This window comes from Pelmatolapia mariae, linkage group LG10_11 (genome assembly GCF_036321145.2).
Source record: "Pelmatolapia mariae isolate MD_Pm_ZW linkage group LG10_11, Pm_UMD_F_2, whole genome shotgun sequence".
NCBI lineage: Eukaryota > Metazoa > Chordata > Actinopteri > Cichliformes > Cichlidae > Pelmatolapia > Pelmatolapia mariae.
Window position 1 is genome coordinate 38116978 of NC_086236.1, and position 113125 is coordinate 38230102.

Consider the following 113125-nt stretch of genomic DNA (forward strand, 5'->3'; position numbering starts at 1 on the left):
TCAGTAAAAGGACTAGCTGTTACAATCCCTGATAATGCATTGCTTTAAATGGAGAAAATCTTGAGGGACGGCTGTTATGAGGAAATGCAGCCCAGAAACTTTACCAGCGGCACACATTGTTGTGTGCCTCAACTTTCAGTCTTTTACCCGGGCAAATCTGCCATTTTTTTCTTTGGTTAGGAAGGATTTAGCGATTTCTTTATCAATATCACTTATCGATTAGATTCTTTATTGATTCCCTTATCGATTCTCATTGGCTCCACCTTACCACAATCTCTAAGCATCATATCAAAGACATACATTTATTCAAATTAATTGCATGTTGTGTCATCAGAAGTTTGTGCATGTTTGAGGTATTTCCCCTCTTTGTTGTGATCATTCTTGGAGTCATTACTCAAAAAAAGTAAAGTTATTACAGATATTATACAGAACACTTCTCTTAAATGTAATGCAGCATGTTACTTAATTACACTCAGGAGAAAGACATTCGTTATACTACTCGTAATGTTACTTTTATGTTACTCTGTAAAATGACCTGAAACACTCTGTCTAATAATTACCAGAATCAGAATCATGTTTATTGGCCAAGTATATGCACAAACACAGTGCGACAGTTCAACTGTTTAGGAGGGAGATGGCGAGGGGAAAGAAAACTGTAACTGTAAAGAAACTGTTCCGATGTCGGGTGGTCCTGGTCTGCAGGCTTCTATACCGTCTGCCAAAAGGCAGCAGGTCAAAAAGTCTGTGAGGTGTCTGTGATGATTTTCCCTGCCCGTTTCCTGGTTCTTGAGAGGTGCAGGTCCTGGATGGAGGGCAGGGGGGCGCCGATGATCTTTTCTGCTGCCTGTACAGTCCGCTGCAGTCTGCACCTGTCCTGTTTAGTGGCTGCACCATACCAGACTGTGATGGAGGAGCACAGGACAGACTCAGTGACTGCAGGGTAGAACTGTGGAAGACTGTGCTTCTCAGGAAGTACCCACATCCTCTGCTGGGTCTTTTTAAGGATGGAGTTCCTGGTACCCAGGAACTTGAAGATCTCCACACCGGGCTGTCTGATATGATAAATGATTCCTATATAGGTATATAGTACTCAAAGTGCTCTATGCCACAATCACCCAATCACACAAGCACTTTCCTCTAAACTGAATGCTTCCGAACTACATTTACACTCCGATGGATGCATCGGAGAGCAACTTGAAGTTAGTATCTTGCCCAATCATACTTGACATGCAGAGTGGAGGAGCCAGGGATCGAACCACTAACCTTCCGATCAGTAGGTGACCTGCTCTACCTCCTGAGCTACAGCCTCACCCCTTGTGGTGAGGGGGAGTAGTATTGAGGGATGTTTCTGCTTTTCTACGGTCTTGTGCAGTCTTAAGCAGCTCCAGGTTGTGCCGGAGCTGAACATGAGCTCCTAGAGCACCACTTTACCATCACACTCTCATCATTTTGTGCAATAAAAATAAAAATAATGTCCATATCCACACTGTAAACTGCGCGACACTTTTGTTTCTCTGACAGATGAACTGAAATCAACTTGTCGTAGCAAGAACCGATAAGCTGGATCGATAGGCAGGCAGACTAACGCCTATATAGCGCTTTTTTTATATTCAAAGCACTTTATACAACTCGCCTAATTTGCACAAGCACTTTCTTCTATGCTCTTTCTATCTGACATTCACACACACACATGCTCCAGTGGATGGATCAGAGAGGAACTTGGGAGTAGTGTTTTGCCCAAGAATATTTAACAGCAGACTGGGACAGCAACCTTCCAATTAATAGGTGACCTGCTGAATCACCTGAGCTACAGCCACCCCAAGTGTTAAATTCTTCACAAGGCCGTTCAGATCCCCTTATATGCACATAAAATTGTGCAATAAAATATTTTTAAAAGTTTCTTAAAATTAGGTCATTAGGCGAGCATGGTGTCACAATCCTGGATCTGTGACTCACCATTTTGAGTTTATTTTGTATTTTAGAGTTTTCTTATGTTAGTTTGCCATAATATTAAGGATTGTTGTATTATTTAGTTAGGGTTTTGTTTCATCCATGTCACCACGATTTATGAGTCTTTTCCTGTCCTCTATATGTTTCTTGTCCTCTGCGTTTTACTTTCCAGTGCTTTAGTCTCTTCCTATGTTTCATGTCTATGTTCCATGCTGTCAGGGACCTGGATCTGAGCGATCCAGGGTCCCTGAGCAGTTATGGACTTGTATCATATTATGTGTTTTTGCTGCACTGTGCTGCTGTCCCTGTTGTCCACGCTTGTGTGTATATAGGCAGGTGTGTGTGCTTGTGTGGGTACGGCTGCGACAGGCACCTTCAGGCCTGGTAGGTGTGGCCCTGCCAGGTGGTTGGCCACACCTGAAGATCATCACACACCCACGGTCTGCCACCACAGACTGTGACAGAATGATCCAGCCAAACATGGACCCAGCGGACTCAATGGAGAGGCTAAGGAAGGAGTTGACAGATAGGATTGACAAACTGTGTGACTGCTGCTCAGGCTACCAGTAGCTGGTGTTTTGCTCCTGTGGCATTCTTGCCAATCCCTTTCTGCACCCCACTCATGTATTGGGCTATGTGCCCGTTCATCTTAGCCGATATGATGACAGGAACTTCCATGTGGTACTGAGACAGGTTATTGGCCGGTACTTGGATTGGGCTGGTCCCTTGAGGATCAGGACTGTCCGGCCTTCGGTTAGCCATTCTGGGTGCCTCTCATCGACTAGCAGCTGGTTCATCTGTGCTGCCAGATGCTCATGGAGTGCAGTCAGCTTTTCAGCCAGTAGGCGTGAACCATGTCGGGGCCTGGTGCTGTCCAACTCTTCATACTGGAGACCCTTTCTTGGATGGCTGTGACGGTTACTGTACCCTGTTCAGGGAAGTTGTTGTAGTCTGCTCTTAGATCCACTAGCCACTGAACATTGCTGTTATGGATTGTGTCCTTCTCCCACATGCTCTTCCAGTATTACTCCATCTCCAGCCCTGGTGGTGCTGTTCTCATATTGTTCCTCTGCCATTGAGAGTACACCTTGGATGGTTCTGTGGAGCACAGCTGGTTTATTCTCCTGCCTTCTATCTCTCTGGTGTACTTCTTCAAGCGGCTGGCCAAGGCTGTGAGTCTTTGCTTGGCAGTTTCCAAGGCCTCGGGTATGAGACAGTTTGCTGTAGGCACTTTCTTCATTGTCCTTCTTCACTGCAATTCTGCAACTCGGATAGTTGGCTAACCTCCCTCCATGTTACCTTAATCTTGGCCTCTAGTCTCCTCCATGGAGGGTACTGCTCCTTGTGGCTGTTCAGGTTGTAACCAAGCATCTCACTGATCCTGCTGCCATAATGTAAATCAGCTGGTTAGTCTCAGTAATGATGCCAGTAGGTATCGTCTGTAGTGCAGCATTCACATCATCTAGTAGATCTTCTGAGGGTAGTTTATATAGTCTTATTAACTAACTACGGAGGATCTAGGTTTCAAGCTTCGCCATGATCCTATCTTTTGGGTTAGGTTCAGGTCATTGATAGAGGAGGTGGCTGACATCCAGAAGTCCTACCAGTGGCTGGACAAAGCTGGACTGAAAGATACGACAAAGGCACTAATCATGGCAGCACAGGAACAAGCTCTGAGCACAAGATTCATAAAGGCTGGGGTCTATCACACCAGGCAAGACCCCAGGTGCAGGCTTTGTAAAGATGCCCCTGAGAAAATCCAGAACTAAACAGCAGGGTGCAAGATGCTAGCCGGCAAGGCATACATGGAACGCCATAACCAAGTGGCCGGCATAGTGTACAGGAACGTCTGTGCCAAGTATAACCTGGAAGTCCCGAGGTCAAAATGGGAGACACCTCCAAGGGTGGTGGAGAATGACCGAGTTAAGATCCTGTGGATCCTGTGTCCATCTGTATCTGGACCTTCCAGATACAGATGGACAAACTGTTGATGGCTAACCAACCGGACATAGTGGCGGTAGACAAGCAGAAGAAGTGCTGTGCCATGCATTTATGAAGTGGCTGCTTGGTCTCTTCAATGTAGAGGTTTGAGCATTCCTCGCTACACTGCACAGCATACAGTAAAGTGTAGCAAGGAATGTTCAGACCTCTACGTCAGAGAGACGGTGAGAGAGAGAGAGAGAGAGAGAGAGATGAAACATCTTCAAGAAACTTAAAGAAGTCCAGACGCTTTTCTTTCTTTAGCTCCTTAGACTATGATGACATGGATGACTGAGAACCTTCACAGACACCACAGGAGTAACTTATAGCCTAATAATTTGGGATACACTGAAAACCTTTCTCAGGGGTCAAACTATTTCCTAAACAGCAAATATAAAAAAGGCCCGCATATAATCACTTACTTTAGTTAACCAAATTAAAGAAATAGATCTGCTCTACGCTAAGGTAAAAAACCCAGACTTATACAACGATCGCATGGAACTTCAGACTAAATTTGATCTCCTTTAAACACACTCAATCGATGGTCAGCTTCTGAAGAGTAAGAGTTTGTTTCATATTCATAGCGACAAATCAGGTAAGACGCTAGCCAACCAGTTAAGGGGCTTTCAGGCAAAACAACATATCACAAAAGTCAGAATGAATAATGGTAATATCACCTTGGATTTTTCCAAAATTAATGATATGTTTAAGACTTTTTACTCTCAACTTTACACCTCTGAACTCCCACAGGAAAGCACTTTAATGGATAACTTTTTAACACTTTTGAACATTCCTACGCTTTCCTCTGACAGTGAAAATAGATTAGACAAACCCATAATGCAAGAGGAGCTGAGCACAGCTAATTCCTCACTGCAGTGTGGAAAATCCCCTGGACCTGATGGTTTTCCCATAGAATTTTTCAAAGCATTTTCATCATTGCTTTTACCTCAATTATGTCTAACCCTCTCCGATTCATGCACGTGTGGTAAACTTCCAGCATCCTATTTCAAGGCAAGTATCACTCTTGTCCCAAGAGAAATGTCCAGTGGAAGGTTTGTCCTACAGGCCAATCTCTACATTAAATGTCGATGGTAATATTTTGGCTAAAGTTTTGGCACGCAGGCTGGAAAATAATTTCCCATCCATTATATCAAAAGATCAAACTGGTTTAATTAAGAATCTTTACTCCTATTTCAATATCTGTTGTCTATTAGATATATTATACACCCGTTCCAGTCAGAATCCTGAGTGCATTCTTTGCTTAGATGGGAAGAAGGCATTCAATCAGGTTGCTGCCAATATTTATTCCCAAATCCTTTGTTTCTTTAGATTCAGTTATATCATCTTATATATGGGGAGGAAAATGCCCCCAGTTGAATAAAGCTCTTCATCAAAAGTCTTGGACTAATGGAGGCCTGGCACTGCCTAACTTCCGGTATTACTATTGGGCAGCAAATACGTGCTTATATCTTGGGTCTATTTCCAAAACAAAGATAACTGCCCTTCCTGGGTGTCCATGGAGTTGAACTTGGCTGCAGACTCATCTATTCTGGCTCTGATTAGATCTCCCACTGTGATAAATCATGGCAGACACGGAGACATTTTCAAGCTTTTCAGCATGCTTTATTGAGGCACACGGTTGCTGAATAAACACATGAATGGCTGCAGCGTCCCAGCTGTCAGCCGACACATGCACAACACAACAACTGAGACTGTGCAAAGCCTTTCCATCTCACCTACAGCAGCATTTCAGACCACGCCCCCATTGCCCGACAGGCTGGCAAGCCATCTGGCTGAACCTACTACTCCCCCCGCCCAGACCGTTGGTGCTCCTGGGCCCTGGTGAGGGACAGGGATGTGACCACTCTGGCGGTCGCCCACACATCCAGCAGCGCCAGCGGCAGCCCTGGAACTGGTCCAGGGGGCCAACCAGCGACAGCGCAGTAGACGTGGAAGTGAGCCGGGGCTCACCAAAAGCTGGTCCACCTCCTCCACCGCCAGCAGGCGTGCCTCCTGTACACTGGCAGGCGCGACCCTTGGGCACCTCCAGCAACAGTGTGGCAGGTTCCTCCCGCGCTCTCCTTGAGCTGACCTCCAGCTCGGGCTGAGCAGGTGGGTGAGCTGGTGGCGGGCCCAGGAGATGCTCCTCGGCCCTCCTCCGGGGAGCAGGAACAGGCACAGATCCCTGCCGGGCATAAGCCGCTACCACTTGATGAGTAGGGATGGGTGCGGTGGCCGGCTACGTCCTGGCTGGTCTCATCCTGGGGCCTGACATGGTCGTCAGAACAGCCTGGACCTCCTCCACGCCAACGCTGTCGGGGAATGCCGGTGAGAGTGAGAGTGCCAGATTCTTCATTACCTATAGATGCTGCTGGGTCCAGTCTCACAGCTCTTCTGTGCTGGCCATTTTGGCCACCATTCAGGCCAGCTCCTCCTCTTGGCGGCCAGTTTGTGGGTTTGCCACGCCCCCCATCCTGGGTTTCGACACCACTGTGATGGTGGTGCCGAAATGGCTATGAATGGCTGCAACATCCCAGCTGCCAGGCGACACATCCACAACACAACAACTCAGACTGTGAAAAGTCTTTTAAGTTGGCAAGGCGTGATAGCAGATGCCACGCAGGTGCATCCATCTCACCTGCAGCAGCATTGCAGACCACGCCCCACCACACCCATATACACATTTTTTCAGATATCTGCAGATCAGACATTTTCTCCAATCTCAGACACTAAATTTTCCAATAGCAGCAGCTGCAATGTCAGGGATATGCTCCTTAATGTAATTCCAACTCGTAAAGGATTAATTTCTCTTATATATGACAAACTGGTGAGTATGAAAGGTTCCTTGATGAATAGGATTGAAACGGCCTGGGAACAAGATCTAAATCAGTCATTATCTGTGGATACATGGGATTTAATATTCTACATCCTTCTGTGTCTGCCACTGTCTTTTACAATTTAAGGTTGTGCATAGTTTCCACATGTCCAAAGTTAAATTATCTTTTATATATCCGAATGTGGACCCCTCTTGTGATAAATGTGGCCATGAGAAGGCTTCCCTTATCCATATGTTCCGGACATGTCCTTTTGTTGTTGTTTTTTTGTTTTTTTGCCTGTCCCATTTGGTTCTTTTGCCATCAGAATTATTGTCTAAACGGATTTACTTTACCAAATGGACCATCCCAGCCTTGCCGTATTGGTCTATTTGATTCACCTTTTATTGTTTATTTTATTTTATTTTCACTTGCTAAACACGGGACAGACTTGACTGGGGAAAAGAAAAGGGAGAAAGAAAGAGGGAAAGAAAAACAGCGGGGAAGAGGAACGGTGACAAAGGGGCAAAAAACAAAAACCAACAAAACAAACAGACAAAAAAATACATATATCAATCACCTGGATCACCTGTTGAGAAAGAAAAAAGAGAAAACAAGCAAAAAAAGAGAGCAATATAATAAACAACATCATCACGATCTATATTCATCTATGTGAATATAACAGTAAATACTAAATATTGCATATTATTGTGCAGCACGTAAGATCGACAGCGCACAGTGTGCTTTGAGGTAGGAGCCAAAAAGGGTGTAGTTTGTGTCTGTGAGCACCCGTGTGTACACCTGTGAGCATGAGCGCACTTGTATTTAAAAGGTTCCTTCATATAATGATCTGCTAGAGGGTGTGGGGGGCCACAGCCCCGTCCTCCAGGGCATGAAGCAGGTATGGAGGAGATCCAGGCTCCAGACATCCAGAGGCCCTCAGAGCACAAGAGACCAAGGAAGACCAACAGAGTGGCAGCCGTGCCACTATCCCGGAAAGAGCTGAGGAGAGCCCCAGATGAGGGGTCACTCAGCAGCCGTGGAGCAGAAGCCGGGGGGGGGGTTGCAGTGACGTGCCCATGAGCTCTGCCGGCAGCCAGCTGCACCAGAGTGACCAAGCACCAGGCCGAGAGGCCAAGGACACCCCACCCCCGAAAGGCCCGAGCGAGCCCCAGGCTCCAGGCCCCGACAAGCAGCCACCAGGAGTGAGCCGGTGGGTACCTGGATGCCCATCCCCGGACACAAAGAACCACCAATGCACAGGGAGTGGTGGGGGGAGATAGGCCTCCATACCTTGGAGGGCCTGAGATGCCCCTAGAGCGGTGACGTCTGATACCCGAACTGACATATATACACAAACAAACAGGCACACACAGATACAAACATCCATTCCCACCCTCATGCTCTCATATGCAAATACTCAACACTCACCCAACGTGGAGACAGACATAAATAGACACTGTACACACAATCACACTCCCCAAGCGTACTCTAAGCCCCAGGTCTAGGTACCCTTGCCCCTGGAGGGGGAAACTGCACCCAGACCCAGGTAGTGTTACCCTCTTCCCTGGGGTGGAGAGAAGCAGACCGCCCCAACTCCACAGCAGTAGGGAGGCCCCACATTCCAGACCCCAATCGGACGGCCGACTCCTCCTCCCAGCCCCCCCGCCCCAACAGGCAACAGAGAACGGGGGTGTGTGAAGACTCCAAACCTCCCTCCATCCGCTAATATGTAGTGTTGATGCATATGTGTTCTAAGGTGCATTTAAAAGCCAGGAGGGCATGGAGCTACCTGCCAGAGAGCAGCAGGTAAGCGCATAGCCCCTCCTGATAGCCCTCAATGTCTACGTGTATTTAAAATTGAGAGGTGGGCAACGGCACCAGGGGTTGTACACCCTGATGGTCATCTGGATGCTGTGTAGCGTGCCCACCCCCAAGGTTCCGGAAATGTCCTAATCTCGAAAAATTCTGGAGAGACACATTTCAAACTTTGGCACTAATTCTTGGATACCATATGGGTCCTAATCTATAAGCTGCACTTTTTGGCACCACTGGAGAGACTGATGCACAGTTGATCTTGTCACAGTGTCACACACTGTCTTTCGCTTCCCTTGTGGCTAGGCATGCAAACCTGCTAAGATGGAGTAGCTCAATGGCTGAGGGACCTTATGTGTTATTTAAGCCTCGAAATGATCCATTATTCAATCAGTAATACCAGCAGGAAATTTTACAAGGTGTTGGGATTTCAACCTTCAGGTTGAAAACCCCACTTCTAGCACTACTCAGTAAATCCTCTGTTTTTGTTGCTGTTGTTGTTTTGTTCTGCTTTTTGTTTTGTTTTGTTTGTTTGTTTGTTTGTTTGTTTGTTTTTTTAAACTGGCTCAAGGGACAGGGCTATTGTGTGGGATGGGTAGGGGGTAAAGTGATAAAAGCAATTAAAACATATGAGACTGTGTTATTAAGTTGTAATTTATTACATCAGCTTAAGCAATAATTGTGAAACCTATTTACTTATTGTATAACAGTTGAGTGTATCTCTTTTTCTCTGTTGTTTCAATCTAATAAATATATCTTCAAGAAAAAAAATGTATTTAGAGCACACTAATGAATTGTCCCACGCTGATAAATTACTGCAAAATTGTTAAATTAGGAAAAAAGGATATTTTTAAAATAATGCCACTGCATTACCATTTTTAGGTCCATTATTTCAAATAACACTGAAATAATAAAGTAAAAATAACTGAAGTATGCAAATCATTGCCTCTTCTCTCCTTTCATACAGCTGAGCCTCTGGTAAAGGAGGTTAAGAAAACCCGCATCAAAAGAGAAGACTTTCACATCTTGAAGGTGATTGGCCGCGGCACATTCAGCGAGGTGAGCGAGAATTGTACCTACTATTTTATATGAGTATAATTTTTAGGTATTGACTTAAATTCTACATTTAAGAATATAAATTATTTAGCTGCCTTTTTATGTGGAATGGGGTTTTACTGAAAGGAACTGGACCTGTCTGCAATGATACTACTTGCACTCCACATAGTTTCTTCTTAATCATTTCTACTATATCTTTTAATATCAACATGTCAAGGCCACCAAAATGGGTAGAACTCTGTCACGGCGGGGTATGCCAGTGAGTTTGTGAAAAGGACCCAAAAGCAGACACTAGAGAGGTGAACTGAAGTTGAAACCAAGAGTGAGCTATTTACTATGGCTGGTGGACATGAACATAAAACACGAGCAAAGGCAAAACAGGAGCGACAACTAAACTGAAACCTAAAATGGGAAAACTAAAAAACTACTGTATTTTCAGACTATAAGGCAAAAAAAAAAAATCAGTCAGAAAAGTCAAACTTTACTCAACTCATTCTTCTTGCTTCCTCCACTTCCGTACCATTGATTCATTAATGTTGAATTCTCTCGGAGCTGCTCTATTCCCATGTTGTTGCAGTATATATTCATTTAGACTCTTTTTCTCCAATTGATCTTTCTGAGTTAACTTCAATAATTACTTCCTCCAAACCATCAACGTGTCTTTTAGACCCCAGTCCTACAAAACTGCTCAAAGACTTCCTGCCATTAATTAATGTTTCAATCTTGAATATGACCAACCTATCTCTAATAATCGGCTATGTACCACAGGCCTTCAAGCTGGCTGTAGTTAAACCTTTACTTAAAAAGCATCTCTAGACCCAGCTGTCTTAGCTAATTATAGGCCAATCTCCAACCTTCCTTTCATATCAAAAATCCTTGAAAGAGTAGTTGTCAAACAGCTAACAGATCATCTGCAGAGGAATGGGTTATTTGAAGAGTTTCAGTCAGGTTTCAGAGCTCATCACAGCACAGACTCATAAAAATTATGAACAGAATCGGTGACAAAGGGCAGCCCTGGCGGAGTCCATCACCCACCAGGAACGAGTCCGACTTATTGCCGGCTATGCGGACCAAGCTCTTGCAACGGTTGTATAAGGACTGCATGGCCCGTAGCAATGGGCCAGACACCCCATACTCCCGGAGCACCCCCCACGGGACCCCCTGAAGGACACGGTCGAATGCCTTCTCCAAGTCCACAAAACACATGTAGACTGGTTGGGCAAACTCCCATGCACCCTCAAGTATCCTTGACAGGATAAAGAGCTGATCTAGTGTTCCACGACCAGGACGAAATCCGCATTGTTCCTCCTGTATCTGAGATTCGACTAACAGACGAACTCTCCTCCTTTCCAGCACCCTGGCATAGACTTTCCCAGGGAGGCTGAGGAGTGTGATCCCCCTGTAGTTGGAACACACCCTCCGTTCCCTTTCTTAAAATGGGGACCACTACCCCGGTCTGCCAGTCAAGGGGTACTGCCCCTGATCTCCACGCAACATTGTAGAGACGTGTCAACCAAGACAGCCCTACAACATCCAGAGCCTTCAGGAACTCGGTGCGGACCTTGTCCCCCCCAGGGGCTCCACCACCAAGCAGTTGTTTAACTGCCCCCAGAGATTGGCGGGTCATCCCCTTCGTCCCCAGACTCTGCTTCCGCCACGGAAGACTTGCCAGTGGGATTGAGGAAGTCCTCGAAGTATTTCTTCCACTGCCTGACAATTTTCTCAGTCGAAGTCAGCAGCACTCCACCTGCACTATACACAGTGCAGGTAGTACACCACTTTCCCCTCCTGAGTCACCTGACGGTTTGCCAGAATCTCTTTGAGGCAGTCCGAAAGTCTTTTTCCATGGCCTCTCAGAACACCTCCCACACCCGAGTTTTTGCTTCAGCTACCGCCCGCATGGGTTCCACTTGGCCTATCGGTACCTATCAGCTGCCTCCGGAGTCCCACAGGCTAACCGAGCCAGGTAGGACTCCTTCTACAGCTTGGTGGCTCCCCTCACCTCTGGTGTCCACCATTTGGTTCAGGGATTACCACCACGACAGGCACCAACTACCTTGCGGCCACAGCTCAGTGGCAATGGAGGTGCTGAACATGGTCCATTTGGACTCAATGTCCCCAGTCTCCCTCGGAATGCTGTTGAAGCTCTGCCGGAGGTGTGAGTTGAAGATCTCGCGGACCGGGGCCTCTGCTAGATGTTCCCAGCACACCCTCACAGTACGTTTAGGCACGCCAGGTCTGTCCAGCATCCTCCCTCGCCACCTGATCCAACTCACCACCAGGTGGTGATCAGTTGACAGCTCAGCCCCTCTCTTTACCCGAGTGTCCAAAACATATGGCCTTAGGTCTGGCGATATGATTACAAAATTGATCACCGACCTGTGGCCTAGAGTGTCCTGGTGCCACGTGCACTTATGGACACTCTTATGTTTGAACATGGTGTTCGTTGTGGCCAAACTGTGGTTTGCACAGAAGTCCAATAACAAAACACCACTCGGGTTCAGATCCGGGAGGCTGTTCCTTCCAATCACGCTCTTCCAGGTCTCACTGTCATTGCCCACGTGAGCACTGAAGTCTCCCAGTTGGACAACAGAGTCCCCAGCAGGAGCACCCTCCAGTGCCCCACCCAGGGACTCCAAGAAGGCTGGGTACTCTGAACTGCGGCTCGGCGCATAAACGCAGATGACGGTCAGGACCCATTCCTTGAGCCGAAGACAAAGGGAACAAATCCTCTCGTCCACTGGGAGAAACCCAACATACCAGCAGCAAGCTGAGGGGGATACCAAGATACCCACCCCAGCCCGCCGCCTCTCACCAGGGGCAACTCCAGACTGAGACAGAGTCCAGCCCCTCTCCAGGAAACTGGTTCCAGAGCCTAAGCCATGCGTTGAGGTGAGCTCGACTATATCTAGCCGGTACCTCTCAACCTCATGCACTAGCTCAGGCTCCTTCCCTACCAGAGAGGTGACATTCCATGTCCCAATTGCCAGTCTTGGTAGCCAGGAATCGGTCCTCCTGGCCGGCGCCCAGCTCAAATTGCACCCGATCCCTATGGTGCCTCCTGCGGGTGGTGGGCCTGGAGGAAGAAAAGACAGCAGGTCCCTGAGGTCTTGTAACCAGGGGTTGCTGGTTATCCTGCATACAAGGTTAAAAACAAAAGGTGACAGAGCGTTTGTATCAGTGGCTCCCAGACTCTGGAACTCGCTCCCTTTGAGTTTGAGATATGTGGACTCAGTCATGTCTTTTAAAAAGCAGTTAAAAACCTATCTGTTTAAACTTGCTTTTGGTTAATTTTGTTTTGTTTTGGATTTTAATGTCTGTTTTCTGCCTCTGTAAAGCACTTTGTGATTTTTATCTTGAAAGGTGCTATATAAATAAAATTTTACTTACTTACTTACTTTACATGATAATTGCAAACGGGTGATTTCATTATTTCCAGGTGTGAATTGACTGAACCGAACAGGTTTAAGCTAGAAGCAATGGAAGAAATTGAGGTTTCTTATGAGAGTGGTCAAGTCATGAGTTGTGCGTGTATTTGATCCACAATAGCTGGGATAGTTGGGAGCCTCAGGTGAACTGGTTGGAAGAGGCAACACACACAAGGTTAATAGGAGCCTCTGTGACGATGTCCAAAGGAATTACATGAAACTGAAAAATGTGGTTTATCAGGAGCTGGGTAGCTTCTAAGGCTAAAGGTAACTCAGACAGAATGGCAATAGTTGACCATTTCTTTGAAGAAATGGTCAATTACAGTCAGATTGACTGATAAAGGTGGAAATCCATTGACACAAAGTCCAAGGCAATGTGGGAACAAGAGCGACTGAGGTTAGGAGGCAGTTTTAGCAAGCTGACAAGAGGAGAAATGGAAAGGGAGGACTTATTTTGAGGACATACAGAGCAAGCAAAGAAGTTCTCACACATCCTCTACCAGGGATGACCACCAAAACAGGGACTGCAAGAAGGCACATTTTTTCCAAGACGGCATGCGAATTAGGTTGTGTGGGTCTAATATATTATGTGAGGACTAACTTTCAAAGGGACTTAAAGATGACTAGGCATTCCGGTACAAGGACACAGCTCATGCCTCTAAACATTCTGAACCACAGACCAGCTTGATGTTTCAGGAACCAAATCTGTAAGTGATGGTTAAGTTGAATCTGGTAAAGAATAGTGCCCACTTTGCCTGACGAGCGTTAAGACACTTGGCAGTCTTCAAGGTAAGATCTTAAAATTTGTCCACTCTACATATTTGAAGCTCTTCCGGCCAGTTCCTTGAGGGGAAGTTTGATGGCCAGTAGTTCTCCAACATCATAATTCCATTCAGCTGGGGAGAGAGGGCAAGATAAAAAGCACAAGGATGCATTTCACCTTCATTTTTTTTTTTTTATGTGATAACACTGTTCCTACCTACTGCAGAATCCAAAGTGTCCATTGGCTCTAGTTGGATGCGGACAGGGGCTGAAGCAAAGAGCTTTTTACGGAGTTGAAAGTTCCACTGAAAGCGATCTTAGGACAAGCCAGGTTAGTGAGAGAAAAGGCTATTTTACTTTAGTCACAGATGAAACAGTGGTAGAAAATGGCAAACTCCAAAAAGCATTGAAGCTTTGTTCTCTGTGGGGCCAATAAACCACTGCTTCCACCTTCACTGGAACAGCCTTTACCTACCGTTTTTCCATGATAAACCCAGGAAATAACATGGAGTCAATATGGAATTAACATTTCTCTCCTTTGACATAAAGGGCATTTTCCAGTACATTAGAGAACTTGATAGAAATGAAGCTTAAAGTGTTCAGAAATGGACTGAGAATATCAACCAGATTAAAAAAAGACAAAGCAGTTCGGTAAGTCTCTGAGAACCATTATTAACATTAACATTAATAATTAAGTAAGGCGCTGGAAAACCACAGACATCAGAGACCAAGAGGCATTGCCAGAGATTCAAAGGGTCACAGTTGATTATTGAAGGCAGTTTCCACTCATCCCCCTCCGTGATACGCACCAAGTGGTACACATTTTGGAGATGTAACTTAGAGAAAACCATGGCCCCCTGCAGAAGTTTGAATGCAGAAAAAAGTAGATGTGATGGGTATTCTTAACTGCGAATTTTTCCAACCTCAGAAATCTATGCAGCAACAAAGAGTCGTGTCTTTCTTTCACCACAAATCTGCACAAAGAGGTGGTTGAGGATTAACAATTGACACCCAACTGTGAGTGAGTCTTTGATGTATTTCACCATGGCCTCGTGTTCAGGTAGTCTAGGGAGATAAAAAAAAAAAATGGTGACAGTTTAATACTTTTCACTCTTACTGGCTGCAGTGAGTCTGTTTTTCACTGCAGAGCTTTTCAAAACTTGTTTGCAGGCTTGGTACTGCCAACCTCAAGTCATGTTCAACTGACCAAGTAGTCATTTATCTTCCATAGAAAGGAGGGAGTGGACGCTGGCGCGTTTGGCTGCCGCTGCTCTTTCTGCATACTGTCTATACTTACTGCTTAGTATAGCTACAAAAGTTTGTTTTTATTCTCTGAACCTACTGTCTGCCAGGTAAAGTGCTTCCCTGCCTTACCTGTTTGGCTGGCATGCTTTGGACACATTTACTGTCAGCTGTTAGCATCAGCTGTTAGCACCAGCTGTCAGCATCAGCTGCTAGCCGCTGCTTTGTCTTCGGATAGCCAGTTTCCGGACTGTATTACATCATGACTACTGCTAAGGTGCTGCTCTTCCGGGCTCTTCTCACTGGGTTTGTTCTGCAGTCCATACTCCGGCCCGTCTCCTCCACGCTGAGGTACTTGGCATCAGAGCTACTCTTTCTGCGCTTCAAGCACCTCTCGACCTTTCCGCCGACTTCACTGCTACACCCTGGCATCGCCTGGCGCCCGCGTCGAAAGTATGTCCACCGCGGATCCAGACGGAATTACAGGATCGACAGCAGGAACCCGATACCATCCCTGTGGTCATCTCACCGCCGCTCCGCTAGGAAGCCTGGTGGACGGACTGCTGACCGTAGTGTGCTTGCTAGCCCTGCCCGGTCGGCTTGCAAAGCTAGCGGCGACTATCCCGTTTCCATCGGATTGGTTAATGTCCGATCCCTCTCCAGCAAAGGACCTCTTGTTTATGATCTTCTTAATGATCATAACCTGGACTTTCTATGTCTGACGGAGACCTGGCAGCATCCAAATGATTTCGCCGATCTCAATCTGACCACTCCACTTGGATTTGTTTACACCTGCCAGCCCCGTGTGTTGGGACGTGGGGGTGGCCTTGCGATCCTGTACAACAGCAAGTATAAGGTATCCTCTCTTTCTGCTCCTGCCTACTTCTCGTTTGAATCCATGCTGATTCAAATTAATGGACCAACTCCCACAGTATTAGTTGCTGTTTACTGTCCACCTAAAATCAACTCTGACTTTTTAACTGATTTTTCTAACTTTCTTGCCGAAATCCTGCTCTTATCTCCAAATATACTACTGCTGGGCGATTTTAACATCCACATGGACAACACATCAAATTCAGCCACAAGAGATTTTATATCCTGTCTGGACAATTTTGGCTTACACCAATATATGGACGTTCCCACACACTCCAAAGGACACATTTTGGATCTTGTTTGCTGTATTGGTGTCACCCCTAAGAATTGTGCTGTATTGGACATGCCTTTTTCAGACCATAAATTTGTTTTATTCAGTGTTAGTCTCCCACTATACAAAAATAAACAATTACTTTTAGAAATATTAGGGGCATTGATCTATCAGCTCTTTCCCATGGCATTAATAATTTACCTACCACTGATGCCTCAGCTTCCATAGACGACCTGGTATCTCACTATAACAATGAACTTATCAACCTCTTAGATACCTTGGCTCCCCAAAAAATTCGAACTGTTTCTTTCTCTCGCTCTGCGCCATGGTATTTATCTGAACTTCGCCAACTTAAAGCTACTGGACGCCGCCTGGAACGTCTCTCCAGGAAAACAGCACTTACTATTCACAAGGACATGTATGTCAGTCATATATAACATTATAAAGAAGCTATTCATCATGCTAAATCTGCCTACTACACCTCTGTTATTGAATCCGCTGAAGGAAACACTCGCACTTTGTTTTCTACATTGCATAATATTGTTAAACCCCCAGATACCTTTGCCATACATACACACTCTGCCGCAGTTTGCAACAAATTTATGGACTTTTTTTACACCAAGATTGAGAATCTTTATCAACAACTGCCCTCGTCCTGTGAAATGGTCAATTGTTCTATCTGCATTTTTTGTCCTTCTCAGCTGTCATCATCTCTATCCAATTTTGAACTTCCCACAATAACTCAGCTATCTTCCATAATAACTTAAAGTCATCATCGTGTAAACTTGATCCACTGCCGACAAATCTTGTTAAACTCTCATTCCCGTCTCTTGCCCCACTGATTGCTAATATCGTACACTCCTCTCTTATATCTGGTTCTGTTCCTTCTTCTCTTAAAACTGATATAATAACCCCAATACTGAAAAAGCCAAGGAATAAAAGTGGGTTTTAAGATGTGATTTAAAAGCGGACAGTGAAGAGGCCTCTCTAACGTGCAAGGGCAAATTATTCCATAATTTAGAGAAGGCCCTGTCCCCTCTGAGCTTCCTCCTGGATCTCGGTACCTCCAGGAGCAGCTGGTCAGCTGACCTGAGAGACCGACAGGGTATGTGGGTATGAAGAAGCTCAGAGAGGTAAGGCGGGGCAAGACTGTGAAAGCATTTAAAAACAAACATGAGAATTTTAAAATGAACTCTAAAAGACACAGGCAGCCAGTGCAGAGAGGCTAGCACGGGGGTTATATGCTCTCTTTTTCGAGTTCCTGTTAGGAGTCGTGCAGCCGCATTTTGAACCAGCTGCAGACGTGAGAGCAATGACTGACTGACCCCTGCATAAAGTGAGTTACAGTAGTCCAGGCGGGAAGAAATAAAAGCATGGATCACTGTTTCAAGGTGCTGCCTCGAAAGAAAAGATTTTACTCATGCCAGTTGCCTTAAATGATAAAAACTGGACTTCACCACTGTTCTGATTTGGTTGTCCAATTTAAAATCACTGTCCAACTTAAAACCAAGGTCAGTAACAACAGGTTTAAAATAGACTTCCAAGGATCCTAAATCAACAGAGGAGGACTCACAGGGACCACTAGGTCCAAACACCAACACTTCTGTTTTCTTTTCGTTAAAATTTAAAAAGTTTAGAGCCAACCAAGCTTTAATGTCATCTAGACATGTCAAGAGAGGTTTTATGGAGATGCCATCCTTCTGCTTTAGTGGTAAATAAATTTGGCTGTCATTGGCATAACAATGAAATGAGATCCCATGCCTCCTAAGGATGGAACCCAGAGGCAATAGATACAATAAAAAGAGCAGTGGCCCTAAAATTGAGCCCTGTGGGACGCCGCATGACAGAGGAGCAGAAGATGTTTCGGAACCGAGAAGGCTGACAGAGAAAGTTCTATCTGACAAATAAGACCTAAACCAATTAAGTGCAGTGCCACCAATACCCACTACATCATTTAAATGAGAAATTAGAATATTGTGGTCTACTGTGTCAAAGGCAGCATTTAGGTCAAGCAAGACAACAACATGGTTACCAGAATCACATGCCAGGAGGATGTCATTAAAAACCCTTAATAATGCAGATTCTGTGCTATGAAGGCTTTTAAAACCTGACTGAAAAACCTCAAAGATGCCATTATCATCTAGAAAATCTTTCAGTTGACTAAGAACAATTTTCTCTAAAACCTTGGAGAGTAAAGGCAGCTTGGAAATAGGCCTATAGTTCGCTAAAACTGTGTGATCAAGGCCAGGTTTCTTAAGCAGTGGCTGCACTACTGCATGTTTGAAATTTGCAGGAACCACGCCAGAAGACAGACTGCTGTTAATAATGTCAAGGACAATTTAATTGAAATCTTTTGATACATCCCTTTTTCATAGTATAATCTTAACGTGCTTCATCTGAATCACCCTTTCTGTGTGCTCACTACCTAATTTATAGCCAAAGTATTCACTCACTGTCTCTTTACTGTTTCGCTAGCTTAGCTTAGCTCGTAGCTGACTCGTTAGCACCATGGCTACTTCACCTGTCCCTGTTGCACTTTCCTGCTCATTGTGTCAGATGTTTAGTTACTCCTCGGCCTCCTTTAGCAGTAATGATACCTGTAACAAATGTAGCATATTTGCAGCTCTGGAGGCCAGGATTACTGAATTGGAGACTCGGCTTCGCACCCTTCATTCACCCGTAGCTAGTCAGGCCCCTGTAGCTGGTGCAGCCGAAGATAGCGTAGGCCCCGCTAGCTGTTCCCCGGCAGACCCCAAGCAGCTGGGGAACGAGGGCGGTTGGGTGACGGTGAGGAGGAAGCATAGTCTTAAACTGAAGCCCCAGGTACACCACCAACCTGTTCATGTGTCTAACCGTTTTTCCCCACTCGGCGACACACCCGCCGGGGGTCAAACTCTGGTAATTGGTGATTCTGTTCTCAGACATGTGAAGCTAGAGACACCGGCAACCATAGTCAATTGCCTTCCAGGGGCCAGAGCAGGCGACATTGAAGGAAATTTAAAACTGCTGGCTAAGGGTAAACGTAAATACAGTAAGATCATAATTCACGTCGGCAGTAATGACACCCGGTTACGCCAATCGGAGGTCACTAAAATCAATATTGAATCGGTGTGCAACTTTGCCAAAACAATGTCGGACTCTGTAGTTTTCTCTGGTCCCCTCCCCAATCAGACCAGGAGTGACATGTTTAGCCGCATGTTCTCCTTAAATTGCTGGCTGTCTGAGTGGTGTCCCAGAAACGATGTGGGCTTCATAGATAATTGGCAAACCTTCTGGAGGAAACCTGGTCTTGTTAGGAGAGACGGCATCCATCCCACTTTGGATGGAGCAGCTCTCATTTCTAGAAATATGGACAAATTTATTAAACCCCCCAAAATCTGACTATCCAGAGTTGGGACCAGGAAGCAGAGTTGCAGTCTTACACGCCTCTCTGCAGCTTCTCTCCTCCCGCTACCCCCCCAAAAAACCATCTCCATTGAGACTGTGTCAGCTCCCAAACAGACAAAAAACAAACCAAAAACCAGCAATAAAAAACTTAAACATAAAAAATCAAAAAGAAAGAACAATACAGAATCCACATCTGAACCAAAGAGTAAAACAGTGAAATGTGGATTATTAAATATTAGGTCTCTCTCCTCCAAGTCTCTGTTAGTACATGACTTAATAATTGACCAACAAATCGATTTACTCTGCCTTACAGAAACCTGGTTGCAGCAGGATGATTATGTTAGTTTAAATGAATCAACACCCCCGAGTCATTCTAACTACCAGAAACCTCGAAGCACAGGCCGAGGGGGCGGTGTGGCAGCAATTTTTCACACCAGTCTATTAATTAACGAAAGACCAAGACAGACTTTTAATTCATTTGAAAGCCTGATGCTTAGCCTTGTCCAACCCAGCTGTAAAACTCAGAAACCAGTCTTACTTGTTATCATCTATCGTCCACCTGGGCCTTACACAGAGTTTCTCTCTGATTTCTCAGACTTTTTATCTGATTTAGTGCTCAACTCAGATAAAATAATTATTGTGGGTGATTTTAACATCCATGTAGATGCTAAAAATGACAGCCTCAAAATTGCATTTAATCTGTTATTAGACTCAATTGGCTTCTCTCAAAATGTAAAAGAACCCACCCACCACTTTAATCACACTCTAGATCTTGTTTTAACATATGGCATAGAAACTGAACATTTAACAGTGTTTCCTGAAAACCCTCTGCTGTCTGATCATTTCCTGATAACATTTACATTTACAATAATTGATTACACAGCAGTGGAGAGTAGACTTTATCAAACTAGATGTCTTTCTGATAGTGCTGTAACTAAGTTTAAGAATATAATCCACCCACTGTTATCATCTTCAATGCCCTGTACCAACATAGAGCAGGGCAGCTATCTGAACGCTACTCCAACAGAGGTCGATTATCTTGTTAATAATTTTACCTCCTCACTACGTACGACTCTGGATACTGTAGCTCCAGTGAAAACTAAGGTCTCAAATCAGAAGTACCTGACTCCGTGGTATAATTCTCAAACACGTAGCCTAAAGCAGATAACTCGTAAGCTGGAGAGGAAATGGCGTGTCACAAATTTAGAGGATCATCATTTAGCCTGGAGAAATAGTTTGCTGCTTTATAAGAAAGCCCTCCGCAAAGCCAGAACATCTTACTATTCGTCACTGATTGAAGAAAATAAGAACAACCCCAGGTTTCTCTTCAGCACTGTAGCCAGGCTGACAAAAAGTCAGAGCTCTACTGAGCCAACAATCCCTTTAACGTTAACTAGTAATGACTTCATGAACTTCTTCAGAAATAAAATTTTTATCATTAGAGAAAAAATTACCAATAATCATCCCACAGATGTAATATCGTCTACAGCTACTTTTAGTACCATTGATGTTAAGTTAGACTCTTTTTCTCCAATCGATCTTTCTGAGTTAACTTCAATAATTACTTCCTCCAAACCATCAACGTGTCTTTTAGACCCCATTCCTACAAAACTGCTCAAAGAAGTCCTGCCATTAATTAATTCTTCAATCTTAAATATGATCAATCTATCTCTAATAATTGGCTATGTACCACAGGCCTTCAAGGTGGCTGTAGTTAAACCCTTACTTAAAAAGCAATCTCTAGACCCAGCTGTCTTAGCTAATTATAGGCCAATCTCCAACCTTCCTTTCATATCAAAAATCCTTGAAAGAGTAGTTGTCAAACAGCTAACAGATCATCTGCAGAGGAATGGCTTATTTGAAGAGTTTCAGTCAGGTTTCAGAGCTCATCACAGCACAGAAACAGCTTTAGTGAAGGTTACAAATGATCTTCTTATGGCCTCTGACAGTGGACTCATCTCTGTGCTTGTCCTGCTAGACCTCAGTGCAGCGTTTGATACTGTCGACCATAATATCCTATTAGAGCGATTAGAACATGCTGTAGGTATTACAGGTACTGCACTGCAGTGGTTTGTATCATATCTATCTAATAGACTCCAATTTGTTCAAGTAAATGGAGAGTCTTCTTCACATGCTGAGGTTAATTATGGAGTTCCACAGGGTTCAGTGCTAGGACCAATTCTATTTACATTATACATGCTTCCCCTAGGTAGCATCATTAGAAGACATAGCATAAATTTTCACTGCTATGCAGATGATACGCAGCTCTATCTATCCATGAAGCCAGGTAACACACACCAATTAGTTAAACTGCAGGAATGTCTTAAAGACATAAAGACCTGGATGGCCGCTAACTTCCTGCTTCTTAATTCAGATAAAACTGAGGTTATTGTACTCGGCCCTGAAAATCTTAGAAATATGGTATCTAAGCAGATCCTTACTCTGGATGGCATTACCTTGGCCTCCAGTAATGCTGTGAGGAACCTTGGAGTCATTTTTGACCAGGACATGTCCTTCAAGGCACATATTAAACAAATATGTAAGACTGCTTTCTTCCATTTGCGCAACATCTCTAAAATTAGAAATATCCTGTCTCAGAGTGACGCTGAAAAACTAGTTCATGCCTTCATTACTTCCAGGCTGGACTACTGTAACTCATTATTATCAGGATGTCCTAAAAACTCCCTGAAAAGTCTTCAGTTAATCCAAAATGCTGCAGCAAGAGTACTGACAGGGACTAGAAAGAGAGAGCATATTTCTCCTGTTTTGGCTTCCCTTCATTGGCTTCCTGTTAAATCCAGAATTGAATTCAAAATCCTGCTCCTCACATACAAGGTCTTAAATAATCAGGCCCCATCTTATCTTAATGACCTTGTAGTACCATATCACCCTATTAGAGCACTTCGCTCTCGCTCTGCAGGCTTACTTGTTGTTCCTAGAGTATTTAAAAGTAGAATGGGAGGGAGAGCCTTCAGTTTTCAGGCCCCTCTTCTGTGGAACCAGCTTCCAGTTTGGATTCAGGAGACAGACACTATCTCTACTTTCAAGATTAGGCTTAAAACTTTCCTTTTTGCTAAAGCATATAGTTAGGGCTGGACCAGGTGACCCTGAATCCTCCCTTAGTTATGCTGCAATAGACGTAGGCTGCCGGGGATTCCCATGATGCATTGAGTTTTTCCTTTCCAGTCACTTTCTCACTCACTATGTGTTAATAGACCTCTCTGCATCGAATCATATCTGTTATTAATCTCTGTCTCTCTTCCACAGCATGTCTTTCATCCTGTTTTCCTTCTTTCACCCCAACCGGTCGCAGCAGATGGCCGCCCCTCCCTGAGCCTGGTTCTGCCGGAGGTTTCTTCCTGTTAAAAGGGAGTTTTTCCTTCCCACTGTCGCCAAAGTGCTTGCTCATAGGGGGTCATATGATATGATTGTTGGGTTTTTCTCTGTATTTATTATTGTGCTATCTACTGTACAATATAAAGCGCCTTGAGGCGACTTTTGTTGTGATTTGGCGCTATATAAATAAAATTGAATGGAATTGAATTGAATACTGTCCTATACTAGGAAAAATGTCTTTGTAGAGGGAAAGGATCCCGAGGGGAACCTGTGGGCTTCATATGGTGAACCACATCCTCTAAAGTGGAGAGGGTCACAAGATCAAACTGAGTAAAAACAGCAGTGTAAGGGTCAGAGACAGAGGGGTCAGAGTCAGGAGCTGTGATAAGAGCCCTGCTGGTGACAACCTTTTCAATAAAAAAGTTCAGAAAATTATTGCAAATATCAGGAGAAACTTCCAAACAGACATTCAATGGAGTATTAAGAACAGTGTCAGTGGTCTTAAATAACACACGTGGGTTATGACAGTTGGAAGAAATAATATTTGCAAAATATTCCCTTTTTACCTCTTTAACAGTGTTCTGGTAGCGATGCCAGCAGTCTTTTAGAATTTGAAATGATACATGCAGTTTATCCTTTTTCCACCTCCGTTCTGCTCGACGGCATTCCCTCTTAACAGCACGAGTGCTCTCATTAAACCAAGGCTCAGGTTTAGCCTTGGGCTGCCTGGTTTTTAAAGGAGCCACAGAGTCCATGATTGTTTGACAGCAAGAATAAAATTAAGCTCTTCTGTGTCAGAGGAAACAAAGTCAGAAGGCCCAACGAGCTGATTAAAAGCAGCAGAAAACTGCGCGGCAGTGGAGGGGTTAATAACCCAACAGCGCCGAGTAGCAGCGCCAGATTTAACTGCAGTATATGTCAAACCAACGTTGAATAACACAGGCATATGATCTGAGAGTGCACAGTCACAAATCTCCAAGTTAGTGACAGGCAGACCATATGACAGAACGAGGTCCAGTGTGTGTCCGTGCTCATGTGTAGGGCCAGGTACGGACTGTACCAGGCTAAAAGAGTCAATAAGGTTTTACCAGTGGCTTATCAGGACAACATACATGCCTATTAAAATCTCCAACAATAAGAACACTATCATAGTTGGGCATAATCCCAGCTAAAAAATCAGAAAAGTTGTTTATGAAGTTCTTATTGTATTTCGGGGGGCGATAGATGACAGCGCAGAAAACCGGGTTTGTACGACTCACCTCAAACGAGGTAAATTCGAAGCTGGAGAATGAAGGCTGTAGAAAACACTGCTTACATTTGTAATCCTTTTTGTAAACAGTCGCTGTGCCTCCACCTCTGCCTGTCGTCCGTGGCGAGTTAAAATAGCAACAATCCACAGGTAAAAGTTCAGATAGAGCACTGGACTCACCAACACTCAGCCACATCTCAGTCACACACAGAAAATCCAGATTACGGGAACTGAAAAAGTCCCGAAGAATAAAAGTTTTGTTTAAAAGTGATCTGGCGTTCACCAGGCCAATCCTGGCAGGAGCTGGAGTTGGCGCTCGGGGTTCAGGAGGTCCAGAAACCCGCTGCAGCGATCTCAGGTTCTGATAATGTTGACAGCGGAGGTTTAGCCTGGGAGGGCATGGGCAGCGAGGCCGAGGAGGATCATCATCAAAGCCGACCACAGGCACCAAACAGGCATCAACAGGATCCAGAAAACGCCGAGACACAAACAGTCTTGGAAATAATCCATGCACTGGTCGGAAAACAGCAGAATAATTCTTTAGAGAAACCTTTAGCTTCACCAGGCGACCGCTTCGTTTACCCCGGCGACGATGACGATTTCACCGGCAAGGTAGCGTGGGAACCCGGTACAGGTAACCCGGGGTTTCCGATGCAAATGGGGGCAGGGGTTGCTGCCCACCAGCTCCAAACGACACAATATTTTGGACCACAGGTTTGAGGTCCAATAGTGTCTGGCGATCATACCTCAGCAGAGACTTTGGCTACGTTCACACTGCAGGCGAAAGCGCATCAAATCCGATTTTTTTGATCCTATGCGACCCATATCCGATCATGGTATGACAGTGTGAACGGCACAAATCCGATATTTTCAAATCCGATCTGGGTCACTTTCGTATGTGGTACTGAATCCGATACATATCCGATGTTTTAGAAAGCGACTGCTGTTTGAACGGTCATGTCGCATTAAATCCGTCTTTTACGTCACTGACACGAGACAGACGCCAATTATCAGCGCCGGAGGAGCACCCGTGAAGACATCGTGAACACTTCCTGGCCATCCAGTGTAGATGTTAGTGAAACTGTTGGGAAGACAACGTTGGAGAAACGTGAACATTTTATTTGTACTGTATAATCTGCAGATTCTGACCGAAATCTGCAACTATCCTTTGAAGCACCGCTCCTCTAAAACAGCAATAAGGATAATTATTAGGTTATCTACATTATTATGTAAATAACAAAATAACTTAAAGCAAAAATTGGGAAACGTAAAGTCCGAAGTCTTTATATTAAGGGCCATCAGTCAAACAATATTGTTTGCTCTGGGTCTAAACAGAGCGCGTTGTGTGTGACATCTTCTTTTGCGCATGCGGGCCGCTTTGAGCGTTCACACTGGAGAGCGTTTGCTGTCGCATTTTATTTGTAGTGTGAACAAGCAGACAAAAAAATCGGATTTGATCAAAAAATCGGAATTGAGCATTAAGACCTGCAGTGTGAACGTAGCCTTTGTTTCATGGATGACACAAATTAGAAATAATATAAACAGGAACAAACTTGGCAGTGACAGACGAGCAGCCACACACACCGGCGCCATCTTGCCATCCTCATTCTCCTTGACCTTACAGCAGCTTTTGATACTATCTCCCACTGCATCCTCCTTCACAGATTTGCATCTATTGGCATCAATGGTACAGTACTCGCCTGGTTTACCTCTTATCTCTGGCCGCTCATAGTTTGTTCAGTTACTCCCTCACAGATCAGTATCTACTCCAGTTAATTCCGGTGTACCCCAAGGCTCTGTCCTGGGTCCTTTACTTTTTATCATCTATCTCCTACCCCTAGGTAATATTTTTAGGAAGCATAACATCCAGTTTCACTGCTACGCCGATGACACCCAGCTCTACCTATCCTCCAAACCCACAGCTACTCTCCCACCCACATCCATTTCTGACTGTTTAAGTCAAATCAAGGTCTGGTTTACTCACAACTTTCTTAAACTTAATGGCAATAAAACAGAATTCATTTTAATAGGCACCAGATCAAAACTGACTACAGTTCCAACCAGTCTTTTGTTATCCATTGATAACTCTGTCACACCCTCCCCTCAGGTTAAGAGTCTTGGTGTCATCCTCGATAGCACTCTGTCCTTCACAGCACATATAAATAATATCACTCGGTCTTCCTACTTTCATCTCCGTAATATTAACCGTCTTCGTCCCTCACTCACTCCACACAGTACTGCCATACTTGTCAATGCTCTTGTCACATCTTGTTTAGATTACTGTAATTCTCTTCTCTATGGTCGACCTCATAAATCTCTCCATAAATTGCAGTTAGTTCAAAATACAGCTGCTCGTATTATTTCCAGAACTAGATCCACTGAACATATAACACCTGTTCTTAAACAGCTCCATTGGCTTCCAATTCACCTCCGTGTAAATTTCAAGAACCTGGAATGCACTTCCACTTGTTCTCCTGACCACACACTGTCTCACCACTTTTAAATCACGTCTCAAAACTCATCTATTTAGAATTGCATACACCTGATCTGTCTTAGTCCATTTTTACCTTGCTCAGTTTTTATACTTGCCTTTATACTTTTATGACTGTTTATGTCTAAATTTTATTTTACCATGTTTATTATATATATACATATTTTTTTTTATTTAATTTTATTTAATGCTATTGTTCACGTGTTATTGTAAGGTGACCTTGAGGGTCTGAAAGGCACCTATAAATAAAATGTATTATTATTATTATTGTTAATTTCAGTGAGGCAACAGCAGAAAACCCACTCTCACAGAGATAGGATGTGGCAAAGGGAAGCAGATTGCCCACAGCTCTCTGCCCTGTCAGTGAATTCTCCCTCTCCACACCAAGCCAGTAAAGCAGCAAGTCCTCACACAGGGACCCTGACATAACAAAGCAAACAGCCTTGATTGCTATCTATATTGTTCACCTGTAAGACAAAGTTTGTCCTTCACTACATCAAGAAGTTGTTCCTCACTTCAAATATCACATAGGCACCTTGCAACTATGTCACTGGACAGAGGGATGGCCCTTAATTTTGCACTGTTCATCTCATCAAGCACCACCACCAACCTTCCCATTAGTAGGTCACTTGCTCTATCACCTGACCTACAGTCACCCCGTTGTTGACACCATATCTAAAGGTGCATGGAGTATGAGGTCCTCTGCTATCATGTGTTGTTTCTTGCACTGGGCAATTCTATATGCAACTTTGTGACATGTCATTGGTGCTTTGTCGTACTAATGGAGATTTTACAAAGTGTTTTTCCTGTTGATGGTATTCTCCAAGTTTTCTTTGAAAGAACTAAACTAACGTATTTCTGTCACTAAGGTGTGATGTCTCCAATTGTATTCTTAATTTCTTTGGTCTGTCAACTGCCAGTTTTCAGATATAAAATACACACAGGTCTCTCCCCATCTCCTACCGGACATTCACCTTGAAACCAAGAGCAAGATAAGCTTCATCATAATTTATTTTTGGCTTATTACCAGCACTTGCCTCGTTTGTCTCAGATGCAACACCTGTTTTTCTTTAATAACTATCATATAACTCGCCATTTCAACGACCATCTACAGATGTGAGACCACTAAATGCACAGATTACTAACATAACTGAGGTGACTTTCTTTGTTCCACCATAAAAGTGATTCTGGTGTTAAGCATTAGTTCCGCATGACTTTTCTGTTATTTGGGAAGTATTTCTGCCAGGTAACTTATGCCCCACCTGTCATGACTCTGCCACACACTTTGAGAATCACTGGACAAAAATATATTTAGTCCAGTCTCCTCAGCGATCAGCTGACTGTGACAGGAAGATGGCGCCTTTGCTCGGCTTGACTTTTACTTTTATCTATATCTGAGTCTTTTAACTTTGTCCAACACGTCTCTGGTCCAACCCATTTAAAAGGCCATACCTTGGACCTTGTCTTTTCCTTGGGCCTCAACATTGGCAATGTGTTTGCTGAGGATGTACATTTGAATGATCATAACTGTATCTTTGTTTAACTCAATTTTAGCTCTAAACAAACACCTGTGAAGTTAAAAACTCATAGACGCATAATAACTGAGACTACTGCTGAGAGGTTCGCCATTATGTTTGACAATTCTCTACTCTTTACCGGAAACGATGTAAATACACTTATTCAGTCCTTTAGTAGGGAGTGCACATCCATTTTGGATCAAGTGGCACCTATTAAAACAAGCTTGGCCTTACAAAAGAAGACATGCCCTTGGATAAATGAGTCTTAAACTTAAGGAGAATATGCCGCAAAACGGAACAACTATGGAAGAAAACCAAACTTGAAGTACACAGGCTCCATCTTTGAGATCTCATGCTCTCCTTAAATGATACGGTGAACACTGTTAGATCAGAGTATTTTTCTAGACTCATATCAAAAAACAAGAGAAATCCCAAGTTTCTTTTTGACAAAATCAGTGCTATTGTTCCCCCAGATGTGGTATCTTTAGATGTGCACCTCCGATTTTTTGTTGATAAGATTAAAGAAATCAATGCTAAAATCTCCCCAAAGCTTTCTTGTTCTCCGAGTGAGGTACTCCCTTTGCACTCCTGGTCAACTTTTACAACTGTAACGTATGATGAAATAGCAGCATTGGTGGACAAAATGAAGCCATCCTCAAGCCCCTCAGATATTATCCCCACTAAGCTTTTCATCAATGCTTTTGACACCATTGGTCCTTGGGTTGTGAACCTTTTTAATGTTTCTCTTCAGACTGGGGTGTTCCCCAGCTTTTTTTAAACATGCCATTGTGGAACCAAGGCTCAGAAAACCCAACCTGGATCCAACACTATATCAACATTTAACACCTATCTCCAAACTCCGATTTATGTCAAAACTCTTTGAGAAGGCAGCTGCTGTCCACCTTACAGCGTACTTGGAGAAATATAACATCCATGACCGTTTTCAGTCTGGGTTCCGTAAATTGCATTCCACTGAGACAGCACTACTGAAAGTCACTAATGATATTATGATGTCAGCAGACTCCGGAGAATACACAGTCCTAGTCTTGTTAGACCTTACCTCAGCCTTTGATACAGTCAACCATACCATCCTGATAAACAGACTGAGAGACCTGGTTGGGATGTCTGGCTCCGTTCTAGACTGGTTTTCATCTTATATATCTGAAAAGAGTTTTAGTGTGTCTGCAAACCAGATCATGTCGGAATCTACAGAGTTGTTGTGTGGAGTTCCTCAGGGCTCTGTACTGGGACCTATTCTGTTTTTAATATACATTCTTCCTTAAAGCCAGATACAGCAGTTTCCTGAAGTATCTTATCATCTTTTTGCTGACGATATCAGCTATATTATTCATTTAAGCCTGCTGAAGCTCATAAGCTATCCAATCTGATTAACTGTTTAACCAACATTAAACAATGGTTGAACAATAATTGCTTACAGCTAAACCCAGCCAAAACAGAAACTTTGATTATTGCACCAGACAGTGCAATACCCGATATTAAACAGCGACTGGGTGACTTAGGTTCCTCACAGAAACATAACCTTAGAAACCTGGGTGTTATCTTTGATGAAGCTTTTTCTTTAGAGGGACATTTAAATCAGATAGTAAGAACCTGCTTTTTTCACTTGAGGAACATTTCAAAACTTAGATCCATCGTGTCTACAAGCGAACTCAAGATGATAATACATGCTTTTGTCTCTACAAGACTCGACTACTGTAACAGTCTGTTTACTTGTCTAAACAAGAAAAGGCTAGCTCGTCTACAGGTTGTCCAGAACTCTGCAGCGAGGCTACTGACCCGCTCGAACAAGGGAGCTCATATGACCCCTGTGTTAAAGTCGCTGCACTGGCTACCAATCAGATTTAGGTTCCATTTTAAAATTCTAGTTTTAACTTTTAGAGCACTACAGGGACAACTACTGGTTGTGGTTTAGGGAGGAAAAATGAGGAGTATAATTAATTATTTTGCCTATGATAAATCAAGAAAATTTTGTAAGGCTGTTAAAGATCTAGGAAGGTCTTTAGCAGCCATTTCCCCCTTCAATTCATCATACAAATCATGTAAACTTGGGGAGCCCTTCTCTTTCACCCTGCTTCTCCAGCCAAAATCCAGAAGCCAAAGGAATAATCAGTAACACTCCTCCTACCTTGCCAGAAGTAGGGTAGGATCCATGCTCTAGGATCCCCCAGTGTGGAACTTGAACACATTGAACTTGGAAACAAAGTCATCAAAAGAAAGCTCAGCAATAGTTTTTGGGACTGCCTGTGCCCATTTTGGAGTTCATTTACCACATTAACTCCACGAGAAAGGCTACTTTTGAAAAGTGAAATGAATATGTCTTATTTTTGTTCATGTTTTGTTGTGAGTGAGAGTCAGAAAATCTCCACTTTTCCCACTCACCCAAAAAGATTTTAGGTGTAGGCAGAGGCTTTTTTCCAAGCTGTTCGACCAGCTTAGGTTGAGACTGGATTAAAGCCAGAGGTAGGTTAACAGATGAGTTAGACAGTGGGCCAGAGGATTTTATCATACCTTTAAGTCTGGCTAGCTGCTTGTTGACTGTGCCCTATTCTATAGGGATATGGTGTAATATTTGCTTGTGTCTTCCAAATTGGATTTATTGGAGGGAGATGCACAGGATCCACTGAGTCCACCAAAACAGAAGGAACTAAAACTATCAGAAAGTCCAACAAGTTTATTTACACAACAAAGTTCCCCAATCAAAGACATTGGTTTCTAGTCAGTAAAGTCCGGGGTCCAAACAGATCAGGTAATTCCACTACTCCGTAGCGTCACAGAATCTCCCACAGAAAGCAAGACCTCTCTCTCCAGCCTCCAGGGTATTCTGCACAGAGGAACAAATCGATGGTAGAACACAACAACAAGCAAGAGAGCTAGGCAGTGACCACTACCACTAACACTGGTTCCAACAAAGACTAAAGATTACAAGGCGAACTGCCAACTCTTGAGCCACGAACGCCCTAAATAACATTATTTGATGTAAAAAAAAAGTGTATAAGAATCATTTTATATATTTTTCCATAGCATTACATTTGAATTTAACAGTTCAATCTTTCAAATAACGGACAAATATTTGTGAAATTATGATACATTTGTGAATGTATTTTAACAATCTAAATATGCATATGTACAGACAAATATATTTAAAAAACAAGAAAATTATGTTTTATTACATTTACAGTGATTTTACGTTATTTTACATTTGTAATGTAAAATCACAGTCTATTTATGTAAATTTAATGACATTCTAGAAAAACAGTACAAAACTGTAAAATACACAGTAAAATACTTTTATATTAGAATTCTTTTTTACAGTGTAGTCATCTGACCCAGGATTTGAGTTTGGCTGGACCTGTTAGTTATTTCTGTAAAGAGGTATAAGTTAATTTGTTATTTCCTGAGTGTATTATTTCCTTATGCTTTTGAGTTTGCTAGTTCTCAGTTTCTTGTTTAGTCGGTTCCCTTTCATGTCTAGCCTGTCTGTCTCTGTCTAGTCTCCATGTCTCACTGTCTCTGTCTCTCTCTCTCGGTCTCCCTCTCTCTGTACCTCGCTACCTCTTCCTCAGTCATGTCTCTGTGTTTGTTTATCTGTTTATGTTTCCTGTTTTATTTTGACAGTCCCTAATCTCATGTGCGTCATGTTCATTTACTTCCCCTGTCTCATCAGTTAGATTATGTTCATCTGTGTTCCCCAGGTGTGTCCTCTCTGCCCTGATTTCCTTTTGTGTATATATTGTTTGCCCAGGCATTTTGACTAGAGACCGGCCCACCAGGTACTACAAGAAAAGCCATAAAGCCTTTGAATAAACACAAATGGTGTTGTGACAGTGATGTACACTGTCTTGTCAAATCAAATCAAATCACTTTTATTGTCACATCACATGTGCAGGTACACTGGTACAGTACATGCGAGTGAAATTCTTGTGTGCGAGCTTTCACAAGCAACAGAGGTGTGCAAAAATACAATAACATAAGAACAAGCAAAATATAAGAATGGCTAAATCTGAGAATTATATGAATAAATATATGTACAATATAAGAGTATATGCGCATTACTAAATGTGTATACTAAATATGTATATCTACGTGTGTGTGTGTATATATACATATTTTAAAAATTAAATAGAATAAACAATAAAATAAAATATACAGAGGTTGGCAGTTGGACATGTGCAAAACAAGTGGCATTCATATACAGTATGGAAATAGTAAGGTTTGTCGGCCGTACACAAGGAGACATGTGCTACTCATGAAAAAATAAAGGAAAAGTAAAATTAAACACAAAAACCAGCTGTTGCTTGGGGGAGCTCGCGACGTGGCTGTCATACTCGGCGCCATCTTGTTGGTATATATGTATGATTTCGATACATTTTACATCAGATGAAAACGTTGGTTGTAAGATTCAGATAATTATTTATTAAAAGCTAGACATTTTAAATGAGAATAAGAAAGAAAAGTATTTCTTTGTGCCCCCCTTTCCCTGTTAATGCCCTACCTGGCCCCCCTGGCAAAACTTTGCTAGACCCGCCCCTGCACTGTTACCAGCTGTCAGCTACATAGAAAAGGATCCTTGTGTTATTTGTCTCCCAGAAACAGTTCATAACTTCCCTTCAACTCATTCATGTCGCCTAAAATGTAAACCTGTTTCTCCATCACCTGTTCATGATGATTCACTGATGATTCAGTAAGGGCATCTCCTGTTTTCATGTTCACTTTTCCCTCTCACCACATATCCAAACCGATATCAACACCAGCAGCTTTTATGGCTGTGGCTCCAGCAAACATCAGCTGATACTAGAAAGTAATATTAAATCAATTCTAACAGCTTATCGAGCCATATCGCCTTGATCCGGTGATCGACACAGCAGCCGAACTATATAAATACAATTTTGGGGAATACATGTACCGCCGTTACGTATTTAAAATACAAAATATGAGTAACTGTATTCCGTTACAGTTACCGTTTAAAAAGGTGGTATTTAGAATCCAGTTACTTTGTTGAAATAAAGGAATTGCACGGCGGTCTTTCCCCGTTTCATATGTTAGGCTATGCCCTCTCTATCTCTGGTAATTCCACGCCGGTGGAAACCTAAACAAAACATGCATTAAGAGGCTCAAATGCCTGTGTCTCAATCTCGTGTCTCATAATGACGTGAAGAAATATTTTTAAAAATTATTTAATATGAAGGCAATAGCAGAGTGTTACAGGCATAGCCCTAAAGAATGTAGCCTAATGGGCAGTGTAGTCCGTGCTGCAGGGAGAATGGACTGCCATACCCGTTATGTGTCTGTGAGCGAGGGAGGGAGAAAAAGGAAAAGTCCGAGTTGTCACCGAGCAGAAACGGGAGCTGGAAGCATGTAAATATAATAATAACCACTGCAGCCAAAAAGAGTGCCTGACGAGCCCAGTTGTAAGTAAGCTATTAAGACTCGACTGTACACTGTGTTCGTGTTTTCCTCTGAAACAATAAGTTCCGTTGGAGCAGCCTTTCAACGCCTCTCTCTGTCTCTCGCTAGCAAAGTTGACCCAGACAAAGTAAAGCTAGTTTTCGGCTACGAGAACGACACGAACCCGACGTATTAGCCAGAGGTCCCTTTACTACGGTTCGGAGCCGTGGACCTGTTTTATATACAAGATCGTTGTTATGACTGTTACTCATTTTATATTAAGATTTAAAAATCTAGTTGGTATTGGTATGCCGAATAACCTTCAGTAATAGTAATAAATCACACAGCAATAGTACATTCATGTAGTTTTAAAAAAGCATGATAATATATTAAGTATTCAGAATACGTTACTCTAATTGAGTAACGTTACTCTAATTGAGTAACATAACAGAATACTTTACAGAATACATTTTAATAGTAACCTTCCCAACAATGTGTATATATAAATAGAAAAAAAAAAAACACCCATCTCGCCCCTGCGGGCGATTTATCCTTCAAGCTCGGGTCTACCAGAGGCCTGGGAGCTTGAGGGTCCTGCGCAGTATCTTAGCTGTTCCCAGGACTGCGCTCTTCTGGACAGAGATCTCCGATGTTGTTCCCGGGATCTGCTGGAGCCACTCGCCTAGCTTGGGAGTCACCGCACCTAGTGCTCCGATTACCAAGGGGACCACCGTTACCTTCACCCTCCACATCCTCTCAAGCTCTTCTCTGAGCCCTTGGTACTTCTCCAGCTTCTCGTGTTCCTTCTTTCTGATGTTGCTGTCATTCGGGACCGCTACATCGATCACTACGGCCGTCTTCTTCTGTTTGTCTACCACCACTATGTCCGGTTGGTTAGCCACCACCATTTTGTCCATCTGTATCTAGAAGTCCCACAGGATCTTAGCTTGGTCATTCTCCACCACCCTTGGGGGCGTCTCCCATTTTGACCTCGGAACTTCTAGGTTATACTCGGCACAGATGTTTCTGTATACTATGCCGGCCACTTGGTTATGGCGCTCCATGTATGCCCTGTCTGCTAGCATCTTGCACCCTGCTGTTATGTGCTGGATTGTCTCAGGGGCATCTTTACACAGCCTGCACCTGGGGTCTTGCCTGGTGTGATAGACCCCAGCCTCTATGGATCTTGTACTCAGAGCTTGTTCCTGTGCTGCCATGATTAGTGCCTCTGTGCTGTCTTTCAGTCCAGCTTTGTCCAGCCACTGGTAGGATTTCTGGATATCAGCCACCTCCTCTATCTGCCGGTGGTACATACCATGCAGGGGCCTGTCCTTCCATGATGGTTCCTTGTCTCCCTCCTCTTTCTTGGGTTTCTGCTGCCTGAGGTATTCACTGAGCACGCTGTCAGTTGGGGCCATCTTCCTGTGGTGCTGACACTCACCAGTCCCCGGCCCCCTTCCTTCCGCTTAGCGTACAGCCTCAGGGTGCTGGACTTGGGGTGAAACCCTCCATGCATGGTAAGGAAAAAGCTCCTTACCATATATATATATATATATATATATATATATATATATGCAACTATATTCAGCTGTGCACAGCTCCTAAGGGATCAAGTTTATGACCATACGGGAGGTGCAGACTAGCGAAATATGGACAGAGGAAATTCGTGCTACTCATGTGGGCTGCTCACTTTGGCCGGTGTTTACAGGTCAAAGAATGAAACAATCCTTTGCCTCTCGAGTGAGGAATCCGAGCTACGATGTCCCACAACAGGTTTCATCACATCAGGACGCTGCGCTTGACGGCATGATGACAAGCGATGCCGATGACATGAAGACAAACTATACCGACGGCTGCCAGATGGCTGCCTTCATAGTGTGGGCGCACCACCCGCAGATGCTGTGCGTCCAGACAGAGACCTGTGTGGATGAAAGACTCGTCCCATTCAGAGGCAGGTGCAGCTTCAGGCAGTACATTCCAAAAAAGCCGGCGAAATATGGTATAAAGATTTGGGCAAAAAGGTACGTGTCATTACGCATCAGTTACGCACGCATTTTTTTCATTCTTGCCCATTCTTGTCCAAAATATACACAGGTTTTATGTTTTCGTTTGTTTTTTGTTTGTTTGTTTTGTTTTCATTTTTTGTTAGGTTGTTGGCACCTACTCCTGCAGGAGGAGAATAAATCGCTGGCTTCCACAACCTCCTTGACGTCTCATTTTACAGTGACTGTGTGGACTATATTGTGGACATAAATCGAGCCAGTCTGGCAGTAGAGGAAAATACATTTCTACATTGCCAACAACATAAATGTTGAAGTTTATCCTTCTAAAATAAATGTTTTTCTGGTTCAAAGTGATCTTGTATTTTTATTTACATATTTTCTTTTTTTAAACAACAAGGCAATATGTCTTGATGCATTCTCAATCATCCAGGAAAATAAATCTCCAAAAGTTGATTCTCTTCATCTGGACGTAGCGTTTTGTGGGAGAAACGTTTCGTCACTCATCCAAGTGACTTCTTCAGTCTCAGCTGACTGTAGGTTTCCCCAATCTTATAAACAGTACATTTGCATAAGCATTTAGTGGTGGAAAAACATGAAAACATGATATACTGTCATGGTCCGGAGTCTGTGACTCCGTGTTTATGTTTTAGTTTATTATTATTCTGTGGTTTTGTTTATTCTGGGTTTCTGTACTCTCCTTGTTTCACGTTTCATGTTCCTATTTTCTGTGTCCCCCAGTCTGTGTTTAGTTTGTGTGTTGTGTCATTACGTGCATGTGTAAGTTCCTGTTTTATTGTGAAGGTCTGCGTCTTATGCGAGTGTTTTCAGTTGCCTCCCTTGTCTCATCACGTTAATCACTCCCAGCTGTGTTCCCCACCTGTGTGTAATCTCCCTGTGTTTCTCTGAGTGTATTTAAGTTGTGTCTTCTGTCTTAGTAGTTGCTGGTTCGTCTGTGTTGTTTCCCTCCATCTTCCTGCGTTTCTCCCTCCGTCGTCCTGTGTGGTTTTTCCCTAAATTCTCTTCATCTCCCTGCATCTCGGTTTCTTATCTCAAGGTTTTAGGTTTGTTTTCCTTAGTTGTTTCCAGTTTAGGTTTTCTTAGTTTCAGCTCACCCTCGCCATCTCTGTTTGTATTTACCTTGCTAAATAAACTCACCTGCACCAGAGCTGCCGCATTTTGGGTCCTAATACATTCTCACACGGCTTGCCCCAGCAACCCGTGACATACACCATTGTATTATATTTACTGTCCCTGCAAAAAAAAATAATGATGGATCAAAATGAATGTTGGTGGCAATTTTTGTCCCATATAAAGGCCTAATTATAATAACAATCAAATATTACTTTAAATGTATTTTATGGAAATTTAAGGTTTTTTTTCTGCTAAAAAACCAGTGCGCTCATGTAACGAAACTGGGATTTAAAGGGTTAAAACCCCCGAAATATAATTTAAAATTTATATGAATATTTCAGGCAGAAATAGTTTTAAAAGACTGACTGATTTAAAGTGGGAAAAAAATATTAATATATAACATTTTTATAGCACTTTTTCAGATGTGGCCGTTTTTTGGCTCGAGGATCAAAGTGGATGTGTTTTTAAGGACTTAGGGTTAAAGTATTTTATTATTATTTTATTTGTTGTTACCTATCATCCACCTGGGCTTTTGTATTTTACTTCTCAGACTTTCTTATCTGATTTAGTGCTAAGAGAAAATAATTATTGTTGGTGATTTAAACATCAGTGCAGATGCTGAAAATGACAGCATCAAGATGGCCTTTAATTGATTATTAGTCTCAATTGCCTTTGCTCAAAACAGAATAGAACTAACCCACCACTTTAATCACACTCTGGATCTTGTTCTTAAACTATGTTTAAGGATATAATTCTGCCACCTACTTCTTCTTAATTGCCGTGCGCCAACACAGTGCATTGCAGCAATATCTTTGTGCAACATCTCTAAAATTAGAAGCATCCTGTCTCAGATTTATGCTGAAGAACTAGGTCATGCATTTTTTACTTGTAGGCTGAACAATTGTAATTCATTACATGCATGGAGAGTACTGACAGGGACTAGAAAGAGAGCATATCTTGCTAATCCTGGCTTTTCATCATTAACTCCCTGTTAAATCCAAAATCAAATATAAAAACCTTTTCCACACATACAAAGTGTTGAATAATCAGACCCCATCTTATCTTAAAGACCTCATAGTACCATATCACCCCAAAGGAGCACTTAACTCTCAGACTGCTGGCTTACTTGGAGTTCCCTTGAGGATAAATAAAGTCTCTCTGATTCTGATTCTGTTCCTAGGATATTTAAAAGCAGAATTGCAAACAGAACTTTTAGCTTTCAAGTCCCTCTTCTGTGGAACCATCTTGGATTTGGGAGACAAATGCCCTCTCTACTTTTAAGATTAGGCTTAAGATGTTCCCTTTTGACAAAGCATATGGTAAGGGCTAGATTAGGTCACCCTGACTCCTCCCTTAATTAATGCTACAATAGGCTTAGGCTACTGGGGGCTTTCCATCTCTTTTTACTCACTATGTGTTTATACAACAGTCTGCAGGTAGTTATTATTAATCATTAAGCTCTCTTACTGTCTTACTCCCCTCACCTCCAACTGGTGAAGCCTCAACTAATAATACAAAACAAGAACTTAACATTTCCCCATACTAATAAAAGAAATAAACAATATATCATGAACTCAAAATGCTGGGTCACAGACCCAGCCCATGACAATAAAACACTTTGAGGCAACACTGTTGTTGTGATTTGACACTATAAAAATAGAACTCAGTTGAACAAACTGAATTGAAAAAGAGCAACCAAAAGAACAAAAAGAAGTTCCCCAAAGCAATGTTTGAGCTATTATACTGAGAAGTATTCTGATATTTGGCAGGTGAATGACTGTTTGTCAAAACATTCAGATATTCCAATAAGCAATGTTTCATTTGTACATAATTCGATACAGAACACGACCATCTCTCACTGTTAGAATGTTTTAGACAAATCACCAATTATGACAGTCTTCTCGTTTTGTGCATGCAATCGTTTAAGTGGTTATTGTGCTGCTTTTGGTCTTGTCACTACCACAGGTCGCAGTGGCAAAGATGCGAAACACACAACAAGTGTATGCTCTGAAGATTATGAATAAGTGGGACATGCTGAGGCGAGGAGAGGTACACAAGCACAGATAACCTCACATTCACAACACTAAGAATAGGGTTATGACAACATAATGGGGACTCAAACTTTAAATCTAGAAGGCCTTTGTTATTGTTAATTCAGCATTATATTTTTCTGCCTGCTGCTTTTCATTTGTCTGGCATCGAGTTCTCTTCATGCTTTACACAGACAGCATGTTACCAAGAAGAGAGGGAAGTTTTGTTAAGGGGTGACAGACGCTGGATCACAGAGTTGCACTATGCCTTTCAAGATGATAACTACCTGGTATGTTTATACATGGTCAATCAGATAAATATGTTTTACAAATGTGTTGTCTACATTTTAGCATTTTATATTTAACTTGAATCCCATTACTAATTTTCACAACCTTCCAATCCCTTCTCACTCAGTACCTGGTGATGGATTATTATGTAGGTGGAGACCTGCTGACTCTCCTCAGTAAATTTGGGGATCGGATGCCTGAGGACATGGCTCAGTTCTACTTGGCAGAGATGGTTATGGCCATTGACTCTGTCCATAGACTGGGTTATGTGCACAGGTAGACTGCTTATTGATTTTTTACTTTTTTTTTTCTTATTTAGGGCTACAGTCAGTGTTGGGGAGTAACGGAATACATGTACCGCCGTTACGTATTTAAAATACAAAATATGAGTAACTGCATTCCGTTACAGTTACCGTTTAAAAAGGTGGTATTCAGAATACAGTTACTTTGTTGAAATAAATGGATTACACGGCGGTACTTTCCTGTTTCATATTGTCGCGGGTCAGGATTGTTTGGGTTTGTTTGACAGCTATGTTCTGTTGTTCCAGGCGGCAGCGTTACGGTTGCCATGGTTACAGGGTGACGCTCTCTCTCGCTGCATGTTTCCTGGGTGAGAGAGCGCTTTTTTGTTGTTGTTGTTGTGCTAAGCTAAAAGGCAGAATGCTACAGGCACGGCCCTAAAGAATGTAGCCTCATGGGCAGTGTAGTCCGTGCTGCAGCGAGAATGGACTACCATACACGTTATGTGTCTGTGAGCGAGGGAGGGAGAGAAAGGAAAAGTCCGAGCTGTCACGGAGCAAAAACGGGAGCTGGAAGCATGTAAATATAATAATAACCACTGCAGCCAAGAAGAGTGCCTGACGAGCCCAGTTGTAAGTAAGCTATTAAGACTCAACTGTACACTGTGTTCGTGTTTTCCTCCGGAAAAAATAAGTTTCGTTGGAGCAGCCTTTCAACGCCTCTCTCTGTCTCTCGCTAGCAAAGTTGACCCAGACAACAAAGTAAAGCTAGTTTTTAGCTACGAGCCCAACACGGAACCCACCGTATTAGCCAGAGGTCCCTTTACTACGGTTCGGAGCCGCGGACCTTCAGTAACAGTAATAAATCACAGCAATAGTACATTCACGTAGTTGTAAACAGCATGATAATATATTAAGTAGAGCTGGGCGATAAAACGATAACGATATGTATTGTGAAATAACTTTTTCTCGATAGAAAAATTTAACTATTGCGATAGACCTCATCACTCTCTTGCTCTTAAAAAAAAGAAAATAAGAACAGCCAATCCAAATTAAGTAGCGCAGAGCCGAACCAATCACAGCCGCAGCGTCACGTCACGTGACTTGTTACGTACAGCACAAGTGCCAAGCCGCACATTATTATTATTATTATTATTATTATTATTATTATTATTAGTAGTAGTAGTAGTAGTAGTAGTAGTAGTAGTAGTAGTATATTTCGTAGTGATGTGTCGGTCGCGAACGAAATGGCTCTTAGAGCCGGATCTTTGACGTGAACGATGCGAGCCGGCTTCTTATCGCGAGCCGTGGGGGGGGGGGGGGGGGGGGGGGGTTTCTTTCTCTCACCCTCTCTCTCGCACTTTTTTTCCGCTTCACTCCGCACGCGAGCCTTGCGCTTTGCGCTGGGAAGAGGGGGGAGGGGCGGTAGTTACACTCGCAGTAGCACAGGAACAGAGCGGGAGGGAGAGAGAGAGAAAGAGAGCCAGGGACAACAACGTCACATTAGAAAGGTATAGTAATCATCCACAACTATTTTCAGTTGCGGATGATAAATGATTCAGAAAGTTCAGAAAGCTATACAACAAGGAGAGATTGAAAATTCCTTTTAGTTCTCAGTTTATTTGATATTGACAAAAGTTAGTCAATTTTGTCTGTTCTTCTGTAAAACAAACTAAGATTTATTTTTAGAATTAATATTTTGTTTCTAAGTGGAATTGACAATTTAGTAGTCTGTTTTGTTTGTTCTATTTTGAAACTTAAACGCTTTAGCGGCTGCCTTTTGTGTAGTTTGCAATATTTGCCTTTATTTATCTGAAAAGGTCTGATGTTCCTTAAGTACATCTACCCTGTTGAACTTATTATGGGAAATAAATAGTAAAATCAAGACAAGCTGCTGATTATTTCACATTTTACTTGTGAGCAACGGCACATTTGAATCTTACAAATATAGTTATTTGGCTTAATATCGTGATATATATCGTTATTGCCTGAAATGAAAAAAACATATCGTGATATGAAAAAATCTTATATCGCCCAGCTCTAATATTAAGTAATCCAAAGTATTCAGAATACGTTACCCTCATTGAGTAACGTAACGGAATACGTTACAGAATACATTTTGGGGCATGTATTCGGTATTCTGTAATGGAATACATTTTAAAAGTAACCTTCCCAACACTGGCTACAGTCATACAGAGTTTGCAGAGAAACCTTATCTAAAATATATGTATCAGAGATATGAGGTTTAAATATTAATATTAGCTCTCTCCTAAAACTGACTAACATAAAGAAACTATAATCATTTGATCATAATGACTTTTTTTGTTAATGAAATCTGACATTTAGAGGTTAAATAGCCCTATTTACCTGTTTTCTTACACAGAGACATCAAACCTGACAACATCCTGTTGACAGCTGATGGGCATATTAGACTGGGAGACTTTGGTTCCTGTCTGAGGCTACTTGATGATGGGATGGTGAGTTCATTGTGCGCAAGTAACAACGGACAGATAGACAGACAGACAGACAGACAGACAGACATTAGTTTTCACAAAAAAAGATGTGCATAAAAAGCAACACTGTCTCCTAAAAGTAGTGCTCTCATACATTCTCAGTTACATTCTTAAACTAACTCATAGCAACAGTCTAGCTTTACAGTAAAGATTGCAATATGTCATGGAATACCTGGAGAGAGGAAGGTCTGCACATCCCTTGACTGGGACAAAATAATCGGCCTGGGCATTTTGACTAGAGACCAGCCCACCAGGTATTATAGGAAAAGCCATGAAGCCTTTGAATGAACACAAATGGTGTTGTGACAGTGATGCACACTGTCTTGTTGGTATGTATGTATGTTTTCTATACATTTTACATTATGACCACGCTGGCTGTAAGATTCAGATAATTATTTATTAAAAGCTAGACATTTTAAATGAGAATAAGAAAGAAAAGTATTTCTTTGTGCCCCCCAATCCCTGTTAATGCCCTACCTGCCCCCCCTGGCAAAACTTTGCTAGACCCAGCAAACATCAGCTGATACTAGAAAGTAATATTAAATCAATTCTAACAACAGCTTATCGAGCTTAAACCTGCTGCTGTTGTTTAGCGCGACATCTGCTGGTTTCCTCTTTCTGGCGCAAAGTGGGCGATAAACAAACAAGAGAGAAAAGCCGATCAGCTGATCATTGATCAGTTTCACAATTGAAGCAGCAACAGGAGAGGGAGGGGGAGAGAATGAGAGAAGAAGAGGCAGCTGTGCAGCAAAGACATAGAATCCCATATGGAAAAAATATATATAAATCTTATAAAGTTTCTGTCTTGTGTGAAACTTGTATGAAAAGCATACAAGAGTGAAAACAGATATAAGATCCCTTGAAAAATTATATAAATGAAACTTGTATGTTTTGGATACTTACTAAAACAATATATGAAAGTAATGAGAAAGTGGCCACTTTCATGAGTAAATCATATAAGTTTTTACTATTTCTTTTCCATATGGGATAACTCCAGCTTTGAGTCTTTTTTTTCATTCTAGCTGAAGTACGGGACAAATTGCGTTCCTTTTCAGCTCAATACCATTTTCTTCTGTTTGTCTGTGACAAGACTGCTTTCAGAGGGAGGGTGCATCCGACCTCCTCGGCTTTAATTTTAAAAAAAACAAACCAACAACAACAACAACAACAAAAATTGGCCCATAAAAACAAAAAAGTCACAGTTTACTTGTCATGGAGCTTGCTTATTTGTTTATTTTTAAGACAGGACTAAAAACACACAGTGATGATTTTGCTACATTCTAGTACTTCCTTGAGGCAGGTCATGGCTTTTAGTTATTTCTATTTTTTTTTTTTTAAATCTATCTTCTTTTCTTTGCAGGTGCACTCGTCTTTAGCAGTCGGGACCCCAGACTATTTGTCTCCAGAGATCTTAAGAGCAGTTGAGGGAGGTGGAGGTTATGGTCCTGAGTGTGACTGGTGGGCTCTGGGTATTTGTGCTTATGAGATGTTGCTGGGGACCACACCTTTCTATGCAGAGTCCATCTCTGAAACATATGCCAAGATCATTCACTTTCAGGTACATACAAGTAGCTTTAATGTCATATAAATGACAAAATTAAAATTTGGAGTATAATAAAATTTCTGCACACATTTTAATAGCGATGACAGATTTCCATTCACTTCAGTTGCAAGTATTTTTAATGATCCGTCTGTGTGCTGGTAAAACAAACAAAATAACAAAATGCAATTTTGGCACATAATTCAGCAATTATCAGAATCAGAATCAGAATACTTTATTGATCCCTAGGGGAAATTATTTTTTTTGTTACAGTGCTCCATTACAAACAAACATTAACAAAGACAAACAATAAACTAACTAAGAATAGCACAATATATACAGGCATATATATATACATAAAGTCACTTATTAATAAATAGCTAAAAAAGAAACATGTGTAGCTGTTGCAGTAAACAGTGTGTTAAGTGGATGAGTTGTACAGGGAGATGGCCACAGGCAGGAAAGATTTCCTGTGTCGTTCAGTGGTGCTTTTCGGTACTCTCAGTCTCTCACTGAACGTGCTCCTGTGACTGACCAGCATGTCATGGAGTGGGTGGGAGGTGTTATCCAACATTGTCTTTATCTTGGACAACATCCGCCTCTCCGACACCACCTTGAGGGAGTCCAGCTCCATCCCCACAACATTACTGGCCTTACGGATCAGTTTATCGAGTCTGTTGGCATCTGCGACCCTCAGCCTGCTCCCCCAGCATGCAACAGCATAAAGGATTGCACTGGCCACAACAGACTCATAGAAAATCCTGAGCATTTTCTGGCAGATGTTGAAGGACCTCAGTCGCCTCAAAAAATAGAGACGACTCTGGCCCTTTCTGTAAAGTGCTGTGGTGTTTTTAGCCCAGTCCAGTTTATTGTCAATGTGTACTCCAAGGTATTTATAGTCCTCCACAATGTCAACACTGACCCCCTGGATTGAAACAGGGGTCAAGTGTTTCCTGGTCTTCCTGAAATCCACTATTAATTCCTTGGTCTTTCCCACGTTGAGCTGCAGATGATTCTGCTCACACCACGTGACAAAGGAGTCGATCACAGCCCGGTACTCTGTCTCATCATCCCTGCTGATGCATCCAACCACCGCGGAGTCATCAGAAAACTTCTGAAGGTGGCAGGTCTCTGTGCAGTGGCTGAAGTTTGTGGTGTAGAGGGTGAAGAGGAAGGGAGAGAGGACAGTCCCTTGTGGTGCCCCTGTGTTGCTGATTACCTTGTCAGACACACACTGTGGGAGACGTACATATTGTGGTCTTCCTGTCAGGTAATCAACAATCCAGGACACCAGAGAAGCATCCACCTGCAACTTAACTTATCACCCAGGAGAGTCGGCCTGATGTTATTGAAAGCACTGGAAAAGTCAAAAAACATGTGCTCACAGTGCTCGCCGGCTGGTCCAGATGGGTGTAGACACGATTGAGCAGGTAGATGATGGCGTCCTCTGTTCCGAGACGAGGCTGATAGGCAAATTGAAGGGGATCCAGATGTGGTCTGACAATGGGTCGCAGCTGGTCCAGGATGAGTCTTTCCAGGGTCTTCATGATGTGGGAGGTCAGTGCCACGGGCCTGTAATCCTGGGGGCCACTGGGACGTGGCGTCTTTGGTACAGGGACGAGGCATGATGTCTTCCACATCACTGGGACCCTCTGCAGACTCAAACTCAGCATAAACAGTTTATGAAAGACTCCACACAGCTGGGGGGCACAGGCCTCACTCCGTCTGGTCCAGCAGACTTGCCTGAGTGAAGTCTCCTCATTTGCATCTCAACCTGGTATTGAGTGAAGGTGATGGGTGGGGGAGGGGTGTCAGGAATCTCACAGGAGGCAACAGCGCCATGTGAAGAGAGAGGCTGGCACAGTGGTGTGGCTCTGGGTTCCAGGCTGACTACAGGTGAGGTTGTGGGGGTGTGAGCAGACACTGTGGTGTCGAATCTATTGAAAAACAGATTCAACTTGTTAGCTCTGTTCTCACCTCCCTCAGCTCCCCTGCTGTTGGTTGGCCTGAATCCAGTGATGGTCTTCATGCCCCTCCACACCTCTCTCATGCTGTTCTGCTGGAGTTTCCACTCCAGCTTCCTCCTGTAATTATCCTTAGCCTCTCTGATCTTGTCCTTTAGTAACACCCGGACCTTCCTCACCTCCTCTTTATTGCCCCCTCTGAAAGCCCTCTTCTTGTCGTTGAGGAGGGCTTTGATGTCCTTAGTCACCCACGGCTTGTTATTTGGGTAACAATGAACAGTCTGAGCTGGAACAATGGAGTTGGTGCAGAAAGTTATGTAGTCTGTGATACACTCAGTAAGCCCATTGATGTCCTCGGCATGAGGCTCACAGAGTGTTTCCCAGTCGGTCACCTCAAAACAGCCCTGTAGTTCCGCTAAGGCCTCCTCTGACCACCTCCTAACGCTCCTCGTGGTCACAGGTTCCCTCCTCACAATTGGCACATAGAGTGGGGTGAGGTGAATCAGGTTATGATCTGACCTACCAAGTGGGGGAAGGGAGGAGGAGCTGTATGCATCCTTGACATTAGCATACAGTAGGTCTAGAATTTTCTCTCCCCTGGTGGGACAGTCCACATATTGTCTGAATGTTGGAAGTGTATTGTCCAGTGATACATGGTTGAAGTCACCCGAGATCACAATAAAGGCACTCGGGTGCTGAGTCTGTAACCGGGCTATGGCAGAGTGGATAGTGTCACATGCAGCTGTGGGGTTAGCAGAGGGAGGAACATAAACAGCCACCAAGATGACGTGAGAGAATTCCCTGGGTAAATAATACGGCCTGAGTCCAACAGCACACAGTTCAATGTCCGGGCAACAAATCCTTTCTTTGATTGTTATGTTGGCAGGGTTACACCACCGGTTCTTAACTAAAACAGCAAGTCCACCTCCTTTCCGCTTACCGCTAGCGATGCTGTCCCTGTCCGCCCGAACAGTGTGGAAACCTTCCACGGAAGCATTCTCGTCGGGAATGTCCTGGTGCATCCATGATTCAGTGAAACACATCAGGCTACACTCTCGGTATTCCCTCTGACTCCGTACCAGTGCTGAGAGCTCGTTGATTTTATTCGATAACGATCGCACATTTCCCATTACGATAGACGGCAGACATGGTTTATACCTCCTCCTCGCTTCGAGCCTCCGCTGTCTCACCGTTTCCTTCTTTCTTCTCTTCTGTCCTTGACCTCTGCATCCCCGGTGTGTTTTTCTCCAAATTTCAGCTGGTACTTCTGCGGGTCTGGCCAGCGAGCCGGCCGGCATCAGGGCGATCAGCTGATCTCTGGAGTAAACAGTCCGTGCGTGTAGGAGATGTGCCGCGGTCCCGTTCCTTGATAAAAGTAATAGTTCCACAGCCACCAGAAGAACAAAAACTCTCTCAATCCACATGATTGGGTGAAGGATAATAAACGGATGAAAATACAAGTCAGAAAAAAAAAAGAATACGTAAGAAAACAGAGCTAAACTAAGAGAAAAAGCAGGAGCGACTGTAACAGGCTGCACGCTGGTTGGCGCATGGACCAAATGGGCCTTAATCACTTTATCCAGACCAAAAAGGTTAGGTATTTAAAGAAGACAGTATCTGAGTGTAATTCTCCAGGCTGAAACAATAATTGTAACTAAATATTTCCAAATGTTTAAATCTGTTTTTATTCATTTGTTTATACAACCTAGTGTGTATAGCATAATGGCACCAGTTTAATATCTATGATGCAGTGTAAACAGAAATAAGCACTGCTAGTCTGGATTGTTGGTTTGTTTCAGTTTTGTTTTTCATAAGTCGGTGGAGAAACTTAAAGTACATTTTTTAAGGGTTATAGTACCATGAGGTATAGGTGGTTTAAAAACCTTTGGTTGACTTATCAAGTTCATAATAACCTTCACGTGATTTCTGATAAAGGAATGAGGTCATAGTTGTTCTAAGCTTCATAAACACAATTATTGTTGGGTCTGTTCCCACAAACCCCGCTAGTTCTAGAGACTTATTCATCATGAAAGAAAACAAGACAACAGTGTTCGATCGATTACTTGCGCAAGGGAGGCCTTTGGTCAAGAACCAGCTCTTGGAGCTCACGCTCCTAACCTGTCTCCAGCCCAAAGTCCTTCAAAGAGCAGCTTCCCTCGCAGCTATTTATTGAGAGACAGTTCACACAATAGTTTACAACACGTACCTCCCCTCTTAACCCCCCTTGGTTACAAAGACGAGGCACTGTGTGTGTGTGTGTGTGTGTGTGTGTGTGTGTGTGTGTGTGTGTGTGTGTGTGTGTGTGTGTATGTGTGTGTGTAGGTAGGTGTGTGTGTGTGTGTGTGTAGGTGCCCTCCTGCTGATCAAAGGGTCATAAACCCTAAAAGCAGGGGGAACATCCTTGGTCATAAAGAGGGTAGTCTCCCCCACACCCAATGTATGGTTTACCATAGGTAACACAGTGAAACCATACAAAGGGCAGGAAGCTCTACCAAACATCAAACAAACCTCCACAAGGATGTTCCCTGTGATAAAACACTTCAGCCTCACAGTTAAACAATGTAGAAATGGATGGCAAGCATAAAAATGACAAACATTTAAGAATCCACTCTAACATTCCCTCCTGTTTTGTGATTTTTATGCTCCAAATTATTTCTATGTAATATATTCTTATCCATGCACCTCTTGCTTGACAATTTCAGTGCAGGCATCATTTATACACAGGCTTCTGTCATGACATTCATTTCAGTCAATTCATATTGTTGTAAAAGTACATAATTAACAAATGTATCAGAAATCATCTTAGTTCGCATTGATCTTATACACGGTAAAATTCATCCTATACATAAACAAATCAAATGTCAACAGTCCAAAAACAGGAATTAATATTTTCAAAAGGAAATGCCACCAAGGACCAGACATTAACCAAGTTATCCAGCCTTGTGGTGCATCTACTCCTGTCGTGCGATTCATTATGTATTTCTGCAAGTAAACAACTGAATGTAACAGTCAAACAAGAAGAATCAACATTCTCAAAAAATCATATGTCACTACAATACAACTGTATACAGACATAGACATTCAAACACATCAGTTGACTTTATCGTTTGTCCATGTGGCTCTCAGCTAACTTCAAAGCTGTAGCCTGGTCAACACCCTTCTTTATGACTTTATCAACCCCCCAAATCTTCTCACTGTAGGCATCCTGTGGGGGTTAGAGTCAACTAGTAAATTATCCGCATTTACAACTCTTCTCCTGTCCTGTTGTCACCACAGGAAAAGCTTTGTAAAGGAAATTGGATCAAGGTGTTTTGATCTTCTTGGCTCAAAACCTCAACCAGCTTAGAGAAGTGTTCATGATGTAAATGTAGACAAAAGGCTTCTCTGTTTACATCCTTCTTGCAGAGGACACAAAGAATAGGTGATGTTGTACAAATTCCATGATAAATCTCCAACTTGGACTAATCCATTGCCCTTCATTCACATAGGCAACTGGCCTGTTTCCAGTTCATTTAGCTTTTCAATGTCCTGCTGCGAGTCAGACACTTTGAGTCAGACTAGCAGGTCTGTCTTACCAGAGCAGTTCACCCTCCCAGCTACTGGTGAATCAACCGTCCATTCAGGTTCAGAAGTTGAAAAGTTGGCAGTGTCCCAAGTATGTTTACTCCTGGATGTGTTGCCAAGGCAACCAAACAAACTGTCTCACTCTCAGTGATGCTATATGGCCACAGTCCAGAAGAATGTGTAGCCAGTGGCATCACAAGCATAACCATTGGTCTCGTTCTTTATGTGAGCGGTCGTGTTCACAAACTGCCACCAGTAGTTGGTTGAAACCCCATGCGGGTACTGGGTGTAGTTTGCTCTGTCCCAGTGCGCTCCTGTCATCCCACTCTGGGTCCACAGGCACAAGAAGGCGAACAGCACATTCCCAGCCATTCTAAGTTGGGTTCAGGATCCGTTGGTTTCTTCACCAGGATTGAGATGAGAGGTCCTAGAGATATACTCCCCCCTTTGTACCGCTGGCCTTTTCACCATCACCCAGAGTCGGCCAGGAAGTGTGTTACCTTCTTGCAGTGCGCTTGATGTATCCAAGTGTTCCTTTCTGCGATCTTCACTGCTGTGGTCGTCGTCAGCAGCATCCGATAGGAACCTTTCCACCGTGGACTGGACCAGCACTTCCTCTCCATGGCCTTGTCAACATCCAATCTCCAGACTTCAGCCTCTGCTCCTGCGGAGAACAGAATCATCTGGCAGATCATTTGTTCTCAAGACTTCTTCATTTTTAAACATTTTAAAGCATCTAATCTGCTAATATGCTCAGGTATTTAATCTTAAAGTATAAACTATTGCTGTCATCATCTCCCTCCTGTTGCGACATGGCAAAGCCCATGGCGCAAAATAGCAACAGTCTTATACAAATTCTTAGGCAGTATTGGTTCATCACACAGATAACAAACACCATCCTGCAAATTCGCTCCTTCTGTAAGTCACACTGTTTTCCTGCAGTAGGTCAGTGGCCCTGCATGGCTGCCAGTGCACCTCGCATAATAGGCAACGTCTGTTGGTGTTGCATTGCTAAAATGTTAACACCATGTTCTCCTAAAGTTGCCTCTTTTGTGATCTTATCTGCAAAAGCATTCTCTAATGCAACTGGATCTTTCCCTCACATGTGTGCTACACATTTGCAACCGGCAATCCTACTGGGTAATAACTCTGCCTCCAGCAGATTTTGCAAAAGTTTGGCGTGTTCTACAGGTTTCCCTGTAGAGGCTGTCACACCTCGTCTCACCCACTGTACTACAAAGAAATGTACTGTAGCAAATGCATACTGGCTATCAGTGTATATTGTCACATCTTATCTCTCTGCAGCTTTACACACTTCCGTTAAAGCTACTATCTCTGCTGCTTCAGCAGACATAGAACCTGTTAGGTGTCCTGCACAGATAACTTTCTCACTGTCTACTACAGTAAAACCTGGTTTAGCCTGTCCCTCTGCTGTTGTAAAACTCAAACCATCAACAAACCAAACCTTTCCCTCACCAAGTGGCACATCTATTAAGTCATCCCTCAGCTTACACCCCTCTCTACGCGCTGTCTACACTCATGAGAAGCGCCCTCTTCCTTTGTTGGCAAAAAGGGTTGACGTAACAGTAACATTAAAGACAAGCGTCTTGTAGGTGACAGAAATATAATTTTAGTCTGCATTAGTAGACATCTACCTCGTGTGGAACTAACAGTGTCAAAAAGGTGAAACTATATCCTGAAACATTGTACAGCTTAAGCTGCTGCACATATTGATCTCACGCATGGAGGTAAAGCACAAGCAACTAGAGCTAATCTTTTAGGATAGTAAGTTACTGGCTTCACTTGTGGAAAAAGTGGTGTTAGGTTTTTCACAGTCACCTGGCATTTGTGCTGTTCACAGAACCACAAGTCCATCGCTGGACCTCCTCTGCGCTGTCACTTTTTGGAGCCTGGCACGCTCCCTCAGGTTCAAACGATTCAACGTTGCTGAAGATTTTAAAGGCAGAGCACGTCGTACACCTTAGTTGTCTTCCTCAACGTCAATGTCGAAACTCTTTTATCTCATTTAAGATTTCGCTGTGCAGAGTCTCCTCATGACGATCTCCTGGAAGCTCAGTAGCACAGTTCTCTGTGCTGAAGGTGATCTCCGATCCTCCTGAAGACTCTCTCCAGGCCTCAGCTTCCATCTTATGGACGATCCTCTCAGTCACTCCTTCTCGTCATGGCACCTCACGACATCTGCAAATTAAAATGACACTCCTCTCGCCACATGGCTTCCGCCATGTGTCAACTCCCCAACGAGACATGTACAAGAATGTTGCACAGTCTCCCTAAAACAATCTCCAGGGTTTGTCCCTTGGAGCAGCTTCACTCCAACCTGTAACCCTGTGTAAAAACATTAGTCGGCAATTAAATGTTTAGCTTGTTTAACTCCCAGCTCCACCTGGAGCCTGTATCCTGGAAGACAACGTCTGTTAAATCAAACTTCACATTTTCAACCAACTATAGATCATAAGAGTAATAAAGTATTCAGCATAAAAGACAAATATCATGTGCAGGTTTTCCCCAGTCATTAAATCACTATTATTATTATCATAATTTGTCCCAAATCATGAATCATCCCAATTTATTCCACAATTTAATCGGTGACTTTCCTAAAGTTTGTCACTCCACTTACTATGAGCTCAATAGTGGCCAGCTAGTGAGCCCATATTAAACTATTCTGTAACCACTGCACATCTGTTCAATTGTCACTTGTCTGTCTGTGCTGAATCCTTTACAAGCACTCTTAAAGAAAAACAAACATTAACAACACACATAAACAATCCTGGTGGTCAGGTGCCGGCCATCCAGATTCCAGAGATGCTGTAAAAAGGTCATAAAGTTAACACTCTGCTGTAAAAAGAAGTAAATGTTAGCGCTGCGCAGGTGTATACACTCTTTCTCACAGTAATCTCTGTGAGCAACACAAGGTAGTTAATGACACACCCATGGTGAATTCACAGACACAGAAAATTTTAAACTAAAAAAGGTTAAATTTGCAGAGTTCACATAGTCATGTGACCCAAGTTTCCTCTTGTGGTCTCCTTTTGTTCCTGCAACAGAAGACACACACAGAGATACATCCACACCTTTGTCAGGTGGGGGTTAACTTCACACAATGGTGTTAAGTCAGTCAGTCTTGTCAGCTTTTGTCAGTCAGTTTTTTCCCTCATTTGTTATTTGCTAATAGTAGAACCCTTCTTGACGCAATAAGTTTCTACTGCCAGCAATGACGTCATTTCAAAAAAGAAGAAGAAAAACTTTAGAAGCGGATTACATCGCTGAATCCTTTTTGGCAGGGACTTGTTTTCTGATTGTCCCAAATAAGTGGCTTTCTCCCAAGCCCATTTTAATTTTTGGAGAACCTCACTTTTGCAACAGTTTTCTTGACGACGAGTCGTATAGCGCTTCTGTTCTAATCGTGCATATCTGCTCAAACAGAGATCATCAAACGAAACTTTCAGTGCACCATGAAAGTAACAAAATAAAAAGAAAGGAAAGAAAATAAAGGAAAGCAAAGGAAAGAAAGGCCTTGTTAAGTCATGACACGTGTTTTTCATGCCAGGGGGATAAATTGTAACAACCCATTTGGCAGGCTCAACTTAGTAACAAAAGACAAATCAACAGCCAGTTTAATCTCAAACATTCATCCAATCAGCCACACACAACATACAGCATAACCCTGTTGTCTCATCACATAATAAGTTTCTTCTCATGTAACCAAATGTGTGCCATGGTAAAACTTCTTCACACACCAGAAACTCACAATCAGCTCACTCAGCTCACTCATGTAAGACCCCTCATCAGCATTCTGTTTTCCTCTATGATGCAACCATCTGTCCTCCTATAATATTCAGTCCACTAGTCTATGTATCACTTTCATCTTACTAGTGACTTGGACAAGATGACAAACAGAATCTCATGCTTAAGATGCTGTCTGGTCTTCATGAGTATCATTTATTGTGTATGCATGTAGGGTTAGTATGGTTGATGTATTTTCTGTATGTTTTTGTGTTCCTCTCTCATCACATTTTCATTATTCTCATCACTGCTTAAAACAACACACATCTCTCTCTCTCTTAAAAACAGAAAGTACATTACAGCTGTTTCAGGCTGAGAAACACCAAACACTCTCCGTGCTATCATTCACCACACAACTATTTTATTTCTTTGTCCGCTGGGCAGGTGACCTGCAGAATCACGTCTGCCCCAGCTGGATACCTTCACACACACCGTGACGTCAGACACACTCACACTCGCTTCTGCTTTAGAGCACAATTGCACTTCATTCTTCAACGATCCACACACCACGTTCTGCCCAATAAAAACTTTGCAGTGTATTTCATCCTCTTTCAAGGCAGACTTCTTTTAAGTTTGCAACTGGCAACGCGACTTACACCAAAACCCAGGCTACGTGTACACAACAGGTCACCGAATTCCATTAACACCGCTTAGGTTAACTTCTGTGCTGCTGCGTTCACTTACTGGCACTCACACACATATACGCTCATTCACACTCTTTTTAGGCCCATAATCCCCCTTACCGCGGCGAGCTCTTTCCTCCTTACCATTGGTGGAGAAACCATACACTCAACGCCCTTAACTGCGGAGAACCTTTTTTTATCTTTATAGAGCTCTATCCTCCTTTCGGTGGAGAAACCGTCCTTACCCTCCTTCTATTCGGTGGAGAAACCCCTTTAAACCTCCTTAAATAAATCAAAAAGATAAAACAAAAACAAAAACACTGGCGGAGAAGCCAGGTAGCTTGCGTCTACACGCACAGCTTGCGCACTCACGTACCTGCTTTAACGCACGGGCACGTAGCCGCTCTCTAAGGCCTTCTGTACTCACTGTTCGTGTTGTTTCCGTTCATGGGAAGAGTCTCTGGTTCCCGTCAATCGCCATCCATCCCGTGGGGAGTTCAGGCGCAAACTGTCCGGCCTGGAACAAAGCAAAGTACCAGGGCTTTCGTCAATCGTCCCAGACGATGGCTGCTAGCAGACTGCGGTGGCGTCCTCTCCCTCCCCTCGCGGTGGAGGCGATGTGTTGGGATCCGGCTCGAAGGACCAAATAAATGTTGGGTCTGTTCCCACAAACCCCGCTAGTTCTAGAGACTTATTCATCATGAAAGAAAACAAGGCAACAGTGTTCGATCGATTACTTGCGCAAGGGAGGCCTTTGGTCAAGAACCAGCTCTTGGAGCTCACGCTCCTAACCTGTCTCCAGCCCAAAGTCCTTCAAAGAGCAGCTTCCCTCGCAGCTATTTATTGAGAGACAGTTCACACAATAGTTTACAACACGTACCTCCCCTCTTAACCCCCCTTGGTTACAAAGACGAGGCACTGTGTGTGTTTGTGTGTGTGTGTGTGTGTGTGTGTGTGTGTGTGTGTGTGTGTGTGTGTGTATGTGTGTGTGTAGGTAGGTGTGTGTGTGTGTGTGTGTAGGTGCCCTCCTGCTGATCAAAGGGTCATAAACCCTAAAAGCAGGGGGAACATCCTTGGTCATAAAGAGGGTAGTCTCCCCCACACCCAATGTATGGTTTACCATAGGTAACACAGTGAAACCATACAAAGGGCAGGAAGCTCTACCAAACATCAAACAAACCTCCACAAGGATGTTCCCTGTGATAAAACACTTCAGCCTCACAGTTAAACAATGTAGAAATGGATGGCAAGCATAAAAATGACAAACATTTAAGAATCCACTCTAACAATTATTTACAATGTTTCATGTTAAATGTATATTAACTGGCCATTACATAATAGTTTCTATTCAAACTGACCACCTTAGTCTATTCAAGCAATGCTTTTTCTGTCAAGCAAAGGCAATTTGAAGTTTACTGACACTTTGACAGAGGGACTGGATAAGTGTGGAATTGAGCACAATTGGGCTTTAAATTTAATCTAAAACACAATCTACAAAAGTTAAATGAATATGGATGCTTTCTGAAGTAACTGCATATAAATATAATAACAAGTGTATAGCTATAGGTTCCGTATACTTTTATATTTGTGTAAAAGTTTGTCATAAGATGGAAGACGAGAAGTGAGGACCCAAATGCAGACCTGGGGAGGCAAACTGGGTTTAACTTAAGGCAAGCAGTTTATTGAATAGCTGCTGAAATCCAAAAAGTCCAAAAGAAGAAACGTCCCCTCTTGGAAACGTCATCAATAGTCCTCTGGCGTGAGGCCCAAGTGGTCTACTACTGCCCAGCGGACATCCACTAACCTGCTCCTGGCTGCTGCAGGCAGGCTAAGAGCCTCTGCCTGGGCTCCCCTGACACCACACCCTGAACCCAGTGCAGCTGAGCCACAAACAACACTCTGCCACGTAAACAAACCAAGAATTTATGGAATGCTCAGAAAAACAAGGCCAGGATCATAACAGTTTTTAACAGCATCAAAGCACTCAAAATAATGTTGCTAGAAAAAACAACAAAGTTAACAACTTTCTTCAATTGTTACTTTTTTTGATAACCCTTAGGAGTATTTTGAGTTTCCTTCTTCTGGCCCTGAGATTTCAAAGGAGGCTCGTTCCTTCATCAATGAACTGATCTGTGACAGGGAAATCCGTCTTGGAAGGAAAGGCTCCAGTGAATTTAGGAATCATCAGTTTTTCAGTGGACTGGACTGGAGTTCCCTGCATAAACTCCCTGCACCTTTCCTGCCTGAAGTCTCTAATCCAACTGACACATCAAACTTTGACATCCTCGACGACTGTCTTAGTGAAATGGTAACTTAAAAGAATTTTCATTTAGTATTTGTTTGTGCCATACACCGGCATAAGTCTGATATAAACATATTTGGTTAACTTTCATAGCCAGCATATAACATTAATAAATAAACCAGCCTAATCCTATAAAGCTGCCGGTGTGGTCTACATGGAAAATGTGTGTAGCTTCTGACAAAATAAGAGCAGTTGGTGGTTGTTTGCATGAAAAATTTTAAATCTGTTATGTTTTGCAGGAGACACTATCTGATGTAATGGACAGAGCTCCAATAGGAGTACACCTGGCTTTTGTTGGATACTCTTACACTGCTACCAGGTGAACTCAAGTTTAACTTATGTAGTTTAGCTAACTTACCATAACTACCTTTCACATCAAACTTCTTCCACTTATCTGGGGCTGGGTCGCAGGGGCAGCAGCCTAAGCAGAGAAGCCCAGACCTCCCTCTCCCCGACCACCTCCTCTACGGAAAAACCAAGGAGTTCCCAGGCCAGTCGAGAGATGTAATCTCTCCAGTGTGTCCTGGGTCTGCCCCTGGCCTCCTCCCAGAAGACCTCACCAAGGAGGCATTTTAATCAAATGCCCAAACCACCTGAACTGGCTCCTTTCCATGTGAAGCTGTAGCTCCTCTACTCTGAGCCCCTCCCAGTTGGCTGAACTCCTCGCCCTATGTCTAAAGGAGAGCATCAAAGCGAAGCTCTCTATTTACCAGTTGATCTGTGTCCTTACCCTATATCCTATAGCTATTAAAACCGCAGTAGGGGTCTGTCCCCTTTGGATGTGGTGGTTGACCCACTATTAATCGTTTTAATCAAGGTGTGCAAAGCAACGCAGAGCTAATGCACCAGGTGTTTCTGGAAAAAAAGCAACAACAAAAAAAATAAATAAATAAAAAGAAACCGTGAGACCGTGTCCAATCCTAACATGTGACCTGTTGAGGTCACCTTTAGCGAGGTGTGAGTGGGGATGAAAGACTTCATTATAGGCAGTTGACAGCTGGTGTCATAAGCCACCAACAATTGTTGAACTAAGCCACCACCTTAGTTCAACAATTGTTGAAGTATTTTACTCTTTAGGTGTCATTCACAAATACCTCATACCCACCAGTGGCTGTAGCTCAGGTAGTAGAGTGGGCCACCTACCTCTTAGGTACTATCCTTAAGAGGTAGCAAAGTGGTTTACTTTAAACTTCCTCCATGTAAAGTTTGGCTACAATGGGTGAGACTGGGGAACCCATGGCACATGGCACTGGTTCTGTTGTGAAAGGAACTGTCTTGCTGTTGTTGTTTTTTGACAGTCTCCACTGCCTTGGATGTAAGTATACAAATGAAAAGTGAGACCATATCACAGGACACTATGTTTTCTTTTAAAGTCAGTGTAAGTTTGCAGACCTTGTTGGTGAAGACCGTGAAGTTTTTGGTGTGATAGGGTGTGTTCCCCATAAGCAGAACTAAGATGGTGGCGTGTTTGGCAGGATTCTAGGTGGGTGAGTTTATATTGCTAAGTTTAGCTCTGAAAGGGCGCCTTCTTTGGGGATCTTCAGAAGTCCATAGGTCCCTATATACAGGGTGTAGTATCCCCATGGTAAAGTTGTTGTAGGGAATAAATTACTTTTCTTATAATATACTTCTTTATTTTGTCTATATTTTATAGTCAGACAGGTGCTGTTGACCGCAGTCAAGATATCATGATGCAGATAAACCACACCCAGCTTAGGGAATGTGAGAATCTGTATGGACTCGAAAAACTGGTAAGTCGATCTCACTCTAGAAACTGCATACACCTCAGATCTTCCATTTAAAGACACCTATGATCATGTAATTATCATAGTCAGTGGATTTTCCTTTTTATCCCACTGATGATCTGCATGTGCTTTAAATTCAGAGTCAGCTATGGAAAGGTACAGACAATCTACCAGACAATCTGCCTCCACTGTTTGAGCTTCCACTTGCTTTAGACCAAGATGCTGCTGCATCCACCCACACCACCACAGTGGAGGAGGTGATATCAGGACTTGATGAAGACTTGCAGAGGTACCAGCTATAATCTCATCTTCAGTCCATCTACTATCTCTTCTCAATTTACAGTAGGCTTTATTTATTGCACTTCATTGGATGTTAAATCTTAAGTTTTTTCAGAAAAATTTAGTATGGAAATGGTTTGGTTGGGTCCTTGAAGGAAATATTTCAATATGAATAAGCTGCAGTGTATTTTGCATTTCCTTTTTGAGGTCAAAAGGCCATTAACACCATGGACATCTGGCTAATTGTTATCAATGCATGTTAATTTATGTGCTGAGATATTACATACGGACAATGGTGACTATGAAATGTGGTAACAAAATCAATCCAGCACTATTTACCACCACTGGACTTCTGAAATCTGTTCTGAAATACATATTGACTGTGACATTTAACACCTGACCACTTGTATTAGAGTAATAGTATTAGACATTTATTCCTTCATTAGGCCATAAATAACTTCCATGAACTGTAAAGCAGATCAAGTAGATTTAATTGAACTCTAAGTTGATCAGCCCTGGGATTGGCAAGTTTTCCAGTTCCAGAACAGCTGATCAGGAAAGAATCATGCAGGTTGAAACGAGAATCTCAGCAATTGAAGATAATGTAAATAAGCTCCCAACTAAGGTAAAAAAAATAAAAAAGAACTAAACAAAACAAAACTGGAAGACAAGATAAGAAAAAGACATTCAGAAGAAAAAAATTGTAGTGTGCTATATTGCAAAATTCTTATTGTTTTCTCAGTTATACTGTTAATGATAAAGCGAGCAAGTAAGTAAAATTTTATTTGTATAGCACCTTTCAAGACAAAGATCACAAAATGCTTCACAAGAAAATACCATACATTAAAAAAAAAACTTTATTAAATGCAAGTATAAAAAGATTAGTTTTGAGTTATTTTTTGAAAGAGACAACTTAGTCCAAAGATCTGAAGCTCAGAGGAAGAGAGGTCACTGTGTCTATAGTTTTCAGCCTCGTATGGTGTTTGCTGTTTGCTGTTTGTCATTGACAAACTCCAGTGCGAGCTGGAGGCCACCACCTGATGAACCCAACAGAACCACCTTTTATCTATAAAAACTAGGCTCAGAATTGGTGACAAAGGGCAGCCCTGGCAGAGTCCAACACCACATTGAATGAGCCTGACTTACTGCCTGCAATACAAACCAAGCTCTCGCTACAGGGACTGAATAACAACTGGCCACACACCCAATACCCGCAAAGCACTCCCCACAGGATATCCCAAGGGATCGGTATAATGTCCACAAAACACATGTAGACTGGTTGGCCAAACTCCCATGAATAACCTCGAGAGTATAAAGAGCTGGTCCAGTATTCCACAGCTTGTATGAAAATTGCATTGTTCCTCCTCAATCTGGGGTCTGACTAATGGAGAGACTCTTCTTTCCAGTATCCTGGCATAGACTTTCCCAAGGAGGCTGAGCAGTGTGATCCTGTATAGTTGGAGCACACCTTCCTGTCCTTCTCCTAAAACAGGGGAACCACTCCAGTCTGCCAGTCCAGAGGCACTGTCCCAGACCTCCATGCAATGTTGTGGAGATGTGTCAGACAGTCCTACAACATGAAAAGTTTCCTGGGGCCTTTCTGTTACTGTGCAGTTGCTTAACCACATAGTGACCTAAACCCCAGTGACGGGCAAGTCGTCCCCCTTCTCCCCAGACTCTGCTTCCATAGGTTCTCAGTTATCAAGGTCATGGTTTTCTAAGGAGCTTGGAAAGAAAGCAACTAGACTTGTTTAATTTTCTTGAAGACATTTCACCTCTCATCCCAGAAGCTTCTTCAGTTCTAAAATCAAATGGTGGAGAGTCCCAGGTATTTAATCCCCAGTCGGTCTTATCCTTTAACCCTCTGGGGTCGCCGGACGCGCCGGCGCGTCAAAATCACATGACCAGTTTAAGACGACACAGCTACAAGATGCAGCGAGTCAGAGTCTCCATTTCAAATTGGGTCGAAAGTGCGGACTTCAAACTATATACCAGTTTTTGAATTGTGTCGATAGGCCACGGAAAACCAGAGTTATGATAAAAAATACACGCGATGTTTTTTTTCTGAACAAAACAGCGGTGTTTACAGCGGGAAGAATGGTAAAAATGGCGTTTTCTACAGACAGCTAGCAAACACTCTCCGCTTGTGAGTGAAAAAAGAAAAAGAAAAAACACCCCTTCCCTATTGGTGTTAGAGTTTACCATGTCAGCCAATCAAAAAAATGATAATGGCAACATGTGACATTTGGTTGTTTAGGGAGAAGGGGACATTTTTAGGAGTGACACCCGCAACGGAAAGCGGGCGAGCGAAAGAAAGAGAGAGAGAGAGGGAGTTTTCATATGTGAGACATTAGTGATGTTTAGCGTGTTTGGAGGCTATAGTTAGTGTGTTGTGTAGTTATTGTTTTGTATTGTGTGTCAGTTAGACTGCTGAATTTCATATTTTCTCCAAAAAAAGCCGTCAAAGGTGGATCCCAGTGTAAACGCTGTTCCCACATGGAAAACAGGACTGATACAACTCCTGCTGTCAGACCTGCAGGGTTTAGGCCTTTGGTGTTCTCCTCTGTCTTATACTGAACACAAACTACATTTTTTGGACTGGCACAAATAATTTGTGTGCCTTCTTATTTGATGCAGCACACCTGATTGTTCTGTAAATAGATTTAAATGGTTATATAAAAAATGCCTGAGGCCTTGGCTGCATTTTTAGGTAAATAGTACCATATGACTTTGTTGTTTGCAAAACTTGTGCATAATTTTTAGAAATGTATAATTTCTATTTGCATTTCAAGTTATGAAAATGATTCGTTAAACATGTTTATGGGTTTTACAGTGAAAAATATAACTTTTTTCTACTCGGATTTTGAATTTTTTGTCTGAATTTAGATCAACTGTGCTAATATAGTATACCAAAATGAAAAACTAACTCAAATTTCAGATCTTTGAGGTTGTGCTGAAAATAATGATACGAAACAAGGCAAGAAAAACACATTTTAAAGGTGAAATATAGAGGTAAAATCAAAAGTAGTCAAAAACGGCCAATTATACCCTGGACCCCAGAGGGTTAAGAGGGACATATTAATCATATGACTCATCACATGAGCCAAGGTGTGATAAAAGCCGTGGGTCATTGTCAGCAGAGGCTTTGGGTGAAACCATTGTGAGAGCTTGCCTCACCCTAATATGTACCCATTGAGGTCACCTGACGCAAGATGTGAGTGGGGATTGACGCGCCAGGGAAGGGATCTCAAAACTGAATTGTAGGTAGCATTGTCAAGTACAGACATGTTTTAAAGGTTCGTTAAATAGTATGAGGTATTTTTTACAATGCTAAACTTTAGGGTTTTGACTGCAGATCATCTTTGAAACCCTAACTATGACATAACTGCAACATATTAAAATTCATTTTTAGAATAAGACACTGAACAGAGTTTACTTTATCCTACAGACGATTTCATGAAGCAGAGATGCGATATTGTGAGCTGGAGAAAGAAATGGATAGATTAAGGGAAGAAATGCAGGAATGGAGAATCCCCAAGAAGACAGGCAAGTGAGCAACACTCATCCTTCACCACACCATCATCTTCATTGTCATCAACATCAGTCCATACAGTCTACCTCTGTTTAAGTACAGTCAATATCATTCTGACATGGTGAAGATCTTTGTCGACTTTTATCAGTCAACCAATATTTATGTGACCATTTATAAAAGCAGGGAAATAGACAGAAGTCTAGTCCATGTTAAGATAAAGATGTATTTTAAATTTAGTCCAGTTAATCCAGGTATTTTAGTAAGACACACAGAAATATATACAGTATCTCACAAAGTGAGTACACCCCTCACATTTTTGTAAATATTTTGTTATATGTTCTCATGGGACAACATTAAAGATATGACACCTTGATACAATGTAAAGTAGTCGGTGTACAGCTTGTATAACAGTGTAAATTTTCTGTCCCCTCTAAATAACACAACAGAGAGCCATTAATGTCTAAACCACTGGCAACAAAAGTGAGTTCACCCCTAAGTGAAAATGTCTAAACTGTGCCCAAAGTGTCTATATCTTGTGTGGTCACCATGATTTTCCAACACTGCCTTAACCCTGTGGCCATGGAGCTCACCAGAGCTTCACAGGATGCCACTCCTCTTCCACTCCTCCATGATGACACCATGGAGCTGGTGGATGTTAGAGACCTTTTGCTCCTTCACCTTCCATTTGAGGATCACCCACAGATGCTCAATAGGGTTTAAGTCTGGAGACATGCTTGCCCAGTCACGTACCTTTACCCTGAGTTTATTTATCAAGGCACTGGTCTTTTTGGAGGTGTGTTTGGATTGTTATCATGTTGGAATACTGTCCTGTGGCCCAGTGTCTGAAGGGAGGGGTTCATGCTCTGCTTCAGTATGTCACAGTACATGGTGGCATGTACTGTGTATTAATGGCATGTATTGATGTATTAATGGCATGGTTACCTCCATTAATTGTAGCTCCCCAGTGCCAGCAGCACTCATGCAGTCCCAAACAATGGCATCCCACCACCACGCTTGACTGTAGACAAAGACACACTTGTCTTTGTACTCCTCACCTGGTTGCTGCCACACATCCTTGACACCATCTGAGATAAGTTTATCTTGGTCTCATCAGACCACAGGTGATCCATGTCCTTAGTCTGCTTGTCTTCAGAAAACTGTTTGTGGGCTTTCTTGTGCATTATCCTTAGAAGAGGCGTCCTTCTGGGACGACAGGCATGTGATTTGCGGCGTATGGTCTGAGCACTGAAAGGCTGACCCTCCACGCCTTCAACCTCTGCAGCAATGCTGGCAGCAATCATACATCTATTTTTAAAAGATAACCTCTGGATATAAGGCTGAGCATGTGCACTCAGTTTCTTTGGTCGACCATGGCGAGGTTTGTTCTGAGTGGAACCTCTCCTGTTTAACTGCTGTATGGTCTTGGCCACCGTGCTGCAGTTCAGTTTCAGGGTGTTGGTAATCTTCTTCTAGCTTAGGCCATCTTTATATAGAGTATCAGTCCTTTTTTCAGATCCTCAGAGAATTCTTTGCCATGATGTGCCATGTTAAACTTCCAGTATGACCAGAGAGTGTGTGAGAGCAACAACACCAAATTCAACACACCTGTTCATCATTCAAACCTGAGACCTTGTAAAACTAACGAGTCACATGACACCAGGAAGGAAAAATGGCTAATTGGGCACAATTTGGACATTTTCACTTAGGGGTGTACTCACTTTTGTTGCCAGCGGTTTAGACATTAATGGTGTGCTGAGTTATTGAGGGGGACAGCAAATTTACACTGTTATAGAATCTGCACACTGACTACTTTACATTGTATCAAAGTGCCAAATCTTCAATGTTGTCCCATGAAAAGACAACAAAATATTGACAAAAATGTGAGGGGTGTACTTACTTTTGTGAGATACTGTATAACTCACTGTATTGTCCTGAAAAATATATGTGGGCTTGAATGAGTTCCAGACGACACTGATCCACTATGAATAAACAAAGTGCTGTACAATCCCAGCCATGTCTGTTTATATTGGAGGCCTCAGTCAGAACATGGTGATAAAAAGCCATTCTAAAGGTACCCCTGGTATGCAGAAAATTGGATGTTAATACAGTGTCATGAGGTTTTTAAAGATCAGTGATACTGCTGGACTGACTGGTGGTGCAAAAGCATGTACACATAAAGCATGTGCCTTGCTTCATTTGGGACTATTAAAAAAGTGAGTAGCCAATTTGACTTCACAGCTTTCACCCACCTGCTTTCTTCCTCTATTTACACGCATTGTTTTTCTTTCTGTTCATCTCATATACGTACTGTTTATTAATCGGTTCTCTCTCTTCTTTGTGTTACTACAAATGTGGATGGCAAACAGTGCACACAAACAGCCAGATGCCTGCAACAGTGCACACACATCATAAACTCTGACATTCCTCTCTCTCATCCAATGACAGAGTTGAGTAGCTGCCCATCATCTCTTGCTCTGCCTGCCCACTGTGTGGAAGCAACAAGGGATGTAAGCCTATCTTTAATCCACTTTCATATTGTCTTTCTCTGCCTGACATGAGAAACAAAGCACTTTTTAAAAACAAGCATGTATCTGTTTGATTCTCCAATGCATTTGATAAACTATTACAGTGGTTGTCGCAGTTAGCTTCACCCATAGTCTCTGTGTACATTCACTACTGAAACTTGCATTTGTTACAGAGAGGGAAAGCACCTCCAGCCTGCCATTACCCACTGGTGATTCCTCTCCACCGCCACCTGCTCCTGTTCCACAGGGTACAGACATAATACTATAGAAATATCGTATCAGTTACAGTTAGTGTTCTACATTAGAATCTCTGAGTAAAAAGAGTAAAAAAAGATCGGGAACATCAATCAAATGAATCTGTGTCTCCCATTTAACTTCCACATTGGTTGAGTAGAATAGATTTTTCCTCAACAAATATGTAATTTGCAAGTCTCCTGGAAGTAACTCTGGGAAAGACTCTATGTCCTTGTTTGGCCAAACATTATTTTGCAGGTTTAAATTATGGGATATTCAACAATATGTCAAAGCTTCAACACGTCTTCAGTGAAATGTCTTTATTTGATACTTTATTTCATATACAAGACACCGTACAAAACATAAAAAAATATTGTTGTGCTTTGTTCTGGGGGGCTCATATCTTTTTGGGTCTTGGGTTGATTTTGAATGTACTATTTAATTATACTGAAAATAACATCACCTCTACTCTCAAACAGTTTCAGAACTTGGTGTAGTGGATTACAAAAAATCATTTGAGATTTTACAAGTCAGTATGTAGTTTCTACAGATTTGTCAGCAATGTCAATGTCATTAAATTTGTTTATATATTGAGTTCATTTATATAGCGTAAAACCACAACAACAATTGCCTCAAGGCACTTTTTATTGTAAGGTAAAGATTCTACAATAATACAGACAAAACAGAGAAAATCTCAACAATCATATAACCCCCTATAAGCAAGTGCTTTGGGAACAGTGGAAAGAAAACCTCCCTTTCAACAGGAAGAAGACTCAGGGAGGGGCGACCATCTGCCCTGACCAGTTAGTTAGGTGTGAGGGGAGGAAGACAGAACAAAGACATACTGTAGAGGAGAGCCAGAGATTAATAATAACCAATGATTAAATGCAGAGTGGTGTATAAACACATAGTGAGTGAAGAAGAAACACTCTTCTTCATGCATCATGGAAAGCCCGTAGCAGCTTCGACCTAATACAGTGTTAATCCAACCGTAACGATTTGCTTTGTGTGCATTGTCAAAAAGGAAAATTTTAAGCCTAATCAAAAAAGTAGAGTGGGGGTCTGTCCCCCAAATCCAGACTCAGAGCTGGTTCCACAGAGGGGCCTGCAAGCTGAAGGCCCTGCCTCCCATTGTAGTTTCTTTTTTTCTTTTAACCTGTCCTGTCCAGCAGTTGTGGCAAGCAGAATTATGTTCTGAATACTTTGTTGTGCTAACCATATTTGCCTTCCCAAGGGAAGCACCATAGAGTCTCTGTAGTCTAATGTTTTTGTTTTATTGGTTTACTTTATTTTACTATTCATATGACTGTCTTGCAGATGTTATGCAGGACGAGACAGGGGTAAAGGCCAGACTAGTGAAAGATAAGTGAAGAAATCAGAAAAATAGAAAAGGGAGTGGGGGGGGGGGTGAGGATGAAGTGAACAGATGCTGTAACAAAGCACACACAAACGATACACACCACAAAAACACAAACAAACAAATATGCAATTTTCCGATGTGAGTACCTGTGTATAAGTGTTTGTCATTGAACGTACTTGAAAATTGAGGGTGAGTGGCTGCAATAATGCCACCCCCTAGAGCCAGAAGCAGACAGGGAAAGACCCAGGAGACCCTGACTGTCCACGGCACCTAAGAGACCTGGCCACACGGCCCGATGACAACCATGCATCCACCCCAGCCAAGAGAAGAGTGAGGTCCCGGACCGAGCTCCAACAGCTCGGACGGGGGTGTCAGACCAGAGGCACAGGACAGTCAACCCTGCTGGAGGCCGGCCACCCCAGCACGAGCCTCAGACGGAGCCACAGTCCCCGAGATGTTCGAGAACCACCCAAAACCCAGCTGTGCTCCACCATATGATAAAGAGGCTCAAGCTACCCCAGACCACATCTCCAAGGGAGCAGACCAACCACGCCAAAACACCCAGTCAGGTACCCTGGAGTCACCAAGCGCTCAAATCCCGAGGGAGTGGGTAGGTCTGTGGCAACCAGTGAGGAGCAGCAGGAAGGGGAATCCCCCACCCCTAATAACAATGTCCCTGAGGATCAAGGCCCATGCCTAGCCACATGCACACACAGACCCACACACAGAAACTGCACAGACACACATATCCATCCACATCCATCCCACCACATTATACTTTTAATTACTCTTGTAACTACAAGAAAGCCAGCAGCCTGAGAGCAAAGCAGTCCATTAGTGTGATATGGTATTATGAGGTCATTAAGATAAGATGGGGCCTGATTATTTAAGATCTTGTATGTGAGGAGCAGGATTTTGAATTCTGGATTTAACAGGAAGCCAAATCTGCTCTCTCTTTCTAGTCCCTGTCAGGACTCTTGCTGCAGCATTTTGGATTAACTGAAGGCTTTTCAGGGAGTTTTTAGGACTTCCTGATAATAATGAATTACAGTAGTCCAGCCTAGAAGTAATAAATGCATGAACTAGTTTTTCAGCATCACTCTGAGACAGGATATTTCCAATTTTAGAGATGTTGCATTCTACACGTTAAAGAAACATGTACGAAAGCAGTCCTATGTGTTTCTTTAACGTGATCATTGAAGAACATATCCTAACCCCATCCAGAGAGTAAGCATCTGATTAGATACCATACATCTAAAATTTTCAGGGCCGAGTACAATAACCTCAGTTTGATCTGAATTTAGAAGCAGAAAGTTAGCGGCCATCCAGGTCTTTATGTCTTTAAGACATTTAGATTAAGATAGGCAGTTTAACAAATTGATGTGTGGTAACTGGCTTTTTGGATAGATAAAGCTGCATAGCAGTGAAAATGTACTCAGTGCTTTCTAATGACTTCACAAGGGAAGCAAGCTGTAATAAATCATTATGTATTGAACAGTATTGAACGCTGAGGTCTAGCAGGACAAGCACAGAGAGGAGTCCACTGTCAGAGGCCATAAGAAGATCATTTTTAACCTTCACTAAAGCTGTTTCTGTGCTGTGATGAGCTCTGAAACCTGACTGAAACTCTTTTTTTTTTTTTTTTTTTTTAAATCCTGTCCTGTCTAGAAGCTTTTGCAATCAGAATTATGATCTGAATGCACTGTTGTGCCAAACACATTTTGCTTTTCCAAGGTCAGCTCTGTAAATGATCTATATCTATATCTTTTATAGTATGACAAATCCTAAGGCAGGACAGGCAGGAGAAAAAAACAGGAAGGAGGGCAAACTAAGGATAGAGTACAAACAGAAATGCACAGTGGATCACCAACTGGAAAAAACATTTAGCACCTGGAACACAAAAATATGAAAATGCACAGATGTCTTGTGGTTTGTGAGAGAGAGACTGTGAATATCTGTGTCTCTGTCATGAAATGTACTTAAAAATAAGGGTGGGAAGCTGCAATAACACCCCCCAGGAGTCAGAGGCAGACAGAGGTAGATCCAGGAGATCCATTCCATCCGCAGCCCCCAAGAGTACCTAAGACATGAGGCCACACATCTCTGCAACACCTGCACGTCCATCCCAACAGGAGGGAGGCCCCAGATGGAGTGCCTACAACCAAAGGGCAAGAGTCACAGAGGACCAGAGGCCACTCTGGTATAAGCCATGGCCCCAGGTTCTCAAGAAGTCCGAGCTACCCTGAACCACCAAGGGAGCTGGCCAACGACCATGCAACCATTTTTTTTTCTCCAACTGTTTAAATTTTATTTGTGAAGAAATTCATGATGGCATTACTAGTTAAGGTTAATGGAAAGTTTGGCTCAACAGAGCTCTGACTTTTTGTCAGCCTGGCTACAGTGCTGAAGAGAAACCTAAGGTTGTTCTTGTTTCCTTCAGTGGTGAATAGTAATGTGTTGTATTTTTCCAGGCTAAATGATGATCTTCTAAATTAGATGCCATTTTCTCTCCAGCTTCCAAATTATCTGCTTCAATGTGTGCGTCTGAGAGTTATACCAGAGAGTCAAGGACTTCTGATTGGAAGTGGTCTTTTTCAGAGTTGTACACAGTGAAGATGTAAAAGTATTAACAAGATAATCAACCTCTGTGGGAGTAGAGTTCAGGTAGCTGCTCTGCACTGGCACATGGTAACAGGACTGATTCCTACTCTCCCAGAGCACTTTATTCCTCAGTCACACAAGCACATTCTTCTATGCTTAAGTGCGTTTTATCTACCAATTACACACATTCATACTCCAATGGATGCATGGGAGAACAACTTAGTGTTAGTATCTTGCCCAAGGATATTCAGGCATGCAGAGTGGTACAGCCAGGGTTTAAACCACCAACCTTGCATCAGTATATGACCTGCTTTACCTCCTGAGCTACAGCCACATGGCGTTAAAGATGATAACATTGGATGATTTTTTTCAGAAAGACATCTACTGTGATACAATCTATTCCCCACTGCGGCATAAACCATTATTGTAAATGTAAGTAATATTGAGAAATGATCTGACAAAAACATTTTGAATCAACTGAATGCTTTTCAGGGAGTTTTTAGGACATGCTGCTAATAACTAATTACAGTAGTCCAGTCTAGAAGTAATAAATCTACGAATTAGTTTTTTTCTCAGCAAACGTTGCCCATTGGGGAAAAACGATTAGAAAAAGAACAGGTTGGCGATATACAGAGGTCTTCTGTTTAGGACTACGCTTCATCCTCACGTCACCCAGCCATCCTGTTTTCCCAGGAGCTCGGGACAATCCGCTAAATTAGCGCTAACAGTGCCTATGCTAGCTTTGGGCACACCAACAGGGGACTGGCTAGCTATGGGTCTTTCAAGGGTGTGGAGTTGGGCCTTCAGTGATTCTGGCCTCCATATGAAACAGACTACATTTATTACAAGTATCATTACTGCTATAGGATGCACAGGAGTAACAAAAACATCTGAAACCCTGCGCAAGAATGGGCATGAGGGATAGGTGAAAAGGTCATGGGGCTAGCAAGTCGGCTACAAGCTAAGCTAAGCTAGTGAGTCCCCAAAGACCCAGTGTGAATTCAATAAAGGGACTAGATGTTACAATCCCTGATATTATTGTGTGGATATATACTTAGTGTGAATATAAATAGTGGGCGGTTCAAGACAAAGTGTGCTTTGGATAAGGTACGTGATGATTACACTATGAAATAAGACGCATTTTTAATTAAACGTTCATGAAACGTGTTTGTAAATGCTCCTACTTTGTAAAAGAATGCATTTTATTTCACTATACTTACTAGGATGTATAATGATAAATATGAGTTCACTGCAAGGTTTACTGGATTTCTATTAAAATTATGGGAGGCTGTGGCTCATGAGGTAGACTGGTTTGTCCAGTTGTGTTGATGTTTTAATCCAGTCTCCTTGTCAAATATCCTTGGGTTAGATATTGAATCCTAAATTGACACTGATCTTTAGTTTGCAAGTTTAAAGAGTTTAGATTAAAAACAGGGGGGGGGGGGGGGCACTGAAAATCTGCTTGGCCACCTGCTGAAAAAACCAACAACCAAACAACAGCACAACTGCTGACATGTATTCAAACACTTTTGGTCCTATTGATCTTACCAAGTCAGCTTCAATAATTACGTCATCCAAAGCATCAATGTCTATTAGACCACACTCCTACAAGGTTATTCAAAGACTTTCATCATCAAATGTGGAATAGAAACATCAACTGTGATTCATTTGTAGAGGAATGGCTTGTTTGAATGAATTCATCCAGGATTTAGATTTGTATCATAGCACATTACTAGTGAATGTTACGATCTTCTTATGACAGGGTTTAATCTCTGTGTTGGTTATGTTGAACCTTAGAGCAGTATTTCATAATGTTGATGATAACATTGTATTACAGACATAATAATATACCACCAGTAAAAAGGGGATTATTTATTTATTTAAATGTTATTTATTGATATATTCAAGCTTGTGTTAGTTAGTTTCAAGTTTCACTTAAAGTCTTTTTTTAAACTGATTTTTTCTCTGATTCTCTGATTTCTCTGTAATATGTTATATGTATTGCAGGTTCTTTACCTTGCAATATAAAAAGGCACTGACTGACCGTTATGCTGTTGGTGCTGTATAAATAGAATTGGGGCAATTTGGGGTTTAGTCTTCCCCAAGAATACTTTACCTCTAATGGCCAAATTAAACATGATGTACAATTCAGTTTAATGAATGATTAAAGAAAATATTTTTGTAATGTTCTTTCTTTGTCCTACAGATTCGTCTGCCACAAGTAAAGAGTGAATCATACCTTCTGGTGTGTGCAGAAGGGGGGAGGCTCCAAATATGGAGGAGACACTTATCCTAAGCTCTCTGAAGATGTCACGACTAGAACAGGAGAAAAGAACTGAGCCTCTGCTTTTTGCTCACTCCTTGCCCGAGCCTCTCACAGCTTTCCAAACTTCCACCTGAAAAGAAAAAGCAGGTTAAACACTGTAAATAATCAACTGTTGTGAATGTGTTGCAGAAGATTCAGATGAATATTTTGATATGAAGAGAAAAGCAGTTGCTGGAAGCTAATGAGGAAGAAATGATGAAGACATCTTCTGACCTGCCCTACCTGCTTACCAGCCTGAAAGTCGTAGAAGAAATATATTGATTTCAGAACACACTGAATTTACTTTGTTGTGTGAACACTGAAAGGGAAACGAGCCGGATAAATTGCTCCCTAACACACTACCTTTACGCATTTCAAACCATATTGCTACAATTTTTTTGTATTATGTATCAACACAGTTTGTATTTGTGTTCCATAACAATGGTTTGCTGTGTGACTTTAGAACTGAAATTGTTGACCACAATATCTGTTTATGGCACCTCCATGACTCTTACAGTATGAACAGTGTGCTACAAGCAAAACAGTTCAGCCAGCCAAGTGAAATGAATCATGTGAGGGAAATAATATTTGATCTCGTGCTGAATTTGTGACTTTGCTCAATTACAACAAAAAATGAACAGTTTTTAATATTTATAGTAGTTTTGTTTATTGAAGAGAAACAGAATACCACCAAATATCCAGAAAAACCCAACCCAGCCACAATTCTGAGTCCCACAAATTAGGCTTTTGCCCATGTGGGACACAGATTACAATCAGGCAGTTCCACACAGCTGGAACCTGTTGTTAAATGCCTACATCATATTCTATAAATCGTGTTTGTGGTGACTGTCCTGTGAGGACCACATATCTGAAAGAAAATCTGTTCTTCATGGCCTCAGAAACACAGGCCTACATCTTGAGTTGTTGAAAAAGTATATTAAAATATTTTTTTAAACAAATCAACTTAATTAGAAGGACTGTTCAGTCTGTGACATAGTTAATATCCACAGGGGGGTTCAAATGTTAATGAAAAATGAAGGTTGATAACGAGAGACAAACATACCCTGAGAGACTACAATTTGCTGTGAGACTGAAATAAGTGTACTATAGACATAAGTGGCGTTCTATATATTGTGTTCTATATATTATATATTCTCGACCTACTGAAGATGGGTCTTGGATGGTTTTTCCAGCATGACAATGACCCAAAACATACCACCACCACAACAAAGGAGTTTTTAAAGAGAAAGTACAAAGTTATGGAGTGGCCTAGGCAGTCTTTAGACCTCAATCCTATAGAAAATCTGTGTAGGGAGCTGAAGTTTCAAGTTTCACAGCAGCAGCTAAAAAAGAATTTCGAGTTTCTATAAAGAGGATTGGGACAAATTCTTCCTGAGATTTATGCAGATCTGTGCTTGTCAACAAGGGTTTCCCCACCATCTACCATGTGTTTTTCTTTGGGATTAAGTAGTTATTTATTAATTCGAACCATCTTAACCCTAACCCCAATACCATAACATTTATATCATATAACCTTTAAGGAATTTTTGTTGATATTCTGTCTCTTCCTTCAAAGGAAATTATCATAAAAATTTGAGGCTGCTCATATTTTTTTGTAAATCTTACAATTTCAGCAGGGTATCAGATAACTGTTTCACCAACAATATATACACGATACGTTTTCCTCCTCTTAGGATAGTGAGCAGGGCAGTGGAGCTAAAGTGTCTGAACTAGTTCGCAGGCTCTTTTTGATTTTAGTTGACCAACTCAGGTAGAAAACACCATTCATATGTTCTACCTAAAAATCTATACAGAGTTAATTTCTTGGCTCTGATATCTTTGCTTCCCACAAGAAAATAACCTCGTAAAAGGAATGGGATGGACGACGCTACATTATCTGAATGGGAGTCAGAATGAGAAATCTACTACTAAAAATTTAAGGACCAGCAGCAGAAATTAAAGTTATACTTGTCATACCAATTTTGCAGTCCCAGAATGTTTGTGTCTTGGTGCTGAATGAACAAAAAACACAAATCATTTATACTGCTAAAAACTACAGAGACAAAATAAATATATTGATAAAAGAGTTTGCTTTAAAGTTACTACAATCACATTAAACACGGTAATCAATCAATCAATTTTATTTATATAGCAATTTTACAAACAACAACTGTTGACCCAAGTACTATGCAATAAAGTAATCAGATAAAATTTAAAAGGAAAGTAAAATAAAAGATAAGAAAATAATAAGAATAAAATAATGACAGCCTCATAGAGAATTAAAAGCCAAAGAGTAAAAATGGGTCTTTAAACGAGTTTTAAAAGTATCCAGTGTTGGAGAGGTCCTGATATGTAAAGGCAGTTTATACCACAGTTTCGGAGCAGTTGCAGCAAAAGCCCCATCTCCTCTGTGTTTTAATCTAGATCTAGAAGCATTTGGTCCGCAGACCTCAAAGATCTCGCCTGAGTATACCAATTTAAAAGATCAGAAAGATATATAGGAGCAAGTCCATGCAATGTTTTAAAAACAAGTGTCAAGATCTTAAAATCAATTCAAAAACTTACTGGCAGCCAGTGTAGCGAGGCAAGTATAGGGGATATGTGCTCTCGCTTCCACTTGCCAGTCAGAAGCCTTGCCGCAGCATTTTGAACCAGCTGTAGTCGGCCAGTAACACCAGAGAAGAGACTGTTGCAGATGTCGAGGCGAGGTGAAATAAAGGCATGGATTGCTTTCTCAAAGTCTCTGAGGCAGAGAAGTGGCTTCACCTTTGCAAGTAAGCGGAGGTGAAAGAAGCTGGTCTTGATCACATTATTTATCTGTTTATTGAATGTTAAATTACTATCAAAAATCACACCTAAATTCCTCGCAAAGAGTTTTTTATAATTTTCTAAGGGGCCAAGGTAGTAATGGTCACTAGGGCCAAAGACAATGATCTCAGTTTTCTGTTCATTTAGATTGAGAAAATTTAAAGCCATCCATGCCTTAACGTCTTCCAGACAATCGAACAGTGTCTTCAGAGGGTTCACAGATTTGCGTTTCAGTGGGAGGTAGATCTGTGAACCATCTGCATAACAGTGAAAGGAGATACCATATTTTGTAAAAATAGAGCCCATAGGAAGCATGTAAATTGAGAAGAGAACCGGGCCAAGAATAGATCCCTGAGGGACCCCACAAAACAGCAAGGTCCTTGGGGATAATGTGTCTCCCAAACTAACAGAGAAGGATCGATTAAATAGGTAAGATTTATACCATTGCAATGCAGTCCCTTTAATACCAGCCAAGTGTTCCAGCCAAGAGATAATGATCCACTGTATCAAAAGCAGCACTGAGATCTAGTAATATTAAAATGGCGGAATCTCCCGAGTCTGTAAAAGTTAAAAGCTCATTAGAAACTTTTAAAAGAGCAGTTTCAGTGCTATGATGTGCTTTAAAACCAGACTGGAATACTTCACCAATGCCGTGATTATCTAAAAAGGTCTGTAGCTGGAGGAGGACAACTTTCTCCAGAACCTTTGACAGAAAAAGCAATTTGGAGATTGGTCTATAATTTGATAGAACTGTTGGGTCCAGGTTCTGCTTTTTAAGGATAGGTTCCACCACTGCATGCTTAAAGTCAGGGGGAACAGGCCCAGACTGAAGACTATTTACAATGGAAAGCAAACATATACCAACAGTGTCAAACACATCTTTCAGCAATCTAGGTGGAATGATATCCAATGATAAAACAGAACTTAATTTGACAATTAGGACCACTGTTTATTGACCACACTCTCTTGGGGTGCTGGGAGCATGATTGCAGATATCTGTTGTATTAGTTGGGCTTGACTAAGTTAATAGTCAAGTAAGTGGCACTTCACCTATAACAACAACTAAATAGACAGATGATTTAACATTCGTGGGCACAGGTTCTTAAGTCCACATCTAAAGTGGTATGATTATTATGACTTAGAATATGACAGGTAACTTATGGTAATTTTGTTGTATCATGCAGCATTGAATTTTTCAGTTTTTAACGTTCCTTCTAGCTGTCCATGAGCGGGAGATGTTTTTGAGTGTGTGTATTTGTGTAAGCAGGCACGGTGACGCTACCAGCTTGTTAAAGTCTGACTGTTACAGCCGGACTCATTAGCCCAGTAGCTGCTTTCTCCCGACTATGTGCACTTTGTTAAACTATTTTTTTGCTATAGCCACAAAGCTAATACCAACATTAGCTAGCACTGTAAAAGAAAACGGAAAAAACAACATGTAGATGTATTACAGATGACTTTTCATACAGCATGCACCACCATAATCCTGTGGAAACGTCCCCAATTAAAGCAAATGTATTTAATCCACTTACCCTCTCAGTACGCCTGCTGACGCCGTGTCAGAGTGTGGCTGAACCTATGTGGTCAATTGTGCTCTCTTTAAATTATGTTGTTCAGTGTCTTACTTGGATGCGTCAGTGGTGGTCAAACATGATTACACTGGTTTTAGTATTTAAATTTAGTCCCTTTAAATCAATACAAGAAAAATGAGTAGTTTCCGTATTGTTTATAATTAGGTAAATGTACTTCAGTGGTACTTAAATAGAAATAAATAAAAGAAACATGAAAGGCTTGTGTAACATTAACTAAATTCGTCTGTACAAATTCAAAGACCTGCCAATTCCCATTTTTTCAGTACCTTGGTGACAGACCAGTTTCCTCACTGAAGAGTGGGGTCAGCATGGGATGTGAATGGATGGTTACCTGACACCTTTTAAATTCTCGTTGGTTGGGTCAGTAGTGCATTCAAATAGGAGGACTGGCTTTCTCTAAAAGTCATTATAAACTTTAGTAATAAACGGTTTGAGCACTGACAGAAATGTGAACCTTACTGTAGCATAATACGGCTTCTCAACTGTGATGTAGCTCGAGATAAAGTGGTGACAGTCCCTCGTGAGATGACTCATCTCATAGTTGAGTGGAAACCTTTGGTTTTCATGCAGTTTGCTTCTATATAATGAGCAGCTTGCAGCACTTTGAGGAAGGAGGGGGATGTGTGTTTTGTGACCTACATGAAAACACCATAGAAGAGCTCAGAAAAATGGTCTGAATTAATTTGACTCAGTGAGTATAAAGATTAGGTAGTTTTCACACTCATCAGACTAAATATAATATTTTGAACAGATACCCTGGAGCTGTATCATTTCTCAGAGTGGACAAACCACTCTCAAATGATCTTGATGCATGCTCAGTCATCCAGGTGTTCACCTGGACGTAGCGTTGAGTCTGGAAATATTCACCTCTGTTTGCTGTCTTCACGTCTGGGCGGAGTCGCCGCGCTCAGCATGTCTCTACACCTGCGAGTAATTATGCTGCCAGCATTTAAGACCAGCGCTCACCACTACTCCTTGCCAAGTGATCTGCTAACCCTAGTACTGGTTGTCACAGTCAGCTCCTTTCTCATAGTAAGCCATAACTCTGTGTTTGCCGTCTACAGCCTTCAGCCGACTGCTGCTCCTCATCGTGGACAATATTCACCATCTTCTGTTCGTTAGTTTGCTTGTGCCGGGTCAGTTACTCGCAGCAGACATTCTCTCTGCTCACCTGCCTGCCCAGATTTTGCCTTGTTTTTTCACCCAACCGGAGATCTGGGAATGACTTATTGAAACGCTTCTCTGTTTCTTGCAGCACCCCAAGACTCCCGATGGTATTACCTGGTCCTCGTGCCCGTCCTCCCTGCCTAACTCCTGAGTTTCCCAAATGTATTTACATGCTCATGTTAAATGTGTTTGATCACAGTGTCCCATTGGTATCATTGCTCTAGGAGACCTAAGTTCTCAGTTTATAGTCCTTGTTTGCTTGTTATATTGTGAAACCCCTAGTATATAGTGGACACTCTTGTTTTCTTGACAATTCTGTGCTTAATTGTAATAAAGTCTTGTGAATCACGCTGCTTCCATGTGAGTTCTGCTCCGAGTCTGTCAGTCTTTTACGGCCCTGTGACAGTTTTCAGTGGGAGAAACGTTTTGTCACTCATCCAGGGGACTTCTTTAGTCTCAGCTGACTGCAGGTTTCCAACCTTATAAACAGGATATTTGCATAATGACTGAAACCAGCACCACTGAATTAACAATGGGCTGTGAGGTCAGTTTCTTGATCTCAATTCTTGATACTCAATATTAAGCATCATTAAAAGTGTTAAACAATTGTAGACATTGATGGAAGAATAAAAGCCATTCTTGAATGTGGTGATAGTGTCCATAGCTGTGGTTGAATGGAGAATCACTGAGCAAGGAGAAAAGGAACTGCTATTCCCCAGGTACATTTTAATGAGCCTGTCTTTGCTCCACTGCTTGCTATTTCAGGAGGAGAGAAAGACACTTAAAATCTGTTTGAATCCTACTGGAAAAAAACAAGCAAAAAGAAAACGACACAGCAGGAAACCACAGCAACAATACACATAAGCATAAGTAAGAGTAAATAATAAATAATCAATAATCAGCATTCTAGGTGGAATGATATCCAAGGAACATTTTGAAGGTTTCAAGTTATTAACTATTTCATTAAGTAATGAAAAGGACACTGGCTCAAAATGATCAAAAACGGCAAAAGTTGGAGAGTGAATAGATGGGTCAATAGTAGGAAGAATAATGTGGGACCTGATATCTACAATTTTGTTAGCGAAGAATTTCAGAAGCTTTTCGCATGTTGTATTTGCTACTGTATGGGAATCGATAGTGGGTGGGTTAAGAACTGAATTTATAATGCCAAATAAAATGCGAAGTTTATGATGATTACTGGACACAATCTTAGAAAAGCAGTAATGAGTCAATTTTGAAATGCCTCATTTGTAGCCACACTATGGTGTAGCCACACTATGACATACACTCAAAAGACTGATTTAATTAGGCGGCCATGTGAAAGATGGGGCATGTGACATATAACACAGTAGAAAAATGTGTATGCCGAAATCTGTGCATTAAAGTTCCGTGCATTTGTTGACATCCAGCATTTGAAGGCTAAGGTAAGAAATTTGGCAATCAAATGTTCATGATTCAACAAACTACTTGTTTTACATTCCGTGTGTCATCACTATCATGTACACATGTTACTTTTAGTTGGCCAAAACTATCAGCGATCATCTAACAAACAAATTTTTCTATTTCAACTTCACAAACATTATCTCTTTAACTTTTAAATATCTTCCTGTGCATGCAAATGCCTACAAGTATTTGTGACGTTCTCTCTCTTACAAAGCATCAAACACGTGTGCACCCTGATACACTCGAATCGCGCTGTTTGTGCACACAGCATTTACAGTCATTGGGAAAACTTTCTCTCTGCCAGCGTTGCCCAGATCTGCAAACATAAGCTGTGTTAAACTCCCAGTGTAAAACTGGGACATGTGGGCTTCCACTGTATACCTGTGCTATCTATACAAAAACAAAGATTTGAAACTCTACAAACTCTCTACAACACTGAATATATGTTAACATATGATTATGGTCATATGGTTTAAATAAGGTACTGGTACTGGTGATGAAACCATAGACTATGTGTGAAACAACTGTCAGTGAGCAGTTGCAGACAACACAAGTTATAGCGACATCCCGGTGGCTCATCTGAAGTAAGTGTATACTAAAGGTCCCCTTTTTAAAATGGCCACATCCATCTGTAGAACACTCTCACAATGCCACCCATGCTAAAATTTCTAGTACCCCAACAAGAGTTAACCAAGCTTTAAAAGGGTTTAGTTCTTTCTAAATGAACTTTAAAAATATTTATGCACTGTGTGTTTCATTTGATGGCAATATGATGTTTGGTTTGAATATGCAGTCATTCACCTTGTAATTTTAATGACTCTTGTCTTTAATTCAGTTCAATTCAATTTTATATAGAACCAAATCACAACAACGGTGGCCTCAAGGTCCTTATTATCGTCTTTGATCTCTGCCCTCTCCTTTGCTCTCAGACTTCTCAAAAGCAATTCCCTGTCATCTTTAATAGGCCAGATGCCAAGAAGGGGAAGGAGAGGACTAGCATCACTGTTAAACACATGAAGCTCACTGTATATGTGTGCTTGTCTTAACACATGCTGGCTTCGGAAAAAGCAGTTCAAGAAAGTCATTATTCATCTACACAATAACTGTCAACTATAGAGCTTTTTGAAGAAACAGTAACAATAAGTTAAAAAAAATGTTTTATTTACCTGCATGGCTCAAGAACAGTTGGCAGCTTTTGGAGTTTGGAGTTAAAATGACAAGTTTGTGCCCTTCTTGGTCTAAAGCAGCATAAACAGCCTCTTGATTCTTTAGTAGACGAGAAACCATATCCAGCGTTGAATTCCACCATGTGGAAACATCCTGTATGAGCGGCTCTTTCTGTTGCCCCAGTTTTGTTTGCTCCTGGTGTAGTTCCTCCATATTAGAGACAGACTTTTAATTCATTTGAAAGCCTGATGCTTAGCCTTGTCCACCCCAGCTGTAAAACTCAGAAACCAGTCTTACTTGTTATCATCTATCGTCCACCTGTGTCACGGTCCTGGGTCATTTGACCCAGCGTTGTGTTTATTTTTATTAAGTGTGCCTATGCCAAGAGGCACACTTATTACTATTCCTCAGATTTATTATTAAGGGTGCCTATGCCAAGAGGCACACTTATTACTGTTCCTCAGATTTATTATTAAGGGCGCCTATACCAAGAACCACACTTATTACTATTCCTCAGATTTATTAAGTGTGCCTATGCCAAGAGGCACACTTATTACTGTTCCTCAGATTTATTATTAAGGGTGCCTATGCCAAGAGATACACTTATTACTATTCCTCAGATTTCTTCTTCTTCTTCTTATTAAGTGTGCCTACGCCAAGAGGCACACTTAGTTAGACTTAGACTTAAAGACTTAAACTAATCTCTTAGACTTTGAGATTAGTTTTCATAATGCTCTTATTACTGTTTCTAGGTCACAAAATAAACTTTTAAGATATTTTCAGGCGAGAATGTAGCTGTGTAAACTTCAAATGTCTGCTCCTTTTATCAAGACATCACATATTAGTGCTCTGACATTTACAGAGCCGGCTGACAGCTAGCTGACAGCGATCCCGGCCTGGCTGATTAAAGCCAGCGAGAACACCTCAATCTCGGCGTGTCGTTTTCACACACATACACACACCCCGGTTCTTTCGGAGCCGGCTGACAGCTAGCCGCCTAGCTAGCGAGCCGGCCTGGCTGACAGCGATCCCGGCCTGGCTGATTAAAGCCAGCGAGAACACCTCAATCTCAGCGTGTCGTTTTCACACACATACACACACCCCGGTTCTTTCGGAGCCGGCTGACAGCTAGCCGCCTAGCTAGCGAGCCCGGTCTGGCTGACAGCGATCGCGGCCTGGCTGATTAACCCCCTCGGTCTTTCTCGATGACTCTGGGTTATAAACTACTGACTAAAGGAGCCTTTGCGCCTGTACTTCAGCCAAGGTAAGCATTTGTTTTTTATTTACAGTGGTCCCTCGTTTATCGCAGGAGTTACGATCCAAAAATGACCCGCAATAGTTGAAATCGGCGAAGAAATCGGAATCCCACTGGCGACTGTGGCGGCAGCGAGATACCGTTATGTCGTAAATTACGTCAACAAAGTAACATCATACTGTGATTAAGAAATTGGTATACTACCGTTTATTCATGGTATGTCACTGTAAGCCCGTTGCAAGGTAATATACTGCAATATATTTACCAATAACTTACCGTTATCACGCATCATCAGTACCAAAAATATTCATCTCTGCTAGAGGATACCGTGTTCCTACAGGCGGTCAATTACTGTTTAACAGGTCGTAATTTACCGTGATTTCAGGAAACAGTAAAATACCATAAGAGACTGGAGGGTTCCAAAAAAAATTAAAAATGCATTATTTATTTATATATTTTTTTATTTTATACATATATATACATATATATATATACATATATGTATATATGTATATATATGTATATATATATCCACACACACACACACACACATAAAAAATATAATTCATGGTCACCACTTACACCGCTTTTTATTTCTGTTCTGATTTTCCTCTGCAGAAATACACATTTCCAAAATCAAAAACTGAAAAGAACTGAAAACATATTTTGATTGAGGAAGCACTTGTTTTTACTAAACCATTTAACCCATGTATTTTCTCAGATGGTTGTACAAACAATAAGGATATTATGTCATATCCATATCATAACAGACAACATATGCTCAAGTGATGAGTTTTCTTAGTTATATTTTGTAGGGTCTTAAACCTACATTGTGAAGTGCCTTGGCATTCATTTTGTTGGCACCATACAAATAAACTGAATTGAAATGAATAGAACATCAAGCCCCACACTTCTGCCTCTATATACACTTTGTCCAAAATACTGGCTCACACCACCAAATCAATGTACAAAGCAGAGTCCACAAGGACATGGATGAGCATATGTGGTGTGAAGGAACTTGACTGACCTGCACTGAACTCTGACCTTGCTTTGTGGACTGAGTTCATTGTTTTGTAGGGTGAGCCAATACATGTGACAATAAAAGTGTAAGTACCTGAAATAAATTTTAACAAACGGGTAAAAGAAGGAAAAAAAAATCCAAACTGTTGCACTCAAAAAATCTATTGGACAGTGACAGCTTCTTGCAAGATGGCGAAAGAGCTTGTGTTCATTGTTCTTCGACTCGTGTAAATGTCCAGAACGCATGGGCCATGGACCATCTGTGGAGACAGGTAACAACACATTGTTCCCCTTAATTATACAAGAAATTCACTATAAATGGCAACAACAGTTACCTAATTTGAAGTTTTCCACTCAAATTCAGTAAGCCACTGGAGGAAAGTTGTGACATGAGGGTTAATGTGAACAACCTTTCGCTTCACAGTTGTCCCAGTCATTCTGCTTGTCCCAACCTTGGATGTACATTTTGTTCCTTCTTCAGGGTTTATCCTTACAAAAAACCTTAAAGCATGCCACAATAAATAGTAACATACAGTAACATTGAGTTGTGATGTGAAAAAAATGATCTACTTAGGGATAATTTATTCATCATCTATCACAATTAGCTAACTGTTCAAACATACCTTTGAATTTGTTCCAATGTTGCACACACTGACTCCTGGTATTCCAGGTTCAATACATAGAATGAACCAAAGACTGACATCGCATCAGCAAAGGTGTTCTCTTTGTCCAGCTCAATAATTACACGTCCCTCTGCACTCACCATCCAGCAGGTGGCGGTCATTAAACTTTGTCCTTAAATGTATAGGGGCAACATTGTCATTGTGCAACACAAAATAATTTCAATACTTCACTTCTTCACACTGTCTACATAATCATAAAGCAAATAGCTACGTACAGTTAATTATTAATGGCCTTAAGTAGTCCATGTTAACATATTATAATTGTACATAATTGGGAATTATTCTGCACATTAAACACACCTAACAAAGAGTCAGCCCAATTAAATTACCGGAGTTCCATCAACTGTATGGTTATTTTGGAGTTTATAGTTTGTGCTGCTGTTAAACTTTACAGTATTGACTTCAGTATTTCTGCTGTTAGTGTAGCTAGACTACCATGTTGATCAGTAATATGTAATGTAAAATTTGATATTGTTACTTTGCTGGATTCACCGAGGCACATGTCCAACAATCTTGGTTTATAAAGGAAATCACAGAAATCTGAGCTAAATAAACAGAGACTGGATATCTGTCTCCACGAAAAGCTCCTGTGCCAAAGAGAAATTGTATTATGGTCTAATCAATAAATGACTTCTTACCAAGCATAATTAGCCTTGGGGTGATTGGCAGGTTGCTCTCTGCTTCAAGGGCCATCCTGGTAGATGTTTCCTGCCAGATAAAGGACCAAGACATTTTATGTAACAAAAAAAAAAAAAAAAACAGGACACCATGCAACAGCATTAAACATAGAGCTGTATGAAAGGAGCTTACATCTGCTAAGACAAAGAGGGAATCTTCATTTTCCTTGTAATACTTCATCATGAGAAGTATGGCTGCTGTGCCAACCTTGTTGTTGGTCAAAACCTCCTCACTTTTTATCTGCTGGAGAAGTGTCCTTATACCAAGGTTCCATTTGAGCTTCTGGCTGGAGCAATAGTTAACAATCCTTCTGCCTTTGGTTATGAGGGCCTGACTTAAGCGCTCACTGATATCATTACCTGTGAGTTTATGAAAGTAGTTCGAAAGACCCTTCCGAGTAAACAAGAATGGCCACTGCTCCTGAATTTAAGCTACTGAAAGTGAGGGACAGCTTTTAATAAGCTGCCGCTGAGAAATATATGTGAGGCACATGAAGTCATCCACATCAGGTCTCTCCACAGCTCAAGGTCCTTGTGAATTAAAAATTGTTAATAGGATGTCTTACTTTTCCTCTAAAGAAGTTGGCGTTTCCCCCTCAGGAAGTTCAACTGGCTGCCAATTAATACAACCATAGCTATCAACAAGGCATCTAACTTTTTTAGGTGAGGTTGCATTACTGTTGGGACTGCAGTCTTCCTCATTCCTGCTTCTCTTTGTTTGACGAAGTCTATGTGTTGTATTATCTCGATTAACATGTTCAACTCTAGATTTGATGCTTCTTAGTAATGAATAATGTCCACAACCCAGTCTTTCTCTCTTTTCAGTAAAATCTGCAAATGTTTGAGGGTATCTGTTTACAATGATCTTAGCAACCTCTTCACAAGATGCATGTTTAGGGTTTCTGCAGAGAACTTGCATGGCCTCCACAACAATTCTAACCATAGTTCTCCTGTCCTCTGAATGAGCTCTGTCTCCTCTTGTAATATGTCCTCACTAAAAGATGAACCCTGCAATTAGGATTGAATGCTATTGACACCCTTTTCTCAACGAGAAGTCTGGGCTCGGGAGAGCCCGAGTGCCCTGGAGGGACTTTCCCTGCCGGATACACGATGGACGGGTGGCAGCAATGGAGGATCATGTGCCTGGCGGGACTGTCGATCAAGAATGCCGAAGACATCTACCTATTCGGAACCATGATAACAGGGTTCTTGCTGATTGGAGCTGGCTTGGCCCTGGCTTATCGGAGAATTAAGAAAGCGGAACCAGCTGTTCAAATCCCCACAAAGCTGCCCGCTGAGATTGAATTGACGGGACGAGGTGCGGCTTCTCAGAAAGGGCTCACGGACAGGAGCATGATTAAGAGCTAGGAGGCGATTGCGGCTGCAGTGAATACTCAGAATAACATCTCTGAGCGGATATTGGGACACATCAGGGAAGAATCCGCTCAAATCAACACCTATGGGCGGAAGCTGGAATACATCACGGATCAGTTGGCTGCGGTCGTGAGGTCTCAGAATCTGCTCTGTGAGCAAAAGAGTGACAAGACCACGGAATTGAAGGTAAATAACATCATGGAGAAACTGGCAGCTATCCAACGGGAGATGGCGAGACCAGTGTCGGAGTGCTAAAAAACAGCTCAAAATTCTCATGAGTTGTTGGAAAAGAAAATCGCCATCATAATGCGGTTACCCCTCCGGCGCCAGCTGTGGGCTCAAGGCTGGAGCCGAACAAAAACTCCCTGATAACGACTGTGTTTTGACTGTTCCTTCCCATCCCATGCAAGGCCACCTGGGTTGGCTGGTAGACTGTTTACTTAGCCTGGCAGGGCGAAGGACACTGTCTCAGCTGAACTATGGACACGCACACACATACACTTACACTGATAAGCACACACTCATCCCCCCCTCCCTTTCCAAACACCTTCTATGCTTGTTTCCTGCGGGGGAACACGGCGGGTCTATGTGCCGCGCTGGAATGATAGTGCTGTGCAGGGCGGCTGCTGTGTTCGCTTCGGATCACTCCTCAACCCCCACCCCACCCTGTGGCTTGTCATGTCTTCACAATGTTGTGCTGTGAACATCTATGTGCTTTTTTGTGCAGAGGAGTTTTTTTGTTTCCTGTTCTCATGCTGTCCTACCATGGAAGCACAGCATGAGTAGGGGTCTCTTTTTTTCCTCTTGTACTTTCCCATTGTAATGTACATTTCAATGTTTTTTTTCTCTAACGCTACCAATCTCCGACTTGTATCCCCATGTAATGTCTGTGTTGTGTGTGTAAGGTCGGGGGGGGGGTCCCATTTCACTGCAGGGCAACCTGCTGTGCTTTGATTGATTGATTGATTGATTGATTGATTGATTGATTGAGTAGTAACAGAAAGGCAGTTTTGGGGGACCTTGTCTGAAGATGAAAAGAATCAATCCCAGGACTGCAAAAGAACTACAAACTCAAGGTCTTGCATTGAAAAGTTGAAAAACACATTGAAAAATACACTATATTTTACAGTTTGTCACAATTTCCACCCTTAGTCCTACCACTACCAATGAAAGGTTAATGGTGTTAGATTCAATGTCTACTTTTGTTTATGTTTTCCATGTTAATTAACTACCAGACAATGTGAGCCCCAAAAAGCTTTTCAATATTATACTGTCAAAGTACATGTGTAGAATGGTGTGGTGAAGAAAAAAAAGCTAATCAGTGACATATGAGTCTATCAGTGACCTTCAAATCATAGACTCAAGTCTATGAGTCTGTGAGTTGTACAGAACTTACACAAACCTCCTTTAAATGCAAGAAGTAGTTTACGTATTTGAATTGGTGTGAGAAAGGGTTTGAGATCTTCCGCCTCCACAAACAAAAGGTCACTTTTTTGTTGTACACCAATAACGTCCGTCAGATGTTCTACAATGCAGATTATTTTCTCTCTGTCTAGTGACGGCAGGAGGCTTGTGAGTTCCTCTTCAATTTCCATCCCTGAAAAAGAATTAAGAGGAAACTGAATAGTGTAGGGAGACAACAAAAAGGCCTGCCATGTTATAAAGTGGTAGTGGGAAATAATCCATCAGACTGTCAGCATTTACACACACACTTCTTTCTGTTAACAAGTATCACAGCTATCTTCCCAAAAACCAAGCCATCATCAGTGTCATCTACAATGGAAACATAGCCTTTGACATACTTGGTACCTTTGTAGACAACTGCTGACATATCCAAAGTGGTCTGGTTAGTGCAGCCTGCTTTTGCCACAGCTTCTTGAATGACAGCGTTGTAAAGATGATGATTGTAATCACAGCAATTCGTAACAACAATATTGCAGAAGTGGAAGCAGAGCAACTACGGACGAAAGTTTCGGCCTGTCTCAGCAATGCAAAGCCCCCATCACCATGGAGGAGAGGAAGGCACTCACATCACTTAGTGATGACAACAACATTATCATCCTTCCGGCAGACAAAGGTAGGTGCACAGTTTTGCTAAACCAGAAAGACTATCATGAGAAAATTTTGTCACTACTCAGTGATGAAAATTACTTATGAGCCCCTGAAACGAGACCCAGGGAGTGGCTACAGGAAGAGGGTGATAGACTATCTGAAGCAGTTAGAACAAGACAAGGCTATTGACCGGACCTCATACCACAGGCTATACCCAGGGGAGTCTACACCAAGTCTGTGTGGTTTACTGAAAATACATAAACAGGGTGCACCTTTAAGACCGATTGTCTGCATGATCAACTCTGTCACCTATAACATCTCCAAGTTTCTGGCTTCGATCCTCAACCCGCTGGTGGGCAGCTCTGAACACCACATCCAGAACACCCTGGATTTTGTTGAGAAGGTGAGAGATGTCATTATGGAGGCAGATGAAACCATGGTCTCGTACAACGTTACATCTCTCTTCACTTGCATCCCAGTCACGGAAGCGTTGGAGGTAGTCCGTAAGAGATTACAGGATGACCCCAACCTCAGCAACAGGACCACTCTCAGCATCGACCAAGTGTGTTTGAACTGTGTCTTCATTCCACCTACTTCACATACAAGGGTCAGTTCTACAGGCAGAAACATAGGTGTGCCATGGGCTCCCCAGTTTCACCCATTGTGGCCAATTTGTACATGGAAGAAGTGGAAAAGAGGGCTTTGCTATCCTACCCTGGAACACCACCAAGCCATTGGTTCAGATATGTGGATGACACCTGGGTGAAAATCAAATCTCAGGACGTACTACATTTCACGGATCACATTAACTCAGTGGACCGACACATCAAATTCACCAGGGAGGATATGAAAAGTGGCAGGTTAGCCTTTTTAGACTGTGAGATTTCCATCAGTAATGGGGGACATCTAAAAGCTGACGTGTACCGTAAACCTACACATATGGATCAGTATCTAAGGTTTGACTCTCATCATCCACTGGAGCACAAACTGGGTGTCATCAGGACGCTACAACACAGAGCGAACACCATCCCCACTGACACAGCGGCCAGAGAGGCAGAAGAACATCACATCAAGAAGGCCCTGAGTAAATGTGGTTATCCCAGCTGGACTTTTGTCAAAGCTGGAAAGGCACCTAAAGAAAGCTCCAGTCGATCCAGGAGAGAAGGACAACCGCTGCCTAAGCGAAAACCTGTAGTGAGCCCATATGTGTCAGGAGTATCGGAGCAGCTGAGACGCATATTTTTCTAAACACTAGGTTTCTGTGGCTTTTAAACCCCAAAACACGCTGCACCAAAAACTGGGCCACCCCAAGGATCGGGTCCCCCGACACAAACAGAGTAACATGGTGTACGTTGTTAAGTGCAGGAGGATTGCCAGGATTTATACATCGGGGAAACCAAACAACCTCTGGCGAAGTGGATGGCACAGCACAGAAGAGCTACCTCGTCAGGCCAGGACTCTGCAGTCTAGTCCAAAGTGAAGGATAAGCTCTGCATAATGTAACAAATAGTGATGTTTTGCTTTTAAAGCTTTGTCAGGAAACCTACTGTGTCTCAGATATATATAGTCCTCTATGAAAAAAGTTCTTGATTGATTTTGTCCACTTCTGGTTGTGGAATATTAAATGAAGACAGTTTGTCAGACAGTATTGCAAGAACATTATGCATTGCACAGCTGCGAAGATCCTGAAATTCCCCTATGATGCTCTGTATAGTGCTGGTTGGCAAGGGCATTTACCCTGCATTTTTAAATTACACAAAGCCAACTGTTTTCTAATAGACTAACTGTGTCCTGTCCTTGTATTATGGCAAATTTCCCAATTTCTTGTTGCCTTGATTGCTGAACTGCCTACTTGTGTTTCCGAGAAATATGGCTGGAAAATGATGTTCGGACACTGAAGTATTTAGAGCAATCTTCACATGGACATAATACTTTTTTCCCATCTTTGATGTGAAATCTGAGATGGGCACAAAGAGTTGTAAAGTTTAATGCAGCATGCCCACATCCAGGAACTTGACAGCTGAGGTAACCAGACCGAACTTGACAGAATAGTTGATGGTCATGTTGTTCTCCTGCTTTGCAGCTTTGTTTGAGTCTGAATTGCGTCTTAGGCTACATTTACACTGCAGGCACAGGTGCATCAAATTCGACTTTTTTGACCCTATGTGACCCATATCCAATCATGGTATGACAGTGTGAACGGCACAAATCCGATATTTTTTAAAATCCGATCTGGGTCATTTTCGTATGTGGTACTGAATCCGATACATGTCTGATGTTTTAGAAAGCGACTGCTGTTTGAATGGTCATGTCGCATTAAATCCGTCTTTTACGTCACTGACACAAGACACACGCCAATTATCAGCGCCGGAGAAGCGCCCGAGAAGACATCGCGAACGCTTCCTGGCCATACCATATAGATGTTAGTGAAACTGTTGGGAAGACAACGTTGGAGAAACATGAACAGTTTATTTGTACTGTATAATCTGCAGATTCTGACAGAAATCTGCAACTATCCTTTGAAGCACCGCTCCTCTCTAACGCTTTAAAAACGTAACAATCGCTTTAACAACACAACCCAACGCGCTAAACATAAACAAACATAAACAAACATAAACACCCGTGTTACATTATCATGTAAATCCAGGACATCTCTTCTGAACCAAGACAAAGTGGTGCTACAAAGGAATTATTTCTTTAGGAGAGTGCATTTAATAGCAGTCTGGCCTGCCACAAAATGCACCGCTAAAAATACAGTTTCTGCTTGTCCCAGAATTTATTAATTTTGAGAGTGAAGTTGTAGGACTGATGCTGGTTAGTGGTCTAGGTTTCATGGATGTGACACCTGAACTTGTGTAAAATGACCACCAGAGCATATTCTGAGACTTTTGGTTAGTTCACTGTAGTTAGGCAGAGGTGTCTTAAAAAGTACCACCTTATACAAAAGAAATGAAGTTCCAGTATAAGAAAGAATAAGAAGAGAAAAAAGCAACACCCTGCTAAATGAAGTCATTTTTAAACATTACTCTAAATGTAACAATTAGTCTTTGTTGCTAGCCATACAAAAAATAAGTATACTTTAAGTTCATATCACGAAGTATACTTCGTATACGTTACCTAGTACGTATACTAATAATGCTTCTTGGGACTATATTGGCCCCCGTTTTAGTACATAAAAGTATACTTGAAATTAACTTTTCGATGTACTTTTTGTTCACCATAAATATACTAGCATAATGTCCTTTCCAGTCTATAAGATTATACTTAAAATATACTCTACTCTAACACAATACTAACCTTAGAAGTATACTATTAATTTACTTTTTAGTTTATATTTGAGATACTTCTGATTGAAACAGTAATTAAAATGCAGTTGAAACTTATTTTTCACATGTAACAAATCCTTTCATTCCCCAGACAGATAACAGTTCCAACTATCAGAAGGCTTCCTTTGCAGAGAACTAGACTCATAGCTCAAGTACCAGAACTATATTGTAAACAGGTGAGAAAATGATTTGAGAGTTGAGGTTTATTAACTATTGACCCTTTTCACTCACGGTTTGAACAATTTCAATTTTTTAATTAATGATTTACCCCACTTACTCTGTTCAAAAGGTAAAATACATTACACAAGAATTTTTGACAGATTCTTGTTTTAAAACATCAATCATTTGTTTCATAGTTGTTTTAATTTCACAGTTAAAGCACTGCAATGCATGCTGGGTATTTATTTGTACTTCTATGTACTATACCTGAAGTATACTTCAGGTACACTTCAAGTAAACTACATACTATATAGTATACTACTAGCACTACTATACTACAAGTATAGACTAAATGTACTTATACTTTTCTGTATACTTCTAACTGTACTTAAAGTACGCTTAAATGTAATTTGGTCTAAAAAATCAAGAAAATACATACAAAGTAAACTAAAGGTATACTTGCTTGTTTTCTAGTTTTTAAAGTATACTTATAATTAGGGATGGGTATCGAAAACCGGTTCTTGTTGAGAACCGGTTCCCACTGTTTCAATTCCTTGGAATTGTTTGCCATTTTTGCAAACGATTACTTTATCAATTCCAGTCGCCCCGAATGACATCACCACATAGCGGAGTGTCATTTACCTGGCAGGAAACATGGCGGCTCAAACGCTCAAAAGTTTGGTTAATATTTTACGAGAACGGATGGCAACAGGGCAACTTGCAATCAATGTTCCCTCTAATTTTTCATGTGTCTGAGCGAACACACAAACTCCCTGAGCGGTCCCTTGGACCACTGTGAGCAACAGCAGACGTGTGCACTGTGGTCACGCCAGCATCGAATCCATCCAAGTTACATGGTTTATTAAAAGAATCAAATTACAGCATTTATGTTAGACTAACACTATTGGAAGTAAAAATAACTTGAACTCCAATTTTGAAAACACAACTTTCTTCTTTTTTTTCTTTTTTTTTATAAAGCTGACTTGTATTATGAGTCTGAGTCTGTGGTCTGGGAGAGAGTCCTGTAACTCTGTCTGCAAAATACAGCATATAATGACCAATGTTGGGCAATTAATTATATAGGTACTTCTTTAAAAAGTTAATGAGTTTTGCAAACAACAAAGTTTTTTGCAGCTGTTTACCTAAAAATGCAGCCAAGGCGTTTTTTAAACAAACATTTCAAAATATTTACAGAACAATCAGGTGTTCTGCATCAAATTTGATGCCACACAAATTATTTGTGCCACTCCAAAAAATTATTTCTGTCCACTATGAGATAAAGGAGAACAACAGCCTGATCCCTGCAGGCCTGACAACAGGAGATGTATCACTCCTGTAACACCTGTAACATTCAGCAGTCGCCTCATTGTTCTGACACACACAACAAAACTACTGACTACACTACACACTAACTACACAAGATTTGCGCTAAACGTCGCAAATCTCTCACATCTCAAACACCACCGTCACTCCTAAAACTTCCTCCCCGTTTCTTAACAACTAAATGCCATGTTTTGATTGGTCGACATGGTACATTTTTCGACCAATAGGAAAGGGTGGGGGAGGGGGCTGTTTTTGCTCACAGGTGGAGAGTGCTTTCGAGCGTTTTCCTTATAAAACACCGTTTTTACCATTTCTTTCCACAGTAAATATAAACAACGATAGTAATCAGGAAGAAAACCAAACATTGCAAATATTTTTATCATAACTCTGGTTTTACGTGGCCTATCAACACAATTTAAAAACTGGTATAAAGTCCACACTTTTTCCGTCAGTTGTTCCGTCTGTCCTGCTCACATCTCCAATGGTTGTACACGTTGTCATCAACGTGGCTTCACTCCACATCAGCCACGCCGCTTTGCTAGCTAAAACACCGGTGTCGGCACATAAGGACGCTGTCATAGCCTGTCAACCACGTTGATTAGCTGCGTATATACGAATGTGAATCGCATCATTGGCTGGACTATGGGATAAGGTGGCATCGTTCTAATCCCATACTGGAGCAGCCAGTCACTTACTGACTAACACTGCAAAACAAAATTGTTAAAGTTTTAATTTTAATTTCAATTCAGGTTAGATTTTTTTTTTTTGTGCGCAACGCAGATTTTCTGTGCGCAGAGACTGTGCCAGCAGAAAAGGGAAAAAAAACAAAACGCTTGGACACTGCTAGCACGGGGCGCCACATAAACGCAAAGCAGGAGATGAAGCATAGCTGAATATGTTTCCAAGCCAAATTCATTCTAAGCCAAAGACTAGAAAATATGGTGAAGCATATCTTCCCTTTGGCTTCACCTGCACGCGCTGGGCTGTTCAAATCACGGACAAACAGTATCCCACATTCTTGATTTTTAGTTCACAAACACTTCTTGTAATGACTAACTACTCCTGACATTTTGGAGATGTTTGCTCTTTATACAGTAAAGTTACAGTGGGATACAAATAATATCAGGCTGATCCTGCCATGATTTGTTCCCCGGTTCAAATCACGGACTAACAGTATCCCACAGCTGTTTATGTTTTTAAACCCATTTCCACAGAGAGGCATTTTTTGAAAAATGTATTGATAGCAATGTTGAATATTATTACACAGGAAAAAAAAACAACTACACGTAAAATAATCACACCGTGATGCCTCTGCCTTTCTAAATGGAGGGACAGTAACTGCGTGTGTGTATGTAAGCATGTAAAACCTGCAGATAGTCAGATTAACAGTATTTTGTCTCTATCTGCCATTCTGCAATTCATCTCATGTAAACGTGAAAAAAGGCACACACCTTTGACGTTGCGTGACGAACTCTGTATTCCTCGTCTACACGTAAACGCAAAAAAGGAGTTTTTAAAAATCTCCGTTTTCGGTGATACGAAACGCCGTTTATTTGTGGACGAAAGGTCCAAACGCATAGAAACAGCTGTGTTTTCAAAAATACCCGTGTAGGTGTGGACGCAGCGTAAAGGTGTTAGTAGTTTATTTTATTACTACCTGTAATTTATTGCAGATTACTTGTATTTGCTTAATGGTTTACTAAATTTTTGAGGTGTGTAATAAACCGCAATGGAGCAAAATATGAGTGTGTGTGGTTGGAGGATGTGTTTGTGCGTGTGCACAAACACACGCATAAACACATCCCCCCCCCACCGCGCGAACATTTTTCTTGTGAAACAAAGGGGAGCCTAGCAAAAAAAGTTTGGGAACCACTGCATTAATATATGAGGTTCAATTCAAGAAATTCCGTTTTAGTGTAGCTGCAACTTACTCCTTAAGTTAGAAATGATGCTGTATATTGTAGTTTATATGTTATACTACTCTCACAATGAATTGCATTTTATAGTAATACACTCTGAATGAGGATTTAAGTAATTACTCTTAGATCTACAGTAGAAAACAACAGAAATCCAGATGGTGTAATAGTGTAATCTCAGTAACATCACCAATTGTTACATTTGCTGTATTTTACAGCTGTTTCCATGAGTACAGTGAGTTACCGTAAAAATAATGTAATCTCATGGAATTTTCCCACAATGACATGGAAATTACAGTACTAAACTGCTAATATCCTTTAGAGTTTTTTACTATTAATTTTGCAGTACTAAGCTATGGAAATTACTGCAAAGGCTAACAGTGTAAGGTTGAAGTGCTTCGGTGATATGCAAACTCCTTTTTGCACAGTTTGCACAAAACCATGCTTTTATCAAGACTTCCACTAGGTAGTCTTTTGAAATGAAATTTGCCTCCGATCAGTCATAGCAACACGTTTCTTCTGACTCTGGCTGTGTCCCAAACCAGCGACCACACGCTTCGGAGTACGCGCCGTACCTAGTACGCGAACTGCGCGTACTAGGTACGGCGTGTACTAGGAAGCACGAGAAGTGCGGAAGTGAGAGGCTTGTGAAATGGGACGATCTGGCTTTCGTTGCGCTGTTCAGGTTGCCTAGCAACCATGATACTAACCGAAAGAAATGTTTCATACAGCTTTGTTTGACAGAAATGAAGGAGAAAAATGTTTTTTTGGTAGTTCCTTTTTTTATGACATCACTTTGATTAGTTGAGGCTGAGACCACGGGACTGTAAAAACATGATTGTTGGGCTTCATTTCTGTACTGAACAGTCATTTCAAGATTAGTTAGTAAACAACAATTAGCTAATGTTGTTCATGAGACTAAAGTCATCTCACTTTGGTAATGTAAATATAATATGGCCAATATTATAGTTATTGTCAGATTAATATGATATATTACAGCAGTGAGCCTGAACTCTGTGTCAAACATTCAAGTTGCAGTTATTTATATTTCCTATCACCTTAAATCTTCACTCAAAGACAAGTATCTTTGACAGTGTATATATAGATGTACTATATATAAGAGACAAATATTGTTCATTTAATATGTTGGCATTATTAAATTTGGCTCAATGCTTACATATATGTGTAAAAAGAAAATGTACGAGCTGTGAAAACTGTTTTTGATACAATGAAGAGTAGACTGATATATTAAATATTCCTTTATTGGGTGAGAAAATCAGACCATGTCATAACTGCTTTAAGTCATACAGAATAGATATCAGAGCCTTAAACAGGCTGACTTCTGCTAAATGGGTCAAACTGGGCAGAAAGTATACAAACACATAACATCCTTATAGAATATGATGTAACACTATAGATCAACTTACCTCAGAATATATAAAGCATATAAACAATTACAGCAATATGATGCAACAAACACAGCAGTACTACTAATCCAAAATACTCAAAGCTTCATAGAACTGAAACAAACATTTATTTTTAGCTCTATTCTGCTGCTGATACATACTTTAGGTTTCTGAATATTAAACTTGTTGCTGCCTTTCATAGTGTGTAACTTGAAGGCCCTGAGTACTTTCTCCCACACTGAAAACACTGGAATGATAAAATTATTTGAACATTACCTAATAAGACTGATTCAGGACAGACAATTAGTTATGTTAAGTTATGTTACTGTTGCAGGGTGTACTGTGCATTATAAGATGGAGGAGGTGTACAGAGAGAGGCAGGACTGATTTCCTGTGTAGCTGAGTGATGCTTTTTGGTAATCTCAGTCTCTCACTGAATGTGCTCCTGTGACTAGCCAGCATGTGATGGAGTGGGTAGGAGGGGGGTTAGGGGTTAGCACTGTCCTTATTTTAGACAACATCCACTTCTCAGACACCACCTTAAAGAAGTCCAGTTCCGTCCCCACAACTTTAATTGTCTTGCGGATCAGTTTATCAACCTTGTAGAAAATCCTGAGCATCATCTTCAAAAACCTGCTGGTTGAATAAAAGTAACTTTAAGTAAAAATTTGCCAGAGGTATGAATAATTATGGGCCTGACTATATGTTCCCTGCCTGCAATGAAACATGCTGGTTGTTATTCTCTTTGTCCGCAAGGCTACTTGTTGCTTTCTGTTCCATTTGCCCAAACTGAACTAAAAGAGCTTTTGTCAATTTAGCATCATTGGCTTGGAACAAGTTGCAGAAAAACTGGAAAATGACAGAATTCATTTCATTAAGTGCTTTTAAATGAAAACTAAGAATCCTTGAGGCCAATTCCATATCATGCAACTGTTTCAATTAGATTGCTTGTCATTTTAATGGAATTTTAGTTTATTTTCTTATTTATATTTATTTTTTTGCATGTGTGTGTTGTTGTTACCTGTGTTTAGTTGTGTAATTTGTGTAACTGTGAGACACTTGCTGCTGCCTATCTTGGTCAGGTCTCCCTTGAAAAGGTTTAAAATGTGTTTAATCTCAATGGGATCTTCCTGGTTAAACGAAGGTTAAATAATTTATTTTTTAATTAAACACTTCCAACTGCCTTTGTGAGCCCAGCCTTTAAGTCCACTCACATAGTGCCTGACATGACAGTGCCTGATGAGTATAAATTAGCTAATCCAATCACAAACAGGTTTGAATCCATTTTGTTCTGGATAATCACTAATAATAATGGGGACCATATTAATTGCGTCTGCTTTATAATCTTCAAAAATTGGCCAACTTATCCAGAAATGCTATTACCGGTCTGTGAGAACAATTAGCTTCTCTGTCACTGATGACAGTACAGAATAGGATGGCTTTAAATATGCTCTTGGTGGAGAGGGGAGGTGTTCCGGACAGCTAGACAGAGAGGTCCACAGCACTATTTGAAATTTCAACCATGAGTCCTTCCCATATGACGGAGCTCTTCATGCAGTATCTAAGAGAGAGGCCACAGACTTAAAAGTGCTGATTCTCACTCATGCCACTTCACAGTTGGCTGGGAACTGCTCCAGTTTGAGCTGATGAAACCAATAGAACCACATCATCTGGGAAAGGGAGAGATGATATTCTGAGAGCAACAAAATGGAAACCTTCTGTCACTTGGCTACAGCTAGAAATTCTTTCCATAAAAATTATGAACAGAACTGCTGACAAAGAACAGCCCTGCCGAAGTCCAACACCCACTGGGAATGACTCTGACTTATTGCTGACAATGTGGACCAAGTTCTTGCATCAGTTGTATGTGTACCTATTATCCAAGACTAGACTGAGCCTATCCCAGCTGTTTTAGGGCAAGAGGCGAAGTACACCCTGAACAGGTCGCCAGTCTATTGCAGGTTAACACATAGAAACAGACCAACATTCACATTCACACCTATGGGCAATTTAGAATCACCAATTAACCAAACTTAAAATCTTTTTAAAAAATCTTTTTTGAAATGAAATAAGCAAATATTGTCAGGTTAATTCTTTATTGTCTATAGTACATTTAAACAACAGAAGTTGACCCAAGGTCCTTTGAAGAGTATTTTAAGTCGCAAGAGAGTTCTTCCATGTTTATTAAATGAGTTCAGAATTTGGCAAATGTACAACAATTCAGCTTATAATTTATGACACACTGCTCTCCCCTACTTAAGCTCCCTTTACAAGTTAAAAAGTTTCAGTATCAGTATTGGTATCAGCAACACCGATCTTAATTTACTTGGTATTGGATTGAAACCAAAATTTGCAGTATCACACTGCACTAATACCAAGAGCCCAGCCCCTCATGAAGAAGACAGGTTCCAGAGCCCAAAATGTGCGCTGAGGTGAGCCAGACTATATTTAGCCAGTACCTTTTAGCCTGACGCACTAGCTCCGGCTCCTTCCCCCACCAGATAGGTGACATTTCATGCCCCAGTCGCCAGCCTTGGAAGCTGGGGATCAGTCTGCTAAGGTCTGCCCTTGGCCACCGCCTGGCACATATTGTACCCAACGACATCACCTGCTGTGGGTGGTGGGCCTACAAAAGCATATCCCTCGCCTCTAATTTGGACTAGGGGTTAAAGCATTAAAGCCACCTCTTCATATTGGCCTTTCAAAGGTCTATTTCCTAATCTATCTTAATATACGTTTGTCAAGAGAAAATTGTATATATGTGATCAGCTACATGAAATGTATCCTTTCATTATTTGCCATTAAGCATATTTCTACATGACTTTTCACCTAGTAATTTGTGTGCTGAACTTATGCAGATACTAACCGCTTCCTGTTGTTCTGAACATTTAGCTCAGCTCTTTTACGAGAACATACAGATGTAGAAAAGGGAAAGTCCCGCTACTGGAGTGATGTTGTTATCTATGTAACACACACACACACACACACACACACACACACACACACACACACACACACATACACAGATCAATCTTGTATAAATAAAGAACGCAGACGGTGACAAAGCGCGAGTCCATGAGTGTCTCCTGTGCGAGCGCTCTGTGACCGTCCTCGCGAGTAAAGAACTGCAGTGTGTTAGTGTTTTCTAACTCAGACGTCTCAGCTGAAGAACGGCAGGGTGATTTAAAGAAATCCCCTGTCATTTAAATTGGTCCTTCGAGCCTAGCGATGGAAAAAGCAGACACGTTTCTGTGACTCCAATGTAAGGTCTGACTTCTGCATCCTAACGCCGTGGGTAAACCAGCACTGAAGTCTGTCGACAGCCCTCTCCAGGTAGAGGTGAAAGACCTGGGACATAAGACAAATTCGGGTCCAGGCCGGTGTAATAGTTCTGGTCCACGACGTTGGGATCCAGCCAGATGACCTGAACAACCAGCAAAAGACGACTGAGGGTGAGAAAACACTGTTTGGTCTAACCCGCCGGAAGGGTTTGAAGAAATAAACGCGTGAAATAGGGTTTACGTTCGCCACAAGGAACTGTGTTTAGACTGGTTTCAGAAGTAGCCGTCAAATACTTCGTGACAAATAAGGTTTAAGTTCGCCACAAGGAACTGTGTTTAGAGTGGTTTTAGAAGTGGCCGTGAAATACTTCGTGACAAATTAGCGCGCAAATGTCTATCTGTGTGTATGTATATGTGTTTTGTGTATGTGTTTTGGAAGTAAGTTGATTTTACAGCACAATACGTTGCTGAACTACTTCCATTGTTTTTTCTTTTATTGTTTTCTTTGTGTATCCTGCAAAAGCTCAAGTACTGGTGATTAAGGGGAAAGGTTGAGAAGGGCAAGTCAGCACCCACCGCCGAGTCTAGTACCAGAGAAAGCTTTGCAGTTCTGTGATAATGGGGAATCAGCCCACAAAATCAGTGCTTGTAGATGAAGAAATCCTAAGAAAAAAAAATGTCCCACTATACATTCACCCATATCAGGAGGAACATAATAATCCCTTATCAAGTGAAAAATTAGAAATCAAAGTAGAAGTTTAAAAAGAGTTGGATACAGACCCAACTGAATATAAATACTCTTAGGAATAAAGTGGAATAAACAAAAGGTTAAATCAAATTAGAGCTTATCTCTACTATATTCAAACTAATAATAGGAAGCATAGCAACCTGTAAATTGGCATTACCAAATGAAACAAAATTGGTTAAATAACCATGCCCAGAATGAATAGAATGAATGAAAGTAGATAATTCACACGAAAACATATTAAATAAAATAGAGAGATGCATAAGGTATATTAAGGCTGCGTCATTGTTCAGCCAAGGAAAGAGTGTGAAAAGGTAGATGTCTCCAGCTTGGGAGGGGTGAAACTGCAGATCACCCCCAGCCCTCGATGGATACATAATAAAATATAAAATAATAAACTATTGTATATTAGTAGTATAGTAGTATATTCTAATATACTAATAAATATTGTAATGTACTATTGCCGTTATAAAAAAGAATAAAATAAAATAATAACATTAATAATATTAATATTAAATAATAAGAGGCACCTCAGTCAGTTATGATGTGAGGTGGATAATTGTTAAAAGTAGTCTGATTCAAGCTTAAGGTTTGCTCGAACTCAGTACAATGATATATGAGATGAAGAAAATAAGGAAAATACCTAATCTAATCAAGTGCATAGAGACACTTGACCTGCTTGTAAACCTGTCATCCTAGATGAGACTTTGTTGTGATGAAGAGCAATCCTATACTAACAACTAATAAGCCAAACCCTGTATACAACAGCTAAAGCTACAGGTTTGAGAAGCAGAAATAAATATGTGGACACTACTAAGCTAATGAGCAAGTTACACACTTTTTATTTTTTATTTTATTTGTCTTTTAGAGCAGAAGCTGCATATTAAAAGCTCACACATGCAGCTGTCTGTGAGCTCAGTTTTTTCCTCACATTTCTGCTTTGTTCCTGGCAGCAACCTTTTTTTTTTCTTTTTGTGTCCTGACTCATGTGTGTAAAGCGTTCATGCCATCGGCAATTTGTTTTTGTTTTTGTTTGTTTGTTTTGTTGGTTTGAAAAATTTGTGATCATACTTGTGGATCACAATGACAAATAATGATTAGGCATATGGTTTACTAATGCCTAGTTTTAGAGCTGTGAGCTATGAGCTGTAAGCAATGCAAAGTTTTTTCCTAACTTAAAAGTTTGAAATATGTAAGATGTGTGAGTTCTTTGAAAAAAAATATAGAAATGACCTAAATGCCTCAAGTCAAAATGTAGTCTTGCATCTACAAAGAAAAGACAGCAGAAGAAGCATTCAGTAACTTGACAATAGCCTTTCTACTTACATGTAGATGGAGGTGCAGGTTACATAAAAGCAGTTTTAACACAGGCAGTTGGTGAAAAACAACGTCCGCTTGCATTTTACTCCTGCAAATTAGACTCTGTTGTTTGCAGGCCTGTGCAGCTGCAGCAGAGGCAGTAAAGAAGTCAGCTGACATTGTTTTAGGCAACATTTTGATCATCTAAGTTCCCACGCAGTGACTTCAATTTTAAAATAAAATAAGCAAATTTGTCTTATCTCACACATGTGAGACAACTCTCAAATGCTGGACACTTATTGTCGCTATATGGAAAGTTCGACAAAGAGTTCGATTAGTCTGCAAAAACAGGAAATATGTGTGCCTGTGGTGTGTGTGTAACAGGAACTACATGCCCATAAAAGGAAGCTGCCAGAGTTGTAGAAGCGAAACCGTTGACATCCTCACACACGCAGGCCAAGATATAAATATGTACACTGACAGACAGTTTGTTTTTTCAGCTGTGCAACACTTTGAGATCTTCTAAAGACACTATTAGAAGTAATTACATTCCCAAAACAGTTAGCATTGTGTAAATGTGCTGCACATCAGACAGATAAATCAGAAATAACTAAAGGCAATAACTTTGCAGATCAAGCAGCAACGTTAGCCGAACAACAAACTGTAGACACATTAATGTCTGCATCCATTATGCAAATATGAACAAAGAGCAGCGCCAACCACAGAAAAAAAAGCAGTAAAAAGCAGATGCAATCTCAGTTGCAAAAAGTGAACCTTTAGAAAAATCCGTTAGAGAAAAGAATGGATGGCAAAACTACCAGAAAATAAGGATATTGTTTTGAACAATAAACTGCCGTAAGACTCTCCAGTCTCTTGCAGGTTGAAACCAAGTGTTATTAACAACACCCACAGCCTGTAAAATTGCAGAGAGACCATCTTGGATACATCAGAGCCACTGCAAAAAGGTTGAGGTCCCGGGAAGCCCCGACACCAAGGAGGAAGCGCCTACGCTTGGTTGTTTCGGGGGTGAGGGTGGTAAGTGCGTTCTTGGGGCCCCCGTAGGGTAAGCCCGCACTCCAATCTCTATCCGATCAACTTTAGGCAGCCAGGTGTAGGTGTGAAGGGGAACCCTGATGGTTACCTTGACTACAAAGCTCACCCTTAGAGGACCCCAGCCGATGCCAACAGCAGCTGAGCCACAACTTACACCTAATGGACATGACACAAGATCACATCCATCCTTGGATGAAAAATGCCTGATACAGATATGTGTTTAACAAAACCACAGAGAAAGACTGTTACGTCTGCTCGCACATGCCGAGCACATTAACACAACCATATATGGGAAACACCCTGGGACAGGTGCACTAATTCTGATCTCGGACCACCTTCAGAGTGACTTTTGTAAAGTGCACAACAACAACATCCTCATCCTCATCCTCATCCAGGAAGAAACGCTCAACTTCAACAGTCAGACTACATGACTCAATCTGGGAAACCGACGTACCTGAAGAATTCAAACTCTGGACAATTGGACAAAAGGTACTCAACTCACTCTTCCTGTGGGCAGGAGTTGGAAAACATGCTCTCAGAAGTGAGATACTGGACTATAGATTCGGCTTGTTTCTCAAAGCATGCTGCAAGGTCAACGAGGGACAAAACCAAGAAACAGATGCTATCAGAATTGTTGTAATGCAATATCGTGTAGCACTGCACATGATCCTAGCTGAGAGAGGAGGATTGTGTGTCTTATTCAACACCACATGCTGCACTTACATACCAGATAATGTACATTCTTCAGACATGACTTCAGATTTTAAAGAGATTGTTGATTGTCGTTGGACTTTTCCTGATTTTATTTTGTTTTCTTTATTTGAGTTATTCCTTGTTTAAAAGCTGTAATTTCACAGGTGATAAGTTTGTCATTTACAGCATACGCAGATGCATCACAAACTGATGAAGATCATGAAGACTTCTTTTCCTGTTTGTTTCATGAAGATGAAGTGCTAATGATGTAGTAACTAAGAATGTGAAAGACAAGTAGTTGCTTATTGTACATTTCATTCTTCTGATAAACAGGGCGGAATGTCAAGAGAAAATTGTATATATGTGATCAGCTACATGAAATGTATCCTTTCATTATTTGCCATTAAGCATATTTCTACATGACTTTTCACCTAGTAATTTGTGTGCTGAACTTATGCAGATACTAACCGCTTCCTGTTGTTCTGAACATTTAGCTCAGCTCTTTTACGAGAACATACAGATGTAGAAAAGGGAAAGTCCCGCTACTGGAGTGATGTTGTTATCTATGTAACACACACACACACACACACACACACACACACACACACACACACACACATACACAGATCAATCTTGTATAAATAAAGAACGCAGACGGTGACAAAGCGCGAGTCCATGAGTGTCTCCTGTGCGAGCGCTCTGTGACCGTCCTCGCGAGTAAAGAACTGCAGTGTGTTAGTGTTTTCTAACTCAGACGTCTCAGCTGAAGAACGGCAGGGTGATTTAAAGAAATCCCCTGTCAACGTTTATATAGCACGTCTCAATCTTTTTAGAAAAAAATTACCCAAATAATACACAATATAGACTGACAGGGTAATAAAAATTATTTTTATTATGCATCAAATCCGGTTCTTTTTCTGAATTCTTTTGCCGACAGAGAAAGACTGGACTCAGTGTGGTCAAGCTCAAAAAACATCTTTATTGTACATTTCCGGAAACGGAGAACCGTAGACACGAGCACGCACCCACAGTTCTAAAAGCATTAAAAGCCAAAGGCGTATATATATAGCTCTGCTATACGTCACACACACAGTTTCAATCAAAACAACTCTGGTTAGTTTCACTTTCTGTCTGCCACGCTTCCGGTTCACTGCACAAAGCGTGCAGTTTCCTGTCAGTACTCTGTGACATTGTACTCAAACTGATGTTCTCCTACTCTGGCCTCTATAAATCAAAATAAACAGAAAATAAGCACTAAGAATATATATTTATCTTGTAACATTCCCCCTTTTCATTTCTCTCCTGAGAAATGAACTAATTCCTAATTCATCCCATTAAGTTTACTTGCATGAGAGAATAATAGCTAAAGTATAACAAAAGAAATCATGCCAAAAAATTAAACCTTTCAATTGCCCAACCATGTATAACATCCGTCCCCTCAACGGTTTGTATATTTTCAATGTTCCCTTATTGTTGTGGCATAATTACTTCTATCCACAACAAATAAATCAAACAAATAAATCAAGCTTTAAGACAGCACCTCGCGTTTACGCCGGGCTGTGAGCTGTCCTACCTTTCGTTCATAACACCCCCTTTTCACCCCAGACTCACAATTTAACCCCACTTCTGACTTCCCTCAATGCTCACTCTAAAATCCAATCAGATATAATTAGCTTTTCCTAGTAAAAGATCCTAGATTACTTTTATTAATCTTTGGAAACGGTCTCTATATGGTTTAACCCGTTTCCTCTTTAAAACTTACTCCTGGTTTCTAAGCACACACTTACAGTTTACTTCATTGTCCCTTCGCCCCCTTTAATGGGTAAATCATAAATCATATCGGGCATGACCACAGTGTTTGGGCAATTGTCATAACATAGAATCCTACAACTATTACTAAAGCTAATCCTCCCATTACCCTTCATTACTTTGTGCTCACATTCTAACCTCTGTCTAACGAACTTTTGGCCTTTTTTACAATCTAAACAACTACTCTTCTGAGAGGTTTCTCTGTGCTCTGTGCTTCTTTTGGGTGCCCCTTCTCTTGGTTCCTGGATTCTTGCCAACCCCTTCGTGGTTTTGCTGTGGTTCTGGAACCTTCTCATGTAAAGGACAGAAAACGAAAACACCTCTCTCTGCTGTTCTCTTAATTATCCAAAGTTAGTTCAAACTATCATGTTCTGGGCTCTATCATTTATATGTACTTAATCTCAATATTATTTATCTGTGTAAACGACACTTTTGACAACCTTTAACACACTTAAAGAGCCGCCTTCACCGTCTTCCTCTCCAGGTGTTTCCTGTTCTTGTTCTCTTCCCGCTTATCTCTGAAATATCATGAGTACATCCTGTACCAAAAAACTCTTCCTATGCAAGTGCAAAAGTTTACAAGCAAAATGTGTCTTAACTCTGACCTAGAAATGAATCTACATATTGTCTGTGTCTGTAAGCGTGTTATGCATTGACCTTTTGGTGCACTCTGTCACATTTCACAATAGATCATCTGGACAGTCCCGCCAGATGAAGCTTATGACCCTCAAAAGACTGAATGCTAACTCTTCATTGCATTGAACATTTACAATATGTATAAGAAAATGATTATAACCGCTTATTCTACTAAAAGAGATCAAAGAGAAATCAAACATTTTCACTCAGTTAAGCTTAAGCATAAAACAATTACTTATGCATAGGTTTTACCATACCTAAATTATCAAACAGCCAAAAAGTCATAAAATCATCATAGAACCCCTTATTTCAAATTAAACCTGAAATTTACCCCCCTTTTTCACATTCTCATGTGTCAAATGAAAATGCTTCACCACATCTTAGGAAATTAAAAGAAAAAGGTTAGTCATATTATTTCTCAGAAAACCTCAGCAATTCTCCTCTCGAGTATATTTGCTCCGGGCCTGCAAACCTGTTTTTAAGGAATAAAATCAGTTTAATTATCATGTTAGATCTTTTCAACTCTTGGCTCCACCCAGAGCCTGCATCCCCAGAACTACCTAGAAACAAAACCTGTGTGTTAGCATCAACTTCACATTTGAAATTCAGTTTTCCCCAGTGTCCTTCCCTCACTGATCACATCAGGGGAATTTATGTCTTTATTCAGCCATGAATCCAGCTCACCTGATTAATCACTGAGCCCAACCGTCTGTCACGATCTGAGGTGACAGACCGTGCGGTGGTGTGCGTGATGGACCCAGGTGCGAACACAAGTGAAGATACGGAGTGAACTTTAAACCAAAAGCGAGCCTTTATTGTGGCTGGTGAAAACAAGGCAGAAACAGCGTGACTAAACTGAACCTAAACTAAACTGGGAAACAGATACTGATAAACTAAGGAGACTCAGAAAACCATGGCGAAGATTGTACAGACTGGCTGCGAGAACATGGAGGGTGGGAACACAGACGACGCGACACAGACTGCATGAAACACAGAGACTAAATACACATGAGGGATAATCAGGGGAAGTGGCCACACATGGGAGCACAGCTGACACACATGAACCTAACGACAGGACAGGAGAAGCGAAACTAAATACACTGACATTGAATACAGACTTTCAAAGTAAAACAGGAAACATGAAGATTAGACATGGAGATAAGACATGACATGAATTTAACATAACCGTATAGACATGGAACCAGGGAGACTGAGTACAGGGGAAGATGGCAGAAACGACAACATGACTTGGCAACATAAGACACACAGACAAAAACACATGAAGGGCAAGGGAGACTTAATACAAGGGCAACATAAGGACAAATGGGCTAGAAGACTTAATGAATCGAAACAAACAATAAACATCAAAATAGACTAAAACTCAAAACACTGGGTCACATGACCCAGGACCATGACACCACCCCCCCTCAAAGGGCTGGCTCCAGACAGCCCTAAACCAAAAAAAAAACGGACCACCGAGCCCGGGCGGGCGGCGGGGGACCAGGACGGAGGGCCCAGAACATGAAACAAAAACAGCCGACAGGAAAACACCGGAGCGAATGACAAAAGTCCAAACATAAGTCAGGGGGCCGGCCTGGAGGGCCGTAACACAACAGCACACAATCCATGAGTTCAGGGGGCCGACCCGGAGGTCGAGGGCACAACGATTTACACAGTCTTCCATCAGGGGGCCGGCCTGGAGGGCGGCAACATAACAGCCCGCAGTTCATATGTTCAGGGGGCCGGCCGCGCGGAAGGCAGCGGCGTAGCGGTTCAGGAGGCCGCCCATGACAGCAGTGGTGTGCAGCTGACGGCCTGGAAAGTGGCCAGTGATGTGGCTTGGCGAGCCCCGGGCCTGGACGTGGCTTGGCGAGCCCCGGGCCTGGACGTGGCTTGGCGAGCCCCGGGCCTGGACGTGGCTTGGCGGGCCCCGGGCCTGGACGTGGCTTGGCGGGCCCCGGGCCTGGACGTGGCTTGGCGGGCCCCGGGCCTGGACGTGGCTTGGCGGGCCCCGACAAGGCAGGAAGCCGGACGGGCTGTTCAGACGCCCCAGCAGGATCAGGCGAAGCAGAAGCCAGACCAGGTGACGGCGGAGCTGCTGCAGGCAATGGAGCCACAGGTGGTGGAGTGGCGGGCGGCTGGACGGGCTCCTCGGGCCCTCCAGCTGACGAGGCGTGGGGCTGGACGGGCTCCTCGGGCCCTCCAGCTGACGAGGCGTGGGGCTGGACGGGCTCCTCGGGCCCTCCAGCTGACGAGGCTTGGGGCTGGACGGGCTCCTCGGGCCCTCCAGCTGACGAGGCTTGGGGCTGGACGGGCTCCTCGGGCCCTCCAGCTGACGAGGCGTGGGGCTGGACGGGCTCCTCGGGCCCTCCAGCTGACGAGGCGTGGGGCTGGACGGGCTCCTCGGGCCCTCCAGCTGACGTGGCGTGAAGCAGCGGGGATGCTGCGGGGTGCCAGGCTGGCACACCCAGCCATCCAGCAGTAGATACAAAATGAGCTGCTAACTGGACTGGGAGCTGAGCTGCTAACTGGACTGGGAGCTGAGCTGCTAACTGGACTGGGAGCTGAGCTGCTAACTGGACTGGGAGCTGAGCTGCTAACTGGACTGGGAGCTGAGCTGCTAACTGGACTGGGAGCTGAGCTGCAAACTGGACTGGGAGCTGAGCTGCAAACTGGACTGGGAGCTGAGCTGCAAACTGAACTGGGAGCTGAGCTGCAAACTGAACTGGGAGCTGAGCTGCAAACTGGAGTAAAGGCATCTTAGCACAGGAGTCCATGAAGTGAGCAGTGTTAAGGACCGCCTGTTCTGAGCTAGCCAGCTTCAGGTTCTCAGAGTCTGCATCAGTTTTAACCGGCTTAAAGGGAAATGGCCCAGTCTCTGTGGTCACAGGAGGAGTCAACCTAAGCTTGTTGGACCTGATCAATGGCAGTGTAAGACTCAGAGGGCTGGCTTAGCCATACGAAAAACAAGAATTGCCACCTGACCCACAAAAACAAGACAGACCATTAGAGTGAGGCTCCTGGACAAACATTAAACACTCAGGTATGGACCTCACTAATGGCATGTTAGTAGCATGACTGTGATATGTTGGCCAGACACATTTGCTGGAACCCGCACCCGTAGCGGTCTGTGGCTTCAGAGAGACAACTATGTTGAGTGGAGAGACAGATACAGGCAAAACAGTACTTGAACCATTAACTGAAGCAGGTGACACTTCAGGCTGTGAGTGAGTGGTAACAACATTGTTCGAGGTCGAAATCTTATTTAGTAATGAGTTCACAGAGACAGGAGAACATGGTGTCACATTAACCCTGATCGCAGCCTCTATCTCCTGATTGGAGGTAATAGTGCTGGAGCAAAACAGTTCAAAGTCGCCCTGTTTATTACCTTCAGGAAGACAGAATTCATGTTGTGGCATTACACAGTCCTGGTCACCATGATCTGCAGTTATGTTTGCATCTTGACGACTTAACATGAGTTCGTGATCAGCGTTTACAGTTTTCATTTTGTTAAACACAAGTGTAGCTGGGAAAACAGGATCACTAGCCATGTCACCCTTTAATCCATGGTTCGCCACTTCTGCATTATCCTTGCTCACTGTGACTGCAGAGGGCCCCAGAGGTGGGAAAGCACATTTCTTGAGGTCCGGCTCCGACACAGGCAGACTTGTTGGCCCATTGCAGAAGGGTGTGGCCTGGGAGCCGGTCAGTTCAGGTACAGCTGAACCCTTATTTAGAACATGGTTTCCAGACATGACCTTCACCAGTGACTGAGTTATGCTTTCATTACCTTCATTACGTGACTGGTGGAGGAGCAGAGCCGACTCAGGAAGGAAGACCTTTGCCATAGGCAGCTCAGACTTGGTCGGGACTGCAGACATGGAAAGAGACACAAAAGGAAACACCTCCCTCCCACTATTAACATGAGGAGCAATGGAAGTCTCTTTCAGTCTATGTGCAGATTCTGAGGTCACTGCAGGAATGAGTGAATTATTCGTGATTGACTGAGAAGAACTGTCTCTAGACCGTGGTTTGGTTAATAGTTCGTCACTAGCCATATCTCTGGCTAAGTCTGTATTTACTTCACACACCCTCCCCTCAGAGGTAACTTGGGGTGACAGAATAGTTTCACTCACCTCCGAGTGTTGGGCGGTGTGACGGCGACGCGGACGCCGCTTTTTCTTGGCTGTGGGCCCAGTCAAATTAGACGGTGGGGCCTGCTGTGGCGTCGCAGAGGCTGGGGAGGTGAGTGTTGGCGGAGCGGTAGGCGGGAGCTCCTGGCAACTCCGGGGGCCCCCGAGGGCCAGGCGTGTACCGTGGAAAACCTCCTCATAGTTAGGGGTGAGCCACGGCTTTCCCCGGAGCTCCTCCTCTAGGCGAGCACATGCGGCGCGCTGCCGCTCCTCGAGATCGAAATCCACGCCCTCCACAGCATCTTCGTGTTGCTCAGTGGGGGGAAAGACAGGCCGTTGCGATGCGCGACGGCAGCGTGAACGCCGCTTCCTCTTTGAAGTGGCCGTGGGCAAAACGTGATTCTCCACGGCGACCAGCTCCTCATCCTCCGACCACATCCGTGCTAGGCAGGAAGCAGGAGACGAGTAGTCCGATCGAGGCGGCGAGGGCGGGAGGCAGGTCCGAGGTGGGGCGGCTGGCGAGAGCTCCTTCTCGGGGATGAACCAGGGCTTCCAACGGAGCTCGTCCTCGCGATACGCCCATAACACCTGCTGCCGCTCCTCCTCACCGAAGTCAATAGCCTCTGGCATCTCCGTGTGCCGCGTAGTGCAGTCAGACGGTGGTGAAGATGCGGAAGCCGGCGAAGCGTGAACCGACGGTGTGTCGGCAGTGAGCCTCACTGTTCCGACTCTGACCGCTTCTGGCTCGCGAGGCAACGGGGTAACAATGCAACAGCATGGCTCTGGCGACGGTTCACGCACACCGGGCAGCTGCTGCTGCGGGCGGAGTCGGAGAGTGGAGACAAGAAAGTCACTGATGAGGGGGTGCAGCATCTCCCATAACCAGGGGAACATGGACACGCACACCCCTACTTGGCGGGCTAACTCTTCCCTTTCCTCCTCTCTGGAACAGTGCAGCCATTTGTTGCATAGTGACTCCACTGTCCGGACGATCTCTGTCTTTTGTGTCGCTGGGTCCGGCATGGTCGCGTCGTACTGTCACGATCTGAGGTGACAGACCGTGCGGTGGTGTGCGTGATGGACCCAGGTGCGAACACAAGTGAAGATACGGAGTGAACTTTAAACCAAAAGCGAGCCTTTATTGTGGCTGGTGAAAACAAGGCAGAAACAGCGTGACTAAACTGAACCTAAACTAAACTGGGAAACAGATACTGATAAACTAAGGAGACTCAGAAAACCATGGCGAAGATTGTACAGACTGGCTGCGAGAACATGGAGGGTGGGAACACAGACGACGCGACACAGACTGCATGAAACACAGAGACTAAATACACATGAGGGATAATCAGGGGAAGTGGCCACACATGGGAGCACAGCTGACACACATGAACCTAACGACAGGACAGGAGAAGCGAAACTAAATACACTGACATTGAATACAGACTTTCAAAGTAAAACAGGAAACATGAAGATTAGACATGGAGATAAGACATGACATGAACTTAACATAACCGTATAGACATGGAACCAGGGAGACTGAGTACAGGGGAAGATGGCAGAAACGACAACATGACTTGGCAACATAAGACACACAGACAAAAACACATGAAGGGCAAGGGAGACTTAATACAAGGGCAACATAAGGACAAATGGGCTAGAAGACTTAATGAATCGAAACAAACAATAAACATCAAAATAGACTAAAACTCAAAACACTGGGTCACATGACCCAGGACCATGACACCGTCACTGGCATCTGATAGTATGGCAGTGCATATTCTTTCCTTAAACTATAACAAACAAAACTTAAGACAGACCAGTTATCAGTCGTGTACTTCATACAAAATTTGCATATGTTTTAATTTCATGTTCATTCTCTTAGTGTAATGATACATTTTAATTTAAATTTATCAGAACTAACCAAAATAGGTTTGCTTTCTTTACTTTGCTCTTGTTTTCCTGCATTACCACGTCCTATCACATGCCCTTACCGGTTGTGCTCTTTTTTTTAATAATTTACTATTTTAAAGGGAAAAAACCTCGGTCACTTGGACCAGTGTTTGTTATTCCATAACTGTATTTTGAATGTGACAAGTCTACCATTCCCCTATGTAACTCATAAATATTGCTTTGGTTCTGACTATCTTCCTCTATAAAATTTAATTGACTTCTACATTGGCCTGTTATGGTTAATGGTAACATGAGTGATATCAAAAATTTTCTCCCCTTTAGAATTTGGCATTTTCCCAACAATATAATGTGATACCATTATCTAAACCCAGCCAATAAAACAGAATTTTCTTAAAGCAAACATCAGCAACCCAAAATTAGCATCCGAAGGGTTAAGTCTGCAGCTCCACACTCTCATGTGAACCTGCAGTCTCCCCTCCAGTCTCTCCTCTCCTCCTGCCCCTGACAAAAACAAAACAAAGCAAAGCATCCACCCTTTTCTTACCGGCGTCGTGAATTGTTTGTCAACATTTACTCATCCTAACCTTGGTCCAGTCTTTGTCTCAGTGTCAAGTCAGTCAACACTTCGGTCCACATCACCAGTCACACACATTCACTCCCACACATTCACACGAGATATTGCTGATATTGGAGACTCACGCGCAACCTATTCCAGTCTCCATCACCAGCAAAATCATGTAATCATTTTTAAAAGAAAAAACAATTGTTTACGATTTTGGACTGGATTGGCTCGCTGCAATCCTTTTAGACAGGGACTCACACGCTGATTGGGTCCCACAGGTAGCCTTCTCCTCAGCCCATTGTAATCTGGAAAAGCTCACCTTATATTTGCTCTCACAAAAATGTTTTACAGCGCTGTTAATTCAATCTTGCATGGCTGCTTATAACAAAAATGAGAAAAAAGAGCTGATTATTAACTCATCAAAACACAAAACATCATCACCGTAAGGGTGACACCTGACAGATTTTCTCTAAGTGCACTGTTACAAAAATAATGGGCCCCGTCCTCGACATGTCCATGTTCAGAAACTCCCTCTATTTAAGTAAAAAAACAACCCAAACCTAACTGGCAGAATTAACCTATTACTAAAACAAAAACCCCAAAAATCTTAATCACAGAAAAGTTTTGCTTACTAGCATAACTATATGTTGCGGGAATTAGAACTTCGGGCCATAAAAGTTTTGCCCTACTCCTGCTTAACTACTACTTGGATGGTCTGAAATCAGACTTAAAAATCACTCCCTCTGTTCATTTTCCCCACATCATATTTAGTGGTTGCCCTCAGGTGCTCCAGCGTCCATATCTCAAGAAGTTGCCCTGACAAGATAAATGCATATTCAAAACATTACCACAACATTAAATTATTTTTATTTTTCTTTCTACAGTAATCGCTTCTTTTGCTCAATCGGCACAAAAACACTTCCAATTCACTATTTTAATTTCAAGTTTAATATCTGATCGCCTTTTGGTAATACAAAAGGCCTCTTGTTGTGCAATTTCCGGAGTTATTCCTCAGCTTCAGCCTTTAAGTGTGTTAAATCTACACCATTTAGCATTTATGTCATGTATTCACATTCATGAGTGTAAGTGGGTCTTCATTGCATGTATGTATTTATATTCAGATTAATGTTGAGTATAAGCTGGTCTTCATTGCATCTAGGTGTTTTTATAATCAGATTAATTCATGCATGTTTGCGCTGAGCTGTGGATTCAAACTGTCTCGCCCCTGAGTCTCTCCAAAAATAATTTCACATGTGACAATTTGTATATGTGTCTTCTATTCATTTATGTAATTATTAGTTTATTTATTTCTTTATCTCTCTCTTTTTCTTTTCTTTTTACCTTTCTGTTGCGATGTTCTGGACATTTCTAAACCCCACAAGTTCAGCCTCAATTTTCAACCCAATTTTCCTATGCTCTCACTTTGACACATCCAGCCTTCACCTCTCACTGGTCCTCGTCCCTCTTCTTACAGTTGCCTGTGTGTCCTTCAAATCAGCTGTTTCTTCTTCTCTGTTCATTCTCTCTTCCTCTTTTCAGTCTTTTCTTGGCGCTTAACTCCCAGCATGGCAAATATGAAACTCAGACTGTCCAATCCAGTGTTTTCACACAGTCATGTCACTGGTACACTTTCCAGCTTGTAATTCAGAGCGCATGTTCCATTAACAATGGTATTCATAGATGCTGCTGGACCCTTCAGTGCTTTAGGTCAGTTGTACTGTCTTTTGCCTGCTGTTAATTCTTTAAGTCCACAGTGTTGCTCTGTCTGTCTTCTGTCTTCATCAGGAGATTGACTGTCCTTTAAGCTTCTTCTCAGGATAAGGACAGGATGAGAGGTGAAGCTGTAAATTTCAGCCAAACCTGGCCTGTTTGTCGTCCCAATTATGTTAATCTATCATTTTCTGTACTCATCCGAGGTTGAGCCAAGTCCATGGGCACCTGTATTAACACACTAAGACATTTATTTAATATCATTTTCATTACTATTTCTTAACACATTCATTCTCTAATTCCTCTGTTTTCATTTTGAAACGTCTCTATTTCAGCCGTTGCTCGCACGGTCTCTCTTCTCCAAACTGCCTGCAGACTTCCTGCTTCACTTCCTGCCAGACACACACACACCCACACACACACTCTTCACTTCACTGGATTTTCATCTGTTTCTACAGCCTAATGAAACTCTTATTCTATGTTCACACTCTATATACCCTCTGTAACTCTACTAATTTTAATATAAAAAGAATGCACCCTCAGCACACACACACACACACACACACAAATATACTCAGCTCTTTGCATTTGCAGGCATTAACCAAACGACATCCTTCACATCAAAATCCACAGGGTGGTTAGCAGAATTCTTTTGGCACAAATCTTCAGCACAATTAAGAGTTTTTCCACACACATCACAATTCTTTTAGCTCAGCTCTGCGGCACAATTCCCACAGTCCTTTCAGCAGCATTTTAGCACACTTCACTCACTCATTTAACAGATCTTCTCACACACACGCCACACCCTTTTCTATCAGACTTTCAAAACAATATGCACTTTTGATCATTCATCCAAAAAACAATTTTACACTTCCTTTATACATTCACACGTTTATATGTATAACAAAAAGACACCAAATGCCAAGATACATTATTTCCATTTCCATAACTCAGTATTCAACATTTCCATATCACAACTTCACATCATCTTCCCTGGTACCAGTCATTCCTACCGAATTTCGACAAAATTCTGGGCCTATGTGCCCAGGTTCGCCCACCTTGCTGGTCAACCAACCAGAGTTGAACAGAACAGAGTCCTATATTAATTTAAAAGCGCTTCCTGCAGCTTGACCAGAAGCTCCACTTAACCAGCGTCTCAGTATTTAACTGGCGCCTGAAGCTTTACTTAAAGCTTTACCGGTCACTCCACATTGAAATTGTCACAGTCCTGGGTCGGTGACCCAGTGTTTTGAGTTTCTTGTGTCTCTGAGTTTTTGTATTATGATCTTAGTTCTCTTTGTTGCCCCAGTTTATTCTTTAGTCTAGTGTCTTAGTTTGGCTTTCTTGTATTCTCTTTAGTTTTCTGAGTATTTAGTAGCTGCCCTCTGTGTCTCCTTGTTATTGTTCTCTGTGTTTTTTAGTTGCGCTGTCTCCCCTAGTCAAGTCTGCGTCTATGTTACATTTCCTGTTTTACTTTGAAGGTCTGTGTCCTACGTGAATGTATTGAGTTTCACTTCCCTTGGCTCTCGTTATGTCCGATTTCTACCTGTGTGTGTTTTGTTAGATTCTTCCCAGTTTAGGTTTTGTAAGATGTAATACATCATGCAAGTCAAGCAAATGGTTTTATAACATACAGAAACCAAATTGTGGCAAAAATGATGTGTGTTTAAAGACCAATCATCATCATCATCATCATCATCATCATCATCATCATCATTTATTTGTATAGCACTTTAAGAACACACCAGGCAGACCAAAGTGCTGAAC

General features: G+C 42.1%; 1 protein-coding gene and 1 pseudogene across 1 annotated transcript; one reads left to right on the top strand and one right to left on the bottom strand.

Moving 5' to 3' along the window:
- Nucleotides 1–9564: 9564 nt before the first annotated feature.
- On the top strand, nucleotides 9565–70149 carry LOC134635394 (myotonin-protein kinase). Its single transcript, XM_063484780.1, has 14 exons — nucleotides 9565–9617; nucleotides 38676–38759; nucleotides 38935–39030; nucleotides 39156–39304; nucleotides 41651–41744; nucleotides 43141–43338; nucleotides 55335–55583; nucleotides 55817–55896; nucleotides 57232–57328; nucleotides 57463–57611; nucleotides 61050–61147; nucleotides 63579–63628; nucleotides 63832–63906; nucleotides 70060–70149. The coding sequence occupies exons 2-14, from the start codon at nucleotides 38691–38693 to the stop codon at nucleotides 70147–70149; spliced, it is 1494 nt and encodes a 497-aa protein (XP_063340850.1). The 5' UTR covers nucleotides 9565–9617; nucleotides 38676–38690.
- A 10028-nt stretch (nucleotides 70150–80177) lies between these two features.
- Nucleotides 80178–83230, bottom strand: LOC135933657 (uncharacterized; annotated as a pseudogene).
- Between the last annotated feature and the right edge of the window lie 29895 nt (nucleotides 83231–113125).

What these genes read in the sequence shown, in the direction of transcription:
- LOC134635394 (XM_063484780.1), top strand. Translation starts at nt 38,691, where the DNA reads ATGCGAAACACACAACAAGTGTATGCTCTGAAGATTATGAATAAGTGG. An exon ending in ACATGCTGAGGCGAGGAGAG is followed by an intron (nt 38,760 to 38,934) that starts GTACACAAGCAC and finishes TGCTTTACACAG; the next exon opens with ACAGCATGTTACCAAGAAGA. An exon ending in ACCTGCTCCTGTTCCACAGG is followed by an intron (nt 63,907 to 70,059) that starts GTACAGACATAA and finishes TTTGTCCTACAG; the next exon opens with ATTCGTCTGCCACAAGTAAA.